The sequence below is a fragment of the Eschscholzia californica genome, unplaced genomic scaffold (genome assembly GCF_041429995.1).
Source record: "Eschscholzia californica isolate CP2 unplaced genomic scaffold, dmEscCali1.0.p SCAF_4, whole genome shotgun sequence".
NCBI lineage: Eukaryota > Viridiplantae > Streptophyta > Magnoliopsida > Ranunculales > Papaveraceae > Eschscholzia > Eschscholzia californica.
The window spans coordinates 5129643-5248744 of record NW_028238461.1 but is presented as its reverse complement, the minus strand read 5'-3'; the positions used below and the strand labels follow the sequence as shown (position 1 = coordinate 5248744).

General features: G+C 37.8%; 10 protein-coding genes, 1 non-coding gene and 1 pseudogene across 22 annotated transcripts in view; 5 read left to right on the top strand and 7 right to left on the bottom strand.

The window, feature by feature from the left end:
* The first annotated feature begins 45674 nt into the window (after positions 1-45674).
* LOC147541906 (Holliday junction resolvase MOC1, chloroplastic-like) lies at positions 45675-49599 on the top strand (annotated as a pseudogene). Its single transcript, XR_015224315.1, has 6 exons — positions 45675-46088; positions 47054-47159; positions 47728-47780; positions 48139-48205; positions 48557-48950; positions 49078-49599. The product of XR_015224315.1 is annotated as a Holliday junction resolvase MOC1, chloroplastic-like (transcript).
* A 2249-nt stretch (positions 49600-51848) lies between these two features.
* On the bottom strand, positions 51849-54388 carry LOC147541905 (uncharacterized). The gene is made up of 4 exons (XM_086638092.1): positions 53924-54388; positions 52870-53042; positions 52410-52754; positions 51849-51973 (listed from the first exon to the last, which is right to left on the bottom strand). The coding sequence occupies exons 2-4, from the start codon at positions 52959-52961 to the stop codon at positions 51928-51930; spliced, it is 483 nt and encodes a 160-aa protein (XP_086494218.1). The 5' UTR covers positions 52962-53042; positions 53924-54388; the 3' UTR covers positions 51849-51927.
* On the top strand, positions 53260-62460 carry LOC147541904 (tubulin alpha-5 chain-like). The gene is made up of 5 exons (XM_086632528.1): positions 53260-53327; positions 60042-60256; positions 60337-60536; positions 60898-61406; positions 61986-62460. Exons 1-5 carry the CDS (start codon positions 53260-53262, stop codon positions 62296-62298), a joined length of 1305 nt encoding a protein of 434 aa, XP_086488654.1. The 3' UTR covers positions 62299-62460.
* A 1308-nt stretch (positions 62461-63768) lies between these two features.
* Positions 63769-63841, bottom strand: TRNAR-CCU (transfer RNA arginine (anticodon CCU)). The gene has a single exon. It is a non-coding gene; the product is annotated as a tRNA-Arg (tRNA).
* Positions 63842-64248: 407 nt separating this feature from the next.
* LOC147541902 (glucan endo-1,3-beta-glucosidase 4-like) lies at positions 64249-67628 on the top strand. 9 transcript variants are annotated; one of them, XM_086633631.1, is made up of 6 exons: positions 64249-64355; positions 65037-65178; positions 65318-66135; positions 66346-66565; positions 66997-67024; positions 67251-67628. In XM_086633631.1, exons 2-6 carry the CDS (start codon positions 65112-65114, stop codon positions 67393-67395), a joined length of 1278 nt encoding a protein of 425 aa, XP_086489757.1. In that variant the 5' UTR covers positions 64249-64355; positions 65037-65111; the 3' UTR covers positions 67396-67628. The 9 variants fall into 9 exon arrangements, with proteins under 9 accessions (XP_086489757.1, XP_086489756.1, XP_086489753.1 ...); XM_086633633.1 differs by lacking the exon at positions 64249-64355 and adding an exon at positions 64368-64623; XM_086633634.1 differs by lacking the exon at positions 64249-64355 and adding an exon at positions 64574-64656.
* An 801-nt stretch (positions 67629-68429) lies between these two features.
* Positions 68430-74356, top strand: SDG38 (SET domain protein 38). The gene is made up of 9 exons (XM_086633625.1): positions 68430-68672; positions 69839-70438; positions 70817-71632; positions 72026-72081; positions 72611-72737; positions 73103-73172; positions 73266-73445; positions 73663-73734; positions 73938-74356. Exons 3-9 carry the CDS (start codon positions 71264-71266, stop codon positions 74054-74056), a joined length of 993 nt encoding a protein of 330 aa, XP_086489751.1. The 5' UTR covers positions 68430-68672; positions 69839-70438; positions 70817-71263; the 3' UTR covers positions 74057-74356.
* A 520-nt stretch (positions 74357-74876) lies between these two features.
* Positions 74877-78835, bottom strand: LOC147541900 (uncharacterized). 2 transcript variants are annotated; one of them, XR_015224128.1, is made up of 9 exons: positions 78749-78835; positions 77741-77999; positions 77450-77656; positions 77275-77364; positions 77097-77198; positions 76646-77002; positions 76494-76555; positions 75389-75448; positions 74877-75036 (listed from the first exon to the last, which is right to left on the bottom strand). XR_015224128.1 is itself a non-coding variant. In XM_086637957.1 (8 exons), the coding sequence occupies exons 2-7, from the start codon at positions 77852-77854 to the stop codon at positions 76520-76522; spliced, it is 906 nt and encodes a 301-aa protein (XP_086494083.1). In that variant the 5' UTR covers positions 77855-77999; positions 78749-78835; the 3' UTR covers positions 74877-75036; positions 76494-76519. The 2 variants fall into 2 exon arrangements, 1 of the variants encoding a protein (XP_086494083.1); XM_086637957.1 differs by lacking the exon at positions 75389-75448.
* Positions 78836-80970: 2135 nt separating this feature from the next.
* LOC147541899 (octanoyltransferase) lies at positions 80971-84612 on the bottom strand. Its single transcript, XM_086636598.1, has 6 exons — positions 83701-84612; positions 82624-82671; positions 82472-82532; positions 81842-81882; positions 81378-81437; positions 80971-81276 (listed from the first exon to the last, which is right to left on the bottom strand). Exons 1-6 carry the CDS (start codon positions 83764-83766, stop codon positions 81208-81210), a joined length of 345 nt encoding a protein of 114 aa, XP_086492724.1. The 5' UTR covers positions 83767-84612; the 3' UTR covers positions 80971-81207.
* A 43-nt stretch (positions 84613-84655) lies between these two features.
* Positions 84656-86689, bottom strand: LOC147541898 (early nodulin-like protein 18). Its single transcript, XM_086636597.1, has 2 exons — positions 86200-86689; positions 84656-85328 (listed from the first exon to the last, which is right to left on the bottom strand). Exons 1-2 carry the CDS (start codon positions 86423-86425, stop codon positions 84787-84789), a joined length of 768 nt encoding a protein of 255 aa, XP_086492723.1. The 5' UTR covers positions 86426-86689; the 3' UTR covers positions 84656-84786.
* A 2420-nt stretch (positions 86690-89109) lies between these two features.
* Positions 89110-92835, bottom strand: LOC147541897 (putative mediator of RNA polymerase II transcription subunit 26b). The gene is made up of 9 exons (XM_086635114.1): positions 91814-92835; positions 91444-91512; positions 91063-91145; positions 90753-90805; positions 90525-90640; positions 90388-90415; positions 90018-90289; positions 89804-89894; positions 89110-89686 (listed from the first exon to the last, which is right to left on the bottom strand). The coding sequence occupies exons 1-9, from the start codon at positions 92156-92158 to the stop codon at positions 89562-89564; spliced, it is 1182 nt and encodes a 393-aa protein (XP_086491240.1). The 5' UTR covers positions 92159-92835; the 3' UTR covers positions 89110-89561.
* Positions 92836-102152: 9317 nt separating this feature from the next.
* Positions 102153-110963, bottom strand: TUB6 (beta-6 tubulin). 2 transcript variants are annotated; one of them, XM_086633623.1, is made up of 5 exons: positions 110638-110963; positions 110465-110541; positions 104797-105120; positions 104021-104290; positions 102153-103068 (listed from the first exon to the last, which is right to left on the bottom strand). In XM_086633623.1, the coding sequence occupies exons 2-5, from the start codon at positions 110535-110537 to the stop codon at positions 102386-102388; spliced, it is 1350 nt and encodes a 449-aa protein (XP_086489749.1). In that variant the 5' UTR covers positions 110538-110541; positions 110638-110963; the 3' UTR covers positions 102153-102385. The 2 variants fall into 2 exon arrangements, with proteins under 2 accessions (XP_086489749.1, XP_086489750.1); XM_086633624.1 differs by having other exon boundaries at positions 110465-110681.
* A 5493-nt stretch (positions 110964-116456) lies between these two features.
* The window catches only part of LOC147541895 (G2/mitotic-specific cyclin S13-7-like), a 2844-nt gene continuing 198 nt past the window's right edge, over positions 116457-119102 (top strand). The window contains exons 1-8 of the mRNA XM_086633620.1: positions 116457-116831; positions 117283-117488; positions 117588-117809; positions 117895-118020; positions 118104-118352; positions 118438-118596; positions 118705-118883; positions 119007-119102. The exon at positions 119007-119102 is cut by the window's right edge and continues 198 nt beyond it. Coding sequence (XP_086489746.1) covers positions 116795-116831; positions 117283-117488; positions 117588-117809; positions 117895-118020; positions 118104-118352; positions 118438-118596; positions 118705-118883; positions 119007-119102 — 1274 coding nt within the window. The 5' untranslated portion in view covers positions 116457-116794. The remainder of the gene's footprint in view (positions 116832-117282; positions 117489-117587; positions 117810-117894; positions 118021-118103; positions 118353-118437; positions 118597-118704; positions 118884-119006) is intronic.

The window sequence follows — 119102 nt, the reverse complement described above, 5'->3', positions numbered from 1 at the left end:
GGTTAATGATCACATCTTTTTTGGGGGGAAACTAGTGTCATATATACAGATTCACATCATGGTGGTAAATCACCAGCTTAATGAAAAACAAAATCTTTTGATCATGGTCATATTTTAGCATTTTCTCTATAAAAAACGACTATTCGGCGCTATGGGTCCTTCCGCGTAAAAGAAATTTGTCCCAGAGAAGAGCAAACTCACTTTTGTAGACTTCCAACTTTAAAACTTAAGTTGCAAAACTGGCTCAGATCCACTCTTTTGTTAGATTTATGTCGTGACGGAGGACAAATTGCCCATGAGCTTAAGTGGCAGACCATCATACAAGGGATCTCATTCTCCACTAAAATATCTTATGGTGTGTTTGGACGACGAAATCATATATTCGTGGATTCATGAGTCCTTGGGATTCATGATTCTACGAATTCATGAATTCAAGTAATATTTTTTGATTTGTTTGACAACTAATAAGAATCATATGATTTATTATTATTTGAGTATCTTTAAACGCTTCTTTAGAAAAATTATTGAATCAACTTTATTCTCGAAACTCGTTTTTTCAAATTTCGTTTCATTCGAAAACTCTCGTTTTCTTCGTAATTTGTTTTCGAGAACCGTTTTTTTTAACTTTTCTCGTAAGCAATTTTTTCTTTCCAAAAACAGGATTTTTTTTTTTCAACAAACTATTTTTTTCGGTGACAGGAATTTCATGAAACCTATCATTTTTTTTTTTTCGAAAAAATGACTTTTTTCGAGTTGATTTTTCTTTTAAAAAATGGGTTTGGGCAAAAACTGTTTTGAAGTGAAAATCTGTTTTCTGAAAAATATTGGATTTCGGGGGAAAGAGTTATTTGAGGGAAGAATTGGTTTTCGTGGAAAAACGGTTGTCGAAAACATCGGATTTTGGGGGAAAACGATTTTTGGAGAAAAACAATTTTTTGAAGAAAAATTGATTTTCAAGAAAAAAAATATGATTTTCGGACAAAAGAAAAAATAATTTTGAAAATAATTATTTTGTAAAAGGAAATATTTTTTGTTGTTGATTTTAAATTTCAAATTCAGGTTTATTAATAAATCCTAGCAAATTCTAGGGGGTATGTTGGGATTTTGGTCCAATACAAATTTTGGAATTAGAAATCCTTAGGATTCAAAAGTCCTCGGATTTTTCGTAGCCAAATAGACCAAGGATTCATGATTCCTACCAAATCTCATTTTTAATAGGAATCACACTTAGGAATCCTGCAACTTATGGTGTGTTTGGATGACGGAATCATGAATCATTGGGATTCATGATTCCACGGATTCATGAATCCAAGTATGGTGTGTTTGGTTGCAGGATTCCTAAGTAGGATTCCTATCAAAAGTGGGATTTGGTAGGAATCATGAATTCTTGGTCTGTTTGGCTACCAAGAATCCTAGGACTCTTGAATCCTAAGGATTCTTAATTCCAAAATTTGTATTGGACCAAAATCCCACCCTACCCCCTAGGATTTGCTAGGATTTTGGATTAATAAACCTAAATTTCAAACTTAAAATCAACAAAAATTTATTTCTCTTCTAAAAAATCATTATTTTTCCAAAAATCATTATTTTGGTTCAAAAATCATTATTTTTTTCAGAAATCATTATTTTTTTAAAAAATCATTATTATTTTTTTCAAATATCATTATTTTTTTTCAAAAATCAATATTTTCAAAAATCATTATTTTTTTCAAAAATTATTATTTTTTTCAAAAATTATTATTTTTTTTTCAAAAATCATTATTTTTTTTAAAAATCATTATTTTTTTCAAATATCATTATTTTTTTTTCAAAAATCAATATTATTTTTAAAAATAAATATTTTTTTTAAAAATCATTATTTTTTTCAAAAATAATGATTTTTGAATTTGTAGAAGGAATAACTATTTTTTGAAAAAATAATGGTTTTTGAAGAATAATGTTTTTTGAAAAATATAATGATATTTGAAAAAATATAATGATTTTTGAAAAAAATAATGATTTTGAAAAAAATAATGATTTTTGAAAAAAATAATGATTTTGAAAAAAATAATGATTTTTGCAAAAAATAATAATTTTTGTAAAAATAATGATTTTGAAAAAAATAATAATTTTCGCAAAAATAATGATTTTGAAAAAAATAATATTTTGTAGAAAGAAATATCTATTTTTGTGAAAAAAAATAGGTTTCATGAAATTTCAGTTACCTAGAGACAATATTTGAATGAGATTTTTTTTTTGGATATTATTCATGAATTTGAAGGATATTATTTTAGTTAAATCTTATTTTATAAGAATCCAAATATATTAGACAAACAAACCAAAAGATTTTAAATGAAGGAATCAAGAATCCTAGAATTTTTATTGGTTACCAAACAAACCAAAAGAAACCATTTGGATTCATGAATCCGTGGAATCATGAATCCCAAGGACTCATGAATCCGTGGATTCATGAATCCTGCAACCAAACACACCAGTAATATATTTTGGTTTGTTTGGCAACTAATAAAAATCCTATGATTTATTGTTATTTAAGTTTTTTTTTTTTCACGAAATTTTTTTTTCCGGAAACCTTTTTTTTCAAACATTTAAGTTTTTGAGAAAAAAACAATTTTTCGGTAAAAAAACTGATTTGGAGGAAAAACAGTTTTTAAGTGAAACTCTGTTTTCTGGAAAAAAAATTGGATATTCGAAAAAAAAATTATTTGGGGAAGAATCGATTTTCCGGGGGAAAAAATGGTTGTCGGAAAAATCAGATTTTGGAAAAAAATGATTTTTTGAAGAAAAAAATGATTTTTGGGGATAAAAAATAATTTCTGAAATAAACATGATTTTTAAAAGAAATATATGATTTTTGAAAAATACAAATATTTTTGAAATTTAAAATAATTATTTTGTAGAAGGAAATATTTTTTTTTGTTGATTTTAAGTTTGAAATTTAGATTTATAAATCCAAAATCTTATGAAATCCTAGGGGGTAGGGTCGGATTTTGGTTCAATACAAAATTTTGGAATTAGGAATCCTTAGTAGCAAAACAGACCAAAGATTCATGATTCCTACTAAATCCCACTTTTGATAGGAATCTTACTTAGGAATCCTGCAACTTTCACTCAATATTAAATCCTTCACCTGTCTTTCATGATTCCTACTAAATCCCACTGTTGATAGGAATCCTGCAACTTTCACTCAAAATTAAATCCTTCACCTATCTTTCATAATTCCTACTAAATCCCACTTTTGATAGGAATCCTACTTAGGAATCCTGCAACTTTCACTCAAAATTAAATCCTTCACCTGTCTTTCACCAACAAATCATCATGAATTTCCTCGTACCTTAATTCACAAGTCTTCAACTAAAAAAGCAAATAGATTTCTTCCCTAAAACCATAGGAAATGTCATATCAATACCACAAATTTAGTTCAATTTATTAGGAAAATGATCAAATGTCCGACCACAATTCCGACCAGGGTATGTGGCCAGTTGAGATTTAGAGAGAGAAAGTACTTAGCTTTCACTCTCTAAATGTCGACCACATACCCCGGCTGGAGTTGAGTAGGGATTGTGATCGGGCATAGTAACACCGTTCTATTTATTACGCCCAACTAGACAAATCTACCTACCCTTACCTAGGGGTGGGAATCGGGCGGGCGCAGACGGGTTCGAGCTACAAACTGTTGGGCTCGGGCTGATCGGGCTCGGATAAGTCGAGCCCGAGGCAGGGAGACGGGCGGATCGGGCCAGGCGAATCATGGAATTGAAGTGCCCGTAGCCCGTCCGAGCCCGGCTACCCGAACGGGTTTCAACGGGCTCGGGTCGGACGAGCTCGGGTTTTTAAGAATTAAAAAATATAAAAAAAAACAATAATTTAATTAAAAAACAATAATTAATTAAAATACCAACCATTTTATATATGGTTATCAGATTATATCATAAACAAAATTACATATTACATAATCATGAGAAGACCCATGCTAATAACAAAAAGTACCAAAATGTCCAAAATATAAACAAAAAGTTACATTTCCCCCCTTCATTAATCGAGCGATTGAACTTGAGACATACTAGGACTAGGAGTTGGTTCGGGAAATCCGTCGTTTAATGGATCAAACTCCTTCAAAGTAACATTAAGCTCATGTTTCCACTAATCCTTAAGACAAACACAACACTCCAACATTTTCGGAGTTAGACTACTCCGATAGTCCCCCAAAATTCTCTTACCTAAAGAGAAAGCCGACTCGGAAACAACAGTCGAAACCGGGACAACAAGAACATCACGTGCTATTCGGAACAAAATCGAATACCTCTTCTCGTTCTCACTCCACCAACCCAAAACATCAAACTTTTCAATATTATCAACCGAGGGATCCGGCTCCGACTCATATCTAGATATTTCTTCGGATGCGGTAGTTATAGGGTCCTTTCGGACTCTCTTAATACTTCTCCAAAAAGCACCACGCCTAGACGATCCATCGGGCGCACTCTCGGGTTGATCAGCAATAGACGATGAAGAAACGGATGTAGGCACACTCAAATCAGCCGTATACTCTTTAAATAATTCGCGTAATTTGCCGATGATGGTGATAGATTGCTGAGTAGAACACTTGATAACATGAGACGAACTTTCGAAACAGTTCTCAAGTTCAGTTAAGAGCATATCAACCTTCATTATGATCCTTGGATCTAAAATACATGCAATACCGAACAATACGGGAGTTTCACCCCAATACTTGCAAAATTTAGCTTCCATCGAATGAATAATGCCCGCGAACATAAGATCATTTCGATTATCCAAAAACACCATCCCAATATCAACCAAATACTCCAACACGGAGTTAGAAGTCACATAATCAACACCAGAAAAGAAATTGGTTCCCTCATAAAAAGGCTTCAAAAACTTGTACAACAAAGTGGCGTGCTACCAATCACTACTCGATAAGATACAAGGTGGAGATCGATTAGATAAAAACGAGTCAATCGGATCCTTAAACGGAAGGGCACTTCTCAACATAAGATAAGTTGAGTTCCAACAATGTTTTACATCCAACCACAATTTTTTAGGAGAATAATTCTTTGATTCACAATATGTTCGAAATTGTGCATTTCGAGTCTCCGATGCAGCAATATATTCAAGACAACCTTTCAGCCGTGTAAGCATTTCTTTAAACTGAGGAACTTTAAAACCATCCTGAACAACTAAGTTCAAGATATGACAGCAACATCGAACATGAAATAATTCGCCTCTCAATGGTAAATGAGGCATTAACTCGATTAATCGAGAAACAGACACAGTGTTTGCACTGACATTATCCATTGATAGGGAAAACACTTTGCCAGATATCATCCAATCATTAGTTAACTTATTATACAAAACATTGGCAATGTGTTCCCCAGTATGAGACTTGTCCAATAGAATGTAAGAGATGATTCTCTTTTGGACACACCAAATCTCATCGATGTAATGCGCAGTTATGCACATGTAACTAAGCCTCTGGTTCGAAGACCAGATATCAGAAGTAAGAGCACTTCGGCCAGGAGCACTAAGTAAAGCATTTCTAAGTGCATCTTTTTCTTCCTTAAACTATTTAAGGATATCATTTCTAACTGTGCTCCTGGAAAATGACTTGAACCCCGGATGGAAGGAATCAGTAATATAAAACTCAAAGAAAGGGTCCTCCACAAATTGCATCGGCAACTCGCGAAGGATTAAAAGCTTGATCGTGTTTTTGCGAGCTCTCGCCTGACTAAACTGAAATGAACCCATATTTCCACTCTTTGGATCTTGTACCAACTTTGATTGAGATAAGTTGATTTTTAATTTGGCAGCACACAAAAAGGTCTGCCTCTTGAAATGGGTTGTCCCATTAGAAGATTTCGAATTACGAGAAACACCACAAAAATTGCATTTGGCCATCTTAATGATATTGCCTTCATTTTTAGGACCAGGAACACCATGAAAGGAATAAAAGTTCCAAACCTTAGATGTTCTATCTCTCTTACAGGTTGATTTTCCAGTCGGCACATCTACTTCGCCTGCGGGAGAACCAACAGGAACAGATACACCAGGAACAGGAGGATCAGCAGTACCAACATGAGATATTTCTCCATGAGCACCACTCTGACTCTCCGTCAAATCAACCTAAGTAGAACCACAACCAACATAGAAAGTCATTCTATTAAGCTCAGTTCATGTGAAGAGAACTAAGATAACGAAATTCATCATCGGTTTGTAGGAGCGTCAATTTTCGTTCGGACATTCAATTTCTAACAAGCTTTCTTGAATCACCCATTTTGGTTACAGTGTTCTAACAACAAAGAAGTGTCCACAATTGTGAGAACCATTTAGGCTCTTCATCAATTCGGTCCTTCTAAGTGTTTAAACAAAGCATCCGAAACTGGAATGACATGTGATCTAGTCTGAAATCATGAATCCTACAGAGAAGTTTAGAAACATACAAAATAGAGAAGTTCAGAAAACAAATAAGTTTAGGAACTTAGAAGATAGAAACAAAGGAGTTAGAAGAGAACTTAGAAACATAGTAGTTAGAAACACAGAAGTTTTAAAAAAAGAAGACAGAGAGAAGAGTTGTTGAAAAAAGAAAACAGAGAGAGAAGAGAAGTTTAGAAAACTTAGTTGTTTTAAAAAAGAAAGAAAAAGAGAGAAGAGTAGTTTGAAAAAAAAAAGAAAACAAAGAGAAAGTAGTTTTAGAAAAACAAAACAGAGAGAAGAGAATATAAGTTTTAAAAAAAGAAATCAAAGAAAACGTAGTTGTTTTAGAAATAGAATACAGAGAGAGAAGAGAAGTTTAGAACAACTAAGTTGAAAAAAAGAAAACTTGGTTGTTTTAAAAAAGAAAACTTGGTTGTTTTAAAGAAAACAGAGAGAGAAAGAGAGAAGAGTAGTTGAAAAAAAGAAAACTTGGTTGTTTTAAAAAAGAAAGAAAAAGAGAGAAGAGTAGTTTGAAAAAAAGAAAACAAAGAAAAATGTTGTTGTTTTAGAGAAAGAAAACAGAGAGAGAAAGAAGTTTAGAAAACTTGGTTGATTTAAAAAAGAAAGAAAAAGAGATAAGAGTAGTTTGAAAAAAAAAAACAAAGAGAACACTCTAATGGTTGATGAAGGCAAAATCATGTTGATGAACTATGATTGTATGATCTATCTATCCATTCCATCTAATGGTTCTGAAACAAAACAATCTGATCTGTTTGATCAGACAGATCGATAGTCAGATCTGCCTGATTAAACAGATCAGACTCAAATGAGATAGATCTGTTTCATAACTAAAAAAAATCCACTATTTTTGTATGTGATAATCATAGTATCATACTATACAACGAAATACTAATCAATGAACTATGATAGTATGATGCTATGATCTATCTATCTAATGGTTCTGAAACAGAACACTCTGATCTGTTTGATCAGACAGATCGATAGTCAGATCTGTCTGATTAAACAGATCAGACTCAAATGAGTTGAGTTCTGTTTCAGAACTAAAAAAAATCCACTATTTTTTGTATGTGTACATCTTACATCGACATCAACCACAAAAAAAAAGAATTACATGATGGAAAATAGACCTCTATCTGATCTATTTGATCAGACATAAAGGTTTAGGTCTGTGATCTGTCTGATCAAACAGATCTGACTCGTTAGAGTCGAGATCTTTACACACAAATCATAACAAATAACATTATACACATTAATACATTATAACCTTAACAATAAAAACAAACAACAAATAACATCAAATAAATCAAATAAAAAATAGATCTGACTCTAAGATGAGTTTGAAGGCTTAACCGCGTCCTTTGATCCGAAGATCATCAGCGTATACCTATCATGAATATAGCATCAGAGAGATCAGAGACTTCGAGAGTTCAACCCACATGTAGATAGTAGAGATCACAGAGAGATGAAGATTGTAGATGATGTACTAACCATTTTTTGAAGCACCAAGGCAAGGACGATCAAAGAGATGCAAACAGTAGATGCAAACAACACAGAGAGACTTCGAGAGTTTAACCCTAATGGTCTTTAATGGAGATAAGAGGCGGGTTCGTTCAATAAAAGAGAGAGAGAGCGGCGGAAAGAGAGAGAGAAAGCGGCGGAAAGAGAGAGAGAGGCGGAAAGAGTGTTCGGTGAGAGGCATTAGGGTTTAACCTGAGAAAAGAGGGGGTATTTAATTTATAGGGTGGTTGGATTTAATCCAACGGCTGAGATATTATTTAATCTCAGCCGTTGGATTAAAGAAAAACACGCGGATCTTTCGGGCTTAAGGACGGGCTATCTTTCGGGCTATTAAAACGGGCAACCTATCGGGCTCTACCATCGGGTTCTTAATCGGGACGGGACTCGGACGGGCTTTACGGGCCGGGACTCGGAATTGAGAGCCTGCCTGAGTCCCGACCCTATAAGCCCGAGCTATCGGGTCGGGTTAGCCCGACTCGGGTTGGCTTCGGTCATCGGTCTCTCACGGTTCGGTTCCAACGGGCCGGACCGCGGGGTTTCAGACCGTTTTCCCAGCCCTACCTTCTACTTTCACCTATTTCTCTAATCTATCTACACTGTGATTTTCCTACCTACCACCTTCCCTCTCTAGCATTTAAAATTTATGGAGATATCCTATTGCATAGCTTTAGTTTCTAATTTTAGCCTTTCGGGGGTTAGAATTTGGACCCATTTATAGGTTTCTCTTTTATGTATGAAGTCTCAAAGTTGTCAAATTTATAGTTTACCCCTCAAATATAGTTGACTGGTTTGGAATAAAAGTAATTTAACAAAAAAAGAATTATCTATCTTAACCCTTGGATCATTAAATAAGCAACTTTTAGAACTGGTGTAAAGATATGAATTTATTTTAGGACCTAATATTGAATTGCAGATAGTTTTTATTTCGTTCAATTAAAGTTTGAAAATTCAGTAGAAAAGTTATCCTATGTCGAAATGAAATATCAAATATCCTTCCCGTATCAAACTCACAAGAGGACTGAGTATAATCAATTTTTAAATTATTCTTACACTGATAATATATTTTTAGACAAGAGGACCGAGTATAATCAGTAAATAAATTATCGTTGCAGATAGTTTTTATTGTGTTATAACCAGGGCGGACCTATGTGAAGACCAGCCTAGGCAGTGGCCCAGGCTGGGATTTATAACTCTCTTACAAAGATGCAACAGATGTGTGCCAATAGCTCACTGGTAAGAGCTTTGCGTTGTGCTCTAGACGTCAGGAGTTCGACTCCCCTTACCTGCAAGTGGATTTGTTTTTTGGCTCTTGTTTGGGAAGTGTTAAAGACACTTCCTATAACTACGAAAAGCGCCTTTAAGACTACCCTTTTTTGGCACTAATTCTCGTTTTGTCCTTGTAATATAAGTAACTTACAAAAATGACCTCTTACCAGCTTCTACAATAGACCCTAAACTAATTTTCCTTTATCTTTTTTCTTTCATACATCGTAATTAGGCTTGCCCCAGCTAGCTAAAAATCCTGGTTCCGCCTCTGGTTATAACTAGTCAGTTTCGTGATTGATATTATGTTACGTTAACTGTGTTTAGGAAGATGTTTCCGATGAAGGACATTCTTGTGTAGTAGAATTTAGATTTGTAAACTTGAATCTGTGTTATGTATGTATCATTTGCTTGTATAAAACCTCAAGGAGTCTGTTAATTTTGGGATTTGGGGATATTATGTCTGCATTCGGTATGTATCATTTGCTCGTATCAGTTTCTGTCATTAGAGATCAAAGTTGCAGGTTTTCAATACTTAACTGTACTAAGGTGCTAGTTCCGTAGCTAGCTTTCCTCTTTCATAGTTCCGGAGCAGAAGATAGAATTGATTGTCGATCTCAAACTGGTGATTCGGCCCAATTTAAACCTCAGTAACAAGGGCAAGTTACTAAAATCCAAGTCGCCTAGCTAATGTCGATGTCCGTATTGCCGTGATAGGGCCAAGTTAGTTAGTCCAAGGCGGTGGGCCAATGTCGATAGGAGCCACTGATTTGGAATTCAGTGACTTGACTTTACTTACAGAAATACACATCGGTTGGATCAGACGATTTTCACATAGGAGAACGATATGGGATTAAAATATAGGAAAATGAATGGGGGGCTTGATAGGCCCAAAATAGGTCTATTCCCGCAAGTATACGGGGTCAAGTTATAGTATAATTTGTAAATCGGGAAATCGTCCCAAGGAATAGGTAGGTAACTTCGGATATTGACGGCGAGTTTAGCCCAATAATCAAAATGTCAATAGCTAACTTAGACTAACACACACACCCCACTTATGAATTTGATAATTGATTTGCAAGAAATAAGAAAATAAATAAAACTAAATTATCTAAGAGAGGTGAGAAGATATCTAAGATTATGAAATCCACCGCACAATTTCACTTTATAAAACTAGCACTTAATTACTTAAATCTCTTTTGTATTTACTCGGGATCCAATATAATGAACTATTTGGATTCCGGATGATGTTCTAGATAAAACAATTTTATAATTACTAATTCTAATTGTCTACCTTATAGAGATTCGGATTGCTTAACTATTATTCATCATCTAAAAAGCATACTCCATCTAACAACTTAACGAAAGTATGAAATATCTAATTATGAGGCATGAGTAATGGAAAGAAAATCCAATCCATATAGATAAACAATCAATAGACATAAAAACACATCAAAGGATTTAATTAATCAAGAACAAGTATTATAAAGATCCAAAATGGGTTTCATTCACAACCTTAGATTGCTAAGTTAACTATACATGGAATCTAGAATAACATTCATTGACATTGTAAAATAAATGAAAATACTAAGAAATTAATGGAAAGAAATCACAAAAAATGTTCAAATTCCATATCCCCATGTATCTCCAATTTGTCCAAGATTTGCTCCATTTGTGCTCAAGAATTTTACTCCAAGAAATCCAAGTAATAACTATTTTATTGCCACCCAAATAAGAAAAAGAAAGAGAAGGAACAAATTAGATGTAGAAAGAAGTTAGAAAGAAGAGATAAAGGTTGGATAAAAATGATAGAAGAATATGGAAGAAAGAAGGAGATGACTATTAATGGAATAATAGTGGTAGAGAGGAAGTAGTAGAGAAAGATGGAAGAAGAATGGAAAAGATGGATTTAATAGTTGAGAAGAAAGAAAGAAATAGGTAAGAAGAGGTAAGAGGAGGTATGGGAATGGAGAAGAGGGATTAGAGAAGATGGAGGTATTGAGAGGGTTTGCAAGTCTAAGTCTTAATGGAGGAGCAAGAGATTTATTTATAGAGTTGGGTTAGGGTTTTGTTGGGTTAAATGGTAGTAGGTGAAAAAGAGAGGGCTACTTTGGGAATTCTAGGGGTTTAAAATATATAAAAAACCCTAAATCACACAAGTATGTCGGCTGGGTTTATTAAAGGAGGGATAAAGGAGACACGTGTCAGCGTGCTAGAGCTCCTAGGGTTTGGGCTGGGAAGCGGGCGCTAGAGTGCTTCTCGGCTACTGATTTGAAGTGCAGCATCAAGCTGCAGCCCTTGGATCAGGAGAACGCGGGATCTGGACGTCGGGGAAACAGACACATGGTCGGGAGCACGAAAACTTAGCAGCTTCGGATGCACGGGATTAGAAGAACTGGAGCTGAATCACGGCATCCGTTGGATCTGTAAAACGCGGCAACGAACGAACAAGATTAAAACGTGGGAGTGGGAGTACAGAAGCAAGTTACCGCGCGCCACACTAGATCAGGCTTATAAGGGCCATTTCGATGTTAAGCGGAAACACGGGAATTAGATGTACTGTCCTCCAAAGAGCGCCACGTGTCCTGAAGAATCCCGCACGTCCGAATGTTTACCGAATGTGTCCCACCTGGTCAACAGCCTTTGACTCAACTTTGACCTTGATTTATTCCTTCGTCCGGACTACGATTTGACTTCCTTTTTCTCCTACGGACTTGTCTCGACCTCTATTTTTCAACCATGCACTGACCTTGGCCAAATTACCAGATTGTCCTTGACTTCAAATGACCAAAATACCCTTCATGCATCTTTTCCTCGTTTTTAACCGTTTTTCACATCTAGCTCCGCAAAAGACACCTAATCAAGAAAACCAACCATTTTATTATAATAAAGACTCGAAACCGAGTAACTTGGCTGAATTAAACGACTTAGATGAGACATTTTCATGACCCATCAGGGCTCCCTAAAGTGTACTCCCAAGTGTAATCCTCCTCACAGACCAGGGTCATTTAGGTCTTTTCAATCTGACAAAACTCTGAAAAGACCAGTAACCTTGTCATTGTGAGGGGGAGTACGCCTGGGATGCCGACTTGTCCCCCTATCATCATTGTAAAATGAAACCAAAAAGATTTTACAGAGTCCATTCAAATCAACTCAATAATAACACGAAAACCATCTTGTAACACGTAAAAACATTGACATACAACACTCCCTCAACATCAAATAAGCATAAAAAGAAAGTGATTTTGGGTTTACCAAAAGTTGGAGATCTTTTTCTTTCATGAGATTGTCTGAACTCCCGACTAACACGACTGGCATAAAGGCTTCAATGAACCCTCCAAACAATCTCAACAGAGAAATTTAGTACGAAATGGAGAGGAAAGTTGTATTATATGCTTTTGAGGAATTTTGAAAGAAAGGGAGAGAGATTTGAAGAAGATGAACAACTCGGTTGTGAGTGAAAGATGAGTTTTTTTCCCGATTCTGAGATTTAGTTAAGTAAATATTCTCTGACTTAGTTGATGATCTAATTATGTTGTTAGGTCAAACCGAGGCCGAGCTGAGGCATTATCCTTTAAGTCCAAGGAGGGGTGGGCTCCCAGATTAAAATTTTGGGACCCCAACCCCCAACCCCTTGAAGGATATACTGTTCGATCTGTAGGAGATGTCCTTCCAAAGGAGTGTCATTCAACCAAGATGACAATGCGATCAATTTATCAGCTAGGATAACGACGATCATACTGTGAAGATCATCCAGTTCGGTCCAATTAGGGGTCGTAGCGCTTTGCTAGAAGCCAACTACGATCGTCGGATCACTTCGGTGATTCGCGACTAACATAGACCGGACTACAATGGGTTACACATAAGAGTGGTAACTTGCTCGGAGAGACTTGACTAGACGAGAACGTGCTAAATATGGATTGGATCCAACTAAATAAGCCGAAAATGTTCGAATGGAGATTCAGAACAAGGTCAAAAGAACCATGACTAAAAGAGGTGCCTGAAGCAAGGCTTTTTGGGCCAGCCATATGATGGCCAACCAAGGTAAGTGGGCCGGCCATATAAAGCCCATAGTGGGCTGCCCTGACCGACCACACTACAGGGGATAGCCAAAATACCCTAAAAGGGTATTTTGGTAATTATCTTTTTTGTGACCCGAAAGTAGAAAGACTTAATTTGAATATGATTCTAATTAGGGGTTCTCTACATATAGGGTCATTAGAGAACAGAAAATGTGTGGATTTTTCTCAGAAAGAAAAGTATACAACTCTCTCTCTCTCAATATACAGCTAGTGGGGAGAGAGGATTGTAGAGTAAAAACTCCCGTTCTATCAATCTTGTCAAGAAGAAGAGTTCTTCTCAATCTTCTATTAAGTCCTAGCATTCTGAAAGGAAGGGATATCAAGTCAACACACTCGGTGTCTTAAGTAGAGGAGCGACACTTGGAGCTCTCGATCTTCACACGCGATTGGAAAGGTTCGAGGGAAAAACGCGTTCAAGGTATTTATCCCTCTTCTAGTTCATTAATTAGTTCATGCTTTATCGATCCTTGTAATCTAGTGTTAACATATATGTATGTTGAGATTCCGCTTAGAACACTAGTAATAGTATGTATTAGATACACACAGAATCCAACAGTGGCATCACGAGCCGGTTGCATGAAACTATCTCTGACTAGTCGAATTAGATTCCAACTTGATTGATTAGATAATTTTATGTTTAGATAAAGATTTAGACATGAAATTTATTAGTTTAAATTAGATTCAGACCTAATCGGATAGAAATTGAAAGGGTTTCAATGCGTAGAACTTTAAGTTTTTTATTTTTGAAAAAAGTTTTCGAAAAGGGAATTTAAAAGTTGATGAGTTTTTTTTTTGAAAAAAGTTTTCAAAACCTGCTGTTTAGCTTAGAGTCGTATTGGAGAAGAAGCAGCAGCTCGGATGGGTGTTTCTATTTTAGAAAATAGAAACAGCCCGGACCGGACCAGCCAGGACGCTTCTGGCCAGTCCGGGCATCTCAGGAGACAGAATCCCGAGATGCGGAAAGACAGGACTGGGATACTCCCAGTCCGAGTCCCACTAGGAGTCCGAGACTAGGTCTCGGACATCTGAGACGCGTCTGGAATCCCAATCCATATGCGACAGGGAGTCCGAGAAGGTCTCAGACGTTCCAGAAGGTCTCGGCCTTAGGCCGAGTCATAGTCTGACCGTCCAGACGCGTCTGGCACATCCTAGACGCGTCTGGCACATCCTAGCTTCTCGGATTTAATGTCCGAGAGAGCGATACTTGGTCAGACGCGTCTAGGACACGTTTGATTCACCAAGATGCGTCTGGCCTAAGGCCAGGACGCGTCCAAACCGAGGTACCCGACATGTGTGGAACATGTTTTCTCGGTCCGGCCTGTGCTAAACACTTGTCCGAGCCAAGTTTTGGGTCAAATCGAGACTGGTCCGCGGGTGTTTGACCAAGTTTAACTTAAGTCTTTAGAGTTTGACTCGGGCTTTTTGGACCTTGACTTGAGTGGTAGGTTTTGACTTTTCTTCTTCCGACTTCAACCATAATTTTTTCCGAAAGTGACCCCGACTTTCCAAAGGCCCAAAACGGAGTTTTTCCAAAACGATTTCAAAAATCCTTTTAGGATAAAACCAAAACGAGCCATTTGTCTGAATTTTACGAAAACTAGACTTAAGGCACGTTTGACATAGAGATGTCGATAGTATCTCCCCGAATAGCTACTTAGAACATAGCAAACCTAGATTCGACATAAGGAAGCGAATCTCATACATACTTGGGTGTTTTATGAATGCCATATTATTATGTATGTGTGAATGTGTGTGTTGACCAAAATCCACACCAGGGACCTCGGCACTAAAAGCGCCCATAAAGACGTCAAGCCCAGCGCAACACTCTCGGGCCCAGCCCAGAAGTCTCTTAATGGGCCATCGTCGCCTAGACCCTAAAACTCGTGTCGAGCCCAACCACGTGCAAAGAGTCTCCACGTACACAGAACTCCACACGCCTGAGTCTCCACACGCCTGACGCTTGACACGTCTAGATCTTCATGCACCACGTGTTAAAGATCATTTGACGATGAGATCCTCGACATGTCACATATGCCCATAATGACATAGATCTCAAGCTTGGTCAACGTAACTCCAGAGACAATTATCCCCCATCAATGACATGCATAACATGGTAACGTCTCACATAAATGTGAGACCATGCACATGCACAATCAGAGTAGTTGCCAGAGAACATGCACAACCGTTGTGCATGTACAGCCAGTGTACACGTCACCATATCCCAGGTATCTTACCATGCATTTACTCCGTAACGGTCAGCCTTTACTCCTCCCAACGGATCACTCCTCAAGCCTATATAAAGAGGAGCACTTTGATTTCTAGGACATCGAATGCAGAGAAAAGCAACCCATACTACTTCTTCTTCTCCACTCGCTCTCTGTCCTTCGATTATTCTTGAGACGTTTGCATACAAGTTCACCTGGTTCTGGTCGTGGACACTACTAGACGCCTCAAGGGTGTTAAAGCTTATCTTTGCTCGACGCTTCCTGCTCGACGCTTCCGGCTCGACGCTTCCTGCTCGACGCTTCCGGCTCGACGCTTCCTGCTCGACGCTTCCAGACGTCTTCGAGGAGATCACAACCTTCTTCTTGCCCGACGCTACTGGTAACATCTACTCTCATACTTCTGATCATTTCACTCCCGTAGATTCGAACTCCGGTCATTCTACGAGCCTAGCCACTCTCCCATTACACATCAACGGTTATACCCTCGGCTTTTCATTTATTATCCATTGTAATACTTTGCTGACTTGACCGTCGGAGGGCCCTTGGCAGGCACCATCCCGGTGTCCCCCCAAGCCTTCATGGGTTTGTTTGTGTCTGTTCACCTTCTTTTGCAGGTTTCTTTCACACGTTGCTGGTGCCCATCAATCAAGAACTCGACGTTTGGAATTCCAGAAGACGTTTCCGCTACCGACCTTCTGACTTCCGACCCGTAGACTTCTCACCGTCTACAGTTTGGCGCCCACCGTGGGGCCTCAGCAACTAACAACGAAGACAATCAGCCAAATGGAAGAGAACATGACATCTGCTTCTCTTGACGTTTCTGCTCAACTTGCTGCACTTACCGCTCAAGTACGAGAGAACTCTGAACATTTCAAAGCGTTGGAAGAAGAGAACCTGTTGGTTAGAGCAGAGAACCAATTACTCCAGGAAAACATTACTGAACTTTCTATGACGACTCCAGGAGGTTCCAGAATTCATACCTCGAGAAATGTCAGACCAGTTCCTAAAAGTACAGAAGGAGCAGGCCCCTCGAGTCAAGAAGTTCCTGTAACAGCTGGAGGATCAACTCCAGTCCCTACCGCTACTCCTGTCACACCATTACGTGTCACCCAGCACACGCATCAAACTCTTCCAACTACTACACCCTTTTACTCTTCTCTCCCATATACTTTACCTACTATGTATCCTATGACAAACGGATCAACTCAAGTTAATGTATCTTCTGATTCGCTTCCTTTTGCGTTTACAGCTACTCCTCTAGAACAGGCAATGGCAAAGAAATTGGCAGAGATGGAAGCATTGATTACACGTATTCCAGGAATGCCCACTCCTTTCAAAAAGAGTCTTCCTCACAGTTACGCTGACTCGCCCTTTGTCGATGCTATCGCGTTGGTGGAGATGCCAAAGAATTTTTCTTTCCCGAACATGAAGATGTATGATGGTACGTCTGACCCAGATGACCACATTGCCTCTTACAAACAGAGGATGTTCACAGCAGCTATTCCATTAAACTTGCGTGAAGCCTGTACGTGCAAAAGTTTTGGGTCTAGTCTCATTGGACCAGCATTGCAGTGGTACACAAACCTCCCAAATAACTCGATTGCGTCGTTTGCCCAGTTGACGGACACTTTTGTCGAACAATTCGCCAGCAGCAAAAAGTTGGAAAAACTTTCTGGTGACTTGTACCGAGTCCGCCAAAGAAGAGGAGAACCACTACGTGATTACGTGGGAAGATTTAACAGGGAGAAAGTATCTATCCCTTATTGTAACCAGGAAACTGCTGTAGACGCCTTCAGAAAAGGTCTTCTACCAGATGGAGAGCTTTACAAAGAACTCACAAAGTTCAACTGCACTACGATGGAAGACGTGTTAGCAAGGGCGTGGGTAGAAATTCGTTGGGAAGAAGACGAAGCCCACCGAAACAGGTCATACTCGTATGAAGGAAGAAACAGTGATCGACGCTCTAGACAGTCCGACAGAAGGAACGATCGTCGACATGCGGAACCATATCCGACATCCAGAGGACCCTTGTCCAGGGAGAACATGAAACCATTCAGCACCCCCTCTGGGCGTCCAAGTGATAAGAATCAAGCGCCTGTTCGCTCCATAATACCAGAATACAACCTCAACATTGAACCTGTCGAAGTAGTCGCTGTAATGAAAGGAATGGGCAATGTAGTGAGATGGCCCGCCAAGACGAAAACTCCTAGTGATAAGAAAGACAATACCAAGTGGTGTGAGTTCCACGCTGACCACGGGCACATGACCGCTGATTGCATAGTCCTTCGACTAGAAGTAGTTGAACTCTTGAAGAGAGGTCACCTCACTGACCTATTGACAGATAAAGGGAAAAATACTGTAGCCCAAAGAGACGTTCATCCAAAGGAACCAGAGGAACCAACTCCAACAAAAACATGTTTGGTTATCACAGGAGGATCAGAAGTAAGCGGAGTCAGTCATTCGGCCGCCAAAAGAAGTGCACGTGTAGCGGCCAACCAGACGCTCACTCATCTAAAACGTCTTCACCTGTCTTCACAGACCAAGTTCTCAGCTTCCCAGACAATGAAGCATCAGGGCTCGTCAACCCTCATCATGACGCTCTCGTTATCTCACTTATTATTTTTAATGTTCTTGTTAAAAGAATACTTGTCGATAATGGTTCGTCTACTAACGTGTTGTTTTTACATGCATTGTGAGGAATGGGACTGGAAGAAACGAGTATATGTCGCCGACCCACCATTCTCATCGGTTTCAGCGGCGAGCAAAAGTACACGCTCGGCGAAATTTCTTTACCTATTTTTGCAGGTGGAATCAACATGAGTACAACCTTCGTAGTACTCGACAGTCCCTCTGCCTACAACATCATACTTGGACGTCCTTGGATCCATAACATGAGGGCGGTCCCATCAACCTTCCACCAAGTTATAAGGTTCCCTACTCCGTGGGGGGGTACGTGAAGTCAAAGGCGAACAGAGCACGTCTCGAAACTGCTACAAAAACACCTTGAAGATGCCCAAAGCTCCCTTATAGCAATTACAGACAGAACAACTACTCCATAGTGACCCAAACAAGCCAACTATGGAGGAGTTGGATGAAGTACAGATTCACTCAGAGCTAACAGATCATAAAGTACAGATCGGTTCAAGACTGAATCCTACGCTCAGAGAAAAGCTAATAGAATTCCTCACGCTTCACCATGACTGCTTCGCATGGTCACACGCTGACATGACAGGTATTGATCCTCAAATCATAGTTCACAAATTGCAGGTCGACCCAAGTTTTTCTCCTGTCAAGCAAAAAAGGAGGAAGTTTGCTCCAGAGAGAAATAAAGTTATCAATGAAGAAGTTCAGAAATTGATCGACATCGGGTCAGTACGCAAAGTCAACTATCCTGACTGGCTCGCTAATGTAGTAGTGGTAAGAAAGAAGAATGGTAAGTGGAGAGTCTGCATCGATTTCACCGACCTCAACAAAGCATGTCCGAAAGATTCTTTTCCATTGCCACATATTGACATGCTGGTCGACGCTACCTCTGGCCATGAAATTTTGAGTTTTATGGACGCCTTCTCCGGATACAACCAAATTTTGATGCATCCTGAAGATCAAGAGAAAACAGCTTTTGTGACAGAACGAGGTATCTTCTGTTATAAGGTGATGCCCTTTGGGTTAAAGAATGCAGGAGCCACTTATCAGAGACTCGTCAACAGAATGTTTGCTGAAATGCTAGGTGATACCATGGAAGTATATATTGACGACATGTTAGTCAAGTCTTTGGAGGCTGAACAACATTTGGATCATCTCCGCCAGGCCTTCGACGTCCTTAAAAGGTATAACATGAAACTAAACCCTGCTAAATGTTTATTCGGTGTTTCCTCAGGAAAATTCTTAGGTTACATGGTGACACAAAGAGGAATCGAAGCCAATCCAGAACAGATACAAGCAGTCATGAACATTCCATCTCCCACTTGCATAAAAGACATGCAAAAATTAGCAGGGAGAGTCGCCGCACTCAGTCGCTTCATATCGAAATCTTCTGAAAAGTGCTACCTTTTCTTCGCCACCCTACGCAAGTCAAAAAACTTTGAGTGGACGCCAGCATGCGAAGATGCACTTCAACAACTCAAAGCGTACCTGACCTCACCACCTCTACTCTCAAAACCCAAAGAAGGTGAGAAACTCTACATTTATTTGGCAGTTGCGGAAACAGCAGTAAGCGTTGTGCTGGTACGAGAAGAAGATAAAAAACAACTTCCAGTCTACTACGTGAGCAAATCACTTCTAGACGCAGAGACCCGATACAGCCAGTTAGAAAAGCTTGCCCTTGCACTGGTTACTGCTGCTCGTAAACTCAGACCTTATTTTCAGTGTCACTCAATAGTGGTCGTTACGACATTTCCTCTAAAGAATGTTCTCCACAAACCTGAACTTTCTGGACGTCTCACCAAGTGGGCAGTGGAGCTGAGTGAGTATGACATTTCATACCAACCAAGGACCGCCATCAAATCACAGGTATTAGCTGATTTCCTTGTTGATTTTTCTCCTAACATACTAATACAGGCAGATAAAAAGTTGTTGTGCTTAACCGACAAAAGCGAACAGAAGTGGAACTTATCAGTAGATGGTTCAAGCAACATGAACGGTGTAGGGTTGGGGATAGCTCTGACTTCTCCCGAAGGAGATCTAATACAACGAGCTATCCGTTGTGCGTTCAAAGCAACAAACAATGAAGCTGAGTACGAGGCACTTATAGCTGGACTTACACTTGCAAAAGAAATGGGAATCCAGAGATTAGACGTTAAGTCAGACTCCCAACTCATTGTCAACCAGTTACAGGGAACTTATCAAGCACGTGACGCCAAGATGACTGCATACCTTGCTCACGTAAAAGAGTTACAAACTTCCTTCATAGAAATGAACATAACACAGATACCTCGTCTAGAGAATGGACACGCTGATGCGCTCGCTAACCTCGGTTCTTCAATTCAAACAAAGGTAACTCAAAATATTCCTCTAGTTTTGCTCGAGTGACCAGCAGTGTGGAAAAATCCTACTTCAGAGGTAGCCGCTACGGATCAAATCGATAGCTGGATGAATCCCTTGATTCGATACTTGGAAAATGACGAGTTACCAGAAGACAAAGGAGAAGCGAGAAAGATTCGTGCTAAAGCTGCCCGATACACCATCCTAGATGGACAACTACTCAAGAGGTCATACTCAGGACCTTATCTCAAATGTATCACCCCACAAGAAGCCAAGTACGTCCTCACTGAATTACATGCAGGAGAATGTGGGAATCATTCCGGAGGACGCAATCTAACAACTAGAGTACTCACTGCCGGGTACTATTGGCCAACTATGAGGTCAAATTGCATTGACTTCGTAAAAAAGTGTGATAGTTGTCAGCGCTTCGCACCCACATCTCATCCCCCCCCAGAACGTCTCAACTCAATACTATCTCCTTGGCCATTCATGAAATGGGGGATGGACATAGTAGGAAAACTTCCTACAGCACCTGGACAACGGGTGTACATGTTAGCTGTGACGGACTACTTCACCAAATGGATTGAAGCAGAAGCACTCCACCAAGTTCGAGATAGAGAGGTAAAAAGTTTTATTTGGAAGAATGTCATTTGCAGGTTTGGTGTTCCAAAAGAAATTGTGACCGACAACGGTTCGCAATTCATTAGTTTCGACTTTCAAGATTTTTGCAAAGAGTGGGGGATCAAACTAAACTTCTCAACTCCGAGATACCCCCAAGCGAATGGACAAGCTGAATCTTCCAACAAAACAATCATGAACACAATAAAGAAACGATTGAAGAAAGCCAAAGGCGCCTGGGCAGATGAACTACCAGGAGTCTTATGGGCGTACAGCATCGACAAAGTGGCAACCCGATTGCTCATTTTCTTTACATATACTTAGCAACCCGATTGCTCATCTGTTTTACATGTACTCGGCAACCCGATTGCTACCCTTCCTATAAAAGGGTTACATACGACAACCCGATTGTCTTGTACTCGTACTAATGTACGAAATCTTCACACGTATCAATAAATAATTTCCTGAGGTATTAATTCACTTAAAATCTAAGTCTCTTACTTCTGTTTGTCTTTTTACATGCACAAAATACTTGCACAAATTCGGCATGTTCCACATCTATAAAACATAAGTCAACACGACTTATAAAAGGCAACCCGTTTGCTCATACAAAATACTTAATTCAGAATATAACAAGTGAGAATCAACGTCTCACCAAGTTCAAGTCGGAATACTTAAAAAGAATGGGGCAAAAACTCACCCATTCACGAAGTCTATCAAACTAGTACTGAAATAAAAACAGACAAACAAAGAAAGAAATAGAGTCCACGACTCAAAAGACATCTTTAGTCAGAGCAAGAATCTAGGTTGTAATCAACATCCTTTAGGGCCTCATAACGCTCAGTCTCTCCTTCGAGGTCCCATCCTTTATGCTCGTTCACAACGTACTCCTTCATCATCTCGCCTCGAGCTACTGCCACAGTATTGTAAGTCATCTCTTTAAGCACTCCCGCACACTTCTTATGCGAGATCTTCAACTTGGAGTACTTGGCCTCTAACTCCTCATAGCGCCCTTGCATGGATCTCTCCGATTCTGCGTGGCGACTACTCTCCGCTTCGATCTGCGCGTTCAAAGAACTAATATGCTCCTGGGCGTAGTTCGCACTCATCATCGCCTACAACAAAATAATATGGATGTTAACACGTACAAGTCGGGAAGCCGATGATGTAGCAGACGTCTGCTCTAACACTTTATGAACTACAAACCTGGTAACCACTAAGCGTCGTCTGCTCCAACGCCTTCTGAACACCTATCTTCCTAAGATAGGCCTTATCATTCTCGGAAGTTAAGGAGTTAGAAACACGTCGAAGGGAGGATGGATCTTCGAACACCGACATCGAGGAGGAGAAATCCACGTGCATCGCTCCAGAGTCTGCCTCATGCATAGTCTATCTACATTTGCAAGCATCGACAAAGTGGCAACCCGATTGCTCATTTTCTTTACATATACTTAGCAACCCGATTGCTCATCTGTTTTACATGTACTCGGCAACCCGATTGCTACCCTTCCTATAAAAGGGTTACATACGACAACCCGATTGTCTTGTACTCGTACTAATGTACGAAATCTTCACACGTATCAATAAATAATTTCCTGAGGTATTAATTCACTTAAAATCTAAGTCTCTTACTTCTGTTTGTCTTTTTACATGCACAAAATACTTGCACAAATTCGGCATGCTCCACATCTATAAAACATAAGTCAACACGACTTATAAAAGGCAACCCGTTTGCTCATACAAAATACTTAATTCAGAATATAACAAGTGAGAATCAACGACGTCTCACCAAGTTCAAGTCGGAATACTTAAAAAGAATGGGGCAAAAACTCACCCATTCACGAAGTCTATCAAACTAGTACTGAAATAAAAACAGACAAACAAAGAAAGAAATAGAGTCCACGACTCAAAAGACATCTTTAGTCAGAGCAAGAATCTAGGTTGTAATCAACATCCTTTAGGGCCTCATAACGCTCAGTCTCTCCTTCGAGGTCCCATCCTTTATGCTCGTTCGCAACGTACTCCTTCATCATCTCGCCTCGAGCTACTGCCACAGTATTGTAAGTCATCTCTTTAAGCACTCCCGCACACTTCTTATGCGAGATCTTCAACTTGGAGTACTTGGCCTCTAACTCCTCATAGCGCCCTTGCATGGATCTCTCCGATTCTGCGTGGCGGCTACTCTCCGCTTCGATCTGCGCGTTCAAAGAACTAATATGCTCCTGGGCGTAGTTCGCACTCATCATCGCCTACAACAAAATAATATGGATGTTAACACGTACAAGTCGGGAAGCCGATGATGTAGCAGACGTCTGCTCTAACACTTTATGAACTACAAACCTGGTAACCACTAAGCGCCGTCTGCTCCAACGCCTTCTGAACACCTATCTTCCTAAGATAGGCCTTATCACTCTCGGAAGTTAAGGAGTTAGAAACACGTCGAAGGGAGGATGGATCTTCGAACACCGACATTGATGGGTCATGAAAATGTCCCATCTAAGTCGTTTAATTTAGTCGAGTTAGTTCGTTTCGGGTCTTTATTATAATAAAATGGTTGATTATCTTAATTAGGTGTGTTTTGTGGAGTTAGGTGTAAAAAATGGTTAAAAACGAGGAAAAGATGCATAAAGGGTATTTTGGTCATTTGGAGTCAAGGATATTCTGGAAATTTGGTCAAGGTCAGTGCATGGTTGGAAAGTAGAGGTCGAGACGAGTCCGTAGGAGAAAACGGAAGTCAAATCGGAGTCCGGAAGAGTGAGATATGCATAGTCAAAGTTGGAGTCAAACAATGTAGACTGGTGGGACACTTTCGGGCACCATTCTGGCTGGTGGGATGCACAAACCGGACAGCAACATGTGGTCCCCTCTTTTCCCACTTTTAAGTCCCTGAATTTACAGAAATGCCCCTCCTTTTTTTCTCACTTTATGTTCAACCAATAAGAAAGCATTTCTTGAGTAGAAAGCAACCCTAAGTTCCAATTTTAACCCTCTTTCTCTCATTTTTTACCATTGAACCCAACCAAAACCCTAACCTTATATAACACACCTTTCTCCTCCATTAAAAGCTAGACTTGCAAACCCTCTCATACTTTTACTCCTTCTTCTTATCTACCTCTTCTACCATTAATAAACCTCTTCCTACCTATTTCTTTCTTCAACCTAGTCTATTTTTCCCATTCTTTTTCTATCTTCTCTACTAATACTACTACTTTCTTCTCTACCATTAATAGTCATCTCCTTCTTTCTTCCATATTCTTCCATCATCTTTATCCCCTTTCATCTCTTCTTTCTAACAACTCTCTAGATCTAATTTCTTCTTTCTCTTTCTCTTTTCTTATTTGGGTTGCAATAAAATAGCTATTACTTGGATTTCTTAGAGTAACATTCTTGAGCATAAATGGAGCAAATCTTGGACAAATTGGAGATACATGGGGATATGGGATTTGAGCATTCTTGGTGATCTCTTTCCATTAATTTCTTAGTATTTTCATTTATTTTACAATGTCAATGGATGTTATTCTAGATTCCATGTATAGTTAATTTAGCAATCTAGGGTGTAGAGGAAACCCATATTTGGGCTTATTTTGAGATATGTTATAAATCAATGAATCCTTATTTTGAGCTTCAATGCCTATTGATTGTCATTTCATGTTGATTCTATAACCTTATTATCATTCATGTATTATAATTAGATATTTCATGCTTTTATTGATTTATTAGATGAGATATGCCTTTTAGATCTTGAATGATAGTGTAGGAAATTAGTTTTATATGGTATTCAATCATACATTCTTGATTTTGAATTGTGTTATTAAAGAATATATTCCGAAATCTAAATAGTTTATTATGTTAGATTTTGAGTTATACATGAGAAAAGGGATTTGTTAATTAATGCATGTTTTAAGTAGTCCATTTATGTGGTGAAATCGAAAACCCTAGATATCTTCTCCCCTCTCTTAGATAGTTTTATTTGTTTCTTTATTTTACAAATCAATCATCAATTCTATTATGTGGGGTGTGTGTGTTAGTCTACGTTAGCTATTGACATTTTAATTATTGGGCTAAACTCGCCGTCAATATCCTAAATTGCCTACTTATCCCATGGGACGATACTCGATCTTATTATAAATACTATAACTTGACCCCGTATACTTGCGGGAATAGACCTATTTTTAGGCCCATCAAGTTTTTGGCGCCGCTGCCGGGGATAGGTTTAGTAGTTAGGATATTGTTTGCTTGTTTTGTTCTTTAGTTTAGTGTTATTTGTTAACTTAGACGTTTTCTTTCTTTATTTTCGTAGTTTCTTATCTTATCTTTTTTCAGGTACCACTTTAAGAGAAAAGCCAAAAAACGGGAACATAGGAGCGAAGGGGAACAAAAGAATCATAAAGGAATCGGAAGGAAGAACGAAACGAGAGGAACATCCGCTAGTATCGTATTCTAACTCTTTCTTTCTTACTTGTGTGTGATTGGTTGGATGAGTTTTAATTTGCATTGATAGCTTGAGCATTGTGAGATCATGGACCGTTCTTATAACGGTTGGCCATTTGATGATGATGATGAGCTTATTTCGAGGATTCCTCGCACTAACCGACCTGATATGACCTTAGGTGAATACCAAAGGATGTGTAGAGATGCTTCGATTAGTGAGGGGAATAGACCATTTGAGCCTGACCGATCTCGTATGACCCTAGGAGAATACCGATGGATGTGTAAAGATGGTCAAATTAGTGATGGATATGGTCCGACACTAAATATGTATGAGAGACCTTACAGTCCACACTATTCTGAGACCAATGATTTTAGAGGCAGGTATGATCCTAGTATGTACGGTGGGAGTTATTATCAAGAGTCTTCATTTAATTACACTTGTGAGCCTTATCATGAAGAGACTCTTGAAGATAGATCTCAATTAGAGTTTGCGAGTCGTCTGACTGAAATGATGTTACAACATGAAGAGGCACAGATTCAAATGCAACAAGAGTTACAACAGAGGTTTGAGTCTCTAAATCATCAGTTTGAGTCTCTAAATCATCAAGTACAGATGATTACATCACAGTTATTAGCCGACGAGGAAGGGGTTTTACCACCCCAAACTCAAGAGGGTATTAGGTCCGATGGCGAGGGTAATACGTCATACCCTAGTACTAAGTTAAATGTCGACGAATCAACTAAGAGGACCCAAGAGCTTGAACAAACTGATAACCTTGTTGTCTCGTTTCCTCAACATGTGTTATCTCATCATGATAGGACTACATTAGACGTTGATGTTCAGGGTGATGGCTCTACGAGCAAGTTTGAGGATGACACGATTCCAAACTATCCAATTTTTGACACTTGTAAGGAGTCAGTCTTAGATGCAATGCTAGGAAGGCCTGATATTATAACTGACTGCGAGGCCCCGAATGTCTTTGAGGATATTGATGACGTAGTAGTTAGAGACATGTTAGATAGTTTGTCAGACTATTTACCTAAGGAAACCATGGACCTTGATTTGGTCCCCGAGCCTATTGCCTTACCCTTAGAGTCTAGTTCGACTTTCCACATGATCTCAAACTCGGTTGTTGATCCCTTTTGGGACATTTCAGACGTCTTTCCAAAGACGTCTATGGACATAGTGGATATTTTGTCCACTAAGCTTCCAGATGATTTTTTGCCTTCGACTGATATTTTGACTCTTCACATGTATGTCGATCCTTTTGATGATTTCTTTGTTGTCGTTCCTTCTATTTATACCTACTTAGTGGACCGTGCATCCACTAAGTTTGGGGATGGCTTGTTTTCTTTTATCGTCTCGTGTGCACTTCGTATTCTTTATCTTTTTTTGAGACGATTAGCACCTGTATATATCTTTCTTTGGGTTGACCCCCAAATATTCCGTCTTTTGCTTTATGATCGTTAGGCCGATTAATGGGTCTTGATGTTTGTGGGTATCATCTCTGGAAACCCTCCACGAGACATAACTCGTGTTCTTGTGTGAAATCAAGAGAACTAAAGGCTAATTGCATAGCTCAATGCAATCGTGTATACCCGCGTTAGTGGTAGGTTTTATATGGTCATATGTTTTATGTGCTTCATTCTCATGATATTTGTTGATATTTTAGGAGCATTTCTTATATGTTTTACTTCCGAGGCGTGGTTTGTTCCAAGTTTGGGGATGGCGCGAGCTTGGCATCAACTTGGAACCTCTTTATACATGAGTCTTGGTAGTATCATCTTTTATCTCCTTCGGTTATGGTAATATCTCTCCACTCTTCTCTTTAGATTGATGTGTCTCTTTATCTTTTGGTAAGTATATGCTTAGAACATTGAGGACAATGTTAGTTTTAAGTTTGGGGATGCGGGGATTTGACCAAAACCAATGCATGACCATGGGTTTCAAAGACAAAAGGGTTCAAATTAGCCAAAATTTGAAAATTTTGAACATTTTGAGTAGATTTGCATGTGATTCTAGTGATAGTTTTAAGAATTTTGATGCATATGTGTTGAGTTGATGAGTTTTGTGATTGCTAATGGCCTTTGCATGAAAGTCGAGTCTTTTAGTGTTTGTGTTGTGTCATGTGAGTGACATCTTAGTGAAGAAGAAACATTTCTAAGAAACCTAAAGTAGTCATTAGTGGAGACTTAACCCATGTGAGAGCTCAAAGCCTAAATTGCCATTCGAGTGTACTCTTCCGCGCTAACTCCGAGTAGAATGAAGAGCTACTCAACCTCGTAACTTATAGAAGAGCTCATTTGATCTCGTGTGCTCAATTTCCTTAGCCACTAGGAGTGACATTAGGATAGCGAATTAACCTTGCCCTTGTAGTCCATGAAACCCAATGAGAATGCCAACTAGAGGATAGCGGATACTCCATCACCATCCATCATCTTATATCCCGAGAATGAAGACATGAGATAAAAGAATGAAGAATATCAAAAGCAAGTATGAAATGAAAAGTTGATTGCAAGAATAGAGTTGTGTGTGTAGTATTTTGTTTTGGTTGACTATATTTGTGTTATGAAAAGAAAAAAAAATGAAAAGAAAAAAAGAATGAAAAGAAAAAAAATGAAAAAAAAAGTGATATAAAAAAAAGAAAAAAGAAGAAAAAGAGTGAAATAAAGTGATTTTTGTGTATGTTTGAGCATGTGTTAGCTCTTTTGTGTGAGTGATGTGATTGTAAATATGTGTTGGTGTTTTTTGTTCATGAATAAGTATTCGAAGCAAGAAACAAATGTGAGATGCTTAAGAGGTTCTACCATAATGAAGAGGTCGACACTCTCGGGAATCCACCATCATCATCCATCTCTAGTATCCGCTAAACTTTAGAAGACATTTTTAGAGGGTAGAATGGGTGAGAAGGGCGAGTGAGCTTCCCCACTCTATTGGTGGCTAATTCCTTTTCGAAGATCATTCGTTCCAAAATGTTGTCCTCACCCCTTTTTATGTGTTGAGTCTATAGTCGTGATCACACTCACACATACGAGCGAACCATTCTTGAGTGATTTCATATTGGGAGTGTATGTCCGTGAGGCCGAAGTCGAGGCGAAATGTACCAACTTGGGAATCAAGGTTTTGTGACTTCGGAACATAGATGTGCTTATTATGGTATGACACTTGCATTTTAGGGTAAGATCATTAGTAAAGGGGCCTTTAGCTTTTACAAGAGCTTATTTACTTGATTCATTATGTGTTGACATGCTTAAACCCTTTACTATATCAATCATGCTTATCTACGATTTGGATTTTGGACCCTTGTGTATTTGAAACCATGATGTTTGTGGGTGTCATCTATGGAAACCCTCACGAGACCACACTCGTCCACTAGGGCAACCTAGGGGTTTAACGGCTTGTTGCATATGCTAAATGCAACCGGGATTCCTCCGAAAGTGAGTTAGGTTTTTCTTTTATTTTGTTTTGCTCGAGGACTAGCAAAATCTAAGTTTGGGGATGTTTGATGGGTCATGAAAATGTCCCATCTAAGTCGTTTAATTTAGTCGAGTTAGTTCGTTTCGGGTCTTTATTATAATAAAATGGTTGATTATCTTAATTAGGTGTGTTTTGTGGAGTTAGGTGTAAAAAATGGTTAAAAACGAGGAAAAGATGCATAAAGGGTATTTTGGTCATTTGGATTCAAGGATATTCTGGAAATTTGGTCAAGGTCAGTGCATGGTTGGAAAGTAGAGGTCGAGACGAGTCCGTAGGAGAAAACGGAAGTCAAATCGGAGTCCGGAAGAGTGAGATATGCATAGTCAAAGTTGGAGTCAAACAATGTAGACTGGTGGGACACTTTCGGGCACCATTCTGGCTGGTGGGATGCACAAACCGGACAGCAACATGTGGTCCCCTCTTTTCCCACTTTTAAGTCCCTGAATTTACAGAAATGCCCCTCCTTTTTGTCTCACTTTATGTTCAACCAATAAGAAAGCATTTCTTGAGTAGAAAGCAACCCTAAGTTCCAATTTTAACCCTCTTTCTCTCATTTTTTACCATTGAACCCAACCAAAACCCTAACCTTATATAACACACCTTTCTCCTCCATTAAAAGCTAGACTTGCAAACCCTCTCATACTTTTACTCCTTCTTCTTATCTACCTCTTCTACCATTAATAAACCTCTTCCTACCTATTTCTTTCTTCAACCTAGTCTATTTTTCCCATTCTTTTTCTATCTTCTCTACTAATACTACTACTTTCTTCTCTACCATTAATAGTCATCTCCTTCTTTCTTCCATATTCTTCCATCATCTTTATCCCCTTTCATCTCTTCTTTCTAACAACTCTCTAGATCTAATTTCTTCTTTCTCTTTCTCTTTTCTTATTTGGGTTGCAATAAAATAGCTATTACTTGGATTTCTTAGAGTAACATTCTTGAGCATAAATGGAGCAAATCTTGGACAAATTGGAGATACATGGGGATATGGGATTTGAGCATTCTTGGTGATCTCTTTCCATTAATTTCTTAGTATTTTCATTTATTTTACAATGTCAATGGATGTTATTCTAGATTCCATGTATAGTTAATTTAGCAATCTAGGGTGTAGAGGAAACCCATATTTGGGCTTATTTTGAGATATGTTATAAATCAATGAATCCTTATTTTGAGCTTCAATGCCTATTGATTGTCATTTCATGTTGATTCTATAACCTTATTATCATTCATGTATTATAATTAGATATTTCATGCTTTTATTGATTTATTAGATGAGATATGCCTTTTAGATCTTGAATGATAGTGTAGGAAATTAGTTTTATATGGTATTCAATCATACATTCTTGATTTTGAATTGTGTTATTAAAGAATATATTCCGAAATCTAAATAGTTTATTATGTTAGATTTTGAGTTATACATGAGAAAAGGGATTTGTTAATTAATGCATGTTTTAAGTAGTCCATTTATGTGGTGAAATCGAAAACCCTAGATATCTTCTCCCCTCTCTTAGATAGTTTTATTTGTTTCTTTATTTTACAAATCAATCATCAATTCTATTATGTGGGGTGTGTGTGTTAGTCTACGTTAGCTATTGACATTTTAATTATTGGGCTAAACTCGCCGTCAATATCCTAAATTGCCTACTTATCCCATGGGACGATACTCGATCTTATTATAAATACTATAACTTGACCCGTATACTTGCGGGAATAGACCTATTTTTAGGCCCATCAGACATCGAGGAGGAGAAATCCACGTGCATCGCTCCAGAGTCTGCCTCTTGCATAGTCTATCTACATTCGCAAGCATCGACAAAGTGGCAACCCGATTGCTCAGTTTCTTTACATATACTCAGCAACCCGATTGCTCATCTGTTTTACATGTACTCGGCAACCCGATTGCTACCCTTCCTATAAAAGGGTTACATACGACAACCCGATTGTCTTGTACTCGTACTAATGTACGAAATCTTCACACGTATCAATAAATAATTTCCCGAGGTATTAATTCACTTAAAATCTAAGTCTCTTACTTCTGTTTGTGCAAGTAAACACACCATCCCTCTTTACAAAACAAGAGCACGTACAGACGAACCACATTAACTTAAGGTATTTTCTATACTACTTAAAGGTTGAATAATTTTTTCTCATTTATGAACAGATATACGCCATGCATCATACACGCATCCTCCTTATGAGTACGTGTACACCTCTATGCGCATTATAAAGTCTACGCATACACTTACGTGTACTCCAAGTCTACGCGTACACCTACCTTTACTTCAAGTCTACGTGTACATGTATGCGCATTACCAGTCTACTTGTACACCTACATGTACTCCAAGTTCACGTGTGCACCTACGTGTACTACAAGTTTACATGTTCACATGCATAAGAAAAGTAGTATACATGTCAAGATCTACAAGTTTTAGTATCAACAAACATATTAAGCGGAAAGACAAACACGAAATAACGGGTTCATGGGCATCCACGTGTCGCAACTTTACAAGTCGCCAAATTCAAAGAACTTTCTGCGCCAAGGAATAACAGAGGAGACACCCTGCGTGCTCTAACAATTACAATTTCTACGCCATAGCAGAAAACAATCTCCCATGCATCCGGACGCGATCGGCTCAGATGCCACTCGACGCGGACGATGCCACTCGGCGCGGACGACGACGCGCCATGAGACAACGAGGTTCGGCCCCGTGCCACCGACGAAGTAAAGTCCTCCACGCTGCCAGAGGTGGAGACGTCCCCCACGCTGCCCGCTGTCCGGCAGTGTGGAGACGTCCCCCACGCTGCCCGCTGTCCGGCAGTGTGGAGACGTCCCCCACGCTGTCCGGCAGCGTGGAGAGGTCCTCCACGCTGCCAGGCAGCGTGGAAACGCCCCCCACGCTGTCCGGCAGCGTGGCGCCCAAGCTGTCCGACAGCGCAAAAATACCCTCCACACTACCCAACAGTATGGAGAAGTCTTCAATCCCAGTTCGTCGCACAGAGGACCCACACCGCGTTCGCTAACTCCGGGCAAAGTTCATGACTGACCTGCATAAAGCAGTTTCATATTGTTATCTGAGCCCATGCGACTAACACGGGATCTATCCGACTTACGAGGCCACCTCTTCGGATACGCATCTACTCTCTAAGAAAATAAAATATTTACTTAGAGAGTGGGGGACAAACTGTGTTGACCAAAATCCACACCAGGGCCCTCGGCACTAAAAGCGCCCATTAAGACGTCAAGCCCAGCGCAACACTCTCGGGCCCAGCCCAGAAGTCTCTTAATGGGCCATCGTCGCCTGGACCCTAAAACTCGTGTCGAGCCCAACCACGTGCAAAGAGTCTCCACGTACACAGAACTCCACACGCCTGAGTCTCCACACGCCTGGCGCTTGACACGTCTAGATCTCCATGCACCACGTGTTAAAGATCATTTGACGATGAGATCCTCGACATGTCACATATGCCCATAATGACATAGATCTCAAACTTGGTCAACGTAACTCCAGAGACAATTATCCCCCATCAATGGCATGCATAACATGGTAACGTCTCACATAAATGTGAGACCATGCACATGCACAATCAGAGTAGTTGCCAGAGAACATGCACAACCGTTGTGCATGTACAGCCAGTGTACACGTCACCATATCCCAGGTATCTTACCATGCATCTACTCCGTAACGGTCAGCCTTTACTCCTCCCAACGGATCACTCCTCAAGCCTATATAAAGAGGAGCACTTTCATTTCTAGGACATCGAATGCAGAGAAAAACAACCCATACTACTTCTTCTTCTCCACTCGCTCTCTGTCCTTCGATTATTCTTGAGACGTTTGCATACAAGTTCACTTGGTTCTGGTCGTGGACACTACTAGACGCCTCAAGGGTGTTAAAGCTTATCTTTGCTCGACGCTTCCTGCTCGAAGCTTCCTGCTCGACGCTTCCAGACGTCTTCGAGGAGATCACAACCTTCTTCTTGCCCGACGCTACTGGTAACATCTACTTTCATACTTCTGATCATTTCACTCCCGTAGATTCGAACTCCGGTCATTCTACGAGCCTAGCCACTCCCCGATTACACATCAACGGTTATACCTTCGGCTTTTCATTTATTATCCATTGTAATACTTTGCTGACTTGACCGTCGGAGGGCCCTTGGCAGGCACCATCCCGGTGTCCCCCCAAGCCTTCACGGGTTTTTTGTGTCTGTTCACCTTCTTTTGCAGGTTTCTTTCACACGTTGCTGGTGCCCATCAATCAAGAACTCGACGTTTGGAATTCCAGAAGACGTTTCCGCTACCGACCTTCTGACTTCCGACCCGTAGACTTCTCACCGTCTACAATGTGAATGTGGTTTCTAGTATGACCATAAAAGTGTTCTATTCTTGTTTTTAAGCACAAATGTGTGCGCGATGTATTAATTAATTTAATTTCAGGTTTATACGATCTGCGAATCGTTGAGTCTTGTAATTAGAGTTAAGGGTCCATAGAGTCCATTGAAGAGCCAAAGGATGAGATCGTGGTTCAAGTGGGAGAATTGACTGGAGGTTCGGGGATGGAGATATAGGCGAACAAAGGCGAAACAAGCAAGAACGTAAGAAGATTAGATTTTTTAGGTTAACGACCATACTAGGATCATGTCTGTTTCATTTATTTTCTCGCGCGCATTTACTAATTTATTTACGTTTTATGTCGTGTATGATCATGCTAGAGTTTACAGTAATGCATGCATGCTAAAAACGTAAAAGTCCCCAAAAGGAATTTTGAGTAATGCCTACCCAGATTAAGACACCTGTTGAGCCCTTGTTCATCGATGGTGGGTCATGCCAAAGCAGGGTGCCATCTTTTACCTCGGGACAATACGAGTAGATCTATGAAGAGGTCTACGCGTCTAAATGGTTATTCTCAATGAGTCGGCAAAAGGGTTTTGGCTTTCGAGGCAAAAGGATGAATTTAACACATAAGTGTTATTCATCAACCAAGAGTCATAGGAGTATGATCAGTAAAGAGTTACTCACCCAGGAGGCTGGAGTTAAGGGCAGTGCCAAAGTACGCTTAACTCCATAGGAATGAGATCTTGGAATCATATTATTCAACCGGGGACGATTTTGAATAATGTGGCAAAAAAATGTGTTTTTGCAATGATAATAAGTTTTAGGAATTTGTTTTATTTTTCTTTTAAATGTATTATAAATATGACTATTTAGAAAATAGTTTTCCAACCTTCGTTCATTCCTTCAGAAGAAATTAAACGAAAGTTATTTTCTTGATTGGAAAGGAGTCCGAGAAACGTTCTCGAATTCGAAATAAAGAAAACGTTTGAGAATATCTCATTCCTTATGTTCATTGCTTCTTCAAACGACTGAGGATATGATTATCCACGAATTCTTTTGTGAACATCCATAAAATTCTTCTCTCTCGTAGAGATTACTGATATGGATGCTTACACAATCATTCGACAACTTGAGGAAAAGTTCCACTAGATGTCGTGAATGGAGAGGTTGGCACCTCTAAGGAAGTCGTCTTGAAAAGAACATTAAGGAACATTGAATCTAAAAAGATAGTTCTTAAGATTCAAAAACCAATGGAATATAAGAAGAATTCTTATGATTCAAAAGGCTAAAGGGTCGACGTAAAGGTTTCTAAAGCAATGGTTAGGCCATTCAAGGAAACTACCCTAAGTACCTGGAAGACAAAAGAAAAGGAATTATGAATTCCGATTCTTATATCTTTGTTAACTAAGTTAATCTAGCAAGTATTGTAGACTCCCTTCATCAGGTATTTAAGACCGGATGTACTGCTCAGTGGGAGCTCAAGGGAATTACATACTTGACTAAAAGGAGAAAGGATCGAAGAGGGAGCAGAAGCAAAGAGTTGCTAAGGATGCTGAAAGGGATCAAAGTCTTCTTTTAGACACTAATCTAGGTAGAACTTAATAAGCATTATTATGTTCTTCTAGAAACATCAAATGTTTTAAAATAGTGCTAAATTAACAAAAGGTTCTTAGAGAACCAAGAGCATTAATAATGATACTATATGCTATAATCAAAGGATTCAAATAGGTCAACTCATATTTTGTCATCGGTCAAATTGACATAAGACACATGAAAGAAGATCCAATGGTATGGACTTCTGAGTCTGAATGATTTTCGAATCATAAGACATATGTGAATTTTGTTCAACAGGGCCATTTGACAAAGTCACCTTTTAGAAAGGAAGAAATGGCTAGTAAACTAATAGTCTTCGTACATAAAGATGTACGTAAAACTATTAATACACTAACTAGACTTAACCTGAATCCACTTGACGAAAATGTAAGTCATTCGATTGGATCGAGATGATAAATATTTGAATCAAAAATTTGATGACCATCAAAGAAGTTGAGAAATAGTTTCTCACCTTGCTCCACAAACACATCATATGGATGATGAGTCAAGTGGGAGTAATCGAACATGTTAGACATGAGTCGATCGATTATGGGTATAATCCAATGTTACGAACACTTTCTAGGATATATTCTCAAACACGGTCGTTTTTCCTAGCTAACCATATTCCGTCAAAAGCTGAAAAGACACCATAAGAGTATCGGTTTGGAATGGTTCCAAAGTAGTCTTTTCTTAAGGTCTAATGATATGATGTAAACATAAATGGTTTCCAAAAACCAAGTTTACATATCAGACAGAATATTTCTTTACGGGATAAAGAAATATTAGGGGATTCTTCCACAAAGCAATCAGAGAACAAGGTGGTTGTTGCTCGTGGTGGTGTCTTCCTTGAAATAAGAGTTATTTCAAGAAGACAAGTGGGAGAAAATATTAGATTTCGAAGAAATTCGATGAGCAACAAAACTGATAGTGATGTACAAATGTCAGAAATTGCGTTTCCTATCTATTCAGAGCCAATAGACATGGAAATAAAGAGAGGTAGAGATGGAAGATCTCGAAAATACTCCCGCATAGAGCGAATTAGATTCGCAAGAGAACTCTCAAAGAGTTGAGAGCATCTCAAAGTTGCTTGATGCACCCGAAAAGGTTACACACCCAAGCGGAGGTATCAAGTAGTAATCCGGCAAAGCCGGGATCGATCCAAGGATAAGAAGGCAATTTGGATATCGAAGGAGTCTCGTTCGCCGGCCTAGGTATCACTAGCTAACTTAGACTAAAAAGGAAAGAACAAGATAAAAGTGGGAGGTTTATGATTGAGTAAGCAACAAGAAGAGAATAAAACAAGTAAAACTAAATTAAACAACAAAGTAAATGGGCGAGAGAGATTCGAGAGAAGAGGAGAAACAAGAGTCGGGAGACGGTAAGAGTTGATTCGGGTAAAAGTTAATTGAGACGGATACTTCGATCCACAAGATCCACAATGACAAATACTATGTATCTATTCACATGAAAGTGTAATTAACTTCACCCACATTGACAATCCTAAGCATCATGTGTCTAACTAAGCATAATCGATCAAACGTCACTAAGCATCGACTATCAAACTTACACACACCATCTAATGAATTTAGAATGAACAAGTATGACACTAATAAGCATAATACGTCAAACTAAGTATAATCGATCAAACGTCACTAAGAATCGATTATCAAACTAAGTACGCATTATCAAAGTTCGTGTCAATAGACGATTACGATCGAGGCTTCTAGTTTATAAAACTAGACGAAGACAATTAAACTCACATGTAAACAAATAATAAGCCAATCATCACATTCAAATCATGCTTCAAGAGTATCCGAATACGAGAGCTCATGTATCGAAATCCGGGAATCCATAATGATAAATCTACAACTATGCATTGTCCGATTTAATGTGTCAAATACAAGCGATGTTCGACTCCTAAGGTGATGTCTATAAGTACTACGTATATCCGGAGATCATACTTAGTCAAAGAAACGTCTAAATCGATTAATCCCGAGTCATATCAAATGAACATCAATTCATAATCAAAACATCAAATCATATTAAACATAATCACAAATTCATCACATTTCATCTCATATAATCAACACACTTGATTTAGCTAACATGGTGAATAAGTAATAAATGAAAAGAAGATGATGAGAAATCCCCCTTTTTCGATGTGGTTCGAGGCTAGGTTCGTCGAGAAAATTGAGTCTCTAAGTGTAGTCGATCTCCCTGTAGCAATTTTCTGGATTTCCCTTTAATAGTGAACTTTGGGTGTCCCCGAGCAAAAATCAGATTTCCCCATAGCGACCACCATCATCTTCTCCATTTTTTACCCAAACTCCATTAAAGCTTCATCAAGCTTTCTCTCTCTAGAGATTTCTTACCCAAAATCAAATCAAACTACATGGGAAGATAGATCAAGACATGGGGAGTAAAAACCCTAAGTTTTCCGGCCAAGAAGATGGCCGGAAAACCTAGAATAATCCGTCCAAAGAAAAGACCTAGGGTTCGGCCAAAACCAAAAACCATGTAAATCCATCCAAGTCTCGGCCAGATCCGAGCGTCCCGTGCACAACCGAAGCATTCCGAGCTATAGCCGCGTTTGATTTGCAGCTCCCGTGCGCGTCCAAGCTTTTCCCGTGCAACCGAGCATATTCCATGAAGGTCCGAGCTGCTAGCCGTGCTCCATTGAAACAGCCCGAGCAAAGCTGCTGTTGCTGCCGATTTGGTGCAAGTTGCTGGTCCGCACTCTTGTGCTTGCGATCTCTTCTGCATCCCGTGCCGGCCAAGCTTGGCCGGTCTTGCTCTCTCCTTCCCTCTCTTTCAAACTCTTTCTCTTTAAGTTTCTACCCAAGAACACAAACCCTAGAAACCCCTTGCCTCCTTTTCTCTCCCTTCTTGGTTGTTCAAAGATTGTTAGAATGAAGAAGAAGATGAATAGTGTCTTGGCCCTCTCTTTTGACTCAAACCCTAGCTTAGTCAAGACTTGACTTTGACTCAAACTTGAGTCCATAAAGAGGGTGCCTCCAAAATCTCTTCCTTCTTTCATCTTCTTTGGGCTTGGGTTTTGTTCCTTCATATCTAGGCTCTTGGGTTGTAGACTTGGGCTTTATCTTCACTTGGATATCAAGGGGGTGCCTTCATAGAATCTTTGTTTTAAGACCGAACCTCGACTTCTTTCTTTCACAACTTTCCCGTCCGAACTCGGAATGGACTTCCGTTTTCACCGTTGGACTCGTCTTTGACTCCTCTTCTCATATGATTTGCTTGAAGTCTTTTTCTCTCATTTTGGGCACATGAAATGATAGTGATAATTCGCCCCCTTTATTCCGAATTCCATGTTTAGCTCCAAATATGGTACCTAAACAAGAAAAACACATAAAATATTATTGATAACACTCGAAAATGACTAATTAGTCTAAGTTAGGCTCTTCAAATGTGGCATTTTCGTGTCACATCATTGCTCACACCCCTTATAGACCTTGAAAGCTCATAAATCTGTCTCAGAGGATGGAGATCCGGCTAAAGAAGACAGAATCACTCCGAAACATGGCTTAGAGCCATATGATCAGAATGGAATTCATGTCTGAAATCAAGTTTGGAACTTGGTCTATTTTGCCTAAAGCAAGGGTTCCTGTTAAGTCCAAATAGGTTTTCAAAGTGAAAAACAGACAAGGATGGAAACATTGGTGTTTCCCAGAGCATGACTAAAGGTCGCAAAATTCGTGGTATGGACCAGGAAAAACCGACCCTCGTGTCGCAATGCTCAAGACCATAATGATCTATTACTAGTAAAAGAATGTGTACATGACACATTTAGGGAGGAAGTCAACTCTTCTAAAGCTGGTATGAAACGCAAGCTTCAAAATCCAATGTGAAACACTCAAACGGAACCCAAGTCTCATGACACACAGCTTAGCAAGATTCATAATCTGAAGGACTCTGATGAGCAAGCATGCATGAGAAAGATGGTTATGCAAAAGGCATAAGATCGGTCATGTGGGGCATGATTAGCATTCGCCTCAACGTCGTAAAGTACTTGGAGTATTTATGGTCGCCACCAATCAAATCTAGATAAGATGATCTGGATCGCACAAAGTACTTAAGAAGAACTAGTGAATTCTCAGTAGGAAAATAAAAGGTTGAAAAGTCATATGTTGCAAACTTCCAGAATAAGATGACAATCTTGACATGGAAGAACAGTAAACTGGAAAGGTTCCAAGCAAAGATTGTTGCAAACTTTACAAATAAAAGAAAGTAGTTAAAACTTGGGAAGCTTTAATTTAGAATGGTATTACTAAAGATTATCATCGGATGATAACAAGCAAAATCCATATAGATTTAATCTATTAACTAAACTGTCACCTTAGACTAAGTATGGAAACAATACTAGGGTCATAGGCATTAAGCTTTAAGCTTAGACAAGTAAGATTGAGGGTGTAAGAGTTACACGGGAAGACTCAATATTACAAACTCTTATTATCGGAAATAAGTTAATTATTTCGTCGTTAAATCATGGTTGAGTGTTTAATCGACAGTCCAAAAATAATGAAGCATTCCAAGTAGGTTTATCAGATGCTTGATCTGGTAAATGAAACCCTACTAAGTGAACTTGGAATAGATTCATTATTAAGTCCCTAGTCCTGGTCATTGCATGGACAACAATGACTCATGAAGACTAACATGGGAGATTGACTGATAGCGCAGTTTCATGGGCTATAGGAATATAGTATTTAAGTCAATTACATGAGTGTATGATTGGAGAGTATACACTGGATAACCTAAACATCAGAGTTCTTCAAAAGTTGAAAAACGTCATGAATACTCATAGGCAAGATTGGAGAGATTCCATAAACACGAGTACTCCACTCATCTTATGTAAGGAATGTCGAACTTTGGTACCGTCAAACGTCGTGCCGTAAAAGGAGGCTATAAAGGCGGAATACTGGGGGAGACAGGATAGACATGAAGTTAAGTGGGAGTACAAGACTGGATGATGTCTCCTATTAAGTTAGGATAAGTATCTCTGGGCCACTTGAGGAGAAGCAACTGGAAAATGTGTGGCCACACTCAAATTGATTAATGATTAATCATTTGCTTTGACAGTTGTTCTCCAGATCAAGAAAGTCTGAAAGATATGACGTATCAGATGAGATACGAAGAGACATGGGAATCGAGCATTGCACTTGTTCTAAGTACAAGTGGGAGACTGAAGGATATATCCGTGCGGTCAGAAGGAGATGTCCTTCCGAAGGAGTGTCCTTCGACAAAGATGACAATGCGATCAATTTGTCAGCTAGGATAACGATGACCATACTGTGAAGATCATCTAGTCCGGTCCAATTAGGGGTCGTAGCGCCTTGTTAGAAGCCAACTACGATCGTCGGATCACTTCGGTGATTCGCGGCTAACATAGACCGGATCCTACAATGGGTTACACATAAGAGTGGTAACTTGATCGGAGAGACTTGACTAGACGCGAAAAGGCTAAAGATGAATTGGATCCAACTAAATAAGCCGAAAATGTTCGATTGGAGATTCGGAACAAGATATAAAGAACCGGGCCTAAAAGAGGTGCCCGGAACAAGGCTTTTTGGGCCGGCCATATGATGGCCGACCAAGGTAAGTGGGCCGGCCATATAAAACCCATAGTGGGCTGCCCTGGCCGGCCACACTAAAGAGGATAGCCAAATTTTGGTAATTATCTTTTCTGTGACGTGAAAATAGAAAAACCTAATTTGAATATGATTCTAATTAGGGTTTCTCTTTATATAGGGTCATTAGAGAACAGAAAAGATGTGGATTTTTCTCAGAAAGAAAAATATACAGCTCTCTCTCTCTCTCAATATACCGCTAGTGGAGAGAGATGATTGTAGAGAAAAAGCTCCTGTTCTATCAATCTAGTCAAGAAGAAGAGTTCTTCTCAAACTTCTATTAAGTCCTAGCAGTCTGAAAGGAAGGGAGATCAAGTCAACACACTCGGTGTCTCAAGTAGAGGAGCGACACTTGGAACTCTCGATCTTCACACGCGATTGGAAAAGTTCGAGGAAAAAACGCGTTCAAGGTATTTATCCCTCTTCTAGTTCATTGATTAGTTCATGCTTTATTGATCCTGGTAATCTAGTGTTAACATATATGTATGTTGAGATTCCTCTTAGAACACTAGTAATAGTATGTATTAGATACACACAAAATCCAACAGTGGCATCACGAGCCGATTGCATGAAACTATCTTTGACTAGTCGAATTAGATTCGAACTTGATTGATTAGATAATTTTATGTTTAGATAAAGATTTAGACATGAAATTGATTAGTTTAAATTAGATTTAGACCTAATCGGATAGAAATTGAAAGGGGTTCAATGCGTAGAACTTTAAGTTTTTGATTTTTGAAAAGGGAATTTAAAAGTTGATGAGTTTTTTTTTTGAAAAAAGTTTTCAAAACCTGCTGTTTTTGATGATTTTTCATCAAAAACAGCAGCTTAGAGTCGAATTGGAGAAGAAGCAGCAGCTCGGATGGGTGTTTCTATTCTAGAAAATAGAAACAGCCCGTACTGGACCAGCCAGGACGCGTCCAACCAGTCCGGGCATCTCGGGAGACAGAATCCCGAGATGCGAAAAGACCGGACTGGGATAGTCCCAGTCCGAGTCTCACTGGGAGTCCGAGACATGAAGTCTCGGACGCCCAGACGCGTACAAGACACGTCTGGAATCCCAGTTCGTCTCGGTCCGAGTAGGACTGGGAGTCCGAGACTAGGTCTCGGACATCCCAGACGCGTCTGGAATCACAGTCCATATGCGCATTGAATCTTAATTATAACAATTTTTAATAAATTCTATTTTAGTTGTTTTAATTATGTATGAATTTTAATTATGAATTGAATCTTAATTAGTTTTAATAAATTCTAATTATAACAATTTATAATTTGGGTTTGGAGCCCGAGGCCTACGTTGGACTTGCCCTAACATGTAAACGCCCTGCCTTTAAAACATCCAAAAAATCAGAGGGGCCGACTTGTCCAACCTCGTTCCAAATCTCCTCATTTAGGCCTGTAAACGGTAGCTTATCGAGCATATCCGTATCCGAATCCGATAAGCTATCCGATATCCGATAATTATCCGACGGATATTATAAATCAATATCGGAATCTGATAATATTAACGGATGTCGGATAATATCTGATATCCGAAACGAAAACAAAATTCTATATTTTAAGTTGGCCAGCGCTTTGGGGAAAGCTAAATAGTTTCCGGGGTGTGAAATTTTAAAGGGAATATGCAAAATTTTGAAAATTTTCCGGAGGAAACACATTTTATGGGGAATATGTTTCAAAATAAAAATAAAAAACTCTCCACCTCACCTCTCTCTTCCATCTCATCTTCTATCTCTGCCACCTCATCATCTTTACCGACGAAGGTCGCCGGTCGGCTACCTTCAAACATTAAAAAAAAAAATCTCTCTCCTCTCTCTCTCTAAAAAAAAATTCTTTTTTTTAAGACCTAGATTAACAGACCAGATCTAGGTCTTAAAAAAAAAAAAATTTTAGAGAGAGAAAGGAGAGAGAAATATAATTTTTTTTTTTAATGTTTGAAGGTCGCCGGTCGGAAAAATTTCCGGCCGACGACCTTCGCCGGTGAAGATGATGAGGTGAGGTGGAGAGAGAGAGGTGAGGTGGAGATTTTTTATTTTTCCCCCTAACAATTTACAAAATAAAATTGTCAAACAAAATTGACCAATTTTTGACTAGGTCTTCACACCCCAAAAACTATTTAGCTTTCCCCAAAGCGCTGGCCTTTAAGTTTAAGTTTTTAACCATTAGATCTAAATAATAAATTCAACCATACATTTTATATATTATTATTAATAAATTTTTATGTTTATTATTTTTTATATTACTTATTGAATACAAATATTTATCGAATCGGATATTGATGTATACGTATCCGGTATCCGATAAAGAATATCTGAATCCCTATTCGATATCTGAATCCATATTCGATATCCGAAATTTCAAATATTTTATTTAAATTCGAATACGTATAAGAATCCATGTCCAATATTGGGATATCTATTTCAATGGTGATAGGGGGACTCTCTAGGGATACTCCCAAGTGTACTCCCCCTCACAAGACAAGGCTACTTTGGTCTTTTCACTCTGACAAAACCATGAAAAAACCGAAATGGCCTTGTCATTGTGAGGGGGAGTACACTTGGGGAGTATCCCTGGGAGTCCCCAATTCATTTTCCTATTTATTTACACGCTTGCTGGCCTCATTCTCTACATGAACACAATCCATATTTGAAATTTTCTAACTTCAAACTGAAAATCTCAGGAAAAAAAAGGGCGCGGGGAAAGCTAAATAATTTCCGGGGTGTGAAGATTTTGTCAATTTTGTTTGACAATTTTATTTAGGGGAAAGCAAAATACTTCTCCACCTCAGCTCTCTCTCTCTCTCTCTCTCTCTCTGTCCACCTCACCTCACTCTGCGACCATGAAAAAAAAAAATTTCACTCACTCTCTCTCTCTAGAAACTCCGGCGAAGGGTTTCATTTCTGCCTATCTCGTAAAGAAACAGATGTTTTACAGCCTTCCTTCTTCTACAATGTCACAGGCTTGGCAGGCTCAATCTGCACCATGAACCTTCACCAAAGTTCAACAGAAATGTTGATGTCTGAGGTAGGATTGGGTTGCCTGAGAATATTCTCCAGTTGCCAATAAGGTCTAGGATCAAAAGAAGATGACCAAGATATGTACTTCTTGAGTTATATTAGTCGTTTTTTAAATAGTTCAGATTTTGATGGAAAATACAAAAAATGAATAAATCCCAAGAGAGAGAGAGTGAATTTTTTTTTTTTTTTTTTTTCATGGTCGCCGGCCCGCCATGAGGTGGACTGTTTTTTTTTTTTATTTCCTCGGAAAATTTCTAAAATTCTACATATTCCCTTTAAAATTTTTTCACACTCCAGAAACTATTTAGCTTTCCCCAAAGCGCTGGCCAAAAAAAATTCGAAGAAATCTCTTCATCTATACCCAAACCCAAAGCTTCGCCCAGATCTGGTCTTTTAATCAAGGCTGCGGCTTTGGGGAATAATGAAAATTCTCCGGGGAATAAATTCTCGAGGGAATCCAGATTTTTTTGAAAATTCTCCGGGGAATAAATTTTTGTGGGGGAATACAGAATACATTTTTTTGAAAGTTCTCCTCCATCTCATCACCTCTCTCTGCCACTTCATCTTCTCGACACCTCATCATCTTCTCCGGCGAAAGTCACCGGCCGGCCAATTTTCCGGCCGACGACCTTCAAACATAAATAAAATAATAATAATAATTTTTTCTCTCCTCTCTCTCTCAATTTTTTTTTCTCTCTCTCTCTAGAACAGATCTAGAGAGAGAGAAGGTTCGATGGTCAAGAAAATGGGGAAGAGAAACCACCAAATTTATCAGGAGCAAGATCTTGGGTTGGTGGTGCTACTTTTCAGGGCAATCGATTTCTACCAGTGGTGGAAGTGCCGGTTCTCCATCCACTCGTAGCGAGTCTGGGGTGATGATGATTTCACCGAGTGAAAATGCTTTTGTTCGAATCAATTTGAATGTCTTGATGATAGACCTCAATGATACCTTGTACTCTTACCATAAGGGAATCCTAGAAGCTTAGAAGGAAACATAGAAGGTAACCCCAATACTCCCCCTTCCCGATCAAATCAATTTGTTTCAATTGTCAAATACTACTTTCCAATTTTAGTCTCTGGTAAATTCTCCATCTTTCATCATCTTCACTTCAAATAGAGTTCCTTGTACAAAAATGTGAATTTACAGAAGATAAATCTTCAACTATCAGACTCCAACTCTACAGAACTTATGGAACTACTCTAGCTGGTCTTCAAGTAACCCTAGTTTCTTGTTCATCTTCATTTTTTAGAATACCCTAAACAGATAATATTTTTATAAAGTGTAATTTCTTTTTTCATCTACTCTAATTTCAGACGTTAGGACTTGATATCGATACCGGTGAGTATCACAAGTAAGCTTCAAGTTTTTTTTTTGTCAATTTTGAAAGAAAAATTTGACGATTCAAAAATTGAAGAATTGACTTCACCTGTTCTTTCAGTTTCATTCATGGAAGATTGCCGTTTGAATTAATTGAACTAGACCCTCAATTATAAAACTTTATGAGAAGCATCAAACAGAGAAAAATGGTAACCTTTTTTCTGAATCCTCAAATTATATTATTTTTCCTAACAGTGATTTAAAAAAATCGTAACTTTTTTTTCTTTGTGGTCTGTTCGTGAGAACAGACCATTGAAGGTCTGTTTCACGGACAGACCTTCTCTCTCTCTAGATCTGTTCTAGAGAAAGAGAAAAGAAAAAAAAAGTTTAGAGAGATAAGAGAGAGAGGAGAGAGAAAATTATTATTTTTATTTTTTATGTTTGAAGGTCGCCGGTCGGGAAAGTAGTCGGCCGGCGACTTTCGCCGGAGAAGATGATGAGATGTCGAGAAGATGAAGTGGCAGAGAGAGGTGATGAGATGGAGGAGCCTTTTTATAGCATCTTCTAAAATTAGAAGCCCCTTAGCAATAAAAAGAAACATAAAAAGTCAATCTTATTTGACTAGTTTTAAGAAAAGTCTTTATTCCCTGGAGAGTTTTCTTTATTCCCCCAAAGTCGCGGCCTTAATCAATCACCTCTATCCAACTTCTGTTCCAATTTCAAAACCCAATTCTTAATGGAAGCCGTCCCAATACTAACTTCACAAACTTTATCTTCACCAACATTTCCCATGAACACTATCTGTTTCAATTTCAGAACAAAAATTCGTTTTTGTTCCTCTAAATATAGGTCATTTAGTGGTTCTTCTTCACTGAATGATGTTCGTGAGTACGTTTATAGTGGAAGTTGCAGAAAGAGGTTTTGGGGATACTTGTAGGGTTAGGGTTCAGGTTTCGGATGCTGAGTTAAAAGAAAAATGGTTAGATTCACTTTCTTGTCCTTTACCTGAGAAATCTGATGAATTGAGTATTGAGAAGAAGTAATGGTACTCAAATGGAATGGGTAGTTGGGATTGACCCAGATCTTTCAGGAGCTTTGGCACTCTTGAAAACTGATCACTCTGGTTGCTCTGCTAAGGTAATTCTGTCATTGTTATGAATTATATTTACACTATCTAAGTAATTTGAATGGTTATTAGGAAATGAGGGTATGCATGTGTACGGTTTAGGGTTTACGGATTAGCATCAATAGCATCACTTGGGGTCTAGTCCTGCTCGAGGGATTCACCCCTTTGGGGTAATAGGCAGAGAGACAAGCAGAGGACATTCGTATTTTTCCTTGGCATTACGAGTGTTAGTGTTGTGGATGTTGTGACCTTTGATAAGTTTAGCATGTAGTTTGGCTCATAAATTTATAACGTTGTAGTTTGATGTTTGATGGTATTGTCTGGATTCTCGTGATTTTTCGTCAATATGAAGACTTGATAATGTCTGCTGGTCAAGTTTTAAAATAAGTTTTTACCCCTCGAGGCGGTTTGCTCTTACAAGGCGAGGCAACACCTCAAGGTGAACGCGCCGATGCGTGAAACGCATAAACTAATTTTTTTGCTAGGAAAATGATATCCAGTAGGTAAGGAAGTAATATACTTTTCTACTTGACTACCATAATAGAAGGTCTTGAGTGTCTAATAAACAAAACACCAATATTTTGGTGTTTCCCCTACAACTCAAAATACCAGGTGACTTTAGATGCACACACTTTGTTATCGAGTTCAAATACATACGCCTCAAGCTATGAAGTGTCCGCCACGCCTTGAGGCGTACGTCTTGTAAGTTTTTTAAACATTGCTGCTGGTTGATGTGGTTAAAAGTCGTCCATTTATTGTGCTTGGGAGTTACCCATGAATATACTTTAAGAGATCGTCCTATCAAACTAATTTTCACTTAGAACTTGTTTTTTTTTTTTGGCCCTTCCTTTACGAGGCTAGTGTTATTCTATCTCCTTTCTTGAAAAAGAGATCTCACATACGTATATAAGAACTATATTTTATCATTGACGCTTTTTTAAGTGTGTATTATCTTTTTTTTTGTTTAATGTTCTAGGTTTTCGAAACTCCTCACCTGCAAGTATTGGTCGGTAAAAGAGTTCGAAGGCGTTTAGATGCTAAATCTATCGTTCAGTTGATTCGGAGCTTTGACGCCCCACCTGGTATGATGCAAAAGTTCTTTTTTGATAGTTTGAATGAGTTTACGTCAAAAGAAAACTGAATGGCGTGACAGTATCATTAGTGCTTTGAGCTATGCCATCTATTGATTCATGGATTTATTCTTTTTTTTGGTATTTTATTGGATGCTTGATTCCTTCAAATTTGTAACACTATCTCCATGTCAATTATTCTCTTGTCGAAAGTTGAAGTAGGTCATTTGGTGTTTCTAGTAAACAAATTTCGTCAGAAAGCAAGTCAAGGAAATAGGCCATTACTCTGTATACTCTGTAAAAAATAACAAAAATTACCTCCCTTAACTATTGCCCTTTTATGCGGAACCACTAATAAACTACAATTGCTGTAACTATGTGCTCACAGCCTCGCGTGAACTATTTCTTTCTCAGATAGTCTGGTAATGCGAGTGGATAGCAAGCACTTTTCATACTTGAAAATAATAATAAAAAATCTCAGTTTCATACTACAAACTTGTAAATTTTTTTTTTTTTTACTTTCACTGAATTGTCTTTTTCTGCAATTCTGATTATAAGTGTACCATTTTTTGTATCTCAGGAACTACAGCCTATATTCAGCAATCAATTCCTTATCCACAAGATGGAAAACAGGTTAGGAATAAACACCTCTATTTCAAGGAAACCGAAGCGGTCCTATATATGTTAGCATAAATTGTCATTGTAGCAGGCTACTTTTTGATGGAGAGTATACCATGAAATTTTCTAGATTATATTGTTGAAGAAACTTCCTTTCATGAATAAGGGATGGTGAGTGGAGGATTTGGATATGGGTTATGGGTTGGGATATTAGTTGCCTCTGGATTTTCTGTTGTTCCGGTGCCTTCGCTCCTTTGGAAAAACCACTTTTAACTTGCAGGAGCCCGCTTGACTAAGGTCTTCTTAACATAATGGCCGTATGACCTCTTTCCTTCTTTAAGCTAGAATCTGACGCTTTGTTGCTTATTTGTAGGAATGGCAATGCTAATGTGTGGAAGATCTTCACAGATCTCTTTGACTATTTTCCATTAATAGCCTTGGTGAGTGCTACTATAATTACCTTTGTTCTACTGTCTTATGTGTAACCTTGCTTATTCCTTAATTCTAATATGGTATCATGAGTAGACTATTGATGTCTTCTTAAAGTTTGCGCATGGATGATTTTCTTCTTGTGTTAGTTTACATCTGTATGATACCTGTTTTAATGTCTAAGCTAAGGCTCATATTCGGAAGTTCTTTGATATTTATTAGTGGACTCATTCATTAAGAGTTTGTTCTGATGGAGTAATATATTTACGTGACATTCTCCCTATTCAACTTCACTCTTCTTTCATTTACTTTTCTTTGTGGTTTATATCATATCTAAATTGTATTTTTTATTGGTATTACAGGACATATCTGAGCAATTTCACCATACCAACAGTCTGAAGCTCATAGCTCGAGCCCATCAACTAGTCATGGAGGGATACAACTGGGGACATATAACAACACATTTTAACATTTCTTGGAAGATTCTTTCACTTGGTTTTGACTCTTGCGATAGAAATTATAAGGTTTGGATCTGTATTGGTTGTTACGGGAGCAAAAGGAGGTTTCTGGCTCTCGGTTACCTCCCCAGGTCCTTTTACTGTTTTCCGTCACAATTCTTTTGTAACCTTTGTTTTTTCTAATATTAATTCAAACTTTTCACAAATAATATTTAGTGCACCCAACTATTGTTACCATAGTGGAAACATGGCATCCATATTGGAAGTTGATGACTGCAGAGGGCACACATTTATTCAGGTCTTTCTCTCTCTTGCTTGTTTTATATAATATATATATATATATATGCACACGGGTATGTTGTCTGGGTTATATAATATGCTGAAGCTGACTCTTGGACGGGTATGGTTTGATTGTGCTTGTGAAGTTTGAACCAGCTCCAAGGAGAGGAGAGCCCGACGTGACTCGAAGAACTCCTGATTATTTCCTCTAATCTAGCCGTATACGTGTTGGGGCGTTGCGTATGCGGAGGCAAATATCTAAATTTCACTAGATGGTTGACTGTTTAACATCAGTGAAGTAGCCCAGAATTCTTTTCAGAGCTGTGTATTGGCCTAACTCTATCTTCTATGCTTCCACGTGACGGAGAGGCGAAACTTTAGAAGAACATCTAATATAAAATATGACGAGGGAAAGCTCTATAATGCTGAGTTTCTTGCTATGCGAAAAAATATGTAACAGTTACCACCCAAGCATCTGGTATTATTTTTCTGATTTTTTTTGTTTTTTTGTTTTTTGTTTTATCTCCTTAAGTTATTTATGGGATTTGTGGAGGGATAAGGAGATTCTTGTTTTTTTCAGGGTGTTTAGCCTTCTTCTCAGTGTTTGATTTAATTTTGGTAGTTCATTCTGTTCTTCAAAAATTATTGAATACGAATGAACTTTTTTTTGGGAGTGGGAAAGGCTACTGAACCCACCATTTAGGGCACTAGTTGGACAAATTATTACTTGAAGAAAGTTTGACATAGACAAGGACTGTATATGTTGAATGGCCACTCAAGATGGCAGGCTTTAGATTTTACTAACTTTGTTCTCATACTGCTTCTGTCTCATTTAAGTTGGGGAACCATGGGTTTGAAAATTTAATAATATGGATGCAATGCTTTGGTGCTGAAATAAAGTTAGCTTTGGGATCGAGGATAAGTTTTCATGAAGATATTTTCGCCCAATATGAACTGAAGTATGGATGAGTTTGATCGATGAATAAAAAACTCATGACAGGGTGAAAATCCATGGATGATAGGATCCTTGTGTGTTTACAAAAGCTATGAGTGAAATGAATATTAATAAAATGAGATGAGAGATACCCGTATGCCGTAGCTATTATACATCTTAGTGAAATTGAAAGTACCTACAAAGAGTCCCCTGGATGATCTGAGCGAAATCGGAAGTACCTAAAAAGAGTTCCCTAGATGAAAGGATATTGCAATTAGATAACTGGAATACAATTGACAATCAAAATTTATTACTCCTGTTTAGTTCTGTTTAATCATATCATATTTATATGAACTGTTTTTATGTGAGAGAATTTCAAGATGATGGGTCTGTGAGAAGTCTCACATGCGAGAAGAGGTAGTAGCAACCAAAAATAAAATGTATAGGTCTTTCCCATTCATAGCCAATTGGTTTTGAGATGGATAACTACAAACTTAACATGGTATTAGAGCTGCACATCACCTGAAGAAAAAAAAAATAGCGTGTTAGGCTAACCACCCATACATGAGGGGGCGTGTGAGAATAGTCTCACATGGGAGAAGGGATAACTAGCAACCAAGGGCGTGTGAGAATAGTCTCATATGAAAGAAGGGATAACTAGCAACCAAGATTAATGTATAGAAGTTCTCCACTCGTAGCCAATTGGTTTTGAGGCGGATGACCACAAACTTAAGAGGGTCCAATAATCTTGTATTATAGGAAAGGCTAACTTACAGGTTTTCTTGTAGACCCAAACTGAGTCCATGTTGTAGTAAGTACTATTTTCACTTCGTGTACAACCAGTTATGGAGGTGGTAGGCGATCTGATTATTAGCAAGATACAAAGTATATCGCTCGAGTAAGCTTTTCGTGGAGGGAGACCAGGAAACAACAAATCTCAGTCCAATATATAATAATCCCAATTCATTAAAGTGGGTGTGGGAGGTCCAAGACCACTCAACAGTTACCTCACATGATCCATATACTGGTATACATACATAGTCATATAGCTAGACACACAATGTATGCCCATGTCTTACTGAGTATACTCATAAGCCTGAGTCGCCAACGTATGTTCCAGACGATATGGTCGTTAATGCAACCTTTGCGGCCATGGCCAAGTTACCAAATTGCATGATCTTCTGCAAAATCCTGTAGTGTGAAAATCTTGCTAGTCTTCCCTTTGAACACTTCAACTCTTCACCTTCCAGAACTCGAGAGAAGACCCAATAAATGTTCTCAATGAAGCTCCTTAGTTCGTGTGATTGTTCTCAATGAAGCTCCTTAGTTCGTGTGATTTTCTTCTCACATTTGGAAAAACACAGTTCAACGAAGAGGAAGAGTTCTTGCTCCGGTTGCATCCCAAGGAAAATAGTCAAGGAGACTTGATGTTATATGCAAGAAATTGGCTGAACAATCGACGTACTTGGCTAATTATACATGAGCCATACGCTTTCTACAGAGGAAGGTAAGAACTATAATAGTAAATCACCGTGTGATATCAGCCAATTTGACTAATGTTATTCGTATTGACTCATAACGAATCAAAACTATTTCTTGATCTTAACATCTAAATTACTCACAAATGGTATTCGTTATGAATCAGTTATGATAACACAAGCACACATAAGTTGATAGAGAAGGAAAGGAGAGAGGAGTTTGATTAGGAACATAGATTGGAAAGAATATCAAACATCCACATTCCTGGTCTCTGAAGATATGTCATGAAGAGAAGTTGATCTTGCCAGTAATTCGGCTTATGCCCCCCTACCTTAATCTGTAGTTTAGAGAGAAAATGCGATCACATCTTATTTTAGGATATAAGGGTTTAGCGTTTAGACACTTTCTCTTCTTTGCCTACTTCGTCTCAAATATTTTAACGTTGATTCGTAGTTATTAGCAACCTAAACTGTGATGCATAACATACAGAAACGCTATAAGAAATTGAATGAAGAAAATCTTAAACTCTGTCAACTCTGCATTACAATAAGCAAAAGCCCTTTCTTTTTGGAACCACAGTACACTAAAGCAAATCAAAGCAGCCTAAAGACAAGGCTTTTCTCACTAATCTGTTTTCTAGCAAACATTATTAGATTTACATATGGAATCAAGCCAACATATAATTGACTGAGGAAGGTAAAGCAACAGGAAGAGTAATATTATATCAAGTAGCATGCAAGCTATGTAAAGCAAAATTGTATGTTAAAAGAATCCTGACCAAAATGTAGAGACAGAGAGGCAGTGAAAGCACCAACTAAGGCAGAGAAGAATCCTACCAGAATGTAGAGACAGAGAGGCAGTGAAAGCACCAACTAAGGCATTTGTTCAAGATTATGTTCCCATACGAAATGGTCGCATACACGTCCATTTAAACTGTTGTACCTTCCACACCCATAGAACCAATTTCCGTAGTTTGGCCCGGGCCGGTGCGATTGCGTCCTCCGTGCAGGAACTTGACATTCACACATTACGACTGGATGTTGCTGCTGAGGACGAGCTGCAAACCCCTGTGGACGAGCTGCAAATGGACGAGCTGCAAATGGACGAGCTGCAAACCCCTGTGGACGAGGGTGTTGCTGCTGCTGCTGCTGCTGTTGCTGCTGCTGATGCGGTTGCTGCTGTTGCAAACCAATGGGACGAGCGAGCTGCCAAAGAGAGTTGCTACTGTCCTTTATCTGAAGTCTAAATCCTAATTGTATCATCTTTGTTAAAAGATTAGAGATGTTTGCAGATTTATTAACAGCAGATGGGCCAACATTATATTCTAGATCTAAAAGACGGCATGCAGCGTTCATGGTTGGTTCTTGTGTACGAAATCGATCCGCAAAAACCGATTTTAGATGTAACCACCTAAAACAGAATTTTATACAGTAAGTTACAATCTAAGTCAAGATGTATAAAACAGAGTAAGTTACAATCTAAGTCAAAGATATATAAAACAAAGCAAAAGACTTTAAACCCTTACCTCTTTAAGTAGACCGGAATCCAAATACTTTTTAGTAAACATTCCGGGATGATTATATCATCACAGTCATTACCCCAGGTTACTGTCAACATTTTATCACCCACAGCGTTGTTTGTATCTAGCCAATATGAGAGTTTCTCTAATGCCAGCCTTAAATCATCTCCATTGTTAACCTGATAAAAACACTATATAATTTGAAAATTTGATATTTTATATAAAAATACTGTTCACGTATCAAAACTACAGTTCACGTTTAAATAATACACTAAATCTACCTGTTCTTGAGTTACTCCAGTAAGCATTCTACAATGATAACTAAGCTCAGGGTTTATACTAGGCTTTACATATTGGTGAAATATATGAAGTATCTGAGCACTTTTACAATCAACAATGGCAGACGAGATTTCAATTATCTCCATGGGGCTTAAAGCAGCTTCTGCAGTACTAGTCGTCACAAAGTACATAACAACAAAATAATTTTTGTCATGGGCGTAGCCTAATTGAGATTGTAAATTGAGGGGCTGAAAAACATGGGGTGGTCTCACATTCAGGTTTCCTTCCATCTTGAGAATGATTCAAGATGGAGAGAGAGGGTAAAAGAGAGACAGATCAGAAAAGAGTGAGAGAGACAGATCAGAGAAGAGTGAGAGAGACAGATCAGAGAAGAGTGAGAGAGATCAGAGAAGAGAGAGAGACAGATCAGAGAAGAAAGAGAGACGGATCACAGAAGAGAGAGAGAGAGAGAGAGAGAGAGAGAAAACGTGAAGAGTTGTAATGACATTTCAAATTTTTCAACTTGAATTTTATATAACGGTAATGAGCCGAACGGTAATAATCAAATAACAGAAACACAAGAATACCATTGTGAATAAAAACTAGTTTAAAATTATCTTATCTAACGGTAAAGATCCAAACGGTCATAATCAGAAGGACAAGAATACCCTTCGGAATAAAAATAGTTTAAAATTGCTAACGGTAAAGAGCCTAACGAGCCTAACGGTCATAATCAATAAACAAGAATACCCTTGTGAACAAAGGCTAATTTGAAATTTACCTGTCCTTAGGACCCGATTGCCCAGAAATCAACAACGGGCTTTGACCAGAAATCAACAACGGGCTTTGACCAGAAATCAACAACGGGCTTGACCAGAAATCAACAATGGGCTTGCCCCGAAATAAGCCTATGGGCTGGCCCCGAAATCAAATATGGGCTGAGCCAATCCCAAACTGCCACGGCAAAAGCAAACCACCACACCGGCAAAAGCAAACCACCACAGCCGAGCAACCGCAAACCACCACAGTCGAGCAGCCGCAAACCACCCCAGCCGAGCAGCCGCAAACCACCACAGCCGAGCAGCCGCAAACCACCACAGCCAAACAAGGCGACCCTTTTCCAGAGGATGGTAGAATTGAAATGACGAGACGTGATTACTATCAACTTTCTGAAACATAACTACGAGATGTCACATGTTATAGAACTTAAGTTGAGGGAAATATAGAGACTACAGAAGGTGGGGGGGTGGGGGGGTGGGGGGGGGGGCGGGGGGAGAGAGAGAGAGAGAGAGAGGCAGAGATTAGGGTTTTCTCTTTTGGTCTGTGTAAGAGACCTATTTATAGGCTCTTACGCGGATCTGGAGCGGGTGCCCTATTGGGTAGCGAGCAGACTGTCGGGTAGTGGGCGGACCTCGCTCGGACGGGTAGCGGACCTGCATTAATTGAATTTTAAATATTCTAGGTTTCTAGTAAAGTCATAGACATCAGTCATTAGAAACAAGACCTAGATGAAAGAGTTCTAGAGCAACTGTTAATTCAATAAGCAAACAACAAAGAAAACAACAACAATAACAATATCAACAAATCAAATTCTGAAATACTAACTATATCTCAGAGCAATCAGAGCAAGATCTGAGATATTGGAGAAGAAATTAAGTAAAAAACACACAAGATCGGTGAAAATAACATCTGTGATCAAAGAGATAGTGTAGTAGTCGAGATGGCCGATTTTCACTCCAAGTTTCATTAATAAGTGATGAGCTCCAACTCTATTACATGTTTGGCCGTCCCTAAAATAAATGTGATTATGAATGAGAACATTTCCAAAATCATGTTTAATATGGGATAGAATTTTCGCTAACTAGAGAATTTTCAAACTCAAAATCATTGTTGTGGTTCAGAACGGGCCATGTCGACACGACATCACGACCCATGGGACGCCTATGGCGTGCTAGCCATGCCACAAGATCATTCGTTACACCCATAAAATGAGCAGTGTCGTGGCATGGCCAGATTTTGTGATATGGCCACGCCTCAATAATAAAGAATTTTCATATTCGGTATATTGGTTCACAACGGAACATGTGTTACACGCACGTGCATGACCCTTTGAAATGTCTATGGGGTGCCAGACATGCCACATAATCATTTGGCACGACTACAAAAAGGGTTGTGTCGCGACATGGTCATGACAAACATTTGCCCACGTCCGTTTGATAGCAACTATAGACGTGTTAGTATCCTTATTGGGTCGTGGCAATTCGCTTTAATTTTGACAAACTAGACGGTGGGGGTTAGATTTTCGAATTCTTCACATGAAGTTAAACCTCATATGTGGATGTGGCATATTAAAAATCACATGTTGAACTGTCATGTCATGGGACAAAATCTATTATAATAAAACAGCTCAGTCCGTTAGAGGAGGGATAAGTTTGGTCGTCCATTTCTGTTGGGAGTTTGATAAAGATCACATCCGACAGCTGGTATAAATCCCTTTTTTATGTAAATAGGCTTGAAAGGGAAGGGTAATAGTGGCACTAATTCAATCTTTTCTAAAATAACTACTGCTCCACTTTCTTCTCATTCTACTTTTCTCTCTCACGATTTCTCCAACAAATCTTCCACTAAATTAGTCGGTTGGTATCTCTCCACTAAATAAGTTACAATATTCCTACGATTATATTTAATGTTATGGCGTTAGCCAAGGGGGTTATGTCGCGTCCGTAGGACGCAGAGGAAACCTAGTTATATTAAAATGACATTTCATCACATTAGATGTGTGGAATCATTATGTGGAAGTGTTAGAGTTCTCACATTTAGCATTTATATAACTTGAGCGCGTCAAAACCTCAAATGTATTGAAGTGGATGAAGTGGTTTTGGCCGCACATGTGGTCAAATATGTGTGACTGGTAACGGTGGTTTAGGATTGGCGGAGTTGTCGTGGTGGTTCACTTTTCTGGTGGCTTGTTTCACGATTCTTAGTGGGGTGCAACTAGATGGTCTAGTGTGGCCAAAATCATGGCATGCCACGGCACATTTAGTTTGGCACATTTAGTTACTCCGACCCATTAAAAACAGATTTAATGTTGCTTCTAAAGGGGTTGGGTCATGCCGCTTACATTCCGTCTCACATTGTTTCGAACCACTAACTCAGTGTAGATGACGGATTTATTATTCTCATTCATTTGGAATAGTAAATTAAATAGTCTACGGACAACTCATCCTGCTATAAACCAAACAGTTAAGTGCAATTTTTTGTAAAATTTCAGTTATCGTCTATGGAACTCCTTTGTGGAGGCGAAAATTCTCCTTTGTTACGGTAACTGCTGGCAAAGGAGAACATAAAACAGAGAGTGGGAGGTCAGAAGAGATAGAGAGATAAAAAGCCAAGAGACGAGAGAGAGAGAGAGAGAGAGAGAGAGAGAGAGAGAGAGAGAGAGAGAGAGAGAGAGAGAGAGAGAGAGAGAGAGAGAGAGAGAGGGAGTTGGTTGTGGCGAGGGTAGTGGTAGTAGAAGAAGAAGATTTTTTTTTTGAAGGTTGTCGGTCGATGACCTCCTGTCACCGACCACGAAGAAGAAAAATATGTGAAGTGAAGAGTGTGATGAAGTGGAGCGAGATGATGATGCGGATGAGAGAAAATAGATGAGATCGATAAAAAAATAAAATTATAATACCGAAAGGTCCTTTTGAAAAAAAGGTATCGAGGCTAAAACCACGGTCAGACATTTATGGGTGCCAAAACGACCAACTGATCACAAATTAGGGCCAAAATGGACTAACCCATATTATTGTTCAGCCAAAAAATCAAATTCTTCACTTGATTCATGCGTATAATCTCATAAAGAAAACAATTGACGTGTACAAATCAAGAATCTAAATCAACAAAAACAATAATCTTGGATCAGAAGACCAAACCACCAAGTGAAAATTGAACAACTACTTGAATCTTACTAAAGTTGAATCAATGTTTGAATCTAGATTAAAAGTCGAAAGAGTTTATCTGATCATCGACTAGAACCTAGTTAGGGTTTTGAGGAAGAAAGACATATTATATAATCTAGAAATATAAGAGTAGTACTTAATTCTAGTTGAATTGAAATTAAGTGATGATGTCGGAAAGTGGTCTTTCCGATATCCCATAACAATCGTCCTTGTTACGTTTGATTCGGTTACCTCCTTCGTGATGTTGACTTGACTGGGGTTACCTGCAAAGACACTTTGCTGCTCAAGTCAGTTTAGTGTTGCAAGTTGAAAATTAACGAGAAATGAAAGGTTAAGGATCAAATCCTTTTTCAGTGCAAACATGTGTCATTTATATAAGTTCAACGGTGGTAAATTATCGGCTTAATAGATACCAAGTGGCAAGGCCGTTGATGAAATTTTTCTAATCATTGTCGTATCATCGTAAATTTTCGATATGGCAAGTGAATATTTGATACAATCTAGCCTTCCGCGTAACCGACATTTTTTGGTGAGTGATGGTGTCACTTAATTTTTTGAGTGGAATCTCAGGTTTTATATACCTGACACTAGGTTGTCTGGATCTTGTGTCAAAGCTAAACTACATGGATAAGATAATTGCCTTAATTAGTTTTCCCTTTGACTAAATTGATTGCTTTCTCCCGAAGGTTTAGAGCTTTACTTGTTGTGCAGCTCATGTACTTGATGAAGGATATGGCCTTTCGGTCTGAAGGAGATTTCCTTCTGAAGGAGTGTCATTCGACCAAGATGACAATGCGCTCAATTTGTTGAATAAGATCACGATGACTTTATCCAGATGATCATCTAGTGCGGTCGAATTAGTGGTCGTAATGCTTAGCTAGAAGTCAAAGACGATCGTCGGATCACTTCGGTGATTCGCGACTAATAGCGATCGGATCCTACAACGGGTTACACTAAAGGGCTGACTAGAGGCAACTTGGCAAAAGGATGGATTAGATCCAGTTTAATAAGCCCAAAAGGTTCAGATGAGATCCAGACAAAGATAGGAAGAACCAAACCAGAAATAAGGCCCAGAACAAAAGAGATGGGTCGGCCATGTTATGGCCGATCATAAGCATTGGGCGGTCAGGCCCACCCCGATAGTGTGAATGCCCTGGCAGGCCACCTTAAGAGTCCCAGATGGGACAGAATTCCCATCTGGGAATCTCACTCGGAAAAGGTTTTTGAGTTTTATCTTTTCTGGAGTTCTTATTTAAGTCCTAATTGGAATATGATTCCTACTATAGGGTTCTCTATATAAGGACTCATATTAGAACAGAAAATGTGTGGAATTTTTTCTTGAGAAAATCAATCTCTACAACATCAAGTGGAGAGAAAGATTTTAGAGAAAAAACTCTCAACCTATCTATCTAGTCAAAAGAAGATGAGTTTTTTTTTTCTCAACCTTCTCATAAGGTCTTAGCTGAGATCCGAAAGGGAGATTAAGTCAACTTGTTCGGGTGTCTCAAGTAGAGGAGCTACAATTTGGAGCTCTCATCCTCAGGATAAAGGCACCAGATTTAGTTCGTGAGAAAGCGATTGAGGTAATCTTCTATCCATTTCTAGTTTCTTTAGTTCTTACATGTGATCATGGAAACTAGTTTTAGATGTATTAGACGATTGAGATTCTGCATAAAACACTAGGTGACACCAAGACCATACACTTGAGAGTTGAGACACCTGCGAAATTGACTTAATTTTCCTCTTTTTAGGTTACTTGAAACCGAATTGAAACCCTTCTTATCATTATTTAGTGCTTAATATGAAGAACTTCTTTTTCTTTTAACTAGATAGACATCTTGGGAGTTGATCTCTTTTCTATCTACTGCTAGTGTAGCTAGAAAACCATATCATTTATTAAGACTTCTAAAGTCAAAATTCTATTCGAAATAAGATTCCTAAAAAGACCAGAAATATGATCATCGAAGGACATCTCCTTCACACATCCATCAAAGTCTTAACCCATAACCATCATCGAGTAACCTTCAATTTATGTCTAGTAATACGATACACATCATTTAGTACTGTAATCGTCATCTCTTCAAAAGGCTTGTGAAAAATATTAGCGTCCTCGTGCTAACTTTCGCTGAGTGTCGTAGTGAGAATCTGGTCTGCTAGATTCTGGTACGAGTACTGAACGATTTGTAACAGTACGGATGTCTGCACCTTCTTATGAAGTTCAGTACACCCGAGTTTTATGTCCTAAATGTGACCCTTCTCCGATGCTCGTATAGCTTCATGTCGAAGGGCCTCTACTTGCGCACCATATGTGTGATTATGTAGTATCAAAACTGATCGTGTCTAAACTAATTTAAGACCATATTAAATGTCTTTTGTCTTACTTCTTCTGAAAGATTTGTGTTTAAACTAACTTAAGACCAGATTAAGGGGCTGGGGGGTGGGGGTAGTGGATTGAGACATTTGTAGACATTTGAAGATTCTCAAATGTCTGGGGCATTTAAATCCAGACATTTGAGAATCCTGAAATGTCTGAGGCATTCAAATTCGGACATTTGAAAATTTGAAATGTCTGACGCATTCAAATCCGGACATTTGAAAATCCTGAAATGTCTGGGACATTCAAATCTAGACATTTACAAATTTCCGAATGTCTGTAGCATTCAATTATAGACAAAATGTCTGCAAACTTTGGTAGGTTTCATAGTTTGATGGATTTTGTGAAGAATTTGGGACAAATTTGGAACCCAAAATGTCTTTACAAAAACAAGAGACATTTGGAATCCATCATGTCTACTACAGTCGAAAATCATTTACAGATGTTTAACGGTAAACTAAGTATATTTAACGGTGTTTATTTATGCGTTCTCAGAAAAAATCATTTACGTGTCTATTTATGCGTTCTCAGAAAAAATTCGGTAAACTAAGTATATTTAACGGTTTTTTTTTTCTTTATAGTGATACTACGGTAGGAGAAGCACATGATGCTTTCAACACCTTCTTCAGTGAGACTGGTTCCGGCAAGCATGTACCAAGAGCTATATTTGTTGATCTAGAACCTACAGTGATTGACGAAGTCAGGACTGGAACTTACCGACAACTTTTCCACCCTGAACAACTTATTTCTGGCAAAGAAGATGCTGCTAATAACTTTGCAAGAGGACATTATACAGGCAAGCTCTCTGTAATACTTAGAACTGCCCAACTATTGTTCTGTTCTCTTTCTTCTTACCGGTTTTATTATGATCTGCAGTTGGGAAGGAAATCGTCGACCTATGCCTTGACCGAGTTAGGAAATTAGCTGACAACTGCACCGGATTGCAAGGATTTTTAGTGTTTAGTGCTGTAGGTGGTGGTACTGGTTCTGGTTTGGGTTCCCTTCTGTTGGAACGCTTGTCTGTCGATTACGGAAAGAAATCTAAGATCGGATTCACCATCTATCCCTCACCTCAGGTACTTTACTACAAGTGTTATTCCTTTTTCTTAAATTGGCTTTGGTTGTACCACAAAAGATGTTACCATTACCATATAAATCTTTAATTGTTCAAAGAAAGTCATACCAGACCCTCTCTTGTATTTTACCGACTCCAAGAGATCCTCATTGAGGCCAATCAACAGGTTCAGATAGGCACGAGTAATAACTTAGGTGAAAAATATGAAAGTCATACCAGACCCTCTCTTGTATTTTACCGACTCCAAGAGATCCTCATTGAGGCCAATCAACAGGTTCAGATAGGCACAAGTAATAACTTAGGTGAAAAATATCTTGCCAGTATTTATTTTTATACTCATGCTGAACTATTCTGCATTTCAGGTTTCGACTGCAGTTGTGGAACCTTATAACAGTGTCCTATCTACTCACTCATTGTTGGAACACACTGATGTGTCAGTTCTTTTGGACAATGAAGCAATTTACGACATTTGCAGGAGATCCCTGGACATCGAGAGGCCAACATACACAAACCTGAACCGATTGATATCTCAGGTTATATCATCTTTGACTACTTCCTTGAGGTTCGATGGAGCAATCAATGTCGACGTTACAGAATTCCAGACCAACCTTGTACCATACCCCAGGATTCATTTCATGCTCTCATCATATGCCCCTGTCATTTCAACGGAGAAGGCATACCATGAACAACTATCAATTCCTGAGATCACTAGTGCAGTGTTTGAACCTTCAAGTATGATGGCCAAGTGTGATCCTAGGCATGGGAAATACATGGCTTGCTGTTTGATGTACCGTGGAGATGTTGTTCCAAAGGATGTCAATGCTGCTGTTGGCACTATTAAGACCAAAAGGACGGTTCAATTTGTTGACTGGTAAGTAAAATGAAATTTTATATATAATATCCGAAACATTGAATATGACATGCACCTACACTATTAGGTAGTGTTTGTTTCTCCCTAAGCCAAATCTGACTCAGCCTTGAGGTCTCAAGCTCTCATCTGACCAGAGTCAGATTTCAGACTGTGTTTTTGTGTGACTCGTCTGAATGACTTGGGCTGAGTTTGTCAGAAGATTTAGATGTACACAAGTCAGAGGGGTCAGATTCAGACAACGAGATAAGATCAAACACCACCCAAGTAGTTTGGATCGCCTGTTCCACCTGAGTGTCTGGTGGATCGGATTGGGACTGGGGTAGGCCGGCAGTCTTGGGCGTATATGCACACAACACTTAACAAACAACACACACACATACAGGCACAGATACATGCACACATACATATATAGGGGTTAGTGAAAGATCGAGAAGAATGTTTTACCCTGCTTGGATGGGTGAGGATCGTTATGGTCCTTGTCCAATCCCGAGCAGATTGCGCTCCCAACTGCTTAGCTTTCTACACACTGTTTCCTTCATCCTAGTATGTACTGAAATGGTGAATAATGTATATTTTCAGGTGCCCAACTGGTTTCAAGTGCGGAATCAACTACCAGCCCCCAACAGTTGTACCAGGTGGTGATCTAGCTAAGGTACAACGTGCAGTATGCATGATCAGTAACAACACAGCAGTTGCTGAAGTATTCTCACGTATCGACCACAAGTTCGATCTCATGTACTCGAAGCGTGCATTTGTTCACTGGTATGTTGGTGAAGGTATGGAAGAAGGAGAATTCTCAGAAGCCAGGGAAGATTTGGCAGCTCTAGAGAAAGATTACGAGGAAGTCGGTGCAGAAGGTGTTGAAGAAGATGATGAAGGTGAAGATTATTGAGAGTAGATTTTCTATCGGATTTCGTCGTGCTTAATTCGTTTTTCTTATATCAATTGTGTAATCGTTTTATCGTCGAAATCACCATCTCTTTGTTTCTTTTGATTGTTGCTTAAACTTTGACAGTTTATTTGTGATATTGCTATTCTGTTGGTATTGGTTTTAGATTATTTTTCTTTTTGTTACTTGCATAAGACTTATAGCTGGTATTAAGAACACCCAAATCATCTGGTGTCTACAATCCCTTAGATAGGGAAGTTCAAAAATAGAAGATCGGAGCATGTTGGGTTATTTAATCTGGTTTTGGACCATTATCTAGATGGCAACATCACAACAAATAAAGAAAAAAGGGAAACTGGATTTGGGTTCTGACATTACCCCGACTATATTAGGGTTGGGTTAGTTGGAATTTGGATAGTGCAGAGAAAGCTCTTTTACACGGGGAATGAAATTTCGAAAAATTTCGGTCGACATGACCGAAATATTTCGGTTTTTCAATCAACCAAAGTAAAAACACTTCGACCGAAATCTATGGAGATTTCGAAATAGTTCAGAGATTTTGAAAGATTAAAGAAAAACCTGGTTAATTCATCGTATGCTCATGATTTCTTCTTCTTATCTTCTTAATTTCTATGATTTCATATTTTAAGGTGATTTTAGAGGTGAAGAAGAAGAAAACTGGATTAGGGTTTCAGATGGGGAAGAAGGAGAAGAAAGGGTTACGGCTGTTGAAGAAGAAAAGGATTAGGGTTTTAAAATTGTAAGTCTAAAAGCCCCTCTAGAAACTCTCATTGGCACCCACTTTCTCACTGACCCTAAGCCTTCGAGGGTGCCAGTAACACTTTGTACGGGTGCTTTAGAAATTTAATACTAATTATTATTTAACCCCTGAAATTTTTTTGACATATAACCCCTCCAATTAACAGAATAGAAATTTAAGAACATTTACCCTCTAAACTAACTATTTCTGGGTTATTAGGGGGTGAATAAGTGATATTAGCTCTTTAATTTCTATTTTATTGCATATTAGGCCTCCAAGATACAACCTTTCATGCTAAACAAACTTTAATAAAGATAATAAAATTTCGACTGATTTGCAAGATTTCTACACAGACCGAAACATTTCCACGAAACGTTTCCACTTTTGGACCGACCGAAATTTTCCACCGAAACCGAAGTTCACTCCTTGCTTTTACATAGAGAGATATATAATTACATTTGGGGTGGTACAATCAATTGATCATTGAAACTACCCGAGGCATTCCAGGATGGATGAATTCATGAAAAGTTGCTCTGAAGTGCGGGGTGGTACAATCAATTGATCATTGAAACTACCCGAGGCATTCCTGGATGGATGAATTCATGAAAAGTTGCTCTGAAGTGCGGGATGTGGCTTCAGGTTGAGAATTTTCGATTCCACGAAAAATTCACCACAAGAATGAAGAAGGATAAAAATTGGCTTAAAAAATGATCCGCGCCAGGTAGGGGTCGAACCTACGACTTTCTGCTTAGGAAACAGACGCTCTATCCACTGAGCTACAGGCGCTGGTTGACAAAATTAACAATATTTCATATTCTAAGGCGCACCCAAAACCATCATTGGGGACAAAAAAAAAACCGGAGAATTTGAAACTCGTCATGGATACTTTTTTTTTTTTGAAACCATGCGAACCAATTTCATTCATAAGTGATTAAATCACAATGGATACTTGAGTCTATTTAGAGTAGATGGACACTCAAAACTCGAAGGTGGGTTCGAACGGACTGGCCCGACAAGATAAACAAGTCAATACTCTGGTTTTGAAGTATTATCCACTATCCCAGAGTAAGGCCAGTCAGCATTCACAACCATGAAAAGATGTCTCTTCCAGACGGAAAATGTGGTCTATGAAAAAGACAGATGGGGAAAAAAACAAAAATGTATAAAAGCATAAAATTAATGAACTAAATTATGAACTTTTACACTTCAAAAAAGTAACAGCAAGACCTGAAAAGTTTCTCTCTTTTTTTCTTCTTTTGTTTATGAGAAATTTGATTACAGAAAAGCAAGATGGAAAGAGGTAATGGGCTTTGTTACTTTTTGTATTATAAATCTTCCTCCTAATGTTTAAGCACTTTAGTATTAATGAAATTGACTTCCTAGAACTTTCTTCAGCTGTTCAACTACCATTTGTAAAGTTAATGACTTTAGTGGTGGGGTTTCAAAATCTTTGCGAAATATTCCTTCCCACTTTTCATTATACCCATTTTAGACTCAACTCTGTTTGGAATTGCTTTTGAAGAAACTATAATTTTCTCCTTCTCTCTGAGCTAGTGGAGCTGTATCAGGTTACTTGATCTCTTTTATCCCATATACAAAGAGTGTATTTTTTTTTTCTCTCTGATGGTTCATGGGTTTTGTGAGTTTAGTCATTCTTTATTGGATTTTCATCTAGGGTTGTTTCTTGATGTGCTGAATTTCTGTTGTTTTACCTCTTTCCTTTTGATATTTTTGCACAACTCACTCTGCTTGATTTTAGAACATTAGGATATCAGATATTATTTGGGACCTTCAAGTTAAATGCAGCTATTAGGTTAAATTTTCTTGATGTTCATTTGTTACTTGCATCTAATTTCTTGATTTTATTAGCATCTAGATTAAGTTGTAATTATCCTTTCTTTTTGATGTCTTGTTTCATTTCAGAGTTCCTCCTTAAGGTATATGGCTTTGTTTATCAACTATATTTTGTTTGTCTTTCCAGGATTCCTCATCATCAATAGCTTGATTTACCAGCTAGGGCAGTTGTGAAGCTGTCTGTCGAAATATCCTAGGCCGAATGTCGCCTGAAAAATGGCAGACAAACATGATTCTTCTACTTATCTTTATGTTATCTGGTGCATCAGGTATTTCAATGTTTCGGAAATTATTCATGGATATGAACTTCATTTCTTTCTGCATTTCCTCTTTTGACAAGCTTGATTTCTCTTTTTTTTCCATACACATCTTTTGGCCTATTTGGCGAAAAATCTTTCGTAATTGTAGGTGCATTTGTTGGAATGAACATCGGCACTGATATGACAAATTTGCCTTCGGCTATAGATGTGGTAGCCATTCTCAAGGCTCATCAAATCACCCATGTCCGACTTTTTGATGCGGACCGTCGAATGTTGAATGCCTTAGCAAACACGAGCATCGAAGTCATGGTAGGGGTCACCAACGAGGAAGTTCTTGGAATTGGACAAAAACCATCAATAGCGGCAGCTTGGATTAATAAGAATGTTGCACCATATATTCCCGATATCAATATAACAGCCATAGCTGTTGGTAGTGAGGTTCTTAGTACAATTCCTCATGCTGCTCCTGTGCTGGTTTCCGCCATGAACAATCTTCATCGAGCTCTTGTGGCTTCCAATCTCAATTTCCAAGTCAAAGTTTCAAGTCCTCAATCCATGGACATAATTCCAAAGTCGTTTCCACCCTCAACCGCCACCTTTAATTCTTCATGGAACTCGACGATGTATCAGTTTCTCCAATTTTTGAAGAATACCCAATCTTTTTACATGCTAAATGCTTACCCTTATTTTGACTACATCAATTCAAATGGTATTTTCCCCATTGATTACGCTCTTTCCCGACCGCTACCTACATCGAAACAGATTGTGGATTCTAATACCCTTTTTCATTATAGTAGCATGTTTGATGCCATGGTTGATGCTGCTTATTACTCCATGGAAGCTTTAAATTTTTCTGACATTTCGATTACTGTGACTGAAACGGGTTGGCCTTGGCTAGGTGGAGCAAATGAACATGATGCCACGGTGGAGAATTCACGGGCCTATAATGGAAATCTAATCCGTCGGGTACTTAATAATTCTGGGCCTCCTAGTCGGCCACAAATGCCCGTCAATACATACATTTATGAGCTGTTTAATGAGGATAAGCGGCCAGGACCCATTTCCGAGAAGAATTGGGGTTTATTTTTTACGAATGGAACTTCTGTATATTCTTTGCCTTTGGGTACTCCAGTGATTACAAATTCATCTGAATCAGGTTTGTTTTGTGTTGCGAAGCCAGATGCCGATTCTAATGCACTAAGATCGGGCTTGGATTGGGCTTGTGGGCAAGGGATGGCAAATTGCAGTGCCCTTCAAGCAGGGCAACCTTGTTATGAACCTAACAATATCCAAAGTCATTCTTCCTATGCCTATAACGATTATTTTCAGAGAATGCGGAGTGTTGGTGGAACCTGCGATTTTGGTGGGACAGCGACTACCACCACTGTAAATCCAAGTAAGTTTCTTGTGCTTCGGTTCTGTTGGTGTCTATTATCTAAGCCTCATGCATTGTTGTAATTTGGAACCCTTGGCCTGACTGTGCCTGGGTTTGTGGGCCGAGTGGGCGTGAGCTTGGTAGCGAGCTCCCATGGGTTTGCTTCGGCGCGGGCAGGTAAGGTCACGTAGAGCGGGCTCTGGGGCCGTTACCCCAGCCCTACTCATATGGTTTAATGCATCTTTTTTGGTTACTCGATGGAGTTAGTGTTTTTTAGTATTGATTGAATCAAGAAGTAACTTCATATTCTAGAATTAGGTCACTCTTTTGCCTTGTAGAAGGTTTATCACTGTTATTCCTTTAACTTGTAATCTGTTTATTTTCCATCTTGAAGTGTTCATTTCATCGACCATCGTCACGTCTTAATGTAATATCTTTTGTTTTCTTTATAGGCCATGGTTCGTGCATATATAGAGGAAGGTGAGCACTTCTTTAATTTGCCTTCAAATTTGACTAGTTTCATGGCGTTGTTTGTTTTTCATTGACTTCCAATTCGAAAATTATTGGTCTTTTGTACTTTCAAACTTCAGATACAACTGACAACCCCATTACTTTCTGTTACCACTTCAGATATGAAACTTTTGAGAAAAAAGAATAGTTCAAAATCTTATTGTTTTTTTTACTTGTTTTTTTTCTTCTGGAACAGTCCTAGATCAAATACGAGCGGAACAATGGCACCTTCATCAGGATCAGGACCTATTGTTCCTGGCAAAGCGATTCCGACGCTGCAACTTTTGGAGTTACCATATTTGATCTTGATACTAGTTCTTGCTCTGCTACAACTTCGATAACCAAAATCAATCCAATTCTTTGGCCTGCTTGAATTGTTAGGGTAGTTGATCAATGTCTTGTACAGAGAACTCTATGGGGTAGTTGAAAACAATCAAGTGTGGTTAAATGTTCATTTCTTGTTGTTGATTATATATGTAATATAATGTTTAGGGTTTTGTTCATCTTCTGATGTATACATTTTTGGGCTTTTTTTGTGCTCATAACATTATATATCTACGAAAAAAAATTCATACATCTTTTCTCCACAAAAGCCTAAGAAAAACATGGTTTGCTGATGCAACCTGAGTTTGCAAATGCAAATTTAGCTACGAAAATCAATGAAAGTCAGTTTGCAAAATTAATTTCATAGCTTTGGATTTACCTTTTCAGATCTGAACAAAACTAGCCGAGATAGTTTTCAAATTTGGATATGAAAATCATGAATGAGAAATGAAAAGCACAAAGGGAAGTTTTAACAAATCCATAAACCTTCTTTGGATCTTCCACATGGATCCTTCATCTTCAAACAAATGTGGACCTTCTTCAAACTAGATCGAAATATTTAGAAACGAATTTTTCGAGAGTTGATTGAAACAAAACCATAGACCTCATCGTCAATACTTGGTTGCCCAAGTGGTTGATAGTGTTCACATATAGTCTATGTCGGGTGACACGGCCGGTCAAGATTTAGAGAGAGCACTGGGCCAGGATTCGGACCGCGGGGAGACTGCCCAACATAATGTCATTTTCCTTCCAAATATTATTGTTTTTACTGCCACTAGAAATCTCTCTACGGTTGTGTTTGTTTTTTCAAAATTTCAGATCTGAAATCTGAATTGGAGACCAATTCAGATTTCAGACGTTTGTTTTTTTTTCACAAAATCTGAATTGACGTCTGAATAGTCCCAAAGTCTGAATTCGGCTGAAATAAGTCCACATATTTTCAGACTTCAAAACAAGTCTGAAAATGAAGGACACAATCTGAAATGAGTAAAATGACGAACTTAACCCTCTTAAAAAAATTAGAAATCAAAACAATCGAGAGTTTCTTCTCTTCTCTTCTCGGCTTCTTCACTCAGAAAACCCTAGGGTTCCAGCTGAGTTCCAGTCCTTATGCTTTCCCTCCCTCCTCCCTCTCTCTCTCTCTAAAACACACACACACGCACTTTCTCTCTCTTAAACCCTCTGTCAAAATCGCAGAATTTGTTGATTCACCTTCCATAAGATCGCCAATTTGAAGCTATTGAGCGCGACGAGCAGCACCGGAGACCTAGTTGTGAGCAGCACCGGAGACCTAGTAATGATCATTTCTCTCTCTCAACAAGTTCAATAAGTTGTTGTTAGTTTCATTTCTGTATTTTATTTTGCAGTTTTTGAACTACTATTACTAGCTAATATTGTCATAAACCCTATAAAGGGTTTAATGGGTTTGCTTAGTTTTGATGTTTGAAGTCGTTTGAATGGTTGATTTGAGATCCACTCAAACGAACTGAAAAAGGGACAAACATCACCTAGGCTGAACTGGAATAGGTCAGTTTATGCTAGATTAAATATTGAAGTTGCCTGAATTGATTGATCCTGATTTCACAAGACCCACAAAAAATTGCAGGAAGAGCTTGTTAATTGAGTTTTACAACACCAATATTTACTACTTGGTTGATTTCTAGACTCGAAATTCGAACATTACTTATCTTAGTTAAAGCCCAACCATTACTATATGGGAGTAGATATTATAGTACCTAAAAGGGTACTTACACAAGCATGATCATCGTCGATACTAGATTACAGAGACATCGATAGTTAAACTAACTAATTAACAATCCTACAACTACGACGAATCTCCCCATTTTCACCAGTAAGAGGCTTCAAACTTCCCATTTTCATCATTGATTTCTTGAAGTCTTCGAAGAACAATGGTGCATTTACTGCATTTCAACGATTTCAAGTGCCGGACTATTCTCAGTCAACAATGGGTTTGCTTAGTTTTAAGAATTTTTGTTGGTTTAATTGGTACAGGTTTTGATGAATTTAAATGAATGTGTGAAAGTAGTAACTAGGGTTTTTGCTGGTTAAAGAATTAAGGGTTTTTTTTGAAATGGAAGAAAGAGAAGAATCTTGTAATGATATGATGCATGTCTAGTACATACTTTATCTCTCTCTTTATCCATGGGTGGTCCTAGGTAGTAAGCACTGTAGAAGAAAGGTGCAAAAAATCAGACTATAGAAATGTAATGACATATACATATTACACACTTGTGTATATGTACATATACATATATATTGATATACTTGTGTTGTACAAGCTTATAAGGAATATAAACTTCAAGATTATTGTTTATTTTGAAATTGTACGCACTTAGCCGAGGATTATTAGAAACAATGTGATATACTCTAGTTTATCGTAATTGAAATCTTGATGAACCATAGAGCATTATGAACCATAGATTTTGTTTACTAATTTAGGTATGGAATTCGATCAATTCTCGACAACGGGAGGAAGTGCTACTGCTGAGAAGAACGATGTAGAAGAAATCTCTAACAATGATGGATTAAGCATGGGAAAAAGTTGTGTTGAAAGCATCGGAGCTTGTCGGTTGGCAAAAGTTGTTTGTCAATGCACCAAACGTCGGATATCAGATTTCTTTTATCAAGGGTCTCTTAGGAAAATAAAATTTTAATCACGCTCATGCTCAACTAAGGAATGTTATTGAGAGATCTTTTGGAGTACTTAAAGCCAGATTTCCAATTTTAAAGACAATGCCTTGTTATAGTTTAGAAACTCAGAGAGACATAGTTCTAGCATGTATGTCAATACACAATTTTCTACTTGGAGTTTCACGGGATGATGTGTTGTTTCAACGATTTCAAGATGATTCGGGGGAAGTACTTAATAGTTCAGAAGTCGGTGCAAATTTAGAAGATCCTCCACCAAATATACCTCACATGTTCGGTCGGAATGAACACACTTATGGTTAATTTACGTGATGAAATTGCAACTGGACTTGTGCGATCTGCTGCTCAATCAAACTCTTATAGAAGATAAAAGTCGGAGCTGACAACAAGGTAGATATATTCACTTTAACTACTCGTTTTTTTTTTTCGTGGCCTAGTGATTTGTTTCAATGTCGTTAAAAGTTTTCTAATTTTGTTCACTTTAAACCAATACTTATATATCAAATAACTGAATGAATAAATGAATCATGATCATGATCATGATTAAATGCTTGAATCATGATCATGACTCTTGTTAGGGATACTGCTACTTGTAATGAACATATGCGAGCTGTACTTACCGTAGTGATAATGCTGATAAGTAACTCCCAGCTTTGTTAAGTTTTGGAAGTTTGACAGATATCAGGGCTTACTATTCCTTTAATTTCTATGGTCTTGATAGAAAATAATCAACCTACTTAATAACTTCTCTGTTTGATTTAATAATAGGTAGCTGACTCACTTGAGAAAGGCACGGAGCATGAAGACGAGTACATGATCAGTGAGAAGGAGCTCCTTGTGAATCGGTAGATAGTTTTTATTCAGGTTTTGTGGTGGTTAGTGGTGCTGGTTCGGTTGTGGTGGTGGTGGTAGTGGTGTTGGTGGTGGAAGTTTTTTAATTCAAGGGGTTATTAGTGTTAAATTAACACACATTCAGATTTTTTTTTGTTGAAAGATTTGGATTTTTTTTTGTTGAAAGATTTGGAAGTAATTGTTCTTTTACTATAAGGGTATAAATGTAAAAAATTCAATTCAGACATAATATTTCAGATGAAAAAACAAACATGCTAACTCGTAAAATTATTCAGCCAATTCAGATTCAGCCATTTCAGTTCAGCCAATTCAGATTCAGACAAAAAAAAAACAAACACAAACCTCTCTCTCTCCTCTCTGAGAATGCTTTCCAAATTCAGTATTAGTCGTTTGTATTCTCCATTGAAGAAACCCCTTAATTATTATTGTAACCACCAGCTTCTCTTCCTTTCCTCCACTGGTTCAGAAACACCGAGTCGACCTTCACCTCCACCGATCCAGGTTAACTTAACTGAGTCAGCAGGCAGAGGTGTTTTCTCAACTCGAAGAATCGGAGCGGGAGAGTTAATCCACACAGCTAAACCCTTAGTTTCCCATCCTTCACATCATCATCTCTCCAACAACAATGTCTGCTATTTTTGCCTCAGGAAATCATTCAATTCCGGTATTAAAGTTCCCTCTCAATATCAAAATGTTCATTTCTGCACCCAAGAATGCTTACAACAATCAAAGGTTAATCTTTTACTCTTCTTGTTTTATTATTTTAGGATAAATTGATTTACTGAATTTTGTTCTAGGTTAAAGTAATGAAGCTCCTCATAGTTTTTGAAACTTTTGGGGGCAAAATTTTATTTCTCACATTTGGAATGGTTTATTTATCTATTTAGGGTTTAGGGTTTACAGTTTTGAAAGATTTGTTACTCACAAAATTACTATTGAAGTATAGAAATGAGAGGTTGTGTTTAAGTGGCTTGAATTGTCTCTTTTATTTGATATGCCAATGTCATTATTTCGTAGTTGTTCGCCAATTATAAACCTAAGAATTTGATTAGAAGATTGATCTTGTCTTCCTTTTTCTTTTAATGTTAATTATTAACTCAATTAAAGTGAATGTTACTCCTTTAGGATTTTTACGCGGTTGAGAAGCAAGTGGATTGGTCAGCATACTATGAATATTGCAGGTATAACTTCATTCCTACATCTTTTTTTTTATAGTAATGTGTTTCTATGAGTTTGCCAATGAATGTGAACACTTCAATGGTCTAGTCAAGTTATTATGAAGTGTGAGAATAGTCCCACATGGGAGAAGGGGTAACTAGCAACCAAGAATATAATGTATAGGTCCTCTCCGCTCATTGTCATGTCAAAAAGTTTCAGTCGTACACCTCGATATAGAAGCCAAATAGTGAAAATCAGGATGTCTGCTTCGAATCGTTTTAGAGGGGAACCTTCACAGGTCTAAACTTAAGCATGTTGTACAAATCTATAATTTAGCATGGTCAAAGTAAAGGTCTTGTTAAGTTTGTAGTGCTTCTGAACTTTTTTTGAAACTTGCAAGTGCCGAAATTCGGCTTTCACGTAGAGAGAGCTAAACAGTTTAATGAACTAAGGTACCCAACGCCTTTCAGAGTTGTACACCATGCTTTTGCTATATTTTAGGAAAGAAAATGAAATGGTCTTAATATATTTTTTCCCTACTATTTTCTGAAGGGTTCGAGGTTTGAAATACCCACTTTTAGTGAAGCGGTTGGCTTGTATGGTTATATCAGGAGCAGCATCTGCTGACAGTCTTGACATTCTTCAACCTGCTAAGCTAATTCCTCAGATGATTTTACAGGTGAGATAAACTCAAACAGAATTTTGTAAACATGAGACCCTTCTTAGATAAAAGAAGTAAGAATATGATTTTATGAACCTTGAGAGTTACTTTCTTCTCTTTTAAACTGTATTCAATCTATTATAGCAAAGGACATAAACTTTGAAGTCTTATACCTATTTCATTAAAAGACTTTAAGCATATCTTGGGCACCAATTTGTAACAACCATTGATTAGTAACATGTGTAAAAATATACATATTAGTATATTACCACTCAGCCGAAGTGAGCTTCACGATTTTATCTGGTTAATTTGGAGAAACATACATGTTTTTATCGTTCATTTTCTTTCAGTATTATCTTACAGGTGCACTAATTTAACTCCAGATGGAAGAAGAGTTTGACTTGCTAAAGAGCACTCTTATGAAGTTCAACATTAAAGGTGAACAGATGGAATGTATCCTTAATTCGGTAGATACCAGATGTACATCTCTTTTAGTTTCCATGCTTAGATTCCTTTCAGAATAAGCATTCGTCTTAACATTATTAGTTCTAACCAAACAATGGTACATTGGAGTTTTGGCACGAATACGTATAAATGCATTTCGAATTGAATTGGTGGGTGGATCCTACGAGGATCTTCTTTCATCAGCTATAGCATCTGTCGACTCTGAAGCTGCAGTGGGCAATGCTGTTTATATGCTCCCATCATTCTATAATCATGATTGTGGTAAGAGAAGTACTTTTCCCCGTAGAGACTTAATCAGAATTTGATTCAAAACCTAGCGTGGGATATTTCTAGCCACGTACTTTATCAACTGTTTTTTGAAAATTTAAATGATTTAAATTAAAGGTACAGGCTGCGGAAATGCATTGGGTCAGACTTGAGTGAAACCCTGAACCCTTCTAAAATTTTGCACGAAATGATATAATTTTTCTCTTTGCAGACCCGAATGTTCACATTTTATGGATAGACAATGTAAATGCAAGGTTGAAGGCTCTCCGCGATATTGAAGCAGGTTTGACCGCTACACCTTAGATCGTTTGTCATTTCATAATAGCTGACTTGATCTATCACATTTTTTATAACTTCTTTTGGGTTTGATCTAACACTCTATCTATCACATTTTTTATAACTTATTTCGGGTTTGATCACGACATTGCTAACTTCCCTGCACACATGAAAATGTTAGCTCATTCAGTGTTTAATTGTTTTAAACAGGGGAAGAACTCCGAATTTGCTATATAGATGCAAGTATGGACCATGGTGCTCGACAAACCCTTTTGTTTGAAGGTTTTGGTTTTAACTGCAATTGCCCTCGATGCATATCTGGCGATTAAGTTTCATCTTGATATATCGAACTGTTTCTGCTATAGATCACGTACAAGAATCCTGTCTCGTGCATTAGAGATCAAACTATTGGGTAGCTGGTCTGACCTTTATGTTCTGTTAATTTTTTATGTTCTTTACATTAGTCTGTGTTTTGAGAAGGTCTGAGCTTATAGAGTGTGGGGATAGCTTTATGATGTTAAGTTCTGACCAATGATTAAGCCTTTAATCAGGCCGAGTGGGACAGATACCGGAACATGAATCTAAATACATTACCAAAGTTAACTGAAATAGAAATTTCGGAATTTTTTATATTTTGCCTCTAGTTTCAGCCTTGGCATCCTATATGTCCAGTAAAAATATTTTAAGCCTGAAGTTTATAACCTCACTACAAAAATCGCGAATATTGCCGACGGTACAAAAGCGTCGGCAGCATATAAATTTCGTCGGCATAGCTCACTGCCGACGACAAGAAAATGGTCGGCAATGTAAGCGTCACGAAAACTATCCGCGACGAACCTCCCGACGAAAATGAAGCGTCGGCAGAAAGTTTGCCGACGGTTTTTGTAAATAAAAAACCGTCGGCAGTGAGAAAGATAATTTCGCGGGAACACCATTTCCCGCGAGTTTCTTAACATATGCCGACGGTTTGTGTTCCAAAAAGTCGTCGGCAAGTGTTGCTTTTACCGACGGTTTCCACTCCGTCGGCAATAGTTTTTTTTTTTTTTTTTTGGAATCTAATTTCTGTACCCGCTGCTGCACCTGGTAATCCATAAAATGCAGCAGCATAATGAATATTAACCTGCATAACTATAAAACGTCTAATGCACATTGAAGAACAAGTCATATGTTTCATAATAGCCATTGTCTAACGAAAACAAAATCATGAAGGATTTGAAGATTCAAAATTACAAAACTAGTTTAGGAACAATGAACTTATAATAATCAGATCTTCAACAAGTATCTTATCACCTCTGAAACACCAACAGACCTGCACAAAGAAACAACCGAACAAACGATATTCAAACTCAATGCTTGGAACTCAATTTTAATTTTTTAAGTAGGTGTAACTTGTTACAATGCTAGTACTGCTCCAAGCATTAAGGGTTGAAGTACTAAATGAGAAGATTGTGTACTTTTTCCATGGGTAACTCATCAAAGGATTAAAGCAAAACTAGTTTCATGATACTATATGTTAACTAAATGAGTAGCTTATATTGAAACAAAACTTAACGAAATTATGCAAGAACACAACTAAAACTACGGATGTCACGATTCAATCTGCAGTAATCGATCCAAATTGCAAATTGTTAATAATACTGAGAGGTGGTACTTCATTGTACCTGGAATCTCTCAGCAGCTTGAGGATCATTAGGATTTTTATGAGGATGAACTTGCCTTGCCTGCAGGAAAACATAATCTCTCTAGTTAGACACTTAAGAAAACCAGAATAAACTTAGAATTTATAACAAATTAAAATCCTGATCTAAACTCAATCAAAATCAGTAAAGAATAAAGAATCACAGTGAAATCAAACCAAAATCAAACACCAAACAGAATTATCGGTCAGGAAAAAAAAACAATTGAAATCTCAAACTCAAACTGTTTCAAATCAAATTAACAAGTTCAATTGGTGATTTAGTACTAGATGATTAGATTCTACATACATGTATAGAAATCTTCAGAACAAAAGGCAAAACACATATAAAAGATAAAACAAGAACGATCAATTATCACAACTAGATGAAATAAAAATGAATCAGAGTGAAAGTCACTACTAGTAAGTAATTAGTTAAATTTAATTGAAGTAAACAACCTATGTCACATGGAAAGCATAATGGTAATGGTGCCTAGTATTGTCAGTAGTGGTATAGTATTCCTATTTTCATCGGGTCCCAAGTTTAGTTATATTCAGATTAAGTAGTAAAGAGTTAAAAGTCGTAATAGGAAACTAACATCCTTCTTATAAACAACCTATGTCACATGGAAAGCATAATGGTAATGGTGGTACTAATATCAAACAAGTTTGGGGCATAAGTTAAAAAAGAACACCAGAAGGAGGTATCAAATATAACACCCTAAAAACCTCAAAATGGGAATACGAGACTCATATAGTCGTATGCTTCATCGAAGCAATAACATAATTAATAATTTATATCTTACAAAACTGAGTCATAATTGGGTCTTTAAACATAAAAGATGTGAAATGTTAGGTTATGGTTTTAACATGACATATCATCACAAAGATATACATACAGAATTATACCCATCTAAGTGACTGCATATTCAAATATCATCTATAAGTATCTCTAGCATATTCAAATTCGACACCAAACACACGTGTAGCAATAAACAGTCCGGTCTTTCATCGTACTTATATCAATGTGATGTAGAAAAAACTCAAACAAATTAAATGAAAAATAAATGTAAGATGCATAAAGTATTTACCTTAAACAAAAGTAATCACATCCAAGCTAAATCTGAGAAGAAGTTGTGCGCGTATATTGCCCCTATCCAAACAAAATACAAGAAATCATCAAAATAATTTAAAACAGCAACATACAAAGCTAACATATATGAGATCAATAAGTTAAATTTACCTCTGATGACGAACTAGCTCCCTGTGATCGCATGAAATTCATGACCTGTGTCATTTGTGCTTTCAGAGAAGATACCTCTGATGTGACATTACAAAGCTTCTCTTTTAACTCAGCATTCTCCTCTCTTAACTCAACATTTTGTTCCTTAATATTGGACAGTTCTTGCTCTATTTTCTTATTAGTTGTTGAAGATTGTCGAGGAAAGAGGTCCTTCGGCTTCACATGAGGCATAAGTCGAATTCTACCACTTCGCTCTGGTCCCATGACTTGGGCAAAGATGTCATTAGGACCGGGCAAGTCCTCAAATTCTCCATCAGCATTCTGGGTCGCAATCTCCTTTCTTTGCTCCATATCTTTCTGCAAATAGAATAAACTTGATCAATGTCTATATATTTATCTACATAATCATTATGAACAAAAAAACATAATCGCATGAGATGTAAATTATTACTAGCAGCTCGACTGCATTGGGGTCTACTCCGTTGTCTTTACTTGTATATGCTTTTTCAAAGAGATCGACGCGAGTAGGCTCTCTTTCATTTTCTTGTCGGAACTGTAACAATCAACACACACAAAACAATAATTAAGAAGTTCAAAACAAAAACAAAAATCATAAATACAAGGTTTACCTCATGAGAAACTTGTGCTAGGGATTTCGACCCAAGATGGTGATTAAGTTTCAGAGCAGCTCTATTTTTGGCATTTTGTTCGGCTAACTTCTACATTTAACAGAAAAAAAAAATTCAGAAACTATAATGCAAAAACTTCAAACAATTATAAAGGGATGAAAAAAATTTGTTTTACCTTAATATCATCATTAGTGTCCCAGAGTTGAACCATCGTCAACCATTGAGAAGAGACAATTCCTGGAGGAATTGATTTTTTGCATTCACTCTTGTCTTCAACATCTGTATAAAACTTTCTCTTCGTAGAACATTTATGATCTTTCCATTTTCTGTTTAGCTCTTTACTTAGAAGCTTATCAGACGCATCAGGAACGTCGCACATTAACTTGAAAAACAAATAAGTAAGCAGATTGAAAACAACATAAAAGGAAAAAGAGATAATATTTTAATGAAAACCCAAATCTATTACCTTAATTTCACTAACAGCTTTCTTTTTTTGTTCCTCGTCAACTTCTTTCCATTTTTGTTTTGTTATTGGGAACCTGTTACCATCTCTCGCCAATAATCCTATGTATTGTGCCATTTTTGATGTATTTGGTCCAATTGGTCAGTTCTCTGAATCGAAATCAATATGTAATTTTTGTCCATCTGGAAGTTGATTCAACCACCTATTTTTGTTCTTTCCCCTTCCCCTCTTTCTTGGCGGTTCGGACATGATGCTTCAAGACCTACATAAACAAGAGAAATACTCAACATTAGAATTCATATAGTTCTTCTGTCGGATTTCAGCCAAGACTTGTCCATGAAAGCTAACTTCTTAACATAATAGAATCAAGGTAAATTTCAGAAACTAGTATGCAATCAAATTGATGAAATACCTAGAATAATAAGCTCACATAGACACCAAATAAGCCAGACTACTAAATTAACAAGTATGCCCAAATAGCCAGGTCAGATTAATTTGAAGTTATTCAAATAGCCATGTAAAGACAAAGGTAGTTCAAGATCAAATACCTAATACAGAATTAGAGATTAGAAATTTGTCCAAGATCCAAAACAAATTCATAAAATGGGCAAGCTAAACTGATGATACCTAAGTCAAATTAAAAATAGGAGAAAACCCTTCACCAAATCAACTACTAGAATTATCATTTAACTACTACCATGAGTGACTTTTGAAAGTACCATGCAGAATAAGCCATCTCCAAGAGGCAAGAGTGAACAAATTTAACTAATTAATTTTTTTGCATCAAGTTGAAAGAGTCATACTTATAAGTTATAACATATAAAGTATCACATGAACATACTCGACACACATTTTGAAGTTACTTCTTTCTTGTTATGGTTGAAGGTAGTTTTTACAATTTGTAAACATGACATGACATACTGATTAGGGTTTCATAACTTACTGATAGAGAGGGAGAGAGAGAGCTAAATCGAACAAGAAGAAGTAGTTGATTAGGGTTTCATAACTTACTGATTATTTGATGTAGTTGATTAGGGCTTTTCTCCTCAACCAAGACTCCAAGAGAGAAAGAGAAGAAAAAATCGAACCAGAGAGAAGAGGAGGGATTTTTTCTTTTCTTTTTCTTTTTAAGGGATACTACCGACGAGAAGAATAAAGGTCGTCGGCCAGGGTCAACCAGGGTCAATCACAATCGACTTCTACCGACGAAATTAAACAAAACCGTCGGCCAAGGTCAACCACTACCGACGTGGACAAAAATTCCGTCGGGATAAGATTTGGCGGAATTTTTTTTATTTTGAGCGCCAATAAAGTCCACGAAAAAATAAATATCCCGCCAAACTATTGCCGACAGAGCACATAAATCCGTCGAGAAACTAATATGTGCCGACGAAAACGCTGTGCGTCGGCAATCTATAAAGTACGGACTTTTCCGGAATGACCTATGCCGACGTCTGTTAGTAAAAACCGTCGGCGAAAGTCCAATACGACCGACGACTCATTCTAAAACCGTCGGTGAATAATTTATCGCGACAAATTTACTTTTTTTCGTCGGTAAGGACCGTCGGCAATATTCGCGATTTTTGTAGTGCCTGTATTTCAGTGACTATGAAGTTTCTGATTCTCTGAAACTTGAAGACAAGTTCGAGTTGTGATAAATGGTGGATAAAGATTCATCGTTCATCTATTCTTGTAATGGGCTGTCTATAAATCATTGACACGGGGTTGCCTTTTGTAATGGAACGTCGATAAATCAATGTACGTATATCAATTATTTCAAGTTTGTTGTTTGATTTATGTACACTGTCTATTCGACTAGACCTACAAAAATAGTTGTCCTCGGAGCATACAGATAGACCATAGCCTTCAAGTGCACACCCTTCCTGAACTATACCCACAACCTTACCCTTCAAACTAACAACTTGGATCTGTCCATTCACTAGAAAACACCGAAAATGAATCATACTTCTCTTTTACCTTCAAAAACTTATTTGCATCTCTACACATTCCCAACTACGGACTAGAAACCAATAAGCAATGAGCGATCGGGCAGTAGATATTGATATGATTATATGTGGTGCTTTTTTTAAACCTGATATGTGTCTCTTGTTTAGTAACGTGGAGCTCTATGGTTATATATTGAAGCTACCGGATCTAGGTCTTTTATCGTGTTATGTTAAAATGTCCAACTCAACCAATTAGACGAACAAGAAATTGTATTCTAGCTATGCATGAGAGCACGCTTATCTCCCCATTTGCGGGAGTTATTTCTCCTTCCATTATTAAATGAGAGAGGTCAAACCCCTCAATGCGCTCGGGCCTTGTTTAAAAGTATGTTTATATACGTTTTAATATGTTCTCGACCAGTGCAGGTGATGGCATTGACTGGAATCTGTTATAGTCGTTAACTTGTCAAGACTCAGTCTTGATGTAATTTTTCTTTTGGATCTGAGTACCGTGTGTTATGAAAGTAAATAAACCATCAAGAAAAGCAGCAGAGAAAGTAAGCAATCGCACAAACACGCGAGAGTTACGTGGTTCAGATGACGAGACCTACTTTACAACGAACAATGGTGCGCAAATTTCCACCTAGAATGAAGAACAAATTATGAAGATATCTACTAGAGTTTCAGTTTATATAGCTTACTAAAAATCCTAATCACACCGCCTCACTCCCCTCCAATGGGTGATTATAAAAACCGCATATATAAGAAACCCCGCCTCAATAATGCCGATATTAGATACGTATAAATTTTACCACTCCACACAAATGAAGTTTATTCCTTAGAGTTAGTTTTATACAAGCCATATTTCTTCCAACAACATATTGCAAGCTTTCCAAGTGAAGATGACCCCTCTCAACAAAAAAAAAAAAAAGTGAAGATGACCCAGCAAACCTCATACTTGGGAGACAAGATTACTTGAATAAGCCCTTATAGGGCTTCTCTGTATTCTGTCTCATTTTTCTTTTGTCGTCAAAGATTCGTTCATCAGATACTGACAACTAAAGTTAAGAGTATCGTTTTTGTAGTCCGATCCATGTTTTGACCCTTGCATAATTTACTAGTTAGCTGCAAATAAGCGGTGCAGTCCTTTGACATTTACACCAACCATATTGATTTGACTAGATGCCCTAAATCATAGTTTTCATGACGACCGATGTGGAAATCAATTCCAGGGCCACAGAACCTTCTGAAACGTAATATTCAATTTACTATCGGAAGAATATGATATAACAGATAAATGATTTCAATTTCTTCCCATATCTTAAGCACATTCTCTTTTTGGCAGCAAATTAGTCAAATCTTAACATAAAATGAATTAAAACAGCAATTTAACATCATGCTCTTTTCTCTCTCTCTCTCTCTCTCTCTCTCTCTCTCTCTCTCTCTCTCTCTCTCTCTCTTTCTCTGAAGGAAATTTATTGATAACTTCAGACTGCTGTTGTAGTTTACAAAAATTTAAAAATTCTACCCTGTTAGATTAGTCGCGGAACTTATATAGCTACGAGCAGCATCCGCACTCAGTTCTTTGTGTACCTGAAATATCATATGGACAACATTAAGGAAATTTACGGGAAAAGAGAAGGGAACTGAAAACTATTAGGTTCAATAAAAGCATAATAACAAGCAGGCCTTACAAGTTTTTCGTAAACAGTTTGGAAAGCCTTGCAGAATCTTTCAGCAGCTTCTGGATTAACCTAGTAAGCAACATAAGATATCACAAATTTAAGTTTAAATATATGTTATTTGGGTAGAAGGAAAAGATTAAGATATTGAATATTGAAAATTCTACGATATATTAGAATTTAGAAGTTATCAATTACACATGGGAAAATGGAGAATGTAGCACTACGGCACTAATTGAGTTAAATGTAGTTAATTTGGTCTACCAAAATCATAATATCAAAGATTGACCTAATCAAACTCTAGTATTCAGATATTTCGTAGGTCGAAAACACTAATTCAAGATTGACAACTAATAATCATCTGATAATCAAGTGGTTATGTGCATATGCGGTGCAAGATTAGACAATGACCATTTTCGATCCAATCCCAACCTAAAGTAACTTCATATTGAAGAAGGAAAAATAATCAAACATACCTTTTTCTCAGCAGCCAACTTTAATTTCCCCCAAAATGGATCTGCATGAAAAAAGAAAATCACAATATGAGTTACCTTGATTTATTAATGAACATAAACCCTAAATTTCATTATGAATCTGAATTAGACTCAGGTTTTCAAGTACCCTCTAAAACCCTACAACTAGTGCACATAAATGCTAATGTTTGAATACGAATTGCCAACAACAACTTGTCAGTTGGTTGTGTATCTACTCTGAAAACCCCGAAGTCACAGGTTCGAAACTCGGTGGTGGTGGAAATGCACCATTCATCGAATTGTGCCAAAGGGTATAATAAAGTAGAAGGTAGGAACAAATGAGACTTCAGGCCCCATACGCGGCCTTAAGGGTCTCTATAAGGCTTATTCAATTTGTGATATCTTCATACTACATATCCATTCCATTTAATGACTCTTGAAGTCCCATGTTACAAAAAGAAAAAGAAAATTCTGTAAGTACAGAAAATCCACCATATTATCTAACACCTAAATTGCATAAACACATAAAATCAAGGCCTAAGATAGAATAATCATCTTAAGTTTATATATATATATATATATATATATATATATATACATACATATATAATATTCATAAACGAAGCAAATTACCATCATAGTTAATTCCTGGAATGTCAGCCCCCTCACTCCAAGCATCTTGCCAATCTATTAGCTGTCATAAGAATAAAAGATGACATTTCAATTCTCATAAGTAGGAATTTTTTTACCAAAAATGGAGTAGAAGATGGTTCCCATCATTTTACCTCGTCTTTTGGTGACCTTGAAGTTGATTCTTTTGCATCTAAGTCCGGCTGCAATTTTCGAAAATATGGAATGAAAATAAAGATTAAATTAGCAGGAAGAACATAATTTGTTCTTTGCAATACTACTTTTCCTTTCAAAAGTTGTAAAATCAATAAGCTTTATTCCGAAGTCTTAGGCATTTGAGTTTGTAAAGTAGATCAGTCTTGGGCGATTGTTTCCTTGCGAGCCAGTTTTCAAAGAGAGTTGGGCCCAATGGCTCTGACATAGTATCAGAGCTATGTCTTGGTCTCTTAGAAATAGGTCCAAACTTCGAAATCTTAGTCCTGTCTCGAGGGAGAGTCGGGGCAGTGTAGTGGGGGGTGCGGGTTGTGCACCCAGCTCCCAGCCACCCCACCACTAGGGCCCCTTTTTTTTCAATTCCTAATTAGTCATATTTATTCAATAAGGACATCTCAACGTAGCATATGTTCAATAAAAGAGCAATAGCTTAGCGCACAAACATGTTGATTTAGTATTAGAATGATCCCATGTTGCCGACGAATTAGAATTTATGAAGTAGATAAGCCTATGACAATCCTTTTCCGGAAAATAGGGTTTTAAGAAGATTTATGCAGAACATAGTTTAACAAAATCTAACCCATTTTCTCATTGATCAAACAATACCATAAAAAATATGTGATTAATAGTTTTCAATCAAAAGTTCTAAGATTAGTGCTCATTCTTTCCCCAATTTCAAAACAATAGATATATTTTTATCCTAGACTTCATCGTATATAAAGATATCTAAATATCCAGCCCCTTTCCCTCACACAAACACCCAAAAAAACCCTAAAAAGGAGAACAAGTAAATATGATTACGATTAAAAAATAAGGAAATTGGGAGTGACCCGTAATAGATTTCGATACAAAACGAAATGGGTATACCTAGATTTTGATCATCTAGATCTCAAGTATATAAAAATTAAGAATTGCAACTAGGGTTAGATTATGAACTAGATGGTGACAGGTTAGAGATCGAAATTCAAAAAATTCGTGGTGTATGAGTAGAGTTTTGAAGTGGTTTTGAGAATTCTTACATGGTAATTGCGAGAACGAACTACTGGAAAGAGATTCAGAAGGCGTTTGAACTCAGACTCGTCCATGATCTCTGTTTTTCGCTTGCTGCTTTCCGATTCGACTACCTCTTCTTTAAGTTTGTTAGGTACCGTGGTGGTAATAACTTGGGGTTGAAATTTGGGTGAACTCCGTTTTGGCCCTCAATTTGTGACCACCTCACCCTTTTGCCCCCGTCTGAGTTCGACATTTTGATTTGGACCCAAGGCCAAAAACAATTTTAACTTTTTTTTCGGAAAAACCCTGAAGAACCGAATGAAATTTATTCTATCCTCACTTTATCTTTCTCTGCCTCTACATCTTCTCCGACAAAAGGTCGTTCGCCGACCACTTTTTTCGGTGGCTTTCCAACTTAATGTATTTTTTTTTCAATTTCTTCACTTTTTTTCTCTCTCCGTCTTCTTATATCTTTCATCTTCTTCTTCTTCTTTCTTTTCCTCTTATATTCTCTTTCTCTTCGATCTCTCTACTCTTTTCAGTAGAGGGGAAGAGCCCCCTTCGTCCGCGATCTGATTTTCATATCAGGACGACTCTTTCTTTAGATCTGAAACTTCAAGATCCAGACCGTCATTCGTCGATTAGGAGCTCGTCTCCTTTTCCGCATAGAGTAGAGAGGGAAGTGGAGAAAGAAGGAGAACTAAATAATTAAAAGAACTTGAAATTTAAAATTCATTTGAAAAAGTGGTCGGTTGACGACCTTCTGTCAGAGAAGATGGTAAAGTGGAGCGAGGGCCTGATGATGTGGCGAAAGAAGTGATGCAATCGAAGAGAGATATAAATGAAGCGGTTTTAAATGTTCAAAGATTTTTTATGAATTAATTTTATTAAATATTACAGTATCTTGTGGAAAATGTGTAACTGGATTATATCATCTACTATACAAAATAAAATGTTTTCCGGGAATTGACGACAAAAAAATGTATCTAATATGCAAAAGTTAAATTATCAACTCATTATTAATTATTACATTATCATAAACATATAAATAATCAACTAACATTAAAAAAAAAAGGATTAACCAACAAATGATAATTGAAGAAATTTCCCTATCAAATTAAAAAACTACTAAGAACCAAAAGCAAAACCCCAATGAATCTCATGTCAAAGAATCTTAAAGAACCAGGACCAGAACCAGATTTTTCTTTAACACCATCACTACTACCACTCTCACCATCACTACTACCACTCTCACCATCACTGTCACTTTCTTTTGGATGATCAAAATTTGAAGATATCACAGTGTCAGGATTTGGTGTTGAATCATCATCACCGGACCTACTACTCGCCGGCCCCGGCGAGGATGATTGGTCGGATGGGCTCTTAAGACTTGGTGGTAATCCTTGTTTTACATTAACCTCAAAATGTTGGCCGTGATTACATTGATCTCCATCGTAATCCCCGGAGAAGAAATAATTTAGACCTTCTTTTACAAGTGGAAGTGCTACTGAGACTGGTACTGGAGTGGTGGCGGATGGGTCGGCGGCCGACCAGAGTACAGTGTCGTCTTCATCGGAGTCGTCGGAATCACAACTTTTGTAGGTTGTTAAGTTATATGTTTGAACAACTGAATGGTTACTATCTGTGTTGAAAACTGCAATCAAAATTTCCAAAATTAGGACACAATTTGTGTACAATATAAATGAATAAGACTTGATTTTTTTTTTCTTCTTATATTTACTACCTAAGTTAGGTACTTAGGTTTGACAAAATTCATGTGTTTCTTGTCTGTTTTCGAATTTAGTATATTATGTTTGTGTTACACCTAATTTATACTTTTGATATTATACGTAAAAAGTTATTTGAGTACATTTATCATTTCCGATTAGGTTGTGGTTTATAACCAACATTTAATTTGGATTAACATTTTTCGATCGTTTCAACAGTAAGATTCAAAACCTAGTCCCTCTACATGATAGACATTTTCAAATCTCTAAAGCATTATTAATAACAACCTTTTTCATATTTTCAACCTCAAATTTGCTAACTACTCATCCACTAAGTCATAAAAAAGTTAAAGAGACTCTCAATTAAGTTCTATTTCAAGAAATAGCTCTTGCCAATACCAATAAAGGAAATTTCACAAAAATGGGTAATCAAAACTTTTGTAAACAATGAAATTTCATCATATATTGCAGACATGTCCATTTTAATGCACCATAGACACAAGAAACCTAGAATCAAACTCTTATAAACTCTAAAATGTAAAAAGAAACTAAAGATAGTTTTTGTTTTTTTTTCGAGTAATCTCTAATCTAACTTGACGCAACGAGGTATAACTCATAATGTTTGTTGTCGTCTGACTCTCTGAATGACTGATTTGGGTTCATTTGATGTCGATGATTAAGAATTAGACGAGTCAGAATCAGACAACTAAAAAAAATTACCACCTTGTCATTTGTCAAGACACAAAAATCTCTAAGGAGGGAGAAACAAAAAAACAATAAGTCAGAAGAAGTACTTACTAAGAAAATCCCCCAAAGTGAAGTCTTTACCAGAAACCCATTGTTGATAATCAATAGAAGGATTTTGAGTATTATCATACCAACCCAAAGAATCACCAACTGTATAGTTCTTATAACCTTCAACAACAGATCCAGATAGACAGAGAAAATAGAAAGTAATGAATAACAATGGAGTAGTAGTAGTAAGAGATTTGATGATCATCCAGCTCCTCTGTTTTTCCATCATCTTTGTTTGGGATATTTTTTGTATGGGAAATTGTAGAAGATTGATTGATTGGGGTATTTGATAAAAGGAGATTGGTTGGGGTATTTGATGAATTACAGATATATTGTTGCTGTCAGGTTATTTGATAAAAAAACAAACAATTCATAGTTTTTTTTCTTCTTTATATTTACTAAAATAAAATTCTTTCCTCTGTTTTTCAGCTACCTGTCACATGCAAGTACTTCAATTTTTTTTAATTTAACTACTTATAGAGAACTTCTTCTCTCTCTCTCTCTCTCTCTCTCTCATTTGGCCGTTATAACGGAGCCCTATAATGAAAGAAAAAAAATTAGGAGCCAACAACCCTTGGCTCAAATGGTAAGAGGTAAGTCTTCCTCCTTAGAGGTCAAGGGTTCGAGGCACACGCTTACCAATTCAAAAAAAAAAAAAAAAAAATTAGGAATTTTAATTATTTGAAATAAGATAATTACATTTATATAATAAAATATCTCGGGTTGAAGGTTGGGTTTTATCCTGTCATACCCATAAATTATTTGGAATAATCAAACAGAGAAAATTCCAATTTTCACTATTTGAAGTTACGATTTCTTCGATTTTAGCGGAGATAGACGATTACTGAACTAAAGGTTGATATATTAAGTTTATTTTCGTTACTCTTTTTTAGTATGCTTAGAAGAATAAATTGCTACCAAAACTTTTTGTACTAGTCTTAACAAAAAGAGTATAAACTATTTTTTTTTATAGTAATACACCTAATTATATAAAATATGCAAAAGAGAATCATACTATCATATTCTTTGCATGGTAGGTTTACATAATTATAAGGAAAATAAAAATACTAAGAGAGTATCTCCTTTAAAATATTGTCTTGTTCGTACATAATTAGAACTTAGTTATATTTAATGTAATTTGACTACAGATCAACAAAAAATAATGTATTTTGACTACTTCCAGACTAACCATGACAAACTCTAACGACTCACTTTGTTGAAAGTATTGGTATTAGTTGGTTTCTATAAAAATTCAATATCACAAAAAGAAAAAAACAATTATAGTTCCGCAATTATGATGAATTCAACTTGGTTTAGTCATACTATTTTGTATGTTAAAATGATGGAGAAGTCTTCCTAATTTGTTGAACAATAATTCTTTTAATTTTCAAACTAATTTGTAGAAAATATTTCTTTGGTTATTTGACAATTATCCTTTTTACTTTTTATGTTGTAGGAATAAATGTCTACATATATTTTTATTATTTTTGTAGTTAATTAAAGTTTGGGTATCATCAAAATCATGGGCAGTTAGGGTTAATTAGTATATAGTAATGACTTATTATTGGTAAGCCCAACAAGAAAGATAGGGTCGGTGGTTTTTGGATCTGACACTTACTGTCTTCTAACCTGAATCATAGCCTCTTTTATCTCGTAGATAAAATGTTCACCTGGTTTCAAACGTGGCTGAAATTAACCCAAAGTAAGTAACATTAAAGAAAAACATTAGCACGTTAGTATAAACTATAAAAGAATGGAATGGAATAGAATGATTGGGTTGATGGACCACCACCACTTAAAACAACTCATACCATGTGGTGATTTTGAATCTTTCTTTCTTTCTCCCTCCTTGTGACAATTGTCATTGAGGTAGTATAACTCACTCTTGTATACATGACATTTTTTTTAATATTTTATCAGTACCAGTATTACATGTGACATACACACACAACTCCATAAGAATTTTTGTGGACAAAAGAAAAAACTCCACAAGAGTTGATGAATGCAAGAAACTCCATTTATATGCAGTTGCAGCAGTTCTTTTTGAAGGAAAAGAAGATAGTGTGCAATAGCATTGGAAGTTTTTTCTCATCATCAGCTCTAATACACTTCTATTGGTTAGTCCGAGATCAAGTATATAGTGTCCCACTACCACTTATTCTCTTTACTCCGGAGAGGAGTCTCTTGTAAAATGACCATTGTCAACGACCCTTTGCTAAATCAAAACAAAAAAATCATTTTCTTCTTCCGCTACCCACCACCACCATCATCACCATTTCATCACCCTTTCTCTCATCTAACCTTTGTCTGGTTTTCCAAAACGAAAGAAACCCTTAATCTGGTCAGACGAGGGAGGCATGGACAGGAGAAGAGAGAAATCGTGGTGGAAGTGGTTACCGATCGAAGTGGTGGTCGATCAGTTAGTGGTGGTGGTGGGAGGAGAAGAGGAAAAATAAATATTTTTAATGAAGGTTTCCTGGCAATGAGCGTGTGCCTGTGACCCTTCCTAGACATGAAGAGAAGAAATGATAGCTGTGACGGGCATACAAGACTTGGTCAATCAGACATTCTCACCCAAAATCTTGTATATCCCTCAATCAAAACAGTATTTCCCAAAGCAGCGGTCTAGTGTTTCCTATGAGCTTTGGAGTACTGTCCCATTTTCTATAAGCAAGTGCATAGATACTTGTTCGTCATTCGAACATCCCAGCACATTCATATCGGAAGAATTTTTCTTTAAGATAACCACCCAATAGGGCACGCATGCTGCCCTGGCCTAGATATCTAACATGCAGGAGGTCCTGGCCCAATCCAATTGACACCTTTATATTTGTACTTGTAATTGACTTAAAGGATATTTAACAAATTGATGAATAAAACTCAGACATGAAGATATTGATCGAACAACATCGATTAGAAACTATATGTATCTATTGATAAAATGTAAACTGAACCCATCTGTCTCCAGAAAACCAATAAAAAGTTGTGTAGCTACATTATGACAGAAATGAATGCATAATGAAGGGGTATGGGTTGGTCTCTCTATAGCCACTCATACTGGGTGACCTATTTGATCTGCCTCTCTTAGTTATATATATGTATTTTCCGAGGTTTTTAAGCTTTATACCTCGATGAATATCATTTAACCTACAATGTCGATCAATTATAACTCAAATCAGGTACCTTTTTCCAATAACCGATCCTGCTAATACTCAAAAGGATCGATTATTTGCATGAAATTATGTGAGTTTCAATTGTCAATACTCTACCAAGACGCACTAAAGCGAGATTGTGATACGTTCTTCTTCCATTAAGGAGCTCGTCATAAATAGAAAAGATTAGGTTTCCTTAGCTCGGTGAAGGAATTAGGCCCGCCCATTAAACCAATTCCTATTCTGTCCTGCATGTCTTAAATGTGAATTTCTGCGACCACGTCCCTGCTTAGGAAGATCATGTAGCTCCATGACCTGTATCTTCCGTTTCTTCTTTGCTGCATTTAAGAACACACGAAAATTTTGAAATCTCACTTACAATTTTTGGATGTATACAAGGTTAAAAATAACTAAAGATCCATGAAGAAATTGAAAATAAAAAAACTAAAACGAACCGTCATCAACTTGTTGGTAACTTTCATGAAGCTTCCTCTTCGAAACATCTAGTTTCAGCTGGACCGCAGCTTCATCCAAACACCTAGAACTCTAATAGAACAAATTGTACCAAGGAGACGAAATCAATAGGTTGTTTATCGAAAATATTAAGATACTTTTACATACATCTTGTTGAACATAAGCAGGCTGCTTATGATTGCAGAAAGAACCTACTTTTTGCTGCAACCCCATTGCAATGTTATCGTTCTGGTCCATGGATTCTTTTCGGCCTCCAAGATGACTCTTAGGTGTCTTAGTGCCTTCTACCATCGACTCTCGCTTCCTTATCTGTGGCCTTCTGTTTTCATTCTTAATCACATTTCCTCCTTGACGAGGATGTTGTCTCTGTGGCTTTGGCATAGAAGAATTGCGATTTTCACAAACGGGTTTTGTTCCGCAGACCTGTTTCTTGTTGTTCATGTTGAACGCACCATGGTTTTGAGGATCTAAAACAAAGTAAAGAAAAGAAAATGAATGAATTTTACTTAGGTTTAGATAATAAAAAAGATGATTAACTAACAACCACGAAATAAATCCGACTTACTTCCATCATCATCTATGCCATCGAAGAACTTTGTTATGTTCAAATTGAACAAATCACAAAGAATAGGTTTCAGTCAGTTTAACTTAACCAAATTTATAATATGAATTGAAAAAATCAAGAAAGACACTTTTATCTACCTGTGAGAACTCAATAGAAGTAGGAGGCACAAAGAAAGCTCCTTCATCCAAGGGTGGTGATGGAAGACCTCTGTTACCCTCAGATGGTTTCACGGAATCTCGTGAACCTTTTGAATCTATTAAATTTAAGCCAAAGATATAAAAGCATCAGACATTAGTATTGTCGTCAAAATGCCAAGAAAAAAAAGTGTTTTTAATTTTCCAAATATATGAGAAAAAAGTAACAACCTTCCGCAGCATTTCTTGCAGCGACCCACTCTTCTGCCAAAATTTTCCACCCACTGAAATAAAGAAATTATTGTGATTAATACGAGGAGCATCACTCAAAAAAATTTCGCTAGACGACAAACTAAAATAAGTTTAGTGATTCCCCGTTTCACAAGGAGAAAACTAAATTAACTAATAAACTACTTCAGAATGTCTTTAAGTTTCATACGACAATTTTGGGAAAGCTGAACTAATTATCAAGATCCCTAAATGCATTTCAACTCTTTACAAATAGAGATAAACAAGTAGATCATTATAGGAGGATTCATACGTAATGAGAGTTTGAGCAAGTTGTCGAACCGGCTTTGACCCATGCTTGCGCAAACCGTTAACAACCCTGCCAACTTTTGTTGTCTGGAGAACATTAAAACCCGTGTGAGAAGTCCATCAACTCCAATACAAAAAAAAAGTCCATCAGCTCCTCTAAACATAAATCGACATGAACAATCTTAACAATGAAGTCAGACATGATACAAATTTTCATTAAAAGGCAATAAAATCAAGATCGATAATTTTATACACAAAAACAAAGATTCATATCGGGAAGTAGGTATCGAAAGGATTCAAACCTTTTATAAGATAAATCAAAAGCATATAGAAAAAGCAAGAAGACAACTAAAACTTTTAATGCATTCAAAGATACGATACGAACCTCCAATATCTCTATCGAGAGTTCCATCAATTGCAACCTCCTTAATGACTCGAACAAAACCTTATCAGACTGAAGACACAAATAGCGACAAGGTCAATTAGAACCGAAAAAAACCCGTAATTAACGTACAAGAAATCATTCAATCTTTTCATTATCATCAAAACTGGCACAATAAGACCAAGTTCGAAACCTTCCACATTGTCCTAAACATGAATACAAAACCATTCCAATTCAAATATCTAGTAAAACAGGAAATGTATTTGCATTAAAATTAGGACATTACTAAAACAAAAAAAATCAACATAAAATGAAAACCCTAACTAAACCCGAATCAAAATAAGAAGAACATCCCATTAATCAAATGACAAACCTCATCTTGAGGATTAGATAGAACTTCTTTGATTCTTAAAATTTCATTATTAATTTCAGTCTCTTCTTCAATCTTTCCAGTTAACAGTTCAACTTCATCACAGCTTAAATTACTACTATTTGGTTTGTCAACTCCATTCTCTGCTACTTTCAATTCAACATTATCACAACCATTACACTGAGTCAATCTACATGTAAAAAGTAACTCAGCAATTTGATCTCTTCGATCTCGAAACTCCTTTGGATAATCAGAAGCAGCTATAACAATTGCATTCTCAATTATATCAAAGATATCACTATTACAACTTTTAAAGTACTTTCTCCAGTCACCCGAATTGGTAGCCATTATTGAACAACAGAGACTAAAAATTCCACTGAAATAAAATTCAGAATTCTTCTTTTCCTCAATAACCCACAACTCAAATCTCAATTATTTCCCGGTTCCTATAAGAAACTATTACAAATTACAAAAAAATACCCAAACTATTACAAGATTGAAACAACAAAATTGGGTTTTTGGGTTCCGGTAAAACTAGATAAAAAAGAAAATGGGAAATGAAAAATAGGGGGGGGGGGCAATCTCACTGATATGCCCTAATTGAAGAAAAGGGTAATGAAATATATGAATAAGAAAGAGATTGATTAGTATATGAAAAGAAGAACTCTAAATAAAATGGTAGAAGAAGACCCAAGAACAAGTATACCACAGCAAGTTTCTTAATGAAACCGCTTTTTGGGTGAATTTTTAATTAGTTCTTGTTGTTTTGATCTTCTTGAATTTGTTGTATTGGAATTTTTATGATTCCTAAGAACTTAGAGAGAGAGAAACTTGATGACTGCTGTAGTAAAGAGAACAAGCCGATTTTGTTTGTGTTTTGCAGAGGATATATTCTTTATCTATTTATACCTACTAATTTGTGTTTTTTCTTACTTATTTTGTAAGAAACCCTTTGTTTTCTATAAAATTTGAAACAACCCCAAAATTCAATTGTCATTGGATCAATGACTAAAAAGGACTCGCACGCTTTGTAAAATTTGCTCGACTACATAATGGGAAAATTTTTTTTTTTTTTTTTTTTTGAACAGAAATATCATTAAACCCAAAAGATTACAATGAAGTCCTTAAAGTAATGAAGAAAAATAAGAGGACTACAGAGTAACAAGTTAACTACTAAGGACCATAGACGGATAACCAAATTAAGGAGGATTGAACCAAGATGAAGCTAAATTATGCGCTAGTTGATTCTGAGAACGTGGACAGTAGGTTATCTCCACTCGGCTTAAATATATTCTTTCACGTAGCTCATTTATGACCGTCCACAGACGCCAAGGTATCGAAGGATCAATGGTTGTGATCAAATCAACCATAACCCTAGAATCTGTCTCCAATATAAACCCTCCTATCTCCAAATCAGTCGCTAACTCCAACCCTAGAGAAATGGCGAGCATCTCACTTTCTAGGGCAGTTTGTGGTTCGATCAGTTTAGTTTTTTCTCCGATGATAGTTCCTGAGCTATTTCTAGCAACCGCAGCACATGATCCTCCATCAGATCTAAACGAACCATCACAGTTAATCTTCACTTTACCCATTGGAGGTGGGTTCCAGTCGTGTTCCTGCATGCGATTATCAGAAAAAATAGGAGTAAAGTTAACATACCTCAGTGACTCCTTGGTTCGTCGCCAACATCGATCTATATCAACCGGTGTTTGGTTGAAGATTAGGTCATTCCTCATCTTCCAATGATTCCATATCAGATAAGTTGCTTCATACCAAATATGGGAACCTATATTATCCTTTACAAGCATATCTTTTAGGGTTCCTATTAAATCGATTGTAAGTGGTTGAAGGTCCGGATGATTTGTATGATTAATAAGATCTCTGAACACCTTGCAGGTACTGAAAAGATGATCTCTGGTTTCGAGTTCTTGTCTATTACAAAGAGTGCAGAAATTAGGTATGTTCGGAACCTTACTACTAATATTTGTTAGATTAGGTAACCCATCATGGATCAACTTCCATATAAATATTTGAATGTTAGGATCCATATATTTCTGCTTCCAAAATTTCTTCCAAGGGAAGTTATATGCTTGATCTGACAGTATTGGATGAACCTTGATCTGTTGATAATATGACTTTGAAGAAAATTTTCCATTTTCTACACATGTCCACATGAGTTTATCTTTCTGTTGATGTTGCGGAATGTGTATACTTGATATGGCTTGAACAGTGGACTCATCAAAATATGTTTGTAATAGGTCCTGATTCCATTGGTATGATGATGATTCCCTCTTAATAAGATCAGCCACCCAAAAAATGTTGGATGGTAGGTCTCGAATGATATGTGGTTGGTGTCCTTGAATGTTAGGAATCCATGGGTCTTGTTGTATTTTGGTACTGGAACCATCCCCAATAATCCAGAGACAATTATTACGAATGGTATCCTTCGTAGTTATAATAGCCTTCCAGAAATTCGAAATTGATGAGGGACTTTCCGAAGTCCAAAAGTCATCTTCCTTAATGTATTTGGACTTAACTAACTTGACCCATATACTGTTAGGATTGGTGAGGAGCTTCCAAGTAAGTTTAGCTATAAGTGATTCATTGACTTCCTTTAAAGATCTTATACCAAGTCCACCCTTATGCTTAGGACTACAAAGTATATCCCATCTAAGGAAATGTAATTTCCTATCAGTGATTTCATGACCCCACCAAAAGGTCCTTTCTGCTTTCTCTAGTTTCTTTATTACTGTCTGTGGCAAAATCTGAAAACTAAAGGGGTAAGTACAAAAAGAGGATAGAATAGTTTTAATGAGTACCGTTCTTCCTGCTTGAGTGATAAACTTTAGTTTCCAATTTGAGAGTGATTTGACAAATTTCTCTTCTAACCATTGGTGACTTTTGACTCTGTTACTTGGCTTGAGGAGGAAAGAACCCAGATATTTGGACTGATCAGTCATCAAAGGTGCCTGGAGTTGTGAGATGTATATATTCTTGATGTTGGTGGGAACCCCTCTGCTAAAATGAATGGAAGATTTGTTGAAGTTGACACTCTGCCCTGAAAATTTAGCATAAATGTCCATTAATTGTATAATAGAGCTTAAATTTTCAGTTGTAGCTTTACCAAATATAATCAGGTCGTCCGCAAATAAAAGATGTGAAATACTAGGTGCGGCCTGATTAATTTGGTACCCTGTAAATTTCCCTATTTGTTCATAATGAGAAATTAAGAGGGAGAGTGACTGTGAGGCTAGGATGAAAAGATATGGAGAAAGTGGGCAGCCTTGCCTAAGGCCTCTAGAGGCCGTGAAATCTCCAACCAGACTACCATTCAATTGAATGTTAAAATGGGTAGTGGTTATACAAGATAAAATAAGGGATAGAATGTTTCCCTCAATGCCAGTGGCTCGTAATACTGCCTCAAGAAAACTCCAGCTGACCCGATCATAGGCTTTGGCCATATCCATTTTAAGAGAAAAGTGGCCCTTCTTAGCAGTAGATTTATTCATTGAATGCAGTAGTTCCTGAGTAATAACAATGTTTTCCATGATTTGTCTACCTGGGACAAAGGCATTTTGTGTCCACATCACACATTCACTCAAAAAAGGGCCCAAACGATTGGCGATGATTTTTGTGATGAATTTGTAGACCGAGTTACACAAGGAAATTGGACGATAGTCAGAGGCCATACTCGGGTTCCTGATCTTAGGAATTAAAGCAATTGTAGTATAATTAAGAGCTGGAGGGATACAACCTGATTCAAATGTTGACTGGATGAAAGTGATTAGCTCGGCTCCAATTGTGTCCCAATTATGTTGAAAGAAAAAATGTGGGAGCCCATCAGGTCCCGGGCTTTTAATTGCCCCCATATCCATAACTACTTGCTTAATTTCCTCGGGAGAAGGAACTCTTGAGATGTAGCCCAACTGTTCGGCCGAGAGTATCTTGTATGAGTTAAGAATCTCGGTCGGAGGGAGATCAATTGTATCTGCCTTGAACAAATTCTGAAAAAAGCCAATGAATTCTGATTCTATTTCTTCCCTGTTTACTGTTCGAACACCACTGTTTAGAGTGATATGCTGAATACTATTCTTTTGTCTTCGAGCTGACATAGCCATATGAAATGCTTTGGTATTACGATCACCATTATGTGCCCATTTAGATTTTGCCCTTTGTTCTGCCTTCAAACGTTGTAATTCTTCAAGGTGTAGAATTTGTTCTTGAAGTTCACTTTCAATTCTTAGGGAATCCTCAGTAGGAGCGATAGCTTGAATATCTGTGAGTCGCTTTCTGAGAATCAGAAGTCTATTCTTAATTATACCAAATGCCGCTTTACTCCAAGTACGGATACTGTCCTTAACTTGACCAAGTTTTTCTGGAAGGGATCCTCGACTTTGTAACCACGCTGTCTCGAAAGTAGTATTATAATCCCGATGTTTAGTCCAGTAAGTTTCAAATTTATCAATAGTGCTTAGAATATGACCCCGGACCTTTAATTTGAGGAGAATGGGAGCGTGATCACTGTTGTATCTAGGTAAATGGAATACACCCGCTTCCGGAAATTGCAATAGCCAATTAGAGTCACACAGAACCCTGTCCAATCTTTCCCTTGTGAGATGATGAATCGATTGGTTATTTGTCCAAGTATAGCCAGTCCCATTGAATCCTAAATCAATCAGTTGAGCATTCTGAATAAACTGCTGAAAATGGGACAAGAAAGGAATATTAGTGGTACCTCCCCATTTATCATTCCTAGAGGATAAGGCGTTTAAATCGCCAATACAAATTAGAGGGTTATTAATACTACGGATCCTGGTTAATATGTTATTCCAGAACGATAATCTATCTTGTACCCTAGGGGGGCCATAAATGCACAAAATGTCCCAATGGACATGGTCCTCGGGGCGTTTAACCCTAAGGTGAATTAAATTATCATTCGAAAAAACAACATTAACATCAATAGCATTGGTCCAATGTACAAGAAGGCCTCCACTTCTGCCATTAGCAGGAACATGGTGGTAATTATACAAACTAAATTTATTAAAGAAATGAAAATACTGATAATTAATAATACGAGTTTCAGAGAGGAAAACCAAATCCGGTTTGGTTGAAATTAGGAACTGATTTAGTGTCTCCTTTGTCGGGGTGTTCCTTAATCCCCGACAATTCCATGCCAAAATACTCATTGATGGGGCGGCATTTGGGATGCCGGCACCCTTTCCTCATTACTATCTGCACCCGGTTGTCTGATAGACCTCTTATACTGACGTTTAGGTCTGTCTTCCTTACTCTCCAACATGATATGATCCACATCTTGACGACTTGTTACGTGGGAGGATGAAACAGTGAGACCTGTCGGAACTGCTGTTGTAGTAACTCCTGGTGACATTAACGGCCCTGTTCCCGATGTTGATGTGGTTTTGCATCGTTTCACCTGAGAAATACTAGAAATTACATCAGTAAAGTTAGAATTAAATGGATGTTTACCTTTTGTTTTCCCTAAAAAGTCAGATCGATTAGAATCTTCGGATTCATCAAAATCCAAAATAATAGGGTGATCAAGTCCATAGGATCCAATTTCTTTGCCCTGATTACGCATATTAAACGGAACCTTGTACTGTTCTTTATATTTTGGAGCCATCGCCTTGATTAATTTCGATCTTTGTTCATCTGACATCCTATGTTTGAGAAGATCGGCCAATGCAAGCATGGTGGGGCAGAACTTGATCGTATGACCCAAGAAACCACAATTAATACAAAATCTCGGTAATTTCTCAACTCTAATTTCAATTGAGATAAGTTGGGTATTTGAGAGTTTGAGGTTTACTCTAGGAGTCATTCTTTCAGTGAGGGAATGTTCAATTCGAACTCTACCGAATGTACTCCATTTCATTGCATCTTCCATGTTAGTAGGGACATATCTTCCTATAGTAGACGCAAGTCGGTTTACTGTTGTACTATTCAGATGCCCAAGTGGAATACCATGAAACTGAGTCCAAAACCAGGCTGATTCAAATGTATGATCAGCGGGAGACACATCTCGCTGACAGGATTGAAAAACGACTAACTCATCTTGAACTACCCAAGGCGAACTCTCTAGAGCCAATTCCAGTTCCGATGCAGTTAAAAATTTCAGGAGGAAGACATTGTCTTTAACCTCTGTCAAAGTGAATTTGTTCGGGCCATGCAAGACTTTAGAAAATCTTAACATTGTAGCATAGAATCTTTTTTTTTTAATGAAGGTTATATAGCTTAGAATCCAACATTCATTATGTCATGTAATCTTAGAGGCTATAGAAACTAACTTTATTTACATTTATAGATTACGTGGAATAATAGTTGAGTAAAACAATTTACTCCAAATATTGATTTAACGATTTCCTGTATATAAGAGATTATTAACCAGTTGAAATGAAACACCACGTGCATTAAACATATTTTGTTGTTTATTATTGATTTTCGGATTATTCCAAGTTGTAGGTTTGTCGCTTTAAAATTGTTAAGATTAAATGAAAATACATATTTGAAATATAGAGTTCATTCGACAACCAACTACAAGTGTTAAATGATAAAACAACAAAACAACAAGCTCTTGGCGTCTTGCCCAGACGGTTGTGCTTCTACTCTAAAATCTAAAAGTTACACATTTAATATTTGAAAAAATTATCTCGATCCAAGGGTGCCGAAAAATTAGAATCAGGTCCAAATGTCAGGAGAAGGGCAACTTTTCTTGATTTCTTTCCTTTCTCGCTTGCCATTGGACGGGACATTCCTACATTTTCTGACATCTGACACGGGACAACAAGAATATTAAGTTCCCGTCTAATCATGAATCCAAAAATTCCTAAATTTCCAAAAAAAAAAACTGGGATATTCCCCTTCTATTTCTCTCTCTAAAAATTCAGATCTTATCTTCTTCATTTCATTTTCTCTCAAATTTTGATATATGTCGTCATTTTTTCCGAAATTTTGGGACCCCGCACTTTATTTTATTTCAATTCCTTCTCTCTCCTTATTTAAACATCCAAAGGTTTTAAACATTTAAAAGTTTTATGTTCTTATTTTTTAGGGAATGGTTTCCTTTAATGTTTTTTTTTCAGGATCGATGTTTTGACTTTCTTTCTCTCTCTAAAAGAAGATCAAAGATTGACTTCATATGGTTCAGAAGATCAAAGATCGTTGATCATTTATGATCGGTTCCGTATGGCTAGGTTCTAATTAAGAGATTCCTAAATGAAATCTTTGATTTTTCTTAGATTCACGGATCTCAAAATCCTAAAATCAAGATCTAGGGTTTCTTAAAAATTAAATCTAAAAATAATAAATTTGTATCTTTAAGCCACATATTAAAGATCTTTGTTGATTTGATTTACTATTTGTTATCAAAGTTGGGTTTATTTATAAGAGGTTTGTAAGATCTGATATTTTTTTAGTTCTAATTAAGAGTTGTGTGAATGAACAATTCTTTAGATCCCAGAAATTGTGAATGAAATCAGATCTATTTTACTATGTTTTATGAAATTTCCTATACTTTATAGAGTTATTTCTTTTTTAACCCCCTACTTTGTGACCAACTTCCTTCTTGGCCTCCTATCTTTCATAAATTCAAATTTGACCCCATTTTTAATGTAAATGTCATAACTACCCTTCCTATAAATATTTTTTTCAAAATAAAATTAATTAGAAAACATGAATTTTCAAAAAGGAAATAACTCAAAAAAATTAATTAGAGAGATGTGAGGTGGAAACTCATGTTTTCTAATAATTTTATTTTGAAAAAATATTTATAGGAAGGGTATTTACGGCATTTATATTAAACAAGGGAGTCATATTTAATTTATGAAAAATAAGGAGTCAAGAAGGAAGCTAGTCACAAAGTAGGGGGCAAAAAAGAAAATAACTCAACTTTATATTCAAAAAGTGTCCACTACGTAACAAAAATGTCCTATAAATTTCTAGTGAAATAGATTACATTTTGGAAGGAGTATTATGTACCGTAAATAACAAAATTTCTTGTACTTTTTTTTTCAAAAGTGTCCAGTACATAACAAAATGTCCAGTATGTAAAAAATGTCGTGTACATAACTACATGTTCTATGAATTTCAGTGAAACAATTTACATTTTGGAAGGAGTGTATATGATATCTTATTATGTACAACAAGTAACAAAGTGTCCTATAGATTTTCATAAATATTTTACCTTATGGAAGGAATGTATAAGAAATTTAATTTTGTACTGTACATAACAAAATTTCCTATACTTTATTTTCAAAAAGTGTTTTGTGAATAACAAAATGTCCTATGAATTTTCAGTGAAATAGATTACATTTTGGAAGGAATGTATAGAAATTTTTTATTGTTTACAGTAAATAACAAAATATCCTATAAATTTTTATTGAAAATAATTTACGTTTTGGAAGGAAATATGTCCTTAAATGTCCTTCATATAAGGACAAAATTTTGGAGAGAAGAGAATTAGTTAAAGTTTGAGAGAAAAATATGTTTAAAAACAAAAAGAAAATTATTGGAGAGAATCATGAAACAATTTCACTGAAAATTGTGTAAAAGATTATCTTTTGTTCTTTGTAAATAAGGTAACAAATCAATAAGAAACTACCAAAAGTGGGAAAAGTATAAACTGAAAAGGTAGAAAATCTAGAGAAAAAAGTGAAAAGAAGGAAAGAAATCTGTTGAGATTGGAGAGAGAAAATATATGTGGGAGAAAATAAAAAAAATAAAAAATCTGAAAAAAGGAAAGAAAAATTTAGAAAGAGAATTAGAGATAGAAAGTAAAAGAGTAGAGACAGAAAGTTTGTAAATGACAAGTCGGTAGATTTTGTAATGGCAATTCCGTGAATTCGTGGAAAGTACAAATTTTGATGGGAGGAGCGTCAGATTCTTTTTCATGGCATTTTCGTGATTTCCCGAAATTAATATGTCTTTTTCCGTAAATTTGCCCCCTTCTCTGACTCCTTGATCTGCCCATAAATTTGGGTCTGACGCGGATTGTCCTCTCATTAAGATTCTGATTTTGGTTGTTTAGTCCTTTCCCTTAATACTTAGTGGAAAAGAAAATTCATGATTTATCCGAGTCCGGTATAAATAATGACCTATAGTAGGGGTGGGGAAAAGCCTAAAAGGTCGATATCTGACACATTCCCATGGATGTCTGAAGACGATAATTGGTCATACCGGCCTAACCCGCTCGATTTTAGTGGTTACCTGTTGTACCAACCCAGCCCGAGCCCGAAATACCCGATTATCTAGCCACCAACATATCTCCATTTCGGTTTATAACATAATATTCTTAACCATCCAATGTAAAATATTTCCACCTTGTGTTATTGTTTCTTATTTTGCTAAATTGAAATTTATAATGTTCTCGAAGTAGTTATAAGAGATTTCTTAGTTAATGAATTACAAGAGTTAAATCAGTTGAAGTCAGGGCTAAGATTAGATAAATCTTAGTTCATATCCACCTTCTCATACCTCGAGGTAAAACGGTGTTCAAGGTGCGTAGCTGACTTCCTGAGAACTCCTTGTTATTCTAAGATCTAGAGTAAGACTCAAGGTGCGTAGGAAACTCGTGTCGGCGTCCCATGTCATGACTTAGGTGGCAGGGCTCCATCGGATTTGCCTCCATGATGGCTTGGATATGGGGAGACTCGCGTACCTGCCAGACAATTTGTTGACTCTTTAATTTGGTCAAAGCTTGTCAATATTGGCTCAAAAGACACCCATGCCCGTCAGAGTCCATGGGTATCCGAAACTAGAAGGCAGGTCCAACCTGAATGGCCCGACGAAACAAATGGGTCAAACACAGACTTTAAAATGTTACCCGACAAGGCGACATGCAACCCAAACCCCACCCATTAGTGTTTGTCCTACATCGCCGACTTATTTATGTCCACCCATTTCAAGAATATAGAGGGAACAAAAGTGGTTTAATCCCATGCTGTAAAGAGATAACACATATGTAATCGGCCTTTTATATATAATAGCTGACTTTCTCAAAATTTTAATAAGGTCTAGTTACTTACTGGGTCATGGCTTGGTGCATTCATGTCAACAACTTGTGAAGGTGACACTATCTTGCCTTTTTTTTTGGATAGAGTAAACCAGAGCCCGAACTGACAGTACTCAATAAGCTCCGAAGTTTTGACGGTCCGAAGTGCACCGATAATCCTAATGGACATATAAAATAGTCTAGAGCCCAAACCACCCGAGGAAGCAAGCCCATAGTCACCCGACCCCATTCCCACGGCTACATCAAACCTTTTTTTTTTTTTTTGATGAGAGGGGCTACATCAAACTTTAAATTGATTGAAAATAGAACCCTAGATTCTGGATAATTGGTACATTTATAAACCATTAAATTTCACTTCCCAAAAACATCTGAGTGATAAACAGGGTCTAGCATTCATTCTTACAAGAAAATTAACAACTGATAACACAGCTATACTAACTATTAAACAAATACTAGAGAGTAGAGAGAGAGAAAGACCAATCAAATCACCCATCCCCTTAAGGAAAGAGGACTTTGTAACACTAATCAAATACCTAATATTAAACCCTTCACATCTCCTGTAATTCTTCTTCTTCTTCATCATCCTCATACTCACCTTCTTCATCAGCAGTTGCATCCTGATACTGTTGATACTCAGAAACAAGATCATTCATATTACTCTCAGCTTCAGTGAACTCCATTTCATCCATTCCTTCCCCAGTATACCAATGCAAGAAAGCTTTTCGTCTAAACATAGCCGTAAATTGTTCGCTAACTCGTCTAAACATTTCCTGAATCGAAGTTGAATTACCAATAAAAGTCGAAGCCATAGATAACCCTCTTGGTGGAATATCACAAACACTTGATTTCACATTATTAGGAATCCATTCGACAAAGTAAGATGAGTTCTTGTTTTGTACATTGATCATCTGCTCGTCTACTTCTTTAGTGCTCATTTTGCCTCTAAACATCGCGGAAGCAGTTAAGTATCGACCGTGTCTTGGGTCAGCAGCACACATCATGTTCTTCGAATCCCACATTTGTTGGGTTAGCTCTGGGACGGTCAAAGCCCGGTATTGTTGGGACCCTCGCGAGGTTAGAGGGGCGAATCCGACCATGAAGAAGTGAAGACGAGGGAAGGGAATCAAATTCACTGCTAGCTTTCTCAGATCAGAATTGAGTTGCCCAGGGAACCTGAGACAGCAGGTAACACCACTCATGGTAGCAGAGATCAAATGGTTCAGATCGCCAACTGAAACATATAGAGAAGAATTTATTAGAAACAAGAAACTCTAACAATGTTAACGAATAAAATACAAGCAGTTACTTGATCGAACGTAAAATTAAGCAAACAAGAAATTTGTTGTGTTGAAAGAACATCAGCAATAGAACTGCTTTTCACAGAGCAGATTGGAACGTTCGTCGGTTTTCTAGTTTCAGCTTATCTGATTTCGACTAAATGTGAGGAATCTACTATTACTACGATCTAGAATAAACCAAATCTGTAACTTTTATTAATCATCACAAATGAATTGTTCTTAAAGTTGAACTAATGGGTATACAGATTTAGTCAAGAAACCTATTGCACATGAAAGGTAAACATGACAAGTTACTAAAGTCTCCCTTGTGTGGTCACTCATAATTGTCAACATGGTGGATCCCACAATTTTATGGTTGTTAAACCGAGACGAAAAATGAAAATCAGCCATAGCATCATATGGATCAATACCAAATTACATATATATCACTGTCGACTTTAGGTTTATGTACCCCAACTACCATAATTTCCACCTAACAAAGACTTAAAACTAATCTGAATCGATTACCATTAGATCTGGTTTTTTCATACCCATGTCATGGGGATCTAGTTCTTACCACTAGATCCATTGAAACACTAAGAATTGACCCTAATTTTGGAATCTTACAATTAGATATTATCTGTTTCTTAAGGACAGCTACCATGATTTCATGAATTCAATGATAAAAGAAACCCAAGTCCAATAACTAACCCCCAAGGTACAATTGACACACAAATGACATGATCGTTATCCGGACATTTCATGATCCCATAAGAACGAAACCAAATTCCAAATATAACAAGCGAAAAGTAAAATTAGATTTGAGCACCAACCAGACAATGTTAGTAAAAAATTGGATTTCAAAATCAAGAGATGAATATAATTTAAGATCTGAGTTATACTTACAGCTAGGAGTGGTAAGCTTGAGAGTTCTGAAGCAGATATCATACAATGCTTCATTATCCAAGACCATGCACTCATCAGCATTTTCCACCAACTGATGAACAGAGAGAGTGGCGTTGTAAGGCTCAACCACTGTATCTGAAACCTTTGGAGAAGGAAAGACCGAGAAAGTAAGCATCATACGATCTGGGTATTCTTCCCTAATCTTTGAGATCAATAGTGTACCCATTCCTGAACCAGTTCCTCCTCCCAAAGAATGGCATACTTGGAAACCTACATTAAGCAAATTTAAGAGAAAATTACTCTTTTTATTAACTTGTTGATAATCAGAAAACCTTCAAAGTAGAATCTGCTTTCAAAATTGGGGGATTATAATAGAAAACAGAGAGATAGTGGTGGCGTTTTTTTATCACTGTGTGAACCTGACTCGTCTGAGTCAAATAGACCAAAAATCAATCATTCTGGCAAGTCAAACGACACGAAGACAAACATTCTGAAGTCAAATCACACCTCGGTCAGATTTCAGATCTGACTCGGAATAAAAACAACAACAACCAGAGACTTTAGATCTCCATATTTCAACAAATTTAAGCTACTATACTAGCTAACAACTAATTCCATTGAATAATTCAGAATGTTAACCCATCAGAAACCCTAGTTCATTACATTTAAGTAAAGGAGGAACCCACAACGAAATTGTGCCAAATTTTTAGGGTTTTTGTTAAATTGAGAATAAACTAGAAAAACTTGGAATCAAGCAAAATTAGGCTAAAATATACCTTGAAGACAATCACAATTCTCAGCTTCTTTCCTAACAACATCAAGAACAGAATCAATGAGTTCAGCTCCTTCAGTATAATGACCTTTAGCCCAGTTATTACCAGCACCAGATTGACCAAAAACAAAGTTATCAGGACGGAAAATCTGACCATATGGACCAGTTCTCACACTATCCATAGTACCAGGTTCAAGATCCATAAGAACAGCACGAGGAACAAATCTTCCACATGAAGCTTCATTATAATACACATTAACACGTTCTAATTGCAGATCTGATGTTCCTGTATACTTTCCAGTCGGATCTATACCATGTTCATCACAAACTGTAAGAGGAAGTTGCCAAAAATAAGAGGCGGTTTAACAATGGCTATAGGCAGTTTCATTATGTAGGCGGTTTGAGAAGTTAGAGGCGGTTTTGGATTCCTAATTGTGTTGGGTTTCTAATTCCTAATTGGGTCGGTGGATGCATTGAGTTTCTAAATCCTAAGTTGGAGCCGGCTTATAATAATTATAAATAGGGCTTTGAGTGGCACCACTATACATCATCAACAACAAACACAACTCTTCTTTAGAGAGAGCTAGAGAGAGAGCAAGTAAGAGAGATTTTTGGTTCATAGTTTTGAGCGGTGTTAAATTTCTCGGTCGTCGAAGATTTAGTATAGAAGGTTAAATTCTATACGGTACCATCTTGGGACGAACTTGCGGATTGTGTTAGTCGTCTTCATCTATCCTTCAATAAAGATTTCTTGTTTGCCCGAGGACGTAGGCTTTCAAGCCGAACCTCGTTAAATTCTGTTCTCATATTTGTTTTTGACTTAGCTTTTCGATTAATCTTCATAATCGGATCAATTTCTAGGATAGGTTCGATAGCTTCCGCGACTTTTAGTTCTAACAATTGGTATCAGAGCCTTGTTGAGATTGAACGAAGAAGAAGATGGGATCGAGAAGTGGAACGGTCAAAGCAGGGAAATATGAGATAGAGAAGTTCAATGGGAAAAACGATTTTTCTTATTGGCGGATGCAGATGAAGAATCTGTTAATCTCGCAGAAATTACACAAGACGTTGACGGGAAAGAAACCAGGAGATATGTCAGATGAGGATTGGGAAGAGTTAGATCTCGAAGCACGGGCTACCATTATGTTGTGTCTTGAGAGGGACGTGGCGTTCCTAGTAGACGGAGAAACAACGGCGGCGGGTGTGTGGTTAAAGCTAGAAAGCAGTTTCATGACGAAAACTTTAACGAATCGGGTCTACTTAAAATCCAAATTATTCACATGTAGAATGGAAGAGGGTTCTTCTATTCAGGAATATGTGAATAGGTTTGACAGGATTATCTCAGATTTGAAGGATATTGATGTTAAGGTTGAGGATGAGGACCAAGCCCTCATATTGTTACTTTCATTGCCAAAATCCTATGAAAACCTTGTTCAAACTTTGATGCTTGTTGGTGATAGTCTAAGCATGGAAGAGACGAGAAATTCGCTATTAGCGGATGACCTTCGTAAGGTTGCTACTAGCAGTATGGCGTCGGGTGGAGTAGACAAAGAACAAGCACAAGGGTTGTTTGTAACGAGGGGGAGGAGTAATGAAAGGGGAAAGGGAAAGGGCAGGAAATCTAGATCCAAATCTAGAGGCTCTTTCAAGAAAACGTGCTTTAGTTGTGGTGAGCTTGGCCACTTTAAAGCGGCTTGTCCAAAGAGAAAGTTGAAGCAAAAGAACGAAGGCTACAAGGAGAAACAAGAGATGCAAGAGGCGGGATATGTGTCAGAAGAGGCGGACGAATGTTTCTCGGTGACAGAGGTGTCTGAGAAGATCTTCGATAAGTGGATGCTTGATTCAGGAGCGTCACACCATATGTGCCCAAATAGGGAGATGTTTACTACCTATAGGAGTATAGATGGTGGTACAGTTATACTGGGTGATGATAGTATATGTAAAACTGTGGGACTCGGAACAATACGGATCAAGATGCACGATGGAGTGGTGAGAACATTGACGGACGTAAGACACATACCCGATTTGCGGAAAAATCTAATTTCCCTTGGTGTGTTGGAGCGGAACGGCTGTAAGATAATTATAGAGAATGGCTCCATAAGAGTCGTTAAGGGTTCTTTGGTGGTAATGAGAGGTACTCGTTACGGTAATTTATACAAACTTTTGGGGACAACAATTACGGGAGATGTAGCAGTAGGAATCAGTGGAAGGGATCCAACGGCTAGTACGAGGCTTTGGCATATGCGCCTTGGGCATATGTCAGAAAAGGGTTTATCTTTGATGTGCGGGAAAGGCTTGTTGAAGGACATGAAGAAGCCTTGCATGGAGTTTTGTGAGCATTGTGTGTTCGGGAAGGCACACAGGGTGACGTTCTCTACAAGCAAGCACAGGAGCAAAGAGGTGTTAGACTACGTACACACCGATGTCTGGGGACCGGCAAAGTTACCTTCCAAGGGTGGTTCCAGGTATTTTGTTACATTCGTTGATGATCATTCGAGATTTGTCTGGCTTTATTTTCTGAAGCATAAGAATGAAGTATTCAACACATTCCTGGTGTGGAAAGCAATGGTTGAGAACAAAACTGGTCGAAAGCTGAAGACGTTAAGATCGGATAATGGGACCGAGTACACGGATGGGGCATTCAAGGAGTTTTGTAATCAGGAAGGCATTGTGAGGCACTGGACAGTAGTAAACACACCTCAACAGAATGGAGTCGCAGAGAGATTGAACCGTACACTACTTGAGAAGGCTAGATGTATGCGCTCCAATTCGGGATTAGGCGTAGAATGGTGGGCAGAATCTGTTGCTACAGCTTGTTATATTGTGAACAGGTCTCCACATTCTTCTTTAGATGGCGGCATACCTTACGAGGTGTGGTCAGGTGAACATGCAGATTACGGGAGACTTAGGGTTTTCGGTTGTACGGCCTATTACCATGTTAAAGGTAACAAACTTGACAATAGAGCAAAGAAGGCAATTTTCTTAGGATATGCTACAGGAGTCAAGGGTTATCGGCTATGGTGTACGGAAGACAAGAAGTTTGTAATCAGCAGAGATGTGGTGTTTGATGAGTCATCTATTGTAGCTATGGCGAAAGCTACGGTGCCTAGTTGTGGTGATGTTGGGTCTACTAAAGCTCAAGTAGTGGAAGTAGAAGCCGAAGACCAACGGGTTTCTAGGAATCATGATCAGGTGGAGCATCAGGATAATACTCAGGATAAGGAAATTGATGAACCCGATCATGAGGAGGTTCAAGGGGAAGGTACACAAGTTTTACAACAACAACAGCAGGATGTTTCGGTACACACTAGGCCGAAACGGTTATATAAGCCGGTACAGAGGTTAGGGTCAGACAAACCTCTTAGGCATTACGGGCAGGCAAATCTGGTTGAATATGCTCTCTCGGTGGAAGACGACGAGCCGGTCACCTTCAAACAAGCTATTACCGTGGCGGAAAGAGAGAGTTGGTTGGTTGCTATGCAAGAAGAGATGGAGTCTCTTCACAAGAACCAAACATGGGAGGTTGTCCCATTGCCCGAAGATAAGTCTGTTATTGGTTGTAAATGGGTGTACAAGAAGAAAGAGGATTCTTCCGAAATCAAGGGTACAAGGTATAAGGCAAGACTAGTGGCCAAGGGTTATGCACAGAAAGAAGGGGTCGACTACAATGAGATTTTCTCACCGGTCGTGAAACATACTTCTATTCGGGTGCTATTGAGTATTGTTGCTCACAGGGATCTTGAGCTGGAACAACTCGATGTTAAAACCGCCTTCTTGCACGGTGATTTGGAAGAAGAAATTTATGTGGCTCAACCAGAGGGATATAAGGTTGAGGGCAAAGAAAATCAAGTATGTCGTTTGAGGAAATCTCTTTACGGATTGAAACAATCCCCTCGCCAATGGTACAAACGATTTGATTTTTTCATGCTAAAGCATGGTTTTCGCAGAAGTGACTATGATTGTTGTGTATACATCAAAAAGCTTCACGAAGGTGACTTTATTTATCTCCTTTTGTATGTGGATGACATGCTTATTGCTTCTCGAAGCATGGTGGAGATAGATAAGTTGAAATCTCAACTCAGTCAAGAGTTTGAGATGAAAGACATGGGCGCTGCAAAGAAGATACTGGGAATGGAGATTAAGAGAGAGCGGTCAAGTAAGAAACTGTACTTGAATCAGAAAGGTTACATCGAACGAGTAGTTTCTCGGTTCGGGATGCAGAATGCGAAGGCGGTGTCAACACCTTTGGCACCACACTTCAGGCTCTCGGGAAAACAATCTCCCACTACTACGGTGGAGAAAGATCATATGGATCGTATACCGTATGCTAGTGCAGTTGGCAGTTTGATGTACGCTATGGTGTGTACTCGTCCGGACATTTCACAGGCGGTCAGTGTGGTTAGTAGGTTTATGGCAAACCCGGGGAAGACACATTGGGAAGCTGTGAAGTGGGTCTTGAGGTACTTGAAGGGTACTATTGATACGGGTTTGTGCTTTGGTGGAGACACATGTCAGGTAAGCGGTTATGTTGACTCAGATTATGCTGGCGATCTAGATAGAAGACGATCTACTACTGGTTATGTATTTAAGGTACATGGTGCTCCAGTTAGTTGGTGATCGATGTTACAATCTACAGTTGCGTTATCTACTACGGAGGCCGAGTATATGGCTATGGCCGAGGGTGTGAAGGAAGCATTGTGGTTGTGGGGTCTTCTGGATGATCTAGGGATTAAGCAGGAGTGCGTAGAGGTATGGTGTGATAGTCAAAGTGCGATTCACTTGGCGAAGAATCAGGTCCATCATGCTCGTACTAAGCATATCGATGTCAGGTATCACTTTGTACGAGATGTCATAGAGGAAGGTGATGTTTCTCTCATGAAGGTACACACAGATGAGAATCCCGCGGACATGTTGACTAAAGTGGTGACGTGTAGCAAGTTTCAGCATTGTCTGGAATTGCTGCAAATCGGCTCGTGTTAAGTTGCCCGAAAGGGCGTAATGGCGACAAGGTGATCTTTATGTGAAGGGTTGGTAGAACTACGGTAGGCTTGATCCTGTAAAAGGGTACGTAGGCAGCCATGGTCATATGGCTCAGTCGGATGAAGTTACAAGAAGGGGATATATCTTACAAGGAGTATCCTAGTGTTCGTCCAAAATTTGAAGAGTATCAAATTGTGTACGAGGTGGAGAATTGTAAGAGGAAGTTGCCAAAAATAAGAGGCGGTTTAACAATGGCTATAGGCAGTTTCATTATGTAGGCGGTTTGAGAAGTTAGAGGCGGTTTTGGATTCCTAATTGTGTTGGGTTTCTAATTCCTAATTGGGTCGGTGGATGCATTGAGTTTCTAAATCCTAAGTTGGAGCCGGCTTATAATAATTATAAATAGGGCTTTGAGTGGCACCACTATACATCATCAACAACAAACACAACTCTTCTTTAGAGAGAGCTAGAGAGAGAGCAAGTAAGAGAGATTTTTGGTTCATAGTTTTGAGCGGTGTTAAATTTCTCGGTCGTCGAAGATTTAGTATAGAAGGTTAAATTCTATACGGTACCATCTTGGGACGAACTTGCGGATTGTGTTAGTCGTCTTCATCTATCCTTCGATTAATCTTCATAATCGGATCAATTTCTAGGATAGGTTCGATAGCTTCCGCGACTTTTAGTTCTAACACAAACAACTTCCCAAAACTTGGATCCGATCTGGTTCCCACATTGTCCACCTTGAATATGAAGGATTTCTCTCATTTTTCTATCAAATCAAATATCGATTTTTCAACAATCAGTTCAGAATTCACTAAAAATAGTAAGAATTCAAAGGAAAGAAGAAATGAGATTAGAGATTAACCGGTGATGAAGGAAGATAGTTGAAATTCGGGAAGTGAAATTGAAGAAGATCCACCGACTGGAAATGAAGATGAAAACTCTCAGTTCATGTGAAGAAAAGTGACCCTTCAACTGTTTAAATAGATGAGTAAATGGAAGAGAGAGAGATCTGACGGTCGATATTTTCTCCCTCCTTTTTCTTTTCAACCGTAAAATACCCTTGGATGTTGAGAATTAACGGTCAGGATTTTGTATAAGGGATTAAAATGTTCAGCTTCTGTTTTTTCAATTAAACTAGGTGTTAATTACAATTGTGGCCATTACGAAAATACATACTCCTCCATATCCTCAGGGGTGACCGCTTTGGGCCCCAAATAATCAAGCGCCTCATGTTTCCTATTTCGTGTGTACCTTTCGAAAAACTAATTATACTTTAAATCAATTTCAAACATAATTTAAGGTGTAGCTTAGTGGTAAATAGTTTAGGGAAATTTGGCCAAAACTCCCTAAAAACTTTGGCCTTTGGTTAAAAAGGATTGGACAATTTTTTATGGGCTTCAGCTCCCTGTGGCATTTTTGTAAATTATCTAATATAGGGAAAAGACAAAACTGACCTTATTGCAAACTAGTTTGCAAACCAGTTTGCAAACCAGATTGCAAACTAGTGCAAACCAGTTTGCAAATCAGTTTGCAAAGCTTTGCAAGGCAAACCAGATTGCAAACCAGTTTGCGAATCAGTTTGCAAATCAGTTTGCAAAGCTTTGCAAGGCAAACCAGATTGCAAACCAATTTGCAAAGTAGTGCAAACCAGTTTGCAAATCAGTTTGCAAACTAGTTTGCAAAGCTTCGCAAAATCAAACCCTAACAAAATAAGTAACTAAGAAGTAAGATTATATAAAATGTGAGGGTTTTTGGAAAATTTGAGGGTGTTTCTAAAATTTTCCTTTATACAAAGGTCAATTCAGGTATACAAAATTAAGGGATTTTTAGAATTGTCCTTCAAGCCTATTTCCAAACTTTTCATGGTGCCTAGAAGGAAAAAAAGATAACTTGTCTTTTTGACAAAAAAAAACAAAAAATTGGGTCTCCAGCCCAATTTCCTGAATAGTTTATATCTTGCGTAAAAGGTCAAGTGTTCGATTCTTACCCTTTGCATTGTTTAAATTTTATTTAATTTTATTCTAATATCTATCTTATGGGGCCCCCGATTTTTAATTTTGCTTTGGGTCCCCCAATATACTTGGGCCGGCCCTGCATATCCTGTGTTTTTTTTTTATGAGCAATCCATATCCTGTGTTGAAGGAGTGGACTCCCTCTGCTCTGCTATTTTTTTTTTTGCAGAAATAGTGGCCTATGAAATTACCATTTTACTCTTTGTCTTATTTGAAACGGTAAAAAAGATGGTAAATGAAAATGGTACACCTATCGATTTTTTTTGTCAGTATTATGTTTTTTTTGTTCAATGCAGAAAACAAAACCCGAAGTGAGTAAAAAGATAAAAAATAATATTAGAAATCTGACTTTTTAGTTAATACATACAACACAAAAAGTAGTTACCTCTGTATTTTTGTTAACGTAGGAGGTCATGGGTGAAGTTGATCACAGTTTAGGAGCCCAATAAAACCCTACAATATTTTATGAATATACTCATTTTTTTTTAACGTCTATGAATGTACTCCGCTACAATGCTACTTTACGTATACAATTTTTTTATTGTATCAGAGGGCAATCTATTAAATTTGACATTTTCAATACGGAACCAGTGGAATTATAACACTATGTGTCACCTCTCATCATTGAACTTTATGTGTTGTTTTCTGGTCCAAAGTAACTTTGTGTTGGAGTAATGAATACAAGGGTACAATTGTAACTTAAAGATGGTAGGAGATTAATGTGTATAAAGATGTTGCGGTTTATTTGGTGAATTAAGATGAAAGAGATATCTTTTGGTGAATTAAGATGAAAGAGATATCTTTTGGAACTATATCCTTTTTTTTTCTTTCTTGTTGAACAAGGGTGCTTCTAAAGGCATCGGGGCAAAAGGCTGTTAGCATCCAGAAATTTTATTGACTCGGGTCAATAGTCATTGACCCAAATTCTCTATAAGCACCGGTTTTAATGTGGATGACGTTCACCTTCATTTGCTTCTTGCATCTTCTTCTTCCAAAACAAAATGAATCCCAACTCATTTTTCTTCAAAACAAAATTTCTTTTCTTCAATTACATTAAGAAGACGTTCTCACCATTTAATTACTAAAACCTAAAGGCCCGCCATTTTAATTGAGTTTTTCATCTCAAAAGGAACCAAATGAAATGCTTTTGAACTTCTTGTACCTTAATTGTGTTATCATAGCTGCAAGAAAATAAAATATCCATATGTTGATGCCATTGAACCATCTTCACATCCTGTGAGTGTCCTTGCAAAACTGAAACATAGTCAAACTCATTCCCAGGTTGTACTTCCCAAATCCAAACAGATTTGCCTCGACTACATGTTGCAAGCAGGTTGTATCTTCCCACTCTAAAATGAAGTCAAAAGTATGTTATGGTTTTCACATCCGAATACCTTCTCTCTCTCACACTAAAATGCAAGTAATAGCTTGAGAGCCCTAGACCACAAACTCTGAGACGTCTAATTTTCCAATGGCACCCATGAAAAAATCAAGTTCATCTTCAACAAAGAATCGAATCAGAACCAACAACAATCCCAACCATCCAAGTTTGGTATCCAACATTTCTTTGAGCGTCACACCCAAAATTCCCAAAAACTTAAAAATGTTCAAACACCCGAAACATCTAATTCTATCGTTCAGCCTCAAACCACACCTCCTTCAACAGCTCAGACGAATTCTCCGGCTATTGACGTATCTCAAGGTTGTTTCGGTATTGCCACCGTTGGTGAGAGATCCGACACCATTGTCGTTGTTGCCTTTTGGACGACTTAGGGTTTTGCCTCGGCTTGGAGAAGAAGATGAGGAAGAAGCTTTTGATGGCTAATTAAATCACGTCAGAGAAAGTGTACATGGAGGAAGAGAGATTTTTGTGAGAGATGGATGGAGGGGTTAGGGTTAAGTCCACTTGAATGGTGCCTACATAGTTGGACGGTGCTAATAGAGAAAAGAGCGGTTGAGTCTGGTGCTAATAGAGATGGATGCTAACAGCTTTTCGGCCTGGAGCCTTTAGAAGCACCCGTTGAACAACTATATCTTTTGTTGGTTGGGGATGTTTGGATATGAAGCAAGAAAAAAGATAGTAGTACAAAAAGTGGGGGGACTGTTAAAAGCAAGATATACAAGAAGTCACATGAGACAGCTAGTTTCTCCCATCCCATGTGACTTAACTGACCAGCTGCCACCCTCTCTTCTTCTACTCAATCTATTTTAAAGGCCCCTCTTCACCTTCCCAAACCATGGTTAACCATGCCCTATTTAGACCAATGTTAACCATTATCTTATCAGACTCTCTGATCCCTCCCATATGACCACTTTGCTTAAATTAGGGGCAAAGCATTTTGTTTTTAATTCCAAACAAATTGACTCATAGTTCAACAAAAAAAAAAAAAAAAATTGACACATTCATCATTTGGGGTTTGGGTATGTTGGGATCTGATTCTACTTAGTTATACTTCACACACTCGTTTTGTCATATCAAATTTTATTTATGAAACCAAATATTCAACTCACCTGCTAAATCAGTTAGCATTTCAATTTACTTGATTTAAAACCTAAACATCAATGCAGTGACTAAATACTTTGGGCCATATAAAGGCGAACAAGGCAGGGCTTGATTCGGGGAGCCCAATCTACTCTGTTGACACTTCTAGTGACTAAGTAATCAAGACATGATATACCTCTAGCGATTGAATTTTTTTTGTTGAAATAGCGATTGAATTTAGATGTGGTGTTTTTTAACCTGTTCTAGGGAAGCTTTGACCCTTAAATTATGTTTTGTGCTCTTTGTGTAATTTTCATTTTGATTCATGGAATCATGTTTTCTTTCGCTGTTATTTCTCTATATCAGTCTTTGTTGCTTTTTTTTTTTTTTTTTTTTTGAGTGAAAGATAATATACCATATATCAAGTGTAACAATTACAATATAAAGTTGAGTTATCAAACAGAAGAACCAAATACTTAGTCTAGGCAAACCAATTCCAGGGCTGCGATTTCGTGTGCTAGCGTATTCGCGGTTCTTTTGACGCAAGTGAACTGGACATGGAACGTGGCAGCGTATCCCCGTAGCTCGCTAAGATGAACGGCTAGATTCCAAGGAACCGTCGGATCCTGATCCATTATGTATTCCCACAAAACCCTACAATCTAGTTCGAGTATAAATCCATCCATTCCCATCAGTTCCGCCGATTCTAACCCTAAGAGAACTCCTTTTATTTCACTATGAAGAGGGGATATTGGATCGAAGGTTGTTGTTGTGGAGAAGATGATGTTACCCTCCGAATCCCTAATTACTGCTGCTGCCGATCCTCCGTTGTTTCTGTACGACCCATCTGTGTTGATCTTATAGCTTCCATGAGGAGGTGGAATCCACTGATCTACCTGCATGAAAGGAAGGAAAGTTAGTTGTGAGCTAGGGTTTGTTGATTCAAAGTAAGAAACATCAAACTTTGTTGAGATCCAGCATCTGTTAAGATCTATTGGTTTATTATTGAAGATGAGATCGTTTCTAGATTTCCACCAATTCCAAAGTAGTGATGTGTAGGTAAGCCATAAGTTATCTCCTTCTCTTCCTTTTGTTAGTAGGTTCTGTAGATTTCCGACCGGATCTTCTGATAATTGTTGTAACAATGGGTCGTTTGTTGTCCTGATTAGGGCTTTGAACTTCGAACAGGAGCCAAATAAATGGTCCGAACATTCTGTCATTAGTGTCAAACAGTTATGGAAGAAGAAACGGGCAAATGCGAAATTGTTAATTGAGGATCAAACAGTTATGGAAGAAGAAACGGGCAAATGCGAAATTCTCTTGTTGTATGATTTTTATGTTAGATAAAACTCCCATTAGTGTCAGAGACAACCATCGCTGGAAACCCCTACCTTTATAAGTTTATATATTGCGAAAATCAAATTTGAAGGATGTTGCATAATGTGATGGTACATTACTCTGCCAACTTAACAACGTTCACCAAAATGTAGGTAGCAAAATAATTTAAGTATAGGTAACTTCGTAGTTGATCCACACGGATAGGTAGGCATAAACAAAAACATTTAAGAAAAGAACTAACACTTAGAGATGAACGATGTTAAGTTGATAAATAAAAGATAAACGAATAAAATAAATTTAACTATAGATGAAGTAAATTGGGCGAGTCTAGGAATGTATCATAATGTGTTCTACGACAATGTATGATTCTAAGGAACGCATCAACTATCATATATATTCCCAACACTAAAGTAAGCATTCAAATCATTACATTTTTCTGAAGATCATATCTATTCAAATAAACATCAGAAATGATCAGCAACAAATCATTAAAAATACCGCCTAATACTTAATTCTATGAGATGCCTGTAAAAATATATTAGAATAAAAAAATCAATATCACGAGCAATAGACTTCATAGACATTTGTCAAATAAACCATTCATGCTTGTATAACTGTTACAAAATCTGAGACGTGGTTCTAAGTCCTGGCCGAGACGCGTCCGAGCCGCCAAACCTCCTCCATCCAGGTCGTGTTCCAAATTTCCAATATAAAAGCCAACCTATAGGCCATCATGAATGGCCTGGGTACTTAAATATGGATTTTGGGCTACTTTGATAACGGGCTTGGGCTCTGGAGGCCCTGGACTATTACAGATCTTATACTGTACATCAAAACCCTCGGGCTTAGGACAGCTTTAGGTTTTACAACGGCTAGGAATTTTAAAACTCCATCCAATTATAGGTTGCCCTTCTTAACCGTTCGATCAGATGAGATCTTACGGTCAGTTTTAAAGTACAGAGAAGACCGTTGTAGAGATGCGTCTCTTCCCTTGTTTCAAAAGGCCTAGCTCCGTCATTGTTTTTGCTCCTCACCGCTTCCATTAGAGAGTAAAGAAGGTCAAGTTTTTAGAGAGAGAGAGAGAGAGAGAGAGAGAGGGAGAAGATCGCAAGAAGGGTTAAGGAGATCCAGTAGTTCTGATCATCGTAGAAGGTGTTTTTCTTATACAGATTCATTAAGAAGAGGAAATGGCAACAAGACAAATCGTTCCACAGAGTCAAAGAGGTAAAATTTCTTCTTGTTTTCAATCAAAACCCTAAAACCCATCATTATGTTTCTTTGATGATCTTTATTTCTTTTTATGTTGATTTTGTTTGGTGGGTGTTTCTTTGTTGAAGAACTTAAATATCTTTTTTTTTTTCCTTTTAATCTTTTAGATTCTTCACTGAATATCAACCCTTCCAGTTTTTTTTATCGATCTTGATCCTTACCCGAGTTCTTTCTTCTATGTAATCTCCATTTGTTAAATTGTTCTTGGGTATTTAGTTTGATTATTTCACAAACAGAGATCTTGATTTCCCCTTCTGATATTAGGGTTAATTGGGTCTCTTAAAGTGTATTGGTTTTTTATTTATCTTTGATTGAATGATCTCTTCTGGGTCCTTTTCGATTTTGCATCTTGGGGGTTTAAGATCAAGATAGAAATTCTTTTCTGGGTTTTGGTGGAACATTTCAGATGTGGCAGCACCTGGTATAGCCAAGCCAAAAGCTGGGGCACAAGGAGCTCAAAGAAAGAACAGAACAGCCCTTGGAGATATTGGGAATTTAGTCACTATTCCTGGTGTAGACGGGAAACCAGTACCGATTAATCGACCCATCACTAGGGGTTTTTGTGCACAGTTACTTGCCAATGCACAAGCTAATGGAGCAGAAAATCACAAGGTAAAAACTTGAATAATCCCAAACAAACAAAAAAAACCCAACTTTTTCCCCCCTAAATTTCATCTGATCAAATTCATTTTGTTATCTTTTTTCTAACAGAAACAAGTTCCTGTAATTTCTGATGGAGCTGTTGTTGCAAAAAGAGTAGTACCAAAGGCAGTACCCAAGAAGGTTACAGTTGTAGCCAAATCGAAACCAGAGATAATCGAAATCAGCCCCGACAAGGAAGAAGAAGAGATTAGAAATGAGAAACCCAAAAGCCATAGATCATCAAGGAAGAAAGTTCAGACCTATAGTTCAGTTCTAAGTGCTAGAAGCAAGGTCTGATTTCTCTCAATCATTCTGGATTACTTCCTTGGATTATTGACAATTAATGGGTCTTTCTTGTTTATCTTGGATTACTTAGGTTGCTTGTGGTATAACCAGCAAACCCAAGGACCCCATTGTTGACATCGACGGCGCAGACGCGGATAACCAATTGGCGGCTGTGGAGTATGTCGAAGATTTATATAGCTTCTACAAACTAGCAGAGGTAATATATTTATTTATATAGGGTTTTTAGGGTTCATGTTATCATTGTTCAAGTTTACATATATACATGTCTTTTATATGCAGAGTTCAAGTCAAGTTCATGACTACATGGCCACCCAGACACATATTACAGAGAAAATGAGGATGATTTTGGTAGATTGGTTAATCGAAGTTCACAACAAATTTGAACTTACCCAGGAAACCCTTTATCTTACAATATACATAGTTGATCGATACTTGTCGATGAATGTAATTCAAAGGAGAGAGTTGCAGTTACTAGGCATTAGTTCCATGCTCATAGCTAGCAAATATGAAGAAATTTGGGCACCAGAGGTAAAAATATCATCTAATTTCTTAGTTTTGGTATATTACTTAAAGATCGAAGGACTAACTGCAATCTGGGTCGGAATTGTTATAGGTAAATGACTTCGTCTGTATTTCGGATCGGGCATATAGCCGAGAACATATACTAGTCATGGAAAAATCAATCTTAGGCCAGCTTGGATGGACTTTAACTGTACCTACTCCTTATGTGTTCTTGGTGCGTTTCATCAAGGCTTCCATGGCAGATAAGGAGGTAAAACTAATGCTTCTGATTCTTGATTTATCAACTCTTAATTTGTTTCTGTTTATAGATATATCAATTCTTAATTTGTTTCTGATTCTTGATTTGCTTAAAATATAGATGGAGAATTTGGTCTATTTCTTGGCCGAGCTAGGCATAATGCAATACGATATGATAAAGTACCGTCCATCGATGTTGGCTGCTTCTGCAGTCTATGCAGCAAGATGCACACTGAACAAGGAACCCCACTGGAACGAAACCCTTAAGCTTCACACGGGCTTTTCCGAATCACAGCTAAGGTAAAATTTCTGGTTTCAACTTTCTTCTTCTGGTACCAATTCCTCGACTCTTTACATGTGAAGAGAAGTGTAATTTGATGAAGGTATAATCTTATTGACCCGTATCGTATTTCTCTTTGACAGAGATTGTGCAAAGCTATTGGTGAGCTTTCATTGTGGCGCTGCAGAACATAAGTTGAGGGTTGTGCACCGGAAATATTCGAGCTCTGAGCACTCTGC

Excerpts from the sequence above, each read along its gene's own strand:
- LOC147541905 (XM_086638092.1), bottom strand. The coding sequence starts at position 52,961 with ATGTTGACAGTAACCTGGGGTAATGACTGTGATGATATAATCATCCCG. Across the intron at positions 52,755-52,869 it reads ATTCCGGTCTACTTAAAGAG|GTGGTTACATCTAAAATCGG; the intron begins GTAAGGGTTTAA and ends ATTCTGTTTTAG. Across the intron at positions 51,974-52,409 it reads TTTGCAGCTCGTCCACAGGG|ATTAGTGAGAAAAGCCTTGT; the intron begins GTTTGCAGCTCG and ends GCTAGAAAACAG.
- LOC147541904 (XM_086632528.1), top strand. The coding sequence starts at position 53,260 with ATGGCAGACGAGATTTCAATTATCTCCATGGGGCTTAAAGCAGCTTCT. Across the intron at positions 53,328-60,041 it reads GCAGTACTAGTCGTCACAAA|TGATACTACGGTAGGAGAAG; the intron begins GTACATAACAAC and ends TTTTCTTTATAG. Across the intron at positions 60,537-60,897 it reads CCATCTATCCCTCACCTCAG|GTTTCGACTGCAGTTGTGGA; the intron begins GTACTTTACTAC and ends TCTGCATTTCAG.
- LOC147541902 (XM_086633627.1), top strand. The coding sequence starts at position 65,112 with ATGTCGCCTGAAAAATGGCAGACAAACATGATTCTTCTACTTATCTTT. Across the intron at positions 66,566-66,996 it reads TACCACCACTGTAAATCCAA|GCCATGGTTCGTGCATATAT; the intron begins GTAAGTTTCTTG and ends TTTTCTTTATAG. Across the intron at positions 67,025-67,250 it reads TCGTGCATATATAGAGGAAG|TCCTAGATCAAATACGAGCG; the intron begins GTGAGCACTTCT and ends CTTCTGGAACAG.
- SDG38 (XM_086633625.1), top strand. The coding sequence starts at position 71,264 with ATGCTTTCCAAATTCAGTATTAGTCGTTTGTATTCTCCATTGAAGAAA. Across the intron at positions 71,633-72,025 it reads AATGCTTACAACAATCAAAG|GATTTTTACGCGGTTGAGAA; the intron begins GTTAATCTTTTA and ends TTACTCCTTTAG. Across the intron at positions 73,173-73,265 it reads TAAAGGTGAACAGATGGAAT|TTCTAACCAAACAATGGTAC; the intron begins GTATCCTTAATT and ends TAACATTATTAG.
- LOC147541900 (XM_086637957.1), bottom strand. The coding sequence starts at position 77,854 with ATGGCACAATACATAGGATTATTGGCGAGAGATGGTAACAGGTTCCCA. Across the intron at positions 77,003-77,096 it reads CCAATGCAGTCGAGCTGCTA|AAAGATATGGAGCAAAGAAA; the intron begins GTAATAATTTAC and ends TTCTATTTGCAG. Across the intron at positions 76,556-76,645 it reads GAGCTAGTTCGTCATCAGAG|GGGCAATATACGCGCACAAC; the intron begins GTAAATTTAACT and ends TTGTTTGGATAG.
- LOC147541899 (XM_086636598.1), bottom strand. The coding sequence starts at position 83,766 with ATGGACGAGTCTGAGTTCAAACGCCTTCTGAATCTCTTTCCAGTAGTT. Across the intron at positions 81,883-82,471 it reads TCCAGGAATTAACTATGATG|ATCCATTTTGGGGGAAATTA; the intron begins GTAATTTGCTTC and ends TTTTTCATGCAG. Across the intron at positions 81,277-81,377 it reads AAACTGTTTACGAAAAACTT|GTACACAAAGAACTGAGTGC; the intron begins GTAAGGCCTGCT and ends ATGATATTTCAG.
- LOC147541898 (XM_086636597.1), bottom strand. The coding sequence starts at position 86,425 with ATGATGGAAAAACAGAGGAGCTGGATGATCATCAAATCTCTTACTACT. Across the intron at positions 85,329-86,199 it reads CACTTTGGGGGATTTTCTTA|TTTTCAACACAGATAGTAAC; the intron begins GTAAGTACTTCT and ends TTTTGATTGCAG.
- LOC147541897 (XM_086635114.1), bottom strand. The coding sequence starts at position 92,158 with ATGGCTACCAATTCGGGTGACTGGAGAAAGTACTTTAAAAGTTGTAAT. Across the intron at positions 91,513-91,813 it reads TATCTAATCCTCAAGATGAG|TCTGATAAGGTTTTGTTCGA; the intron begins GTTTGTCATTTG and ends TTGTGTCTTCAG. Across the intron at positions 91,146-91,443 it reads TCTCGATAGAGATATTGGAG|ACAACAAAAGTTGGCAGGGT; the intron begins GTTCGTATCGTA and ends AATGTTCTCCAG.
- TUB6 (XM_086633623.1), bottom strand. The coding sequence starts at position 110,537 with ATGAGAGAAATCCTTCATATTCAAGGTGGACAATGTGGGAACCAGATC. Across the intron at positions 105,121-110,464 it reads CAAGTTTTGGGAAGTTGTTT|TTTGTGATGAACATGGTATA; the intron begins GTGTTAGAACTA and ends TTCCTCTTACAG. Across the intron at positions 104,291-104,796 it reads GAATTGTGATTGTCTTCAAG|GTTTCCAAGTATGCCATTCT; the intron begins GTATATTTTAGC and ends TGCTTAATGTAG.